Source organism: Diorhabda sublineata, chromosome 1, assembly GCF_026230105.1.
Source record: "Diorhabda sublineata isolate icDioSubl1.1 chromosome 1, icDioSubl1.1, whole genome shotgun sequence".
In the NCBI taxonomy this organism is placed as follows: domain Eukaryota; kingdom Metazoa; phylum Arthropoda; class Insecta; order Coleoptera; family Chrysomelidae; genus Diorhabda; species Diorhabda sublineata.
In genome coordinates this window covers 37,065,936-37,210,114 of record NC_079474.1, presented here as the reverse complement: position 1 = coordinate 37,210,114, position 144,179 = coordinate 37,065,936, and the positions used below count along the sequence as shown (strand labels likewise).

At 32.2% G+C, this 144,179-nt stretch overlaps 2 protein-coding genes across 2 annotated transcripts; one reads left to right on the top strand and one right to left on the bottom strand.

The window, feature by feature from the left end:
- Nucleotides 1-17,085: 17,085 nt before the first annotated feature.
- On the top strand, nt 17,086-18,666 carry LOC130442992 (craniofacial development protein 2-like). Its single transcript, XM_056777457.1, has one exon. It carries the CDS (start codon nt 17,086-17,088, stop codon nt 18,664-18,666), a length of 1,581 nt encoding a protein of 526 aa, XP_056633435.1.
- A 28,061-nt stretch (nt 18,667-46,727) lies between these two features.
- Nucleotides 46,728-111,261, bottom strand: LOC130443075 (muscle segmentation homeobox). Its single transcript, XM_056777538.1, has 3 exons — nt 110,569-111,261; nt 53,208-53,395; nt 46,728-49,724 (listed from the first exon to the last, which is right to left on the bottom strand). Exons 1-3 carry the CDS (start codon nt 111,128-111,130, stop codon nt 49,449-49,451), a joined length of 1,026 nt encoding a protein of 341 aa, XP_056633516.1. The 5' UTR covers nt 111,131-111,261; the 3' UTR covers nt 46,728-49,448.
- Nucleotides 111,262-144,179: the final 32,918 nt, after the last annotated feature.

Sequence of the window (144,179 nt, the reverse complement as noted above, 5' to 3'; positions counted from 1 at the left end):
CGGTTAATGCAATCAAATTGCATAGAGGATGTTTTGGAAAATGATAAAGTAATATCTAATTATGAATATTTGTAGGTACCATATCTCGTAGCAAACTATAAACAAATGATACAGCTTTGCATAATAAAGTTTCTCAAGGAATGCATTATAAAATCATACTATGTCCCTTCTAATTTTTTTTTCTGAACGACTCTGATCGTTTAGATTATTCTGGCAGACAATATGAAGACAGCTCGTTTTGTTTTTATTAATTTTCATTATATTTCGTGGGCCCTAAAGTTGTAATGTCTCAATTAAATCAGTGTAATAAATAAATTGAGAAAGAAACGTCAAATACACACTTAAATTAATATGAGCATTAAAAGAGAATATGAAAAGTATCTTAAGAATTCATAGAAAATATAAATTACACTACCATAGATAAAATGAGAATCCTATTTTTTATTTATTCTGGGGCTATAATAATCAACCCCTTTAGAACGATAATAATAATCCTTCATCACACATTCTTTCTATAAATTAACCTTCTCATCTCCACTCTAACCCTTATTTAATCCCCTTCAAGAAAATTAATAAGCCGAGACAAGATAATGGAGTAAAATCCTTTCTAACTGCCGGTTCATACATTCCTGCTTGGCGAAGAGGAAATTCGGCGTGGTAAAAATCTAATAAATATCGCATTTCCAATATCCGAGTGGCAGTGGTTTTTCCGGAAGTGGGGAGTTTTCTCCGCCACAGGGAGGTGTGAATGAAAAGACGTGCTATTGCCGTCGTAAGGCCAATATGGCACTGTCATTCACTAATCTCGTATATTCGGCTTTCAGGAGATGGAAACGGAGTTAAAGAGAGCCATGCGATAAAAACTTTTGCCTTCGGTATACTACGGGTATAACACAATAATTTGTGAAAGAACTGCGTAATTGAAATCAGAAAGCGTTTTTAATTATAAATTATTGTTATGAATGAATAATAATAATAGAAAATATTTAATTCTTTTTTAAGAAATACAAATGCATATTATTTTCATATTTATTTATTCAAAAGTAAGCAGAAATCAAAATAATTCAGTTTGTGTAATTTTATTCTTAAAAATTTTGCAAACACTTCTAATTATTTCCTAGAATGGTAAAAACCAGTTTTTACATTCTCTTATTCATTTTGCTTCATAGTTTGTTTGCTTGGGAATAAATTCTCAATCTTGCGATACAATTTTGATTTGACTTAAGTTCACTCTTTTCCACTAAATTTTGCTTATCGTCTTTTGAATATAAAAGCAAAGCAGACTGACCATTTTATATAGTATGTGCTATTAAAAGCATACTAATTACTTGATATATTAATTTGGATAGGAGATTAATTCCTTGAACAGTAAATCTGGTTGTACAAAATCAAAATTATTCTGTACAATAACACAGAATCATAAATAAATAACTGAAATTATGAATAAAAATAATCTTGGAAAATCCATTTTCATATGGTGTCATTCAATTAAAATACCATCAAAAACAAAACCAAGTTTCGTAATTCAGTTCTTCTACCGTAAAAAATTGTGAGATCTAGAATGCTAGAATGGTTAAGTGACTTTTGACTGAAGCTCGTATATTTCTGATGTTTAACGTGATATAAAAAAAAACAACAATTGATACAGATAGAAGAAATACTCAGGTACCTAAAATACTATTCTATAAACTATTTATTTATCACTCTAATACTTATTTCGTTGATTTTTGTAACCCTTGACGCTTATTAAACGTTTCCCATATGTGGGATAAGTTGACCATAAGCATGAGGTAGGTAGACCTAGGCAGTGACTTGTGTAAATAAAGAGGATTAGTATAAAATAAAACATTAAAACTTACTTAATGATAGAAACTTTTTGTTAAATTACAAATAGATATAAATTTATTTGAGATCCATTTTAGGTTAATGAAGAACTTTGATAACGGTAGCAGTTTTTTTTAAACTATCTTATTTTCGTCAGCCATAAATTTTGTTTTCCAAGATTCAGGCATGGATTTATTATTCTTTTTTGCGTATTCGAATGGAAACTTGCGTGTCTCATATGGTGTTAATCCATAATAAATATCAGCGGCCGTCTTCAAATAAGATTCCGGTATATTTTCTTCATCATCGGTAAGTATCTCTATTTTTATACATCCCACCGTGTTCAGTGTCAAATCAACTGTACTGAGGTTTGGATTACTTCCCAGCTTCTGTTTAAGTTTAGTTACATAACAATGCAATGTAGAATTTTGTATTTCTTTGATGTAGCGTTTGTGCTATTATTATGGAAGTTTACTGTTTGGTAAGCTCTTTCTAAGATATCTCTTGCTACATCACCCCTGTCAGATTTTATTTTGTATGTACCAATTTTCTGTGAAAATACTGAAAATACAATTTTAATTTACTATGTGAGAGAAGACAATAATAGTGTTTAAATTTATAATGCACGTTTAACCATTAGACCAAACAATTTTTCAAAAAAAAATATAAACTGTTATACTTACTTTAAACGGTGGGGTGACTTCTTATTCTACCTATACTGAACAAAATTCGTCAACCAACCCCTTACGTCATTTTAAATTTTATCTGCGTATCATATGCAAGCTGTAGCATCAACGTGGAAGCCATACTCAGCAATATAGAATGAAACTATCTTACTTACATTAGATATAAAAGTATTTAAAATAAAATTACTTACCGAGACTAAAAATTCAACTTGTGATGCCACTCACAACCGCCTCTTGACTGCAGCGGCTCACTTTGCACAAATTAGTGGGTTGCGGGAAGGCATCGTCGCTTGTGAATTATTAATGAGAAACAAGTGACGGTGACGAGTTATTGCTGCTTAGTCTACCTGCCCCTATAGCAGCAACCATCCTCGATCTTCACCCCTTTGTCTAGCGAAAACGTGTACCATTCCTGGGACTTATTTTTTGACTTTATATGGTTCCTCTCCTTGAATCGTCATCTAATCGTCTAGTCACTCTATTGTAATCAGTTTGTTTTGTATTATTAATGCCGTTCGTACCTTTCAACTACAATATATGGCGGGCAAATACTGTGACTGCACCAAAATTTGAAAATGTGTCATTGGTTGGTGACAAACAATTTCAGTGTGACTGGAGAGAAGCTAAAATCTATGTCTATTTTCAGTTTCATTACAGAAGCTTGAGACAGTGCAATGTAAATATCAATAACTTTTTATCTATTTACTTGTCATTATATGGTCATAATTACTGAATAGAATAAATAGAATTTCAAAAAACAACATGAATAAGGCGGGGATTCAACTTAAGAAAAAATAATAATGAGTGGAACTAGATATTATGGGAAGGATGCAGTCAGTAAATTAACAATAATTATTTGTTCATATCGTATCCAAATTTGTAGTGTCCTGCATTGCAAATAGAATTTTCTGTGCAGAACCACTGAACAATATGTGAAAAAAAAAAGTTCCTGCCCATTGTTTAGACTAGTTCTTCTTCTTCTCAAAATGTTTAATGCCATATATTTTCCAAATGGTAAGGTCATCTACAGAGAGGTTTATAAGAAATGATACATAAAGAAATAGAAATTCCTATGACGCAACTTGCTCTAAAGAATTACGTATATAAAAAATTCTCGAAAATGTGCTTTTGTCATTAACGGTATCGTATTTTTGATTAGACAATTCTCAAATTGCACAAATTTCACGGTAATAGTAAATACTCATTAGTCTCAAAAATTACTGATTTTGGAAATATAAGCTTTGAGAAATTGATTATTATTGACTGACATTATTATCGTAGGTACTTATTAGAAGCACTGTAAAATCACTGGACTACCAAAAGATCTTCAAAACAAACCATATAATGATCATACATTTGTCAACAGAATATTATCTGTTGACAAATTTTCAATTTAAGGAATAATCATTCTAGGGATGTAGGAAATCCTCATGTAAGAAGGGAATGGCATTTTCAACGGGAATATAAAAGCAATACGGTTGGCATCTGGAACCATACGATTCACCTAAAAAATAAATTATTAATTGTATAGAAGCATTTGAAATGTGGTTACATATGAGTAGACGAATGGTAAGAATATCATGAGTTGCTAAGCAAGGAAATGGAACAATATTAAATAGAGCCAATGCAGTTCGTGAACTTTCGACAACAATTAAATGTCAAAAAACTAACATACTTTGGTTATGTATTCAGAGGAAATCATGATTCTACAACTTATAATCAGTGGCGAAATAGAGGGCCGTAGGGGCGTAGGAAGAAAACGAATCTCCTGGACAGGCGCCGGACAATTGTTTAGAGTGGGTGAAAAGAGGGATCAGATAGCCATTCTTATTGCAAACGTCAGGAGGAGCTGATAAGACACAATAAGTAAAATATAAAAAATGATTTACTACTGAAATTAAAACATAAAAATGTTTATGAGAATGTACAAACTCTTTAAAAACCTTGTTTTCTAACTACTGGATTTGTCAATGTGTTTCATTTCCTTGATTATCACGCAGTCTAAAGTATGATCACTTCATTTCCAATATTTGGGTCATAGAAAAAAAATAATTTACGAAAACCTTATAAATAGTCAGAACTAAATTCAGCAAGGCAGCACAAAATGTCCTGATACTTCAATCAATGGAAAAAAATCATTTGCTGAACTAGAAAAAAATGAATGAATCAATATTTTTTCAAAAATCAGGATAAATAATCGTTTTGAGAGAATGAGATTATCAAATATAAAAAAGAATTTTTTTGCTGGCCTATAAATCAGTTCAACAGAAAATCAAAATCCTATTGTTATACTCGATAGCTAAATCGAGGAATGTGTTTTCGATGGAGGAATGACCCTTCAGAGTATTTTGCACCCACTATAACATCTATCGAGAATGCGGCACGATGGGTGTTGATAGGACCTTAATAGCGACGTTCGGGTCAAATTTAGCGTAATCGAGATATTTTCAACTGCCTCACTAATTTCCTTCGACATCAAACTTGAGATTCAACAAAGTGTTATCTTTTAGTGGAATTATCGATGAGTTTTATGGATTTTTGATACCTTCGACGGAATTCTTTGTACCACGTATTTCAACTTTTTTAAATTGTTTTTATTTCGTAGAACTTGTTTTTATTAAAAACTTTAATAAATAAGAGAAAGAGATATTATAATATACATTTGACTCAAAAATAGACAGATACTGTGAAGTTTTTCTTATTTATTTAAACTATTTCTTACGGTGGAAGGAACTTATACACACTGTCTCTAACTTAATTAATTTATTGACACACTTTCACTACATAATATTTATAATAATCAACTTTTCACTACTTATATAATGTATTTGTATTTCCTGGTTGTTTTTTACTATTTCTTTCACTATGACATTCAGTGATATACTTACTTCACCTTGTTAAACAATCACATTTTCATATCGGAGAGAAAGTTCTCTAACAATTCGTAAACAAACAAATAACTAAGAAAAATTTGGTTCTAAAAAATAATATAAACAATTCACCGCTGTGATAAAAACATGTGAAACACCGTCGCATTCGCGAAACCTTAGACTCTTATATCATAACCGAACAGCACCGGTTTCACGGTCCATGTCCTGGATGAGTTCGTAACAATACTAATTTGACAGAATTATCATAGGATTTTTTTTAATAACTTCTTTTTACATTAAGTCACTTGAATTCTATTTTCTAGTTAATAACTACTTTAGTAGTGGATTTAGGTGAGTTTTTATGATTTTATGATGTTTGATGGTTAATTTTTTAATAACTTCCTGTACTGTGGGCATTCCCAGGTCCACGTGAAAGGTGCGGTTTGATACTTACCATGAAGCATCTACTAGTTACCGAATTATTTTCGATTTAGATATCTGGATAATATTTATGTTAGTTTACCTAGCGCAGCCCCACAGATCAATTCTATATGTCCATATAGACTTGATGACAGATTTGTAGATAAAAGTTAAATTTTCTAGTGTGTTTTTGAATTTTTTCCCAATTATCCCAAGTAATTCTTTTGCTTTTATGTCAAGTTGTTCCCTTTTTTGTGATGTTTTCAGTTAAGTTTTTTTTCTAGATGGATTCGTACGTATTTAGCACTATCTGCTCGTGGTACTTGTATACTACTCAGCTTTACTGGGGAGGCTGGCACACTAACGTAGCGTGTATATGTTGATTTGCTTTAATTTACTTTAATCATCCATTTTTGTAGTCACTAGTTGAGATGAGCCTGAATATTCGTTGCGGCTGTTTGTGGTTCTTGATTGGTTCTTGATTGAAGTAATGATGCCACACTTTGTCAGAAGTTTGTGCGATATCAATAAAAGGAGCATAATAGTACTATTCACTTTCCAAGACTCTGTTTATTCTCTACGTGAGTCGGTGGACTTGTTGCACTGTCGAATGTTTGTGTCTGAATCCAAATTGATGGGGAGGGCTATTTCTGTGGGGGTAATTCTTCAGTTATTCTACGTAGTTCGGACAAAGTTGATATCAGGCTTATTGGATGGTAAGAAGATTCTTTGGAACTCTTTGGATTGATGTTTACCCATCAATGATTTTTGCAACTGTTAGTATAATTTTGGCCAGTATCCGACTCTTATTATGAATATATGTTAACATCCCTTTTTTTATAATTCTTTGGCATTATGTTCTTCTTTTAGAGTCATTTGTTTTAAGAGGTGTATTGTGTTTATTGGATTTGATAACTGTCTAATTCTTGATCTATTTCGTAATTGGAACATTGTCTTGAGGAGGATACAATCAGGACAAGTTTTTTATGATAATACCTGAGTTATGAAATTGTTGGAAAAAACAATGGAGAAGATATTGCTAAATTCATGAAAATACGCAGACTAGGATGACAATGAGACAATTTCAGAGAATTACATAGGAAAATTTCAGAGCAAAAAGAAGTTTAAAAACAAGATAGAAATATCAAATTATTGAGGATTTAAAGAAAACAAATATTGAATACGCAGAAAAAAAGAATGGATAGATCGAAATCTGAAAACATTAGAAGAATTAATCGCATGGCAACATTTAGATAAACAGAAACATACTATAATAGGCTGATCTCCCATGATAAATGGATCGTCAAGTTTCCATTAGGAGGGTTTCAGTCATTTATACACACATATGAATTGAATTTTTGGAGTTTGAAAAATAGCGCAAATCAATAATCGAGATATGTCTTAGCTGGAGAAAAAGAAATAGCAATAGTTGTAGAAGAAGTGAAAAGGGAAAAAAATACGTCCATTATTTTTAAACAAAGTCCTGCAAATAGACCAATGCAGAAAAATTTTAATTTCAAAGGAGGCAAAATTCTCATCAATCACTTGGTCAAAGTTCATTTGTTTCCAATACGATTTTTCAAAATTGGAATTAACTCCAAAATATATTTGATATTGGTTGAATATTTATCTGTCAAACATGATTTTTCTCAAAATAACCTCTTAATATTCATATTTCATGCTTTTTTAGTGTTTATATAATAAATAATACGCTTAACATAAAACGGTATATGTCCTTCTTCTATCCACTTCAACTTATCTCTTGTCTATGTTATTAAGCAGTTATCGAATATTATGTTCGAGTACAGTACCCTAATTAGGTTAGAAAAATATACGAAGATAATAAGGTATAACGAATTGGCTGTAAATGCAGTATTCACAAAAAGAATGAACGAGGAAGAAATTTATTGGAGAACATCAAGCTTCGGAAGGCTAGAAGTGGATAATTTTATGATCTTTGATTTAAGATAATATATAAAAAAGTAGGAAAACTGTTAATACAATATTATTCAAATACTTTTCACAGTAAAATTCATTTTCGTTAATTTTGTGTGTTAAGTGTGGAGGAAACCATCTTCCAGTCTCTTTTAGTTAATTAATGCTGCTACATAATCATATCCAGTAGCTTTGCTACCTTTTATGGCGTTGAGCTTTAACTTTTATGACACTTTTGAAATGTAGCAGTCAATATTTCTACTGTTTGAATTGAAAGTGGAAACTCTCCATAAAATCTTAACAATTTTTTCTGCATTTATTTTAGTGCTATACCTGATATTCAAAATCTTCCATAGTATAAAAATTAACGTAATGCCTCAATTTAAAAACTAATAAAAAACGAATTCTTTTAATAATCAATCAGTTAGCTTTTTTCAACTTCTGTAAAAACATTAACTTCGAAAAATCTATTTTCCAGTGAATTCTATCCTATTTTTTGATCGATAACGGCGGCTTTATACTGTCTTGGGGTCCGTCAAAGTTGAATTAGGGCGATAACAAGCTGGAACTGATAGTGTTATTACGGCTTTTATTTTCGGCTTTTTTTGGAGTCATCAGATCATTTGGTGTAACCCTCTCAAATAATCACATTCCAATCCTGATAAATAATGATTTAGAACCGTTATCGCCCTCGCGTGAAATTAAACGCAGTTTATTTCATTTATCAATGCGACGGGTTTTGTGTAATTTGATCATCTATGAAATGGATAATGATTTGTATTTACAATGGAATCAATTAGAAGTATTACACTATATTTTAGCGCCTTTTAAAAATTATAATTCTTGAAGAGAAAATGTAAAAGCAATAATACAAATACCTCAACATGATTAGAAAAAACTCTTTAGCAGAATTCTGTTGAAAATGTTGGGACATACGATAACAACTATGTAAAATTATTGAGAATGTTTGCAAAAAATTTTTGGATTCGAGTGATATTCAACATTCGGTTTCATCTAAGCAGGAACGATTTTTGAAATACATCGCTATTCTGTCCTAGTTGTTCTCCATTATAGTAAATATATGTTTCTCCCGAATAATCCATACCTATGACAATTGAATAACTCTATGAATTCCTGTCAACGTATTAATGTTGTTGAAATTGTTGTCACTGGCCCGTAGCTCACCACTATCCATTTCCTATTTTACTATTTCTACCCTATTAACCCTTGTTTTAACTTTTTCTAAATATATGTGCGTATTTTTTAGTTTTTCATCTCTTTTGAAATCAGTTTCCAAAGAATTGAACTTATCCACTTCTAGGACAGTTTATTATGCTCTTATTGAGTCGCATCTCCGATATGCTCTTTCCTTCTGATGTACGGGGTGCGACTCAATTACAGCGAATCTTCAAACTATAAAAGAAAGCACTTAGATATTTACTCGAACTAAATAGCAGGGCTCACTGCAGGCACTTCTTTAAAAGATTAAAAATTCTGATTCTTCCTTCCTTATTCATCTTTGAATCCGTTTGCCTCATTCGTAAGCACGTTTCTCCTATTTCAGAAATATCTTTACTCGGCTATCCACTTAGGAACGTGGAGCATAACCTTTACCTATCTACTCCACGTTCAGAATTAGTTAAGGGCTCAATATTTTACAATGTAAAAAAACTGCACAATCATTTGCCAATTGACATTATCTCTTCCCGCATTCCACAATAATTTGAAGGCACATTTACTGGAAAGTGCCTTCTAGTATGAAACGACTGGTTAAATACTGGTTAAATTTTTGCTATTGACTTATATACTGATTATTAACTATTAAGTTGTGGTTTTTTAGTTTTTCCAATCTTTTGTCTTTACAAGATTCACTCTGTATATATTGGTATGCTACGAAACTAGAGAATCTATAGCTAGCGGTACTGATTTCTTAAATACCACCAATCATAAGAAGTAAGTTCTAACAGCAGTTGAGCAACTGCTATTACAAAGTAAATAGTGACCATTCTTAGAGAAAATGTGCGAGCTATGTGTACACAAAGTCTTGGATAGTTGCAAAAAGCATTGGTGATGAAAGTTCTTCTAAAGCAAATTTGTTTCGGTAGTATTGTGAATATGCAGGAGGACCGATATCACTTGGTGATGAGGAAGTACGTACTGGTATGCTCTGTTCTTCATTTACTGTTGCAATCATTGAGAGGGTGAGACTTATGAGCGGGAGAAGTTCCAATATGCATCTATAAGGCGATTGAGACAAATCTTGAATCCGCAATAGAAATTTCATTTCACATGATCATCTTAATGTGAAGAAAATTGTTACTCATCACGCAACATACGCTTAACTATTTCCATCAAGTAACATTCGCGTCGGAAACATTAAAAATAAAAAATAATGGTAAATTTCATATTTTTTATAAAATAGTATCTAACAATTGATGAAACATACATATCATTTGATGATATTCCTACCCTCCAGGAGAGCCGTGTGTGAAGACTAAAAATGTCGAAAAAGGTCTGTAAAGAAAGTACATACAGTACAACAAACACGATATAATATTTACCTGCATTACTTAAGTGAGACAATATTCGCGGGTTAATGCTGCATCGGGATAAAGAAGACTGCACAGCAGTTTATTCTTTAACCTGAAGAAGCATTTACGTGGTCGACGTTCCGTGATGGATAATGAGTTACTGAAACTCGTAATACTTCCCTATGTCCATGTTTCGAATGAATGGTTGATTCTACTATTGATATATGGATTTATCGGCTATACAATTTTTTAGAAGGATGTTTTGTATCAATGAATTTCATATTTTTACATACATTTTAACATTTGCTGTCTAAAAGTATACTCAAATGTTATCTCCTTTTTCTTTTCCCAACACCGCTGTACATTTAAAGTAAAGTCCCGAAGTGTCAAAAATGGTACTTTCAGTTTTGTACCACCAAATATCTATTCTGACCTTTAAAAAAATTGAAGCAACGTTTCAGAAAAAACTCAAAGAAAGGACAGAGATATTATCCAGAATGGCTTTATCTCTCTCTCTATTCCATTTTCGGTATCCTCTCTAGATCACTATTAATTAAAAAGCAGATAATTCTATAATTTGATCCTTAAAAGACAATAAGGTCGTTAGTATAAGGGAGGGACAAGAGAAATGTGGATCGCCAACTGTAATTGCTATCAAAAATACACAAGGAAAAATTTTATACAATCTTAGTTTTACTATCACTTGTGCATCATTAGATCAATCAAATACAGTTAATATTAAATGATATCAAATATGTTCTTGCTTAGTAATACCTTATTTCATTACCCTTCAAAAAATTTTATTTTTTGTTACAATGTGCCAACTTGTGATCGTGATTGTCATGAAGATTAGACAACTCGTTACAAAATATAAGGCAGCTCGGGATTTCAATTAAGAAATGAAAACAAAAATTAGATATATATATTTACAGTGTATTTCATTAAAAAATATTTTTCATTCTAAATACATAACAAAACACATGAAAAACAATAAGAAAATATTACATTTTGTATCAAATATTCATATTTTGTTATTTTTTGACTAACCTAACCTAACCAATTGCAACTGTGTGCATTATTACGTTATATACATTTTTACAAATTACGGCTTCCACAAATTTTAAAAATTCATTTCCCTATTGTATATTGCTTAGTACCTACCTAAGGTTAAAATGCACTTTAAAGGATTTAGAAATTCTAGATTTTAATTTTAGAATTTTCTAACTGTGGAAAGTGGATTAGATACTAAATTCCAGGTAAAAAATACTCTTAATGAATCCGTCACGAGTACTCAGATTACCTTTTCGTTTACCTGAAATATTCCCGTTCCGCATCTTTATCTCAACAGATTAAATTCGTCACATCCTATTTGTATTGGGATCAAATATAAAAGAAAACTGAATAGAGCGAAGGTTGTTCTAAGTGTAAGTTGAATAAATTTACCAACATCACATCTAATATTTGAAATTAATATATTTCCAGTTAATAACTCATGGATGAGTGTAAATAGCAAATAGAAATAGAAATAAACCTGACATGATCAAAATGAATAGTATAAATAATATCATTTAAAGTATATATCATTGTTTTGATGTTTTTTAACAGTGTACCAACTCTCCGTAATTGGTATATTAGTTTTGCGGTCGTTACTAACTCCACAGGGACAGAACAGAGACCAGCAGCGAACGTTATAATAAAGTCTTGCGCACATTTGCCACGTTAGGGATTGTATTAGCTGTGGCTTCTTTTTTCCTCTTCTTTATTTATTTATTTTTTTTCTCTCGACTAAAGGGATTTTTCCATTAACGGTCTGTTGTTGGCGCGTGCTTTTCTGGATATGAAGCAGTTAGTGATCGCTAGAGATCTGAGTTGATCGTACCGCCCATGTATATTTATGAGTGGATTTTCGAGAGAAAACTCATACTTTTATACTTGTAAAATTTGTTCTATACAGTATATTGTTATTTATTACCTAAATGATTTACAAATTTTACTCAACCATTTGAATATATATTTGAGAAATTGTTAAGATTTATTCACGCAGAAAATATTCGACAAATTCTTCATTTTTCTCACATCCATTTTTCTCTTCCTTCCACTTTAATCTTGTTTCAAGAGCCTCTATTATAGTCTTAGTTGTTTGTCAATTCTTCTCCGAATTATTTCCCTAGCTCTTTGCTCTTTTAATTTCCTTCTTGACTTTGTTCCATTGTTTCTGTTGTTCAATTTGACTTTTTATTTCTTCACTTTCATTTTTAATATAATTTTTTCATGCTACCCTTCCCTTTCCAATTATTTTCTCATTTCTTCTGAGTTTCTCGAGCATTAAAAATTAAGGATGTGTGTTGAATAAGCACGTTCATTAACAAATACCGTTGAGGAGAAAGTTTAGCATCAAGATTATTTGGTAACTCTTTTCCAAGAAAATCGACAGTTTAAATCTACCCTTACAAACACTCCTCAAAGCTTAAAATGTCCAAAGCTGGTAGTTATACCAGATAACTAACTAACAAGATTGATGACAGAAAAACGTGAAATGAAATTAAAAGAGATAGTAGCTACTACATCATAGAGAGGTGTTCAAACCATCTTACATGAGTTTTAAACATGAAGAAGCTCCTTTCCAAGATGATCGAAAGCTCTGCTTGGAGATGCTTAGGCAAAGTGGGGAGAATTTTTTCTTATTAATGTATATTATTGGATGAAATCTGAAGTTACCGCTAGACAATTTAATCAAAATCGGACATGACTAGTTTGACGAAGTCCGTCCGAAGCGGATGAAAACGTTTGGAAATACACTTTTAATGAAATTGAGCGATTGAAGAAAAAACTCAAAGTTGTGAGCATAAGAAATGTTTGTTTCAGAAGTTGATGAATTAAACCTCGAATTGCTTTTGGACTCGCTTTATTATCCATATTTTGCTTCGTGGAGTTGAATTAGAATAAAATGAGAACTAGGAAATGAACAGAAGCCTATTTATATATCATAAAAAAGCTGGGAAAAAATGGATTCAATGTATATACAGAATAAAATTATTTCCATTTATTAGATCGGTAATTTACTGCACGATGTATTACATGCTCCAGGTAATCACGAATATTATTGAATGAATGATACCCAGCGGGGTGTTTACTCAACACCATATTTATAAGAAAAATATGCCAATTAAAAAAATGTTATGAGATTATATACAGGTATAAACTTGTACTAATGTTGGCGGAATTACATATCATTGCAAAAACATTATTTCATTTAAAACGACGGCAAATAAAATATTCAGAAATAAATTGCTAGGTTAAAGCGATCGTCAAATTGTTGACCTGATATTGAAGGACGATTTTTTGTTGCGTTTGGTTATCTTAAGTTAAATCATAATTTGACAACTTTACGCCTTCTAGTTGAAATAATTCAAAATCAAAATTTGAATGAGCTGCATCATTTAGTTAGTGTTTAGCAGCCCTAGATAGTAGAAGACCTCGTGATTTGAGTCTCATTTCCATCGGTTCCTTGCTTAAGGACAAACCAATGGAGCACACATGTACTATGTCCATGGCAAACATCCACGAATTGCTCTCCCATCCGTCATATTCTACATATTTAACTCGAAGTGATTATTTGTAATTTCAATACCAGAAGAAATGACTGAGCAAAATAACGCCAAATCTGATTTTTCTCACCAAAAACTTGAAGAATCTAAAGGAGACTAAGATGAAACATAAATTGATTTGTATAAAAAAACTGTTTAGCATTTAAACGTATATTCAATATAATTAACCAGACTTCGGAGAAAAAAAGAAAATATCATCAAAGTTAATAATTAGTTCCATTGGTCACTGTTATACGCAAAAAGTTGTTAGAAATGTGATATTTTTTTAGATTAATAGGTTTCTTGAAATAAATCAATTCATTTCCAAATGCTATTGATTAGCATCCAAAAACCTTTTGATCTCGTTATTTAGTTTCAGTTAACCGTGAGGTTTTCATTTTCAAATAGAAGTTATTCTGTCATTATTTTCATCACATTTTATAGATGTTATTCAAATCTAATATTTCGTATCCTTATTGCATCCGGCGGACCGACTGTAAATTTGAAATCGTAGGTTGTTAGTGAGAAACATGCATTAAGGACATTATCCGGTATACAAGTTTTAAATGAAAAGGCGGTGCTGAGATATACGGGCCTTTGGAAGGGGGGTGGGTGCGAGATAACGCCAGTAATTGAACGTTTTCAACCCTCACTTAGGGGACGATCATGTTTAGATCGCACATTTAGATCAATTTTGTTTGTTGTAGCTTGAACAATTGACGCATTATAATCTCCCTTTTTGTACTTTTGACTGAGTGACGTACCTACTGATAAGAATTTATTTTTCTTTGTGTGTTTAAATGACGACCGATCGTTTTGGGGATTTGTTCGATCACAATGATGCCAATTAAAATGTATCTGCGCTTTTGAAAGGAGCTTGTAATGTTTTTCGCAATTTGGAGAACATTTTTAGAAATGGCTAATCGGTTTTTGAAATAAAAAGAAATCATAAATGCTTCTATTTTTATCGGAATTGAATATTTGATGTAATTAGATATAAAAAAGTTGGAAATATTCCTATAAGTACAATAGGCCTTTAAAGAACTATGAATCGTCTAATGAAGTACGATAATGATCTTACCAGAAGTTGTAGAGGGTAATTGTTTAAATAGAGGGTGAGTTGTTTTGATAATAATACTTTATGCTAAAAATTAATCAACAAATATTTTCAATTTTTAAAATTATAAGAAAAAACATTCAAAGTATTCTAAGAATATTTTGTAGATGACGGATTTTTGGTAGCATGTTCATAATATGTCAAGAAGGATCTGCAAATATAGATGAAGAATCAAAACTAAGACTATTGTTTAACAAGAGAGTCTAAACACTATTGTGGCTGGGGCAAACTACCGACAAATGTTTTGAATTCTGAACGTGACATTTTCCATATATGAGCTTCGTTTCTTGAGGAAACATGTGAACCAATTTTGTCGTTAGTTATGGATAAAATTACTTTCAAATCTAATCATTGCACAGTTTTGATTAGATCTTTTTCATTTCAGTCACTAATCACATAATTTTTGTAATATCAAATAAGTCCTCCTTAATTAACCAGCACACAAACCGTAAGAACTTTGGATAATGAGTTAAACTTGAATGTTGTTGGATTGGAATTGAATATGGTACAATACTCATAAGTTAAAGAAATTGCGGAAATGATGACAAGAAACAAAAAAATAGTGTCAGAAGAGACTTGTTATAATATCTGTAAAACGATGAAAAGACTAAACCCAGTTTAAAAACTTATTCATATCAGAATATCATACTGTTTGTTAGCCACTTCTTTAGCGATAATAATACACTTGTCGTAGTATGTCTCTTGGAGTGAGTAACGTGAAAATTATTGATTGATTGACTAAGATAGAAACATCATTAAATTTTTTTCTTAGTATGAGTTCATTTATAACTAGAAAATACTTAGAAAATACTTAACTTAACCATTCGTCTAATTGAATGGAGTTTAACTTACCTTCCACTGTGGTATTGCAACCATTCCAATTGATGAAAAGATCTGAATCGAATGCACACAAAATAACTTCAAAAACCTTAAACATTTATAGTTCAACTAGCTTTGACATAAAGAAAACTGAAACAAATTAATACTCTTCCTACCGATATTTTTGTATACCTATTATTACTATGACTAGTCGAATGACCGGTATTTGAAAAAATTTAAAATTTTGACACAGATAACGAGAAAGAAATTACATATTTTGAATCTAATTTATAAAATTTATTTTTTATTATTGCTAAATGCACTTATTACGTGTAGTTATCTGTATGTATATTTTCCGCATAAGTATCTTTTACAATTTTCAGTTATTTTGTTCTTTTCATTGTTTTTAGATAATTGGATTTGGTAAGTTTTCCTGCTTTTGTGAAGCCAAATTTATTTATGTGAAAGATGTTCATCGCTCGTCTTGTTCTGCCAATTCAAAGAAAATTCTTGACTTGTTATCTCTTACCTGTGGTTTCTTTATACAAAATCGATGCATTTACTCTAGTATAAAATGTTGAAACATACCTATAATGACCATCCTCGAGAGGGTATGATTTCTAGACCTTTTTTGCTATTTTATATAGAGCAGTTTTTCTAGGATATGGCTATTATTTTTTCCAATTTCTACGGAATTATACAACGAGCTAAGATCATGTCATATCATTTTATTGGGAATCTTGGCATATGATCGATTTTATCATTTTGTTTGATCGAATTGAACCCACAATTTTTATTAAACGTGTTTTTGCAAGAGAAACACTTAGATCAATCATGATGGAAATAAATCAAGGCGCAGTCTTAAATGTAGCTATAGAATATTGACAAATCCTTCCAAATATAGCAAGTGTGATGTGAGATTGATAGTTGAACATACTCTTGTGAATAGTTCAGATTTCCAAGAGAAGAATAACAACAAAACTTCAATGGAGTGAACAAACATAAAATAACTCTAGAAGAAGTACAAATAAAAGTACAGTATAATATACAGGCTCTCGGGAGAGCCTGTAACTCCTAGAGAGCGCGTCCCCGGGTGGCGGATAGGGGAATGCTTCCCAGATATGGGTGGTAGGGCGGAAATCAAATACGCCCCGTGGACCAACAGGAAAAATCTGCAGCGTCTGACCCAGAGTGGGCGGCTGCAAACAGCGACGGCTCCCCAGGTTAGGGGCGGCTGAACCTACACTCACCAAGACGTCTGGCCAACGTGGTGTTTTATGGCTAAACCCCTCTCATATGAAGACATACCAAAAACAATGGCCCCCAGTGCCCAGCGGCTGGAACGACCCTGGCCAAGGTAGCGGTCAGACCAGTCGTAGAGCAGGGGGTGCTAAGAATCCCTGGGTAAAACAAGGCTGCCAACTTCACATTGCAACTTATAACGCTAGGTCAATTGGAAATGAGGAAAGGTTAACGGAACTACAGTACGAACTGGACAGAATAAACTGGGATATTCTGGGAATATCAGAAACAAGGAGAAGAGGTGAAGAATCCATTAGACTAAGATCAGGACATATCCTATTCTACAAAGGAAGAGAAGATAATAGTTTGGGTGGTGTGGGTTTTCTTATCAACAAACGAATCTCCCCAAATCTTCAAATACTTAAAACCATATCAGATAGAGTAATATACATAACACTTAAGATTAACTCCAATATAACAATTAAAGTCGTTCAAATCTATGCCCCAACAAGTAGTCATGAGGACGAAGAGATCGAGGTGCTGTATGATGAAATCACACAGAGCCTAACAGAAAATAAGACAAGATACACGCTGATAATAGGAGACTTCAACGCAAGAATAGGAGAGCAGTGTAATAGCTCACAGTATGTTGGACAATTTGGACTGGGGAAACGAAATGAAAGAGGGACGATGCTTGCAAATTTCCTGGAAAAAGAACAACTATACATAATGAATACGTTTTTCAAAAAAAGACCTCACAAAAAATGGACCTGGGCCAGCCCGGATGGAATTACAAAAAACGAAATAGACTACATGCTGACACCAAATAAACATATCGTCCAAGAAGTTGACGTTCTTAATTCCTTTAATACGGGCAGCGACCACAGATTAGTCCGGTGCAGGATCGTATTAAACACAAAATTGGAAAGAGCAAAAAAATTCAATAGCACGCAATACCGTATAGATCCTGATACAATAAGAGACAACAAGTCAATATATAGCAAAAGATTGACAGAACGACTAACAAAGGAAACAACATCATCACACGAGAGCTTGGACGAAACAAACAATAGACTGGTAAAAGAACTGAAAGAAACAACTACAAGTTTAGTATCATCAAAAACTAAAAGAATAGAAAAGTTTACAACACAAACCAAACAGCTACTGGAAAGAAGGAGAGAGCTCATTAAAGACAACAAAAGGAATACAGTAGAGTATGCCGAACTAAACAAAACAGCAAGGAAAATGGCCAAGCAGGACATACGAAAGTATCAAGAAAATCGAATAGAGGAGTTGATACAGCAAAACAGAGGTCTGAACATCTTTAAAAAAGAAAACGCACATAAAAAAGAAATGATCAAATTGAGAGACGGACAAGGTAACATAACAGAAGATCGAAGAGAGATACTCAAGGTAACAGAGAAGTTCTACACAGGTCTGTACGAGTCCAAAATAGACAATGAGTATGTTAGAAAAGCAAACAGTGACCATAAAAACAGGATATGTAACGTTGGCTCCGAGGATCTACCTGAGATTGAAGAGGAAGAAATTGTAAAAGCTTTAAATCAACTAAAAAACGGAAAGGCGGCAGGTGACGATATAATATATATAAGAAAGGTGATCCAAGCAACCTAGAAAACTATAGACCAATCAGCCTGCTATCACAGATCTACAAGCTTTTTATGAGAATAATAGCAAACCGCCTTGAATCCAAACTCGACGCATACCAACCCTATGAGCAGGCGGGCTTCAGAAAAGGCATGAGTACAATAGAACATCTCCACACCGTAAGGACACTGAACGAAAAAGTAACGGAATATAACATCCCATTATGGATTGCCTTCATAGATTTTAGAAAGGCCTTCGACACAGTTGAATTTTGGGCAATTATCAGGTCAATGAAAAATGCAAGAATAGACCAACGATATATTGACATTATACAGACACTAAACGACAGCTCAAAAATGAAAGTAAGGCTATATGAAGACACTGAGGAAATCATAATTAAAAGAGGCGTTAGACAAGGAGACATTGTGTCACCCAAATTGTTTACACTGGTGCTAGAAGACGTTTTTAAGAGCCTACATTGGGAAGACAGAGGAATTGATATATCGGGAGAAAAACTAAGTAACCTAAGATTTGCCGATGACATTGCCATTTTTGCCCCAAACAGTGAAGAATTAGAATACATGCTTATAGAACTACAACAAGAAGCAAGAAAAGTAGGCCTAGAAATGAACATTTCTAAAACCAAATTCATGACAAACCAACGGACAAACAAAGAGAGTATAAATGTGCGAGGACAACAGATAAAGAAAGTGAACTCTTATATCTACCTAGGTCAAGAATTAACATTGGGTAAAACCAATCAAGAACTTGAAATTAACCACAGAATACATCTAGGATGGGCGGCCTACGGGAAGATGCGACACGTCTTCAACTCCAACCTACCCCTCAAACTAAAAACCAAGGTTTACATGGAATGCATTCTCCCAGTAACAACCTACGGATGTGAAACATGGGTCCTAACAAAGAAAATCTTGAATAAATTAAAGGTACATCAAAGATCAATAGAACGGAAAATGATAGGAATAACGCTTAAAGACCATAAAACCAATGAGTGGATAAGAAATAGAACCAAAATCGAGGACATAGTGAGGCGAATAGGTAGTCTTAAATGGAACTGGGCCGGACATGTTGCTCGAAATAACACCAACTGGAGCGGAAAAATAACAAGATGGAGACCTTGGGGGGAGAAAAGAAGCACCGGCAGACCACAACAAAGATGGTATGATGATATAAAGAGAACAGCCGGACTTAACTGGTACCAAGTGGCACAGAACAGGGAAAACTGGAAAAATATGAGAGAGGCCTATATCCAAAGGATAGAAAACGGCTAGAAGAGAAGAAGAGAATAATATTCAGTGAATTTTGAGAGAAAACAATTTAGTATTTGGTATATAGTTCACAGAATAGTAACTCGATGTTATTAAATAATAATGACTTTAGAGATCGAAGCACATAAAAAAATTTCAGTTATAATCGAGTTTGTTTGGTTCAACTATATAGTTAATACTGAAAAAAAAGTTCGAGGGTTTCACGTCACTCAAAGATATTAACATCAATGACTAAATGTCGTATTAAGTGAGCTAATAATTCATACCAGTTCCCTGGAACTGAAAATGTATAAACGCATACAAAAAAAATGATGATGATGATGATTGAAGATGTTACTAGCTATAAAATCAGCTTAGCTACACTCCAAAATTTATGATGAATTACCAAATCTTCCGAAACACATGATATTCCTTTGAAACACTCTTCATTGAAGTTTTCTTCCAAAGATAGTTTCCTGCAACGGCTTTCTTTTACTTGTAACCTGCCAATCGGCAACAAATACTTTTTTTATTTCATTGTTGAATTATTGTAGTGCAATAGTCATTTCTGTCTTAAAGCAACTAACCAAGTTGAAAAAGTTATTATTGACCTACCACTTAATTCGAGAATATCAGTCGAGCTGCAAACATTCCCTTTCCGTACATCAATTAACAGAAGCAACAACAAATTCAAAAGTAAAAAATAATTTTGATAAATTTGTGGTTTTATTCTCTAGACGAGCAGGTAAGTTATAGTTCTTCCAATATCAATTGAAGATTGGAAAAATCCTTGCCGACAATTTTGTTTGATCTTCCATAGGCGTAGATACCTCATTTTATAAATTTATCATTTTTATAAATACTTTTGGTTTAAACAGGGTACCCCATTCGTTTTTGTTTTCTGGAAAACGAAATTTCAAAGCAAAAACCATAAAGGAAAATAAATTCTTTCTAAAATTCTAAAAAACATTTCAATTCCAAAGTATCTTTATAAATAATCATGGTAGTCAGAATCGTCTGAACTAGAGTTATCATTTCATTGAATTATGATAGGTTGTAAAGAGGGTGATTACACATACTCAATATAATAAATTCTCTACAACTTCAGACCTTTAATAACAGTAATCAATACTTTGTTTGTTGTGCCTTTTTTACGATCGCTGACAGGAATAGGAATATTTTTTTTTATAAATATTCCTATAAATGATTAAATTTGATCTTTGTTACAACTATTATTTGATATATTAAGGAGTTGCCGTGGGTAGTAGGATGCGTTGTCCATAACGATTACTGACTATGGTGGAATATTAGGTAAAAGCTGTTCTTTAAACCACTTTTCAAATAATTACGCTGTCATATATTCATGAAAATCAGCTGCACAGTTTTTTTAGCAGATATCAATAAAGGATTAGGCACGAAACCGTTTTTGCTTCCAACGTGTACTATTATAATGCGTTTTCCTTTAGAACAAGGCCCATTCAAACAGCAATTTCTGCTATTGTCAACCCAACCGAAATTTACTACATCGTCACTGTCAAACCATGTTTCATCTAGATGAATTATGTGTCTATTAGAACTTCGGTAGTCTTCTATCTGACGCAAATAATCGCCATCGAACGATCCTTGACGAGTGGAGATGGTGAGTCCGCGTGGACTGATGGTTTGTTAGATGTTTACCGAATTTTATACGGGGAGTAAACATTATTTTTCATTTCTTAATTTGTTATGAGTGCCGTGTGTATTTATGAAATATTGATTGATCCTCGCATAACTGTCTTCTGCAATTGATATTGGAAGAACTATACTTAGAAACATTTCTTGCTTTTTATGTACGGTTCTCACAAAATTGCTTTCAGATACAGAAATATAATGAATAAAATCACATACCTGTTTGGGTATATTTATTAATTTTGTGTTTTAGTGCATGAGCTCCTTATTATCCAGATCTGTTCTACGTACCTACTTGTTCTATTTTTTGTTGTTCTTTAAGTGGCTATGTAACAGAAGTGGCTGATGCGCCACAGTAAGAAATCAACGAAATGGAAAACATATTTTCGGAAAAAACTAACAAGCCGATTTGTATGCTACAAACTCTTTCCTCGAAGAACAAAGTATAACTTGAAAGTGTTTGAAGAAGAGAAGCTAATAAATAAGACTCTGGTAAGCAACAGGAAAGTACAGTAGTGCTTACGTATCGAAAAAAGAAGCAATTTAGCAAGCAACAATATTCATAAAAAAACTGCTATTTTATAGATCAAAGCGACAATTTTAAGGTTTTCTATACCAAAATCAAAAGTATGATTAAATTTAAAAAACAAATAGTGGAAAAATTATAATAGCAGCGTATTCAAAAAGTCACTAAAATCCAACAAAAAAATTGGTATATATATAATTCATCAAGATATGATATGCCAAAAAATATAAGTTGAGGATAACAAAACGAAATACTGAACATCTCAACGATGAAATAAGATGAATGAAATCTTTCATTGTTTATCATCTACACCAAAAACACTTAATATATAATATCCGTAAAATTAACTAAGATATTAAAACAAAATGAATACTCAACAACTAATGAGATAATTTTCTAACGTGACTTGGTAGAAAAAAAAGTACGCTTGCAAAACACAATAAAAATAGCGTTTTTTTCCATTTGGAGCTAATTGTTGGTGCCTGTTGCTTCAGCTGTTCATTAGTTTTATGGTGGCCTCGTAAATTATTGTAGTGTTTCAATGGTGAATTAAAACTTTTTGATGGTATAAAACATATAAACGTGACTTTCTATATTATCAGCTTTCGTTAAGAATCCGGTTCTGCGCGAATCCGACTAACTGCAATGATAATAGCAATTGTGTAGGGGCCCCGGTCTGTGTAACAATTTAATTTGCACATTAGCTCCCGACAGAGAAAGGCAGAATTAATTAACGCTATTATCGCCTATCATCTGTTTTAATTGCCTCGTGAGGGCGCCATGTTGTTTTTACTAGAAATTAAAATGGCCGCTTCTAACAATGGTGTTGTCATTATATAGAGGCATAATCAGAATACAGAAATGGTAAATTACTCCAAAGATAAGGAAGAACGATTCACACCACTACAAGCGTTTATAATTCGAGTCAATGGGGGTTTTTAACCTAAACAATTTATTTCATTTTTATAATCATAAGATTGTTTACATTGTTTACACTTTTCTACTTGTGAATAAAACTGTTGTTGTATACGCCATTTCAATTATTCACTAGTTCAATTTTTAAGTGCTATACGAGGTTTGTTAAAAAAATACGGGTGGTGGAACAAAAATTGACAAGTTTGAACTCGTTACAGCTTGTCCATGTGCTGCTATAGCAGCTTTAGTGCGATCATTTTTTCAGTGTCTGTTGTGAAAATGGTTTTTGAGCAACGCAGTTGCGAGTTATTTAAAAAAGGAAATGAGTCTGGCAAGCACCAAATCGCAACATTCTTTGATTTTAAAAGCAAATGAAAATGTATAGAAAGTGGACAAATATGTTTGATCAAACAAGCAATTGACAGCATTTTTAAATTTGAAAATGAGAAGTATGAATACCAAATTTATTCCGAAACTTTTGAATTATTAGCAAACAAAATTACGTACCCCAAATTGCATGTAAAGGAGAATGGTGAAAGAAGTAATTGAATCTAATTTATTTCTAAACATTGTAAAATTTTTCCTTTCCTTTTCCGTTTCGAATTATTTCCAATTATTATTATATCACTCAAAAGACATTATATCACTGATTTAAAGTAGTTTTCATGCTAATTTATAAAGCGCCAATTGGAGAACATCATAATACATTTTCCACAAACCACAAGAATTTGAGATGGACAAAAATTCATGTCAGTTTCCATTAGTGATTGATTCAAGACCATTTTAAATCATGCTAATTATTCTTTTATGAAATTAACTAATAGAAGAAAACATAAAAGGAGTCTTTCTTTGAGGAAAAATAATACTTTCTCCAACTATTAATGCCTAATTAGAAGATCACAAAATTAAACTATCCAACATTATTGAAAAAACTAGAAATAACTAATTCATCATTTTGGGTAATCTTGATGACAAGTAGAGCTGCATATATAATCTTAAGAATTCAGTTTTAGAACGACTATGTGTTTATTCCATGGATATTACACAATAACGTTATACAAAATTTTGCCATAGTTTGTCGTTCTTAAATCACATCATAAGCTAAAATATGTTATTCATATTATAAGATTTTATTCATCAGTTATGGTATGGATATATCTTTTTATATAGAATAAAAACTATCGTTTCCGAATAAGTGATTAGTGAACATTCCAATTAATAATACTATCCAATATGACGACTCAATCATAATGAAGAAATCAATTTTGTGAAAATATAAACATAATTCTTTCCAAACATATATTTCCATATTTCATACGATTTTCATTTGTAGTAGTTTTTTTTCACTGCATTTTCATTTTATTAATAAACGTTACACAAATTGGAATCGACCAAATTCCCGGGAAAACGTTTTTCTCCATTGTAAACGAGGCTCTATTTCGCAGAGAGTGGAGATAGCCACGAAAATGAAGTAATTAAAACTATAAAGGCCAGGTTAATTGTTTTCCCTACCATCACGTAAATTAAAACAAGCCAATTATGGTTCGCCTTTGTCGCACTTAGTGCCATCTCGCTCTCTTTCCGATCATCTTCCTTCTACACTGCTAAAATCGGGGACAATTATTCTAAGACAATGAGGATTCTAAGTTCAATAAACTCTCACTTAGGACGGCTTCAGTTTATTTTGTATACATTTGACCAGCTATAATAAGCAGATTCTTTGGAAGAAATGTACAAAGTACTGTAGTACCTGCGCTATGATCAACTAAACTAAACGATTATGCACTCGGCTCGTAACAATTAATTTAAATTAAACAGTTCAACTTAGTTCCCTTGGGCTGTATATTATTCGTGTTTACTTGGGTAGAGACAAGAACAATGTATGGATCTACTCAACAAGCTACTCACAATAAATAATCATCTGGTCGAAGGAATACTATTAATTTGTCTATCGAGTTTAGCTTCTTTGGTTGCTCTTTTAGATAAGAATCCCAATGCAGCTCCATCCCTGTCAGTGTTTGAGTGGCTCCATGCTAGGTTGTCGGCAATTTTACTGCCCGTGAGGTGCATATGTCCCGGGATTCAAAGCAGCCTTTTAGCCAAGCAGATTATTGAGTACCCTACAGCATCACAAAATCAGTTAGAAGTTGTGCATGTAAAGCAAATATTACTAATTATGAACATTTGATTTCTATTCTTTCATATCAATTTTTACCGTGTAGTAAACCGTTATATCAAGATCTAATGATGGCAATTTAATATTTTCAAAAGTGCTCTCCTACTCTGTACTAAGCTTCTTTGATTTAATTATCGTTTAATTTATAAATTTGCTTCATGACTTTCACCTGAATCTTTGTAAATTAGTCTTCAATAGTCTGTATTACTTTAGGAAATAAAAGAATAAATCAATTTCAGGAGTTAATATTATTTTTCATTAAAGATAAAGTTAAATTTTTTTATAGAATAAAACAAGTATACAGGGTGTAAAAATAAGTTCTTCTCAATTGAATACGTTACACCTCGACTAATAAAAGTGTCTATTGGAAATACATGAAAAATAACATTACCAAGATGTTATACTTCGCGTTGCTGTACCTCCTTAAGACAAAATCAGAAATATGTAATTACTCTCCGACAGAGGTCTGAAGTTATATTTCGAATTCCTTCACGATTCCTTCGTCTAAAATTTCTTGGGATCTTGCTAACAACAGTTTCTTTAACATATATTTCTAGAAAAAATAAATATGCATTAAACTAGAACTTCTAAACAACCCGATCATATCTTCAAGTATAAAGATTACCCTTTTCGGAAAAATTATTCTCGCATAGTAGTTGTGCCATACCAATGGCACCAAGTTTTCTTATTGAATCCAGAAAATAATTTATCGTGTCTGTCTGTATTTGGTTTTTTCTAGAAAGCGATAAGTGTTGCTTATCCGTCTTGCTGAAAATGGGCCTCATCATTAAATACGATACGACTCAGTTTATCATCAAGAGTAATGCGAAAAGTCACAGCTTTCAAGATCTGTTCCAATTTACTTGTATTAGTATGAGATTTAAAGCCGCTGTACTTTTTCGAACAGAGCGTCGTTGATATTTTCAATATTTCTCGCAGTACGCGGAAGAGCTGTAGGCTTTAAAATTTTTGTCCTACCTTCTGATTCCAATTTATTTATCTACTATAACTTTAATCCTGCGCTCATTTATGTAATGGAGGTTATAACCAGCTCGATATAGATGACGTAAAACGATCAAACACATACACACCGTATGCACCACTTCTAGACACCCCGTATTAGCGACAAAATGAAAATTGAGTGAAAAAATCTTTGACGCTTGCTATTCGAATATCGAATAAAAACTCCTATAAACTAATTTAATGAAAATGATAATGATCTGTTAATCCGTGTAAGAACGTGCATAGTACTAGTAAAAGGTATGAAATTTCGTCATTTCTCATTGTCATAATGTGTGCAAACTAAATTGTCTCCTTTCAACGTTATTTTTCATATTTTTTCTCTTTGGTTCATATTTCCTCTATCCTACCTTTTAAATATATAAATCTGAAAATTTGTTGTCTAAGATAGTTTTTCAATACGTGACTGATTTCTGTTCTCTTTCTAATTCTTCAATATATCTGTAGAACTACGAGGGTTGCTACTCACGTTTTAAGATGAATAAATAGAAACGAATATTTATAATTAGGTATGGCTTTATTGTTTTTCGAAATATTCCTCACTAAGATCAATACACTTTTATATGCTTTTGAACCAGTTGTCAAAATCATTTTTTCGATATTCATTGAGTTTTTGTTTGTACTGATGTGTGAGAGCTCGCATTGTTATGGTGGAGAATGATTTGTCTCCAAAAAAACAGGCGATTATTTGCTTCGAGGAACTTTGTGCCCGAACAACTTTTGTTGATTTTGACTAGTATTGAAAGACCTATACAGTCGATTGTTGTTTAGTTTCGACTTCATATGCATAGATCCATGTTTGGTCCATATTATATACGTCTTTTGAAGCACCGCGAATGAATTTTTCCCGCATTTCTTTTGACCAATCGATACTAGCTTTTCTGAGCGATTGTCAAATTATGCGGTTTCAAGCTGGATAGATCTTCTTGACAACCAAATTTTTATGCAATATCACATATATACATGACGATTCTGCAATATCAGTTTACGCACTGCATCCATGTTTTCTGACACATCAGCCGATTTTGGATGACTTCGACGAAATTCATCCTGTAGCGAACTGGGACCACGATTGAATTCGGAAATCCAACGAAACACGGAAGCTCGAGATGGTACTTCATCACCAAATGTCAAAGTGAGTTGATCGGCACACCGCCGTTGATTTAATACACATCGAAGAGAATCATCGCACGAAAATGTTTTCATTTTATTTTTTTTAACACGATGAATGTTTCTAGTATATGTTAACAACTCAAATAGCTCCAGTTTGACAACAAGTTCTGAGTACGTCTACGATGTTATAATTTATGATGGCAATTCCATATTTATCATATTTACATCAGTATTGCCATATCTCAAAACTTCAGTAGCAGCCCTCGTATAATTGAGGGTTGTTTTTTTATTTTCTCGGCTATTTCACTACTCAAAAAGCTGTTTTTTTACTTCATAATTGTAATGAGGAAGAAAATCGGTATTAAGCAACGAGGATAAGTGAATTAGTGTAGCATTAAATCAAAAATTTATCTAATAACGTTAAAGTTATTTCATAGATAATTAATTTCGAAGAATCACGATTAAGAATAAGAACAATATTATTATCGATAAAAACATCACTAATTGAAGTATTAAATTATAATAATGCACTAGAATAATCAGTTTTTATCGGTCAATTTATTTAGTAGCTTTTTTATCTCTTCTTTAATCCATAATTTTTCCCAAATCCTGATATTACTTGGAATGAAACTTATCTTGTGAACATATACTTGATGGTGCTATTAATCGAGCATCATATTCATCTTTGATAAAAGATAAATAGGGAAATAATATTAAAATTTGGAGGTCTTTCAGAAACCACGGTGAATTATTACATTAAAAACCAAGAAAAACTACATAAAATCTCGAAACTCTTTAAAGGTACTGCCTTTAGCTTTCATCTGCTATATTGTGGCATTCTCTATTTGAGGAATTGTGTTAAAATGTGCAAATTTTTTGTTTGCGGGAAAAGTTAGAACTCGCATAGTACTAAATATGGTAACAGAAAGACTTTTTATAGTAAAACCTCGCGAATCAAAAACAACTTGAAGCACGACAAAAACGTACCGACCGTTTTTGATTCTTAATTGCTCATTTCTAATTACATAATTATAAAATATAAATATGAAACCTAAATTTATTGGAGAATTTTTAAGAAATCACAGAATTTTATTCCAATGTACAGAAAAGAGAAGATTATAAGAACAAATCAAATAGCTTACTCAAAATACTCATATTTACATTTAGTTACTCGAGTTTAACTTCTGTCAAGCTTCCATCTTTTTTTCCTCCTTTATTAAGTGTTCTATATCTTCCTACCAATTTGTTTTTATATTTGTTATAATTATTGGTATGAAAGTCAAATTTAAAAACTGTGCAGCAACGAGCCAGATACGGTTTATTTACATTGTTTCTAGAAAAGTCTATTTATTTTATTTGTTTTGTTTCTCTCTTTCTGGAATTCCTTTTGGAGTTGTGTTGTGTAGCACAATTTAGTTTATAATGGATATTCATACTGAACAGACCGAGATAGAAAGTAATCGATGAATTCAAATAAATTATTCAAGTGAGCTAAGTGATAGTGATAAGTGAATTATTATAGGTTAGTATAGTATATAGTATTTAAATAAATGTGGAACGTGTGACAGTGTTTATTAATTAACCCCACCAATAGAGACCATTGCGTCTCCAACCCTAGAACTATTTCTCTAATTATCACTTTAAATTGTAATTTCTTTTCAATTAGTCCACTCCTCATTCTACGTCTTCTCCAGTAACCACATGTAACAGTATATATTTCTTCATGGTAATCTATGGTAGAGTTCCAGATAACTTCAATCAAAGCACCATTAAAGAGTATTGATCTCAATATGGATAATTACTAAAGGACCTTTACCGATTGAATTATTTTTTATTATTGGAAGGGAAGGCTATAGAAGTTAATCTTATTTTCAGTGCTTTCACTCGGAGAAAATTTGCCACGCATCCTAAATTGATGGACTATAGACTATAAACTATAGTTTTTCAGATTGGAAACTTTTCAGCAGCTGTTTTCAATTTTTCAAAATGACTTTACGTTGATTCGAAATATTGCATATACACAATTTTCATTCTCATTATCTCATAAAATAACACCATATAAAATGAATGCGTCAGTTGAATAAATCAAATTCGTTTCTACATATCTAATCATCCATCCCAGCCTAAATATCAAGCAATAAGTAAGCCTTTATGCTAAATTATCAGTCTACTTCGTTTCGAATCTATCATTTTGACGTAGAAATAGTATACTTGACTAAATTGAGCTTTTTCATCAAAATACAATATTAGGAACAATATTAGTGTCTATGTTGTAAATTTGAAATAAAAAAATTAGTGTTGTGCCGCAAGATTGCGGATTCACTCACAAACAAATAACGAAACAAAGTGATGAATAGAATATATGTAATCGATATATTGCATAGTTCACATATTTAGCATGAATTGGTTCAAAAAACTGATTAATTTTATATTTGCTTGTCTTATGAGAATAAAATATAAGTGACGATTCAGTCCTTAATAGAAAACAAAAATTAACTAAGCATAAAAATTGTAGATTTTTATCTCACGACGACAACAAATCAAAATTAATCAACAACAATGTTCATTAAAAGATTCTAATTTTCAAAGAGACATTACTAATATTTGGATTCCAAGAAAAAACATAATAGCAGACCGCCGAATTCATAGAGATAAATAGACTGGACTGGACGCGTCCATTAATATATTAAAAATGTAATAGCCATTGTAACATAATAAATCTACTGTAGCGTAAATATTATTAAGTTGAAAATAAACTTTTCATAAGTGGGTCTAAAAATAGTCCGGTATAAATATTTCGTTGCCTGCAATCATGTTATTTATATATTTATGGATACTGTAACTTCGTTTTCATGCAAATAATCGTTACATACTTTCAGAGCTAATATTCTTGATATTGTTTTTTCCGTAATCAAGATATTGTATAGTGAACAAATTCAAAACACATAGTAACAACAGTCAAACACGTGACATCGTTATCAATTTAGCCCTCTGGAAAGGTTAAAAATTTTATTGCAACGAATGAAAAAATGATATTTTTCTTTTTTTTTTGGACAAAACTCTCTCAATTTATTATTTGCTTTCTCGCTATGTATATTACTCCATTTTCTATACTCTATTATTCAAACTCTTTCTTTTTCACAACTATTCTACTTTTGTGACTGATACTTCTTCCTTTACAGTATTTATGACATCATATTGACCATTATTAGACAGAATATTAGATATATATTTGTTTCTCCTTTCCTATATATGAAGGAAAGACAAAATCGTCTGCCTTACTGATAAATATTTGCTGTTGATGTTTTGTGATACCTACTAAAGTCCGTACAATTGAAAGTCAATGAATTCTCTTAATCAGTTTGTGAGGCCTTTGGTATTTTCAACAAGGGGTCCGAAATCCCCACAGGGGTCCAATTATGGGCCCATTTCATGCCGAACCCCCTCTAAGCAGCTGACCCTCAAACTGACTGCTCGATAACCTATTATTTTCGACTTAACACTTGGTTATTTTGTTCGCTGTATACTGTATAGGAATTAATTATGATATATTTTGATTTATTGATATTTTCCATGCAATAACTTTATTGGTTTTAATTTATTTACAGACTCATTTGTCCAAAGAAGATTGGTGGTCGGTTAAAGTTGCTTAGAAGTTAACATTAATTAGATTATTAATCGACATAAATCAAATCACCTTGAATTATGAGCGTAAAGTATTCAAAAGATTGAACACGAAGAGCTGATTGCACTAATACTTTTACTGAAATAAATTTCATCTAATTTCAATAGAATATAATCTGCTGAATCTTGAAATAAACTCTGCATGTTGGAATAATACAAAAAGAAATTTAAAAAATTAGTGAAATTATGTTATTTATTGAACAAAGTTATTCCAATTTTATATAATAAATAGAAACCCTTTTTGACGACACTTGCCAGCTGAATATATCAATTATTGCCGAAGAATTTTCCTCAAAATTTTGTTTACTTTGGGACTTTCCACCCAAAAAGAAGTGAGTTATAGATATTTTAGTCTAGCGTCAAGGCAAGTTTTCCGAGATCTGATCTAATAATTATAGCTCTCGTAAAAGAAGAATTTTTCGTGAAAATATGTAGAGACTTTTTGAGTGAAACTTTGCATGTTCTTATATATATTGTATTGAAATTTTCAACCTCTCCAACGTTATTGACCAATTTTCCTGATTTCCTGAATTTATGTTCCCAAAGTTGGACGGCTGTATCAGTAAAACCTATAACTATTTTTTAGAGAAATGATGACAAGAATACAAAATAAAATATCTCAAAAATCAAGTTGATTTTCTATTTTCATAATATTGAGACATATCTTCATAAAATTAGATTATTATTTCAATAATAGACTGATTATTTTCAATAGTTATACTTAGTTGATTCAATTATTGATAAACTTTTTCTATTTGGTCCATCGTAGTTTATACAGGATACTTATTAGCAATTTGAATTTCTTAGAGAGACAATTTGTATTGTAGGGCTGTTTTAATTCTCCAATATTCATATCACGTTTCATACTTGTCAATTTACGAGTCATATCATTTCTCATTTTCGAAATTGATTTTGAAGAATAATCTACTTTCCTTAGTGTTGTTCTTTACATTTTCCTGTATCAACTATATTATTGTTCAAAAAATTTTATTGTGAATTGCCACACGATCTAAAAGAATACAATAAATAAATACAACCATCTAAAAATTATGTTAATTCTATCGATTATTATGAAATAGTTTCCTTCTTTCTCGAAATTAAAATACCATTGAACATTGGCATTATCAATTACATAAATCAGTTTTTACTGGTTTATCTAATGTCTTTATCTATTCAAATCTAAACAACAAAGCCTTGACAAGAATAAATAAAAAATCAAAAATTATTGTTCCTAAACTGGAAGAACACTATGATCACCAATTAGGACCGATTCAAAAAATTTATCCATACCATAGGCGTACCAAAAAATAAAAATGTTACCGGTACCTGTAGTTTCATATAGCTTCATTGTTTATCAATCAATTTACAGAACAACCATTAATTACGAATCAACAGGTGAAATATCGGAAGAAAATTAAGAAAACTTACAAATATTGAAATAATAAACTTGTCTGTCATTGATGAAAAAGAAAACTCTAGAACGCAGGACCGGATTAACAGAAAGTGGTTTTCACTGCAAAAAGTAATAAAGGGAATGACATGAATGAAACACAATTAGAGAAAACTGATAATAAATATAGGAGAAAATAGAAGTAAATGTCTGCAATATATGAAAGGCTGAAGCATATTTATCGTAATCCTGGAATTGTAAATCATTATAGATAACATAGAATAACATCATGAGATGAAAGTTACAATCTAATACATTTGTGAAACATGTGAAATCTATAGATTCGTTCCAACCCGCCAAAAACGTTCCATTTTCAAGTGACGATTTTGCGCAATAAAGATTACGTGTTCCTATCGGGCAGTTACGTTATACGAACGATTCTGTTTTGTGTTCCAACCGACTTGTGACCGTTGTGAACTATTTTCGGGACGGTCTTTCCGATATTTGGCTGAAAGCAAATACTTTTACAAGACACATTCACAGGCAGATATCGCGCAGAAAATATAATTTAAACGCTTCCAATAACCGTTTCAAGAACGGTCCAAACTACCAGGTTGAAATAAACCTGACGTTCAATTTAAAGGTACATTCCTAGATGTTGAAAATACCATGGTATTGTCGACTACGGTGAAATGTTGAAGTATAAAGAAGTACCGAAGAAGTCCTCTTTATGACAAATTGAATTGAATTACTTGTTTAATTTAATATGTATAGAAGATCGCGGATGTATTGATATCTAGTTAGCCTAGACCAGTTCCATGCATAAACAAAATATTGCGTTACCATAGCAACGAACAATAACTTATTAGAAGTGTCAGTGTAAAGTTTGACGTCAAAAAAGTGAACCAGAGTTACGCAATAAATTAAAAGAAAAAAGATGTCCACCGAAATTGTGAAAATCGAAAAATTGGAGTATCGAGCCATCATAAAGTACCTGTATTTAAAAGGGTTAAGAGGTAAACAGATATACAAAGATATGCTTAATACCCTTGGTGATCAATGTCCTTCATATGCGACCGTGAAAAATTGGACTGCAAACTTCAAAACAGGTAAATTTTCCATTGAAGATGATGACCGACCGGGAATGCCAGTTTCTGTGTTAGTCCCCGAAAATATCGATGCAATTCATTACATGATTTTATCAGTAGAAGCATCGCGTTCGATCTGTGCTCGATTTGAAAACGATGTAGACTTCTTAAACCGAATTGTTACTATGGATGAGACTTGGGTATATTTTTATGATCCAGAAATAAAGCAATAATCGATGGAATGGCGACACTATGGTTCTCCAAGTCCTAAGAAATTTCGTGTCCAAAAATCTGCTGGAAAAGTTCTTGCTTCAGTTTTTGGAATTACTGGAGATTACTATTCAACATTACTGACCACTCTACGGGAATAAATTAAAGAGAAAAGACGCGAAAAGCTATCCAAAGGTGTTTTGTTTTTGCAGGACAACGCCCCCGCACACAAATCTCATGTTGCCATCCAAAAAATTCGTGTTATAGAGTTTGAATTACACCCCTCTTATTCATTAAATTTGGTTCCCTCAGACTATCATCTCACAATAAAAGCTGTGGAGATCTGGTTTGCAGAGCAAGAAGAAACATTTTTTTTTGAAAGTTCTAGAGACGTTGAAGGTTCGCTGTAATAAATGTATCCAATTTAGAGGAGAATATGTTTAGTAATAAAATATTTTGACATTGAAATTTTGTTTGGTTCTATAGTAGGCTAGGAATTTTTCAATGTATCCTCGTTTATAATTCAAATAAAAAAATTCCACTTGAATTAAATGTCTTCTGTATTTTATCAATTCCCAATAAAATTTGATTAAAACCTCAATAATTCTACTTACTTCACATGTGCTTGAGGCAGGTTAAGAACTAATTTGCCGATACCTACTAATGACAATCCCAATTACCTAACCATCCTTAAGAGGGGAGGGTTGTTAACTGCTAATAGTTATTAAAATTAGATTATTAGAATACAATTGATTAAAATATATTAAGAAGGTTTCAATCGAGCTGGCTGGCAAGTCGACCACATAAAAATCAAGCCAACCCGCTTCACACGAGTGGTTCAAATGGAGAGGGTATGTATGAGAAACGTCCAAGCTAGTCAGCACCAACTACCCGTCTTTGAAGGTATATGGAGCTGTATTTAAGGAAAATACAATATAAAAATGATCTTGAAGCTTCGTTCGTTTAAAAATTGAAAAATTTCAACTAGGTCCAAAGACACTTAGAATTTCAATGACCCGACAAAAATTAACATCATTCTGATATGAATTTGAGAACAAAACTAGCTAGAATCAATACATGAGAAAACAATTTGTCATTGGATGGAATTGTCGACCTTACAGGATATAAAAAAATTGTGGATATTTGCAGATGTGGCAGAAGCAGTATAAACAAAAAGTTGTAGATGGTAACAATCAAATTGTTAAAACAATTGAGATACTGATATATTAATGTCCCATCTATATAAATTATATTGAAGCAACCCACCGAAATAAAAGTTTTGTTGTACGTCTCTGTATACGATTATGAATTAGACCGGGCTCTAGTAATTTATTCCAACCTATTTCATTTTACAGCTTCACTTCCCGGAATATCACAAATTATCCGCATTAGTTTTTATATTAATTTAAAGTAATGGGCGATAAAAGTATCTTGAGAACCAAATATTATTTAAAAAAACAATTCTGGTGTTATGACATCGATTAGAATTCCGATAAGTTTCTTTAATTAACGTTCCAAAATTTCAAATTACTTAGATGGAGATAAGAGACCGTACGGTAGCTACCAATCTTTTAACACACTGAAACTCGATCTTCATGAACGGATCGTGAGGAAATTCGATTAGGAGCTTTTGTGTTGATGTTAGATTTTATTTCAATAGCTTTAAAAATTGTTGATGAAGTTGTAGAAACGTAAATAGAGCTACTGAATATCAGTATTAGATGTACGTATACTTTTATCAATATTTTATACGAGCAAGGTCTCAAGTTGCAAATGATAACTTTCTTCCATTATGTGTACTGGTTAAACAATAATTCACGTTATTAAACTAAGTATAATTCATCACAACCATTAAACGCTCATTATGTAAAATATTTTTTAAATAATTATGCTGCACCACTCTATTAAGAATTTTTTTCTAATCCCATTTACAATCTGCCTTAATAGGATTATAAGTACTTTCTATATTAAGATGACAAAGGAGAAGAATCCTCCAATAAGTACCTTATTTTTATAACCACCTGTTATAAACAGTTTTTATGACAACATGAACTATTTATCTATAATCTATTTTGTTTTGAATCTCTTAAGGCGTCGTCTTCGGTAAGTGTCCTTACGAGTACATTCAGGTAGGCACTTATTTTGTCACTTTCGATGAATGAAGAATTGGGCATGTACCACGTGGCCTTTGTTGGAGTTTTTTGCAGTACCCCAGTATTGAATCCCGTAGATCCATATGGGTTTTAAAATTACTTTATAAAGGAGCAGCTTATTTTCAATATTGAGTCGTGATTTTCTACCTATTACCCAGTGCATTTCTCTAAATTTGAAACCCAGTTGTTTCTATTTTGTTAAGATATGATTTTGCCATGTTAATTTCCTTTCTAGGTACATACCCACATAGTTTGTCTCATTTTCTTGTTTTGCTGTTTAGTGTCAATGTGTCTTAGCGTAAAGTGAATGTTATCTAAGTTGACTTAATTACGTTACGCTTGAATTTTCACTTATTCATCCAGATTTGAATACTAGTATACTTCCTTGTGGTACTCGTGAGTTTATCATTGAAATATGATTCTAATATTAGGTCAAAGTGACGTGGAAGTTTATTCTTGATTTCTTATAACTTGATTAACAAATTAATGGAATTTGATTCTCAATTATATTGACGGTAAGAATGATATTAGGTCACTTTTCAGTATGATATGAGATTTATCATCGTATAATTACAATTTAAAAATAAACAAATCGAGATTAACTCTTTCACGCTTTGAGGCATTTTAAACGCACGTTGTATAGAGCAATTTGTGGATGTTAAATTGGAATTGATTCCTTCTAACAGTCTTACTTCAAGATATTCAGGCACTACTACTTAAATCGAGGAAGAAAGGTTCAATAAAAAAAAAGTTTCTTCTGGTCTTCAATATTTCTGGTAATATTTAACCCATTTAGAACCACGGATACAGCCTCTTTTACCTCCTCTTGTACACTACCATGTTGATATCCTTTCATATGTAATTTCATCTTTTAAATGAAAGTCAAAGAGCAATATCGATATCTAACTACTATATGTGCTTGCGGCATCATCATAATGACTTTTTCACAAAGTCTTGAAGATTAATTGAGGAACAGCTGAGAGACTTGTCATTATATAAAATCCAGATAAAGAAAAAAATTAGTATTGTCTTGGATCTCTGCTTTTGTCGGACTCTCTTTACCGATTCCTAGCCCCTGCTTATTTGATTCACGGTCTAGGGGTCATACTCATACAGTCAAGATTTTTGGCACCAAATTCTCCCCAATATTTGATATGTTTGAATCTTTAGGTGGTGTCTGCGTTAACACTCTACCAAAGCTCCGTATAGATGCCATCGGAGTGCACAAATATGCGATTCAAGTGATAAAGGGATCTCTTTCACATCTTCTATTGAAACTCGTCGTCGCTGAAATAGTTTGCTAAGAAATATACGTAAAACAATGATAAATCACACCGTTGACTGCATACTGTAAATGAATAGACAGATGTTGTCGAATAGAGCAATACTACAAGTTCCTCAAACTCACCTCACCTCACCTTGTATTACCTCTTAGATAATGATTTGTGTTCATCATTTTCTTCACATTATTAATTTTAAGTATATTTAGGAAACGTTGATCTATTGTCGGAATGATTACAATTTATAACTTACACTTTAAACTGAATTCATAAGCTCGTATGCAATATTCTTATTTCTTCAGTACTCGTTATTTCAAACGTAGTAATTCGAGTAGATTATTCTTTCACGCATAGTATTTGTCGTAAAAAGTTAACCAAATGGATCATTTTGAATATTTCTAAGCACATACGAATCTTAAGCGTCTAGAATGGGATAGTGTTTCCAATTTTTCAAATTTATAAGCTGTGAAATGAAACACCGAAACTTTTTATTAGTGTATCCAACTGTTATGTGAAATTAATAACTTATTTTCAAAATAAAACGTGGCCAATTTCCATCTAATATATCACAAACTACGAACCATTGAGAATAATTTATCATTCCTTTTGATATCAACAATTCAAATCTAGATGTTGCATTTAAAAATATATATTTTTTGTTATGCCAAACACCCATGACTAAAAATGTTCCAGTTAATTAACTTGAGACAAGATTCCACTAACTTTTATTGCCGTTAATTTGGCTATTCCAAAAATATCAACAGCAGCATGTTCTAAATTATATGAGCAGTTTCCTTTGCTTTTTTTAAAAAGCGCATCCAACATCAGATTTCTGAAGATACGCCAGTGATTTATGGGGAGCAATTTAAACCGAAAATAAATTAAATTAACAGTGAATTTAAAAGCTGTAAGAGTATTTTATGCTGGGAATTAATAGAGCTTTGTGCTTACAACCTGAAAAATAGACTATTAAAAGTAAACTGTCACGTTTAAAGATAAACAAGAATATTTATTAGTTGAAGGAAATATTATATACGAGGTATGTAAGTAGCTTTCTATAATCACGAGAAATGTGAACAACTTTTCAATTTACTTTTTCGGAATAAGACTAAATGGAACAGAAGCCACATAATTTAGAATATCGAATAATTAGTTAGCACTATGTTTTATAATACACAATTGTTTCGTTTTGTTGTTCATTCCAAAAATGTTTTTGGTACAAACATTATTTGTTTTCCTCTCATTATTTTCCGAGCAACCATGTCCATCAAATATCCAAATATTTCTGCAATAATGATTCGGTTCTGAAATTTCTAAACATATATAAACGTTTCCCGCATATATTACCAAAAATCCCATGGGTTTCGTTTATATTTTTGTTGCTGTTTGTTGATGATTAATAAGAAAACTCCATATCAACCAAATTCGATATCTCTAAATCTAAAAGCTTTTCGTAAATCTTGTACAAATATAGTGGAGATACCTCCTAAAAATTATTTCTCAATTTTTATGGAGGATATCAGCCTCAAACTGCTGGTATCTAAAATGTAACTCTAATTTAGTAACCTTCAGTCTCTGAAGACGATAACTTGGTTATCAAAACATGCGTCAGACAATACAATTGTGAGAGTTGGTGTAGTAGTAGTTTAAATAGTATGTTCAGGACGAATGTCACAACCGGTTCTAGAAATTTTTAATTATTTTTTGAAATCTTAAATTTAGAGAATTCCTTAAAATTATGAGAGTATCAGCGAAATATAGAAACTATGGAAACTCCACCCTTTACACCAAAAATGGTGGAACGTCAAAAGCTCAACACGAAATAATTTTGAGTTGAATATTTTTTTAGAGTAACATGAATAAAAAATTAAATTTTCCTCTCAAAAGCCGTGATAACAATTTCTTAGAAAGACTGTTTAAAAAGAATCAAGAACAAAGAATGTAAACATGGACATGCGTAAATATTAAACTTACCTGCGACAGAATTTGAAGTGAATCCAATTCTCAGCTTTTGCTTATAATTTTTTTCAATCAGCATCGCTACTTTTTCAATAAATTCATATCAATTAATTTTCAACATTATTTGCCAACGCTTGAATACAAAGAAGGTAATATAAGGGATTGTCAAAATGAAGACACATTGGAAAATCATTTGATCTTTTATTTTTTTTAATACATAATACTCACTAATCAAGAGTGACCTAACCTTGTCTACTTGTTTTTCTAGAATTCCTGTGTTTACATATTTTTTACAGTAATTAAATTAACATTCGAATAATTTACACATATACATCGTTATATACAAATACTTTGTACAAAATATTTACAATTGACAACTTTCTAAATGCCATTGAAAGAAATTCAAAGTTAATTGTTACAACAAAATCGATACGTCGATTTTGACATTGAAATTATATCATCACTTAATTTATACGCTTGGATTTGATTTCATTACAATGGAAAAAGGATTTTGTTCTACAATATTATTGTATTTAGATTTGGAAATCAAATATATATGACACTGAAGTAAAGCCTTACTTCAGAAAAAGCGTGGACGTGCCATGAATACTATGAGAAGAATGGTAGATCATATTTCGAGTGCCTTAATATAATTTTTCCACATCTTGTTAGATTATCAGCTTCAAAGTACCCGCCGTAACCGATTGTCTAGTATTGACAATTCAATTGGCCAATGTTGTGATGAAAACGGCTACTCCATTTCATAGCTCATAAACAACTATTTAAACAACGAAAATCTTTAAGCCCAGAGTTCTGCCTCTTCCCCACTGAGATTTTTTTGTATCATTACGTGACATGCAGGGTGATTGATTAGTGTGATAAAGTTTGGTGCCTCCTTTGCTCTTTGAGATATCAATTTGAAAATTTAAGGAATTATAGCGATCATTTGTCTTCACATTTCAAAATTATTCACAATCTTAGACGTTGTTTCAGAATGCTGTGCCATATCAAAGTTACATTTTTTAGATTAAACACCCTATATTTTATTGAATATTATTAGGAGTAAGCTTTAAGCTTCAATTCCTCATTACAATAATATATTTCGTTAATATTCATTTAATCTGATACAGGGTTAATCAAAACACTAACATTATTTTTTCGATTTTTTAAAATGAATTACCCTGTATTTTATGTGAGTATGGGAAAGTACTGCCAACATAGTCTTTATCAAGCATTTCCTATACCCAAAATTATTAGTTCTTGAGATATTTTGATTTTTCTATGCAAAATAAAGATTATGTACCTATCTCTGAACATTCAGTGTGAGCTGGTTATGATTTATTAGTCAAAAACTGACAATTTATCATTGCTGTTTGGTACTATAGAGGTTGAATTGCAAGAATAAAAAGCTATCCTATTCACTATAGTATACGTACACGTCTTGATTATCAGAATAGGTGTTCGAAATAACCTCCAAAGACATTTATGCATGTTTTAAAGCGATAATTGAGAGTTACCCACATCACGAGGCATTTCTATAGAAACTTTCCGAAATTCATTCCATATTCTTTTCAACATGTTATCCCTTGTAGCTGGAGGTATTTTGTTTACTTCATTCTTGATGTGACCCCAAAAAAATAATTCCATTTTATCAAAATCTGGTGACCTTGGTGGCCACTGTGCTGAACCATTTCTTCTGATCCATTTTCCAGGAAATAGTTTATTCATTTCACCATCACCACATCAATTAATTGTGTGCGTGAGCTAAAACCACATCCTTTGACATGTACGAAGTGGGACTTTTTCCAATAAAAGAGGTGATTGGTTTACTAAAAAATCTGAATATATTTCAACATTTAATGACCATCTAGTTTGACTTTGTGCCACTATATATAGATTAGTTGATGAGAAAGTTTATTAATTTTCCGTGAAACCCACCTAAAGAATGTTAGTTAGAAATACTCCTTACACATACATCAGGGTTTTCAGTAAATTCCAGCAAAACTTCTTCAGTGGCAGAAGTTTTTAATCGTTCTTGTTTTTCTTGATTAACTGAATCCGTGCAATTTAACCGCTCCATCAGTTTTTCCAAGCTTGGTTTTCTAGATTGCCGATTACTTAGGTTGTGAAAACTAATAATAACTATAACCCCTCAAATTTTCTAATTGATATATCATATGACTCCTATGGCACTGAGCTTTATCACACTAAGCAATCACCCTGTAGAATATATCGTTCTTCAATAGAGCATATCAGTTCTAGTTTTATGTATTTTTTAATATCAATAGCGTCAATTTCTTGAATTCTAATATAGTAATGATTTGGTACCAGAAACTTTATTGAACTCTATAGATAAAATACCTTGAACTTCTAGCTAATAAGTTTTGTATGAAATTTTTCAATAGATTTTTTGAATAAAAAGTGAAAATTATCTAGCTTCATTATTACTTCATTATTATTACTTTATTAAGAAAATACTTTCCATGTTGATTATTTGATTATCAATTGCAGATAATAGTAATTATTTCAAAATACAAAATAATTAACACAAGTCACTGACTGGTTTATTGATATTTGAGAATATTAATACTATTATTTTGTCCTAAAAATTTAAGCCTTGAAATTTTTAAATTAGTTTTATTACATTTATTTCATGTCCTCTTTACCTTTCATCAACCTCTATCCTACAAACTAACAAGATCAGAAAAAGGTAGGTACTTGGAATGTTTCTTAATGATCTATCATTCTTTTTTTAATTTTCTCACTAACATTGTTTTAATCAATAAATTTTATGAAGTGAAGGTTGAAACAGGAAAATTAGATAGTTCCATAAAAATAACAATTTATGTATACAAAAAAACGGTGAATATATAAACGGCTTAATACTACTTCCCCTTAACGATGAAAAATCATTAATTTTGTCTAAAACTTATAAAAGATCTATCAATATTCCAAGAAATGTTATTCTATTTAGTGAGATTAGTGAAGCGACCTCAATTTAAATGCAAGATAACCTCTTTTAAATATAATTTATTAATTTTAAGATAAAGATAATTAATTTGTACTGAAAATTAAAAGAAAACAAACACATTCATTACAAGAAATATTATTATAATTGATTTTGTAACGCGCGATACGATCTCATTCCTAAAATTAAAATCAATCATTTATACATTAATATAGTAGATATTTAGATATATATCTCAAATTGTAAAAAGCAAGAAATTCCAATACTATACAAATTTCAAACTCCTTGGCGCATTTTTTAACAAAAAAAAGTTCCTGTGTACCTGTAGATGTGCCAAAACGAAAAAAAATTTGGGCATTACTAGGAAAAGATTAGATTTTTTAAAGACAGGTAAAAATTTGATGTTTCCACTTGTTGCGGTCTTTATCGAAATATTACTTGACCTTTTTTCAATGACAATTGTTTATTTAATAACTTTATATAATGGTAGAAAATGCGCTATAGTCTCTCGCGCCGAGCGTGTGACGACTGTTTACTTGTTTTTAATCACCTGGATAGGGTAAATTCTTTGTTTAAGATAGGTACCGCGATCCCTCAGAATCTGCAACAAATGTGATTTGACGTTGTTCAACCGCTATATGGTTTTGTAACCATGGACGAAAAGTGGTTCTAACCCAACACATCCTGGACCAAACACCACCACAAACACTGAGTTTGTTACAATGAATCAGTACCAAAGTAAGAAAGTTTGTCAGATAGCCACCACTTTTTGAATACAATGGTATAATCCACATTAACTGTCATCAAAAAGGTAAAATATTCAATGACGACTATTATACCAAATCATAAGGTTTTAACAAAAAACAGGCAGCATAGTAAAAATCTATGAACTAAGCTATGCACTGATCCCTCTATTATCTGCCTGAAGTGCCTATTTCTTGTTTCTACACCTGGAAAAATTGATCGACGGACGAAAACTTTATAGCACTACATGTGTGGACGTTGTAGGTCCTTTCTTGCAAATCTAGCGAATCTCTATGTTTGCTTTTCCATTAGTAAATCAAGAGAATAATTCTTCTTTCCTATAATTACGAAAAAAGCACTATGAGTAAATAAAGAATTTGATAACCTTTAACCTGAATATTTATAATAAATTTAAAAAAAAATTACGCATAAGTTGCATCGAGTTTCTAAACAAAGCTATGGACGATGTTTGAAGTTACTTCTTAGTCATACACAATACGTAATTGTGACCTTATATGAGGGCAATGCAAAAGATCAACACGACGAAAAAAATATTTGTTTAGACAAAATGAAAAACAAATGTTTTTGTTAGTAGATTATAAACACACTCACCGTCATATATTAGGAGAGGTAATTTCATAAAGTTATTATATTTACATTAAGTATCACCAGAGTTGAGCTGAAAACCGATAGACATCTTACTAATATTTTTAAATAATGATATCAAGGATATTTGATTTAAAGCTGTTGTATACTGAGAAGTAAATACGATATGAAGAAGCTGACAATTAGTATAGGTAGAACAGAAAAACTATAATAGACATATCAGAATCGATTGCGGGCTAAAAACATTTCAATAAGATCTAGGGAATTTAATAAGTAAGGGTTTGTGAGACTTAACACTTACCTATATAACATTTATGACAATTATTCCATTATTAAAATAAATTATTAATAATATAAAAATTAGTTTAAATGCTTCATTTCAATTTAGTATTTAGAATATCTTTTCAAAAATGAATAAAGAAGTTGAGTGGATGAGATCAAGAAATTGTTGGGAATCAGATACTATTCACGCATCTTTATTTTTAAAAGTAATTCGAACTTTTTCAAAAATATCTCTTAGGATATACGGAACATTTTGAAATATAAAATTAGAAGTAAGGAAATTAATTTATTTAATACCATAAAAATTACTTTAAAATCATTTAAATTTCTGAGTCAAAATTTTATAAAATCAGTAATATCATTAATTTCACATTATTCTTTTAAACTATCGGAGCTTGTAATAATTCGAAGAAAATAATTTAATCCACGAATAAGACGCCATTGACTCAACTACTTATACTGAACACTTAGATTGCATCTTTGTATTCTTCTTATTGTAAAATCTAGTTTTCATCGAGAAAATTTAATCAAAGCTTCTTTAAGGACTAATTTCCCTTCCAAAATACGTTTTCTGATAAGCCGGCGCAGGTTTTGTTTTTGCAGAGCTCGGTCTGAACTTTGCAATTGTACACTTATAATGGTTTGGATAGTTCATATAAGTTTATGATAAATATTTCCACCAATCACACAACATCAACTTTTTCGCATGTCAGAACATTGTGGTTCTCTTTTTATGCATTTTTCATACTTAGTAACAATCTCCTTACATAAATCAAAATCCGACATATGAGCGAATTTACATAGAAGCCACTACAAAGTCTTGAATCACATTGAAGTGACGACAGTTGAAAAATTTTTTACTAACATTTCAAAGGTTTCCCAAGCTCTTGTTGCATTATTTGAATATTTCTAAGCAAAAATGCCTGAAATACTTCCTGATCTAATTTAGACAACCAGATGCTGGTTATCGTCAACATTTTTCTCTCGAATTTCTCAAAACAATTTGTGATATCAACGATATTTGACCAGAAGCAATACTAATGTTTAATGCAGACTCGATTGATTTTTTTTCCAACTGGACGTCGAAAAGCATGTAATGCCGAATATTATCTTTATCATCCTTCACTGTTAGTTTAGAGAAGTTAAATGTTTCGAATATAAACTTTTTTCAGCGGCAATACTTATCACTTTATAAAATCTCACAATGGGTATGTACTACGCGATTGTTGATGCAATAAGTGGCAAAAACTGAAAACGATATTAATTAATTCTACTGGATTTCGTCTTATAAATGAAGGTATTTAAAAAACAAACCATTAATTTTTTAGTGTTTTCATAACAAACTAATTTTTTTTAAAAACAAAATTATAGATCGAGGCTGAGCTGGTCTGTATTTTTCTAGGAAATGAGCAACATTTAGCTTCAATATGGGAACTATGCGAATTTTTATGTTTTTAATAAGCTGATTTTTAAGTTTCAGAAACTTCTAATTGTTTTGAGCATCAACTCTATCTTATTTTAATTATTTCTCCAAGTTCATTAATGATATTTCTGTAATTAAAATTTAATTTTTTTCTAAACTGGAATCACGATAAGGATAATCTTCACATTAAAGCATCATCAAATAAAAAATTATCAAATAATGAAGTAGTTTGTGATACTTACACTGTCATAAAAAATAATTGTCACCAATATTAATTGCCTCGTTGAACATTTATGTTATCCTTAATAATTAATTGCAAAATTAATTGAGAAATGTCTTGTGCATCACAAATTAATTATTCCTTATCAATATTTCAGATAACTATGGTTAATCACTGAGTTTATATACATGATGTTCCAAAAAAATACACGATCTAAATGATCGCGGAATGTCAAAAGCAGTAGTTAAAGATGTCGATCATTATATCATAATAATCGTATTGATTTAGTTGAGTGTTGAATTAATTGCTCAAGGTTGAAGGGCAAAGAATTTTCTCGTTGAGATTTCAAAAAAAAAAATTAGTTAGTAAATTCATAAAATTATCCACAAAATTTTCGCGATTCTAAGATACATTATTTATTTAGTATGAAAGCATATGCGCGTATATACTATGTCAAACCTTTGATATAAGTGAAAATAGTCATACACGCATCTTACTATAAACTTTTTGTGATTTTTTCGGAAACGACTTCAGGTAGATCACCTATCAGCTGATTAGGAATCCTAATCCAAAACGAGATTTAGATCACAGATTTCGAACTTTTCTATGAAAATTTCAAATTCACAACATAAATTTTTAATTTTTATCAATTTTCAATCACTATTTAGATATATAATAGATTCTATATGTTTGATAATTATTATTGAGCAGTTATTTAGTTTAGTTTAGTAATTTACCCACTCACGCGGATTTTGCTCTGAAGTTTAATATTTTATTGTTGAAATGCAGAAAACTGCAAACACCGTTAACCTATCAATGACGCTACTCATTAGAATTAATAGTAGACAGCATTTTGAGAGGAATGAATAATTTTTAAAGTTCAACAAACCATAGGCAAATGAAAAAATCCGTCAGCAGATCGCATTTGCGCGCCGGTATTCCAGGGTAGAAAATATCCTACCATATAACTACGCTCCGATAGACTTGATCATTTTCCGAACAACAATGAACGTGATCCGCTTTGGTTTTCGAACATTCAGATCATGATTGGGTTCTTGGTTTCCGAAAAGTCCTTTAGCGTCTCTACAAAAAATAAAAGCTACAGACGGACAAAAAAAAACATGTTCATTTTCCAATATCATCTTTGATCAACGTCCGATGGTTCCAACAAATTTTAAGTAAAACAAGGGATGACCTCTTATAAACAAAGAAAGAATTCACTTTTTCTTTCTTGTTTATCTACAGAGTTAATTCCATAGACAACTTCATATATTTTACTTTAGTAGAAATGGGTGAAACGATAAACAAGTACAATTTTCCACCTGCTCTAGAAAATTTGCTCAACAGACTATTTTGATATTTTCAAAAAGGTTGCGCAATATTTCCTTTCTCTTATTTTTTTTATTCTTGTTTCTTCTTTATTTAGCCTCTTGAGAAGTGCTATCTCTTGGGAGGTTGGCCGGGTGGTCTCCTTAGAATTGGTTTTTGGAACCTTTGTCCATTTGGCACAGCGATCTTCCATAATTATGTTGACGTGGTGTCTCCACTTTTGTCGTCCTGAACTCTTAAATCGTACTATATACGAATTTTTAGATATTCTCTTATAGCTTGGCTTCTTATTTGATCTCTTAGGCTCACTGCTTCAATAGTTCTAACTGTTTTCCTCTCTGCTGCCCACATAACATTCTTCGTTTCTGTTGTGTCCGCTCGGGTTTCCCCTGCATATGTATATACGACATATGATTGATTTGCTCATGAGTATTTTACTATCGGTGGACATATTTACCATTTGAGGTCCAACAGATATTTTTGAGGCCACTTGGGTTCTCACTTATCGTTGTAAGCTTTTGTCGCTTGTGATCTGGATTCCTGAGTGTACATTGCATACATTGGTGAATGGGGTTGTCGTTTACATCTTGTATTACCATACATTATGTTTTTCCTACAGATATTTGTATATTAAGGTTTGGAATGCTGTTGTTTGGAATCGATCTTCGTCCCATCTTGTATCCTCCCATAATTAAATGGGCTTAGACTACCACCTTGTCGAATTCCTGTTAGTATTGGCGCTTGTTCGATAAACCCTTGTTGTGTTTTGATCGGGGTTTTGTTGTTTTTAATTAGCTCTTCTATTACATTCATATAATTTACGGGTTTCTCCAAAGTACATTAATAATATCAGCTATTTGAACAAAAGGAACGGGGTTTTTGAAATTCTATGGTTCTTTCAATTATTTCTCTGAGGTTGAAAATTGCGTGTATTGTTGATCTATATTCTGATAAATGTGTGGGTTAAGAATTATGTATATGTAATATTTTCAACTTTACAAATTTCCGTATCCGAGAGAATAGTGAATATTAGTGGGAAAACCATGCCAACAGGATCTGTAGAAAATTTCATGATCCACAGTTTTTGTATGGCCTATCACTTCTGATAAATTTAACGTTTACAATAAAAATTCAAAAACTCCAAAATGTTGACCTTGACAAATTTTTTTAGCACCCATGGGATTGATGAGGACTTTTATTTCTAATGGTAAACCTGCGGTCCCCCTAAAAATTGAGATATGTCGGATATTTGTTTTTTGAAATTTCCATTTTGACTGAACATGGATATTCAATGCTCTACGACAGTAATCACTCAAATTTGTGGGAAAGTTACCATATATCCAACGATTACCTTAATTAAGGTCATCATTGACCTTCTATAGAAAGAACAGTCCAATCTTTAGCTTTTCATCTTATCTTAACTTTACTATTTATTTTTTTATGATAGTAATTTACTGTGAACAATACATCTTTTTGTATCCAATATCTGGCTCCGTTCTCTTTTTCTACACTTGTTCCACCTATAGTCATAGGCAAGTATTCATAGGTTTTTTAAACGGAACATTTTTATCATTTATTTGATTCGCTTCATTCTTGGGACTAATTTATATTAATAGACTTATTCTCTATTCAATTTCGATTTGAAGAGTTATCTCTGATGTTTTCTTATACTATATTCAAAATTTGCAATATCGTCTATATGATTCTCTACTTATGGAATGTAGTTCAAGTGAATAACATACATCAGAATGCTTCTCTGGGGTACTCACCTCTAAAATCTCGAATATTTTTCCTGTTTTATACGGAACAGTCTTCCCGATGAAAAAAAGAAGAAGAAAGCTGTGTTAAGACATTTACCATTAAATCTACTTTGCAATGAACCCAAATTCTTTTCTTTTTGTTAATTTTGACTGTTTTATAGTTATATTAGTATCTTATTCTTCGTTACCATTTTCTGTTGATCTTTTCCTTATCATCCTTATCATCATCATCCACCTACCATCTTTCTATACTCGTAACAATACGAAATATTTCCAAGATTTTGGAAGTAAATAATTTATAACTATTTCACGTTACTATGGTTTGTATGCATTGCTATTATAGACTATATGATCAAGAAACAGAAATCCATAAAAACAAACAAGGAAGGATATTGATAAAGAGATTCATACGCAGACATTATTATATCAAAGAGATACTTATTTACAGAAAATTTAGCAAAGTTTTGCGGCTGAATCATTTTTAGTATTAATATAATAATAGTTTGGATAGTTTGGAATTTTGTAATGACCCAATTATATCTAGTTTCTAATTTTCCTGTAATGCAAACCAATCAGTGTAACTAGTTTTGTAATTGAATTTCATTTGCAATAGAATGAATCAATTGCAAAAACACCTACTTTTGTTAATATATCATTAACTAGCGAGTTTCATGGCACAGATCAATACTAATTAGATTAGATTGTGATCATTTTGTAACACAAACCCGAAACGTAACCAACATAGACACCTTTTTATGTTGATTACCTAGATTGTTTTATATTGTTTATCATGAATTGAATTTTATGAGTTTCAACTTCCGTTCAGCTCACCTTAGAAATTTTTTTTTTCAAAATCTTCAAGAGTAAATCCGAAACGCAATGTGCAATATCACAAAATATAAAATAAAAGTTGTCCTAAATGTATAACAGAATCCAATTAGTTTTAATTTGATATATAAAAAACAGATTCTCACTTCAACCATTCAAATCACGAAAACCCCCAAATTGATTCCATCTACTCAATACTTTAGTTAATATGCGGACTGGGCGATCTTATATTCCCCTGCGGTGATGCCATATGCGGCAGGGGTGGCTGGGGCACGAGACCGAGGGGTGCCATGGGCGGTCTAGCCCCCAGCAGTGAAGCTAAAGGATGCGTTCCTGGAGAGAAATAGCCCTGGAGGGCTGGATGGGGGTAGAGTGCGTGATGATGGCGGGAAAGTGAAGCCATTTTTAATTTTTCTAATTCGGCTTCTTGAAGTCGTTTTGCTTTCGCTCTTCGGTTCTGAAACCAGATTTTCACCTGTAACAAGAAAAAAAAACATTTTTAATTTGAAGTAATGAGAAATGTTAAATACTAAGTAAGACGTCTATTTATATACAAGGTGCAATGAAAAGGTTAGTCATAGTCATAATCATTTTTTTTTTCGGATGTTTTCTGTTTGATATTCTCTTCATTTCACTACGAAGTATTGCTCAGAAAAATGTTTAAAAATTTTTAAAGTAGGTTTGAAATCCCCAAAATTTTTTATGTGACGTAGTCTTGTGTATTATTAGTTTAATACATCTTTTGTCTAAAAGCTGGAAAAATGAAGAGAACCAGTCGAATGAGTACTGCCTTAGAACATATTTCACTTCACCACACTCATAGGGAGTGCTATTTGAACATAATAATTACTGGGTAGCACATAACAATGCGGAGACGAACAACAATCTAGAGCATCGGGTCATAACGGTACTCCAAGTCGGCCAAGGAATGTCAGCCAAAATTAGTCTGCAAGGGAGCTGTTAGTTATTGTCTTCAATTACCACTTCACAGTTTATATTTAGATCCAAATTAAGAGCTAGCTTCTTCAAGTTATCTATCGTAGATATAGTAGACTAAATGTTATTATCGCATATATAAGAATTTAACATACATCTATTTATTGGTACCTATATCATCATCCAAATCATTTATTCGTGATTATATACACAATATACAAATAATATTTGTGCATGGACAGTTAAAATGACTTAAATCAAGAAAAAGAACATGTTAAGAACGACAAGACTATGAATTATTATAAATTTATATGTCCTGTTCGATTAGTAGTAAAAATGTCTATAATCAATATATGAGGAAACCTACACGAACGACAAAAGTATATAGAAAATTGAAAAGACCCAAATTAAAAATAGTTCATAGAACAAGAAGAATAATATTATCATAATACAAAAGTACAGATTACTAAAATAACATCGATAATGATTTTATTGAAAATACTATATTGTCCCCGACATGGATCGTGAAGCCAGTCCTGTTCAGTTATTCGTGGAATGAACGTAATGAATCTACATGGTTTCCAATTAGACTTTAAAAACAGACCCATTAAAGTGGGTTCTGAGGAAGTATTCATTCATCCATCTGACACGGTGTTGGCAGCTATACAGAAAAAAACTATTCTACATGTATAGAGCGAAACTATGAAAACAGCGCAGCTACTAGAGATCATGGATGATGGTACACCGGTTATGATGGAGTCATGGAACCACGACGAAAAGGTTAGTAAAGGAAACTAATTGGAAAAGAATTAGTTACGTCTGCGAAGAAGATCTCAGTACGTGGGATCAATATAATAGATTACCAAATGACCATCAAACTGGGAAACAACGCTGGATCCTGCATACCAGTAACGTGTATAGTCTGCCAAACCATGATAACTGACAATTCCCATGACCGATCCCAACAGATGATATCAGTGGCTAGTCAATCCTTCAATCAAGCTGAGAAAAGGAGAATGGAGAAATTTCTGTCGCAGTATAAAGAACTATTCATGCCAAAAGAAGGAAAAACTGGTATAACAGCAGCCCGCAAATACAAAATTGATACTGGTGATGCTAAGCAAACCAGACAATCAGTTCGTAGACCACGCAGAACAAATAGTGAAGTAGCTTGAAACAATAATTTGGGAGAGGGAGAGTAGAAAATAATAAAATAACCATCTACTAGTCCATAGGATCAAAGATCAGGAGAACGAGTGTAGTCTAGGTACTGAGAAGTTACACGACAGTATATCGGGAGTTGAAAAAATCCTTCAGCGAGTTCGAAAGGATTATTGAATGAACAGTTCCAACGATGTTAGGGACTAGTGTAAGAAATGTACGACTCATGAAACATTATAATGTGAGAAACCCTTTCGAAAGGGTTGCTTTGGATATCTCTGGACCATTTCCGACGACAGACAGTGGTTATCAGCCGTTATGGTGTGAGCTTGGAAATCCACAGCGATTAAGGAAGAAACTTTGAGAGCCATGTGTTCCAGGAAATTTGTGATCACTCGGGAATATAGAAGACCAGTACGACCGCATTACATCCTCAATTAGATGGAATAATCGAGAGAATCAACAGAACTATTAGCAGATATCTGCCCAAAGTTGTTTCTAGCTACCAGAAAGATTGTTATCAGTATTTAAAAATTTTATTTTGTAGGTGTTTCACATGATTTGGACGTGAAATGAGTCTTCCTTGTAGATTGGAATTTGGTTGAAGGAGAATGGACGACATACACGAATTGGTTCGCTCTATTATTTCAGTTGCCAGCAACATAATGCAAAAACGATAAGACACGGAAGCCGGTTATTTTAGAGAGGGGGATACAGTATGGCTGCACAACTCGACAAGAAGAAAGGGATTTTCTCAAAAATAACAAAAATCCTAGGAAGGTCCATACTTAATGATAAAAGGGATATACGATGTCATCTATTGTATATGCAAGATTTCCAATGAAAAACCGAGTTTTCCACCAGAACAGTTAGTGCCGTTCGAAGGAGACTACGACAGGAAGGGATGAACCATTTACGAGAAGAGCCTGACCATGCCTTCGAAGAATGCGTACGGAGGTACCGGCAATGCTAGATATGGAGTCACTACAGAACAAGAACTATCTTTGTTTACTCTGCCTAAAACTTATTCGCGCTGGCCTATACCATCCCTGCCCGTTCAAGGTTGGTAAAAGTCTTCCGGAAAAAGTTTTGTCAATTAGAAACATGCAAATAGCAGATCTCAGTCCTCGGTAAGACGTTGAGAATCAAACACAATTTGCGGTACATTTTCTGCCGATTTAAACATCCAGTCCCGGCCATACATGAGTTCCACTATAAACTTCTTTCGAAGGAGGGAGTAATGCTACGAACTCGTCCATGATACGGACCGTCTAGCCAGTCTTGTTCAGTTATAGTTCAGACTAAAATTTGGCGGAAGCGAAATTGTTGGATATTTGTTTTTATCACAGCGTTTGTTCACTTCTCTAGCCATTCTCTATAATTCTAGAAATTTTGTTCTGATATATATATTCGAGCTTGTTTACCAGCGAAAATCATAGTGAACGTAACGAAATAGAAAAATAAATGATATATAAGTTGGTTTAAATGAATTAAGTAAGTAAAACAGAGTGTGAACAAAATTTACCCCACCGTTGAAAGACGGAAATTAGGAATTAGGAATTAGGAAATTAGGAAATAAGAAAAGCGATACGTAAATATATGTAAATGTACAGAATACCTCTTATTCGTGTGATTTACTGAGTTTCGCAGTATCTTATAATTTTACCACTATTATCCTCCCCTTCTTTGTAATAATTTCGATTATTATAACGTAAGAAAGTGAAATGTATATATAGAATCTCACGAATCGCTGTAGCTGAATACTTGACGGAATACCAAGTAGGGAGTTGTTTCAAAAATAAACTTAATCAAAAGCTAATTGAATGATGATAATTTTATAAACCAAATGTAACGAACATACTTGAGTTTCCGTTAGCCTCAATGAACTCGAAAATTCTGCTCTTTCGGCTATACTAAGGTACTGCTTATCACGGAATTTCTTTTCTAAAGCTAGTAGTTGTTGAGTTGTGAAAGGCGTCCTGGGTTTCCTATTTGGTTTGTGTTTTCTCAAATTACATTTTAGTTTGGCAGGTTCCCCATTTGAATCAACTGTAACAAAAATATTGAAGTTAACAGATTTCATATAAAGTAATTTCATAAATTTTCCATTATTTCAAAGATGACTGACTTACTTATATCTCTACATATCTAATTATTATAATTTTAACTAAACCTAATTATGTTTTTCGTTATTTCCATTCAGTCATAGTGAGGAATCATGTAATAGAAAATATTGGATATACGCTTTAGCTTAGAATATGTCCCTTATAGTTGAGGTTTACTTGACAACTAGTCTTTTACTGTTTCAACCTCAGAAGAAGGAATGTTTTACTATGAAACTAATCAAAAGTGAGAAAAAGTTTTTTTCTCTTCATATCATTGTTATTTCGATTCTAAAAAATTCTTCGAATTAATTTATTGACAAGTGGGCCGATTTGTTGATGATAATTTTTTTAGGTCTGAATATTCCGCTTGAAATCTTATCTGAAGTTTGACTAACAACTGAAAGCAAAGTTGAACAAAGCTAAGCAGTAGGAGACCGATTGTATGTTATAGGATTTTTTTTTCTAATCCCGGGAATATAGGATTCCATAGTGGCAATCCCAGGATCCGGGGATAACCTCGGGATTACAAATATAAACTAAATATCATTTTTCTAAATAAAAATCTCCTCTTAATTTGGCGAAATAATTAAGTGAATGTTTGTAAATTGATTCAAAATAAAAAATCATATGCATACATCTCTTTGAGTCACTTAACTTTACTCTTAATAAACAAAACTTCTACCACTTTCCGTTTCATATTATAACTGCAATCTACACTGCGGACATCAATATGTGTCGTGGCGTGACTTTGGGTAGTTGAAGTGAGCGTGCTTAATTTTTTTAGATTGCGAAAATAAAATCTTAGAAATAATAATGCATCCAAAGTTTCATCTCCAAGCTTGCTACATAAATGTGCTACTGTGTTGAAAAAGCACACTCCTTTTTAAATATTTATAAGTTTGCTCCAAATTATAACCTTTTGTGGAAGTTGCTACAAATAAATTCATTTTTTTCTTTTAATCATTTTACATCTTAACTTCCCTTTCATCTTCTTTTTCAATTTCACATCTTTTCTTCATTTTTTCAGTTAACGTGATAATCTACTTTTTATAAGCTGTTTGCTTAGACTGGAAAACCATTCTTTGGAACTGTCATTACAATTATGACTCTCATGGATCTTTAATGTGAAAGCCGACCTGAATTGTTTTCGCTCCATCATTGAAACAAACACCTAAAAGTAGCATCAACAAAGCCCTTCTACCGATAATTTACCCGAGGCCATAAAAATCAACCAACTCATTTATGAATTCAAAATCAGTTTTATCAAATTTATTCACAGGATTATTCGGGTGTACCAGCACATTTTGAATATAATTTTTTTGGAACATAATTTCGGTATGTTCCATCTAGTCTTGCAATCAAGCAACAAGCAAAGCTCGTTTTATGTGCTGGTTCTACATCCTCTTGCAGATTGGTGTCATATTTCAAGGATCCCCGTTTGAAGCTAGAATCACTTTGCCAACTTCTCTTATATTTCAATCATTCGTGAAACTTTCTTCCAACAACTAAACCTGATTCTAAATCTTTATCAAAATCTGAATTATTGATACAACCATTCGGAGTGGTATCAAGTAATTTTTTTATAGTAAATCCCAAACGGCGAAATGAATACCATGCGCAAAGCAAACTTGATGTTTAGTATTAACCAGTTTGCCTACTATTAGCATTACGTTTGGACTGTCAGTTACTATCGTCACAATACTAGATTCCAGTGAGATATCTAACTCAGAAAGGCGAAATCGTGAAATACGAATACAGGTCTTTGCATTCAGATATCCATAAAGAGACCGATATTCCAAAAATTTATTGCAAGCGAATTTCTATTCTATCTCACTCAAACTAAATATTTCTACCCGGTTTTTTATTACAGATAATTCAGCTTATTTGTTTTTTGCTTTTGTGACTGTAATTTATGACATAATTGCGCATTGTAGAATCTGATTTAGCTAAATCAGTATAACCTTTAGATAAAAGCAACTATCTTTTGACTTCACAAAAAGGAATATGTTGAAAACAAATGTGTATAATCCTTTCGTAGATCCTCCTGTGGTTTTCAAATAGTTGGACAAAGCTTTCATTTCTGTAAGAAACTTGTCCTGAGTAGGTATATTAGTCATGAAAATTTATGTATATATATATATTTCATATTTGTGGAAATTTGAAAAAAAAACATTTGGCTATTTAGAAATGAGAAATGATTATTGAAAATCACTCTTTCTAGTAAATCAAGAGAACTGTTTAGAAACAACAGAGAAATATCTCGTGTTCAATTTGATGACATTATTGGTACTGGAAAACAGACTTAGATTCAAAACCGAACTTCGATTTAGTAAAAGCTGAGTGGTATGTATAAGGTCGCCGAACTCCACTATGCTCTGGATCTGGTAACTGCCTTTTTATTGAAAGAAACTTATATAGTTTTTCTCAATTTCGATTTTGGTAGGTGGTCGGCCATACTCTTTCGCGCAACTCTTTCTTATTTCTAAAATTGAGGCGCTTTTAAAAAATATCTGGTTCAGTATTATGATATCCAATCAAGGACAAATGTGTTATTATTCACAGAGAAAACTGATTCATACTTTGTAAAGGTTTGCACAAGGAGAATTATTCTAATTTTTACGAGAGTTGCTCGAAAAGTTTCCAGCTTATCCAAGAAACAAACTTGTCCACTATAATTATTTTTAATTTTCAACTTTATCTTCTGGTAAGTGTATATACTTTTTCTAGATAATCTCCACACTTTTTAACACTTTCAAATATTATTTGACGTCTTTCTCCTCTCTTTTCTATATATGATCGTTGTCTGACAAGTTCTATTTTCATTTTATCAAGCAATGATGCGTGATAATCTCTTGTCATTGTTCTGCATTTAAAAAGATGAATACAATCCCTTCACTAATGGTCACCACAATTTTCTCAAATGATGGAGTGTAGTAGTGCATCGGGATTTTTCTACAGTTATAATCGACGTAAAAAAACTTCCTCTTTTTACTAAAACTACGTCAATAAGGTTCAACCAAAGAGTTTACGCCTGCAATTATTCAGACAGCATATACATTCTTTTAATATGCCTACAGCCTCTTATATCTCTCTATCCTTAAACTGATGGTCGTACAGTACCATTTGGTGAACTTTTTTGATGATATTGCTGGTTGTTTTAGTTTTTGGCTAGCCATAACACTTGCCGTTAATCAAGTTGGACCGGTCACGATTGAATTCAGCTGCTCAAAATTTGACGGTCGAAAATGATGTGTGCAGAGTCCAATTCTTCTTTTATTTTCGTAGGCGTATTGGTTTTCAAAAACAAATACATAATGACAGTTCGATTTTTGATATTTTGTGAAAGTTTTTACATAGATTGTCAGCTATAGAGACCACGGTATAAAAAATCGCAGGTGCGTATTTGTTTTATTTACGTACAAATTTATTTTGATATTTGAAATGAGTGTGTAAATGTGTTTATTCTTAGATATGGCCAGGTAACTAGACCATAAGGATATAAATATCTAATAATTTCTATTTTTTCTTTATTATAAATATGAAAGCAAAGTGTTGGTTAAATATGTTAAAGTTGTAGTTATATATAGTTATATGTATAGTTTTGCTCTCCCACTTAAAGACTGTTTGGTAACCTACGCCGGTTTCATTGGCAACATAAAAGAAAATTTAAAAATATGTCCAAAAATGTTCAGCTCTTTGTATTTGGAACAAGTTGGCAAAGGTTTGAGCTTAGTAAAGGGTGCAGTACCATCCTTCCATTTTCCTCGTAGCTATTTTTAAATTTTTGTTAATGTTATAGACTATGCGTGTTGGTAACTCCACCAATAACTTTTGGGGTCCACTACAAACACCACGACGATCGATTGAATTGTTTCGAAAGATAACTTGACGAAAGTCTGTTGTTTCCATATGCGTTTAGTATTGCTAATGAACCAAGAATGGTGCTGAAACAGCAACTCGAGTTGAATATCTAAAGGGGCAGAGACTAAGTGTCAAAAATTTTGTTAGAATCTTACAACGCAATTGTATATCCCCTCACTTATTATGATGAGTGCTAACATCTTCAGGTCGAGGTCAAAAACGTTTCAGATTATCCTCGTATTTTAGTTCAATAATTTTACCTACAAAAAGCGAACAATTTGGGTAACTAGAAATATTGGATTTAATGTCAAACGAAACTTATAATAATTTAATTGGTCGATAGTTTCCTACAACAAATTAAAATTTACTGCTATATAGTCAACTAAACCTGTATGATCTCTAGATTAGATTTCTTGATTCTTATACAGAAGATAGAGGTATTCATTAAAACTTGAGTATATCATATTTTTTGATAAAATCAATATTAATTTGATATATTAAAGTTAACCAGTGTTTATAGGGGTAAATTCTGTAAAAATACAATTGTAATACAAACAATTTCACAGTTGCTGTCATACATATCCATCAAATTGCTTGCTTTGTTCCAACTTCAACAGATGGTCTTATCTTTCATGTGTTCTCTCACTTCACATCAACGCTTGTTACAGTAATTCTGTATTCAAATGAAAAAATTTTTGAATAATTTAATTGAAATAGCATGAAAAAAATGATTTAATAGGTGTGCTGACACTAAAACACAATATATCTCGTCTTTGCCGACGTCATGTTTGCAGGCACGCATGGCTCGATTTAATTGTATAAAATTATTAAATTAATAAAACAGAAGTTTCAGGTGCATTTTAGTTCCAAATCACAAAAACTGATGTTTGTTCAACTATATAAAATAATTGGACACTGACGGAATATCATCGTTGGTACGGGTGCTGACACTAAAACACAATATATCTTCTTAATTAGTAGTCCTGATGACCTCGTCTTTGCCGACGTCATGTTTGCAGGCACGCATGGCTCGATTTAATTGTATAAAATTATTAAATCAATAAAACAGAAGTTTCAGGTGCATTTTAGTTCCAAATCACAAAAACTGATGTTTGTTCAACTATATAAAATAATTGGACACTGACGGAATATCATCGTTGGTACGGGGTAATTCTTTAAGTGTTCATAGAATTATATAATTATATTTTTTATAAAAAAAGCTTTAGGCGGGGGTAGGGAACATCCGTAACAATTTTTCATTTGAAATGTTAAAAAATTCAATTTAATTCTAGAAACTGATGATCAACAACGAAAGGGAACATAAGATTTTTGTCTATTTTTGATAAAGACACAAAAGCTACACAGTGAACATTTTAACTAGTCTCTGGTAAAATTTTAGTTACCATTTTTATCCGTAATATTTCTAACTAGATCGCTAACAAGATCCTCAGATTTTAGTACGTTGAGCTCCGGTGCGGCCCATAGGCCCGCAACTGAGCTTTCTCCACAGCCCAGAGAGGTACGACGTATTTTATTTCAAACCTTCTCCTCGTTTTACATTTTGGTTGGACGGTCCAGGTTCCTTGAAACATTACCCCACACCTGGTCCATTTGATTTTTTTTCATGATCATTGAACAACAAAAAACCTCATTTTTCATATTTTGGTTTTTTTATTCAACATAATTCAAATAATATTTATTGCAATTGTTAATTTGTGCTATCTTCACATTACCTGTACCTATTTTTGGTATATTCAGTTTTTATGAGATAAAACATGACAAATTAAAAAAAAACGGAACTTTTATTATAAAATAAATTCAATAACAATAAATTGTTGTAACAATCACAATTATTTGTGATTGTTATGTTTATGTGGTTTTTCAAAACATCACTTTTTAACATTGGATTTAACAATAATTTTTTTTATTTTTTTTTCACAACATACAACACGCATATTTCTAAATGTTTCAATACAAAATAAACATAGTAAATATGACCTTACTCAAAAGCATTATTTTTGATCTTATATATTTTTCAAAATACATCCTGCATTTTTGCACTATACATAAAAGCATAAATCATCGTTCAAAGGATAAAAAAGAAAACAAAATATTGTTTTGATTTTTCCAAACTCTACACCCTATATATGGAGTGTAAAAACAGATAAAATATTTTGGGCCCAGGGGAAAGTTTATCAATTTTGTTTGGGGCTCAACGTATTAAACTTTTGCACTGCTTTTTATGGGTCTCAGTTTGTTGAAAGAGCCATATGTTTAATATACTAATAAGAAATGAGTGTAGTTCAAGTCGTTTCAAGACATTGAAAATGTTCAAAACGAATTTCGTTTAGGCTAGAAGTTAAACCCATGTATGTTCTGGAAGACTTTGATGACTCCGACCATGTGATTCCAATTTCACGGGTTGCAAATAAAAGACCAACCTGTAGTTCCAATTTGACGATAAAATATCCTCCTCAAATATTACAGTTCCAGTTCAAGACCAATTACAAAGACATCCCGAATGATTTGGAGTAAATTTCTTTCGTGCTTCAATTCTTAAGGGATGTGAATCTTGACCATAATATTTAGAAATGAGAAATGATTATTGAAAATCACCCTTTCTAGTAAATCAAGAGAACTATTTAGAAACAATAGAGAAATATCTCGTGTTCAATTTGATGACATTATTGGTACTGGAAAGCAGACTTAGATTTAAAACCGAACTACAGTAGAAGCTGAGTGGTATGTTTGACGTCACCGAACTGGTAAACGGGCAAACCCCTAGCATTGAGAAGCAATAAGTGCATTGTTAGTTAATAATCCGAGTAGAAAATGGAATGCAGTTGTTGGAATGGATTAAATTCAATTATTTCGTTTTTTTTTTCCAAAAATTTGTGATTTTTATTACATTGTCATTGCTTAGGAAAGAAAACGGGAGTACTCTGTATATATAAGAAATCTCGCTAAGAAATAATAATCGACGGTTCTAGCATTTTACCATAAAAAGTACTATTTGAACTATCGGATTCATATCAAATAGTAGACTTTCTGTCTCTGTACATCGTGTACATCGTTCGTTAGTATGTGTGATATCAAATCTCTACTAAACATTTGAATTTCATTTCATTCTAAGAATCTCGAAAATTGATATCCAAAACATTTCTCTTTTCCTGCTTCTTTACAGCTTGTTTTCGTTCTTAACTTTCGCCTAAATTTTAGGTATTGGTATTAAGAATTGAACTTTCATCTTGACTTCGGTAGAGGATAGAGGATAGTTGCAAAATATAATCTTCACTTTTTTTGGAAAAATTTATAAAAATATTAATTTATATCAATTGTTATCTCAAATTTTCGAATCAATTTAATAAAAAAAATAAGTTGAGTATGTTATCTCTACAATTAGTGAATATGTTTGTTCTTCATGATCAATCAAGTAACCCTTAACTTTCTCAGTCACAATTAAAACTTCCAATAAACAGAAAGTATTGTAAATTATTTAAGTTAACATTTACATTTTTGTTTGTATAGCCTTGTGATTGTAACAATTAGAATTGGCAGCTCTGTAATAATAAGACACGAAAAGTGATATTAATCAATAAAGTTAATGCTTAGAAAAGTATTGTTTAATTATATGGAAAAAGAATAAACTAGTTACATGTAATTTATAGAAAGTTTGTCTATTAGCTTAAAATTTTTGAGTAAAGTTGCCGTTCAATTATCACTCATATTGAGGAAATAAATTTGTTAATAAAGGCTTGTTTAAATTTTTTTCCAAATTCTAGGAAAGACGGTTAGGCATGGAAAAATGGCTGCCAATGTTTTGGAGGAATAGTTATGGATAATGCCAATTGACATTTAATATTAAAGGAACCGTTACCTAAATAGAAAAAGCAAGAACTCTCTGATTGGCTAATAACCGATGAAATAGTAGAAAAATAATCACTCAAAAAAAAGTTATTGAAGCAATTTAAACATTTACTAAAATATGTATATGAAATATCAAAAGAAATGAAACTTCTCGGGAAACAATTGAAATGATTATTACTTTCGAGTTAAGTGAGGAACTGTTGAAAATAACCCACCTTACAAAAACGGCTTATTCATTTATGTATATAACTATCTGTATATATAAATTATAAGAAATTAATTATTATCAAAATAACAGGATTTTCTTAGGAATTTATTTCACTATTAATTGAGTTGTGTGAATATTTATTTTTAAATTTTAAGAAGATGTCCTATCTAGTATACTATTTATGTATAATATAATAATAAAATTTAGATTTAGTCATTTCCTGTTCCTTTATGCTGAAATATAGAATTGGTGTTTCGAGCATACAGATTATGTAGGAGGGTGCATCGAGCGCACATTTGCAGGTATAAAGACGTATTTAGCTTGAAATGTTAAATAAATGTTACCATAAATGAAAGAAGAAAAATTAGAGAGTTAATACGTTCTCATCAATGCGATTATAGTCATAGTCTCCTAACCTAACCTAACCATTCTTAAAAAAGAAGGCTTTTTTGTGCAAAATCAAAATACGCAATTTTTCAATTATTTTGAACTTAATACCAAAAATGCAATCATTCTTAGAAAAAATAATTTTTTTTTATCAATTTTTGTTCAATATTTTAGATAATATTGGACATTTGCTCATTTTGGAAAATCTTAGATGCTGCTCATGGTTTTTCCTTTTGTCCTAATGATAATAATTATTCAAAAATTCATATGTTTGCCCATCTTAAGGACTTCGGCAGATGAAATTTTCTTGTGCCCTTGTAGAACGATCTTTCGGATTCGACACAGGTAGTGTGCGTTAGATGCACGAAATGTTTTATAAATGTTCCTGTGGGCTCGATGCACGTGCGCTCCTCGCACCCCACCTAGAATTACATTTTATGATTTAATGTAATCACTTTTTTTCGAAGTGGTTAAATTGAAATCCAGTGAAAAGTCAAATAAGAACGTATCGATATTAAATATCTTCTATATTAAAATCCGTTATCTATCATAAAAACTGTATTATCAAGCATTTTAAGATAAATTTCAATCCTAAACAAGCTCTTTAAAGGCATCAACTGCTCCTTCGAGGAATGAATATAATTCTACAATTAATCCACCAATCAATTCGATTCTTTATGTATCAAATTACTGGCTCATACATGGAGTATTATCTCATATCTTCCTGATGTGGAGTCTGTCGTACCCCATGGTTAAACTCATTGCAAAACAATACATATATGCCTATTTTCTATTAATGAAAAATGAATTACTCGGATTTTTTAATGTATTCTCCGTTCTAATCACTATAATTTCTTTCATAATTACATTTGGTACAGTCTGCTACATAGTATCCGCTCACGCAGAAATTTGATTTATTATGATAATAAACATCGTGAAAAATATATGTTACTTTCTTGTACAATTTCATGAAAAAATAAATAACACAAGAAACTGATAGTCGAACATCTTTTCCGTTTTCAGTTTCCACAACTAATGGGTCATTATTCAAAACATCCCAAACATCTGTTTTGTTGGTAAAAAAAAGGAAGAATAAAGAGTACAGCAGCCGAAGTGATATTTCCATGACAATTTTTAAGTGAACATGACACGATTCTAAAATAAAAAATCATCCACAAATATCTAGACAGATTCAGTTGAAACTAACTTGCGCAGGGTCAAATTAGCCTTATTTTCACATTTCATTCTTTTGATGTAATTTTTGCTTTATGACTTTTTTTAAATAAAAATAATTATTTAAATTCCCACATTGTAAATTTCATTCTTCATAAAGTAGTTGCACCGGCTTAGAAGAATATTGAATGAAGTTGCAGAAATACTTCGCAGCTATGACAGTGGATGGTTATGAACCGTTACGCACGTGAAACTCCTGTCTCTCGTGCCCCATTTATAAATACCATATCCTTGGATGACTTTAGAGAAAGTAATCTTGCACTGCACTAGGCAAACTGTAATGCTGCCCTATTTGTTTGGAACTCCTACCAGTGAGTGCTGGCAACTAACCAATGATATAGTTTGCAGTTTATCTCCCATGCACCAGAGGGTATTTCGTATCATGTCTGATGCCTAGAGCATAGAGATAACGACTAAAATAACCATGTCTAGTTCAAACACAAGCTTCCAGTGGTATTTTTCTACCTGTTTAAACGGAGCAGTTAATTAGTAAGTCATGAAAACCCCCCTCTATGTATTCCTTAACTTCTCTGAGGTGTTTCAATTCATCTTCGTAGAAGCTGTCTTGTAGACAGACTTTTCAGTAATAGCTACCTCAAGATTTGGATTAGGACCCACTGGTTCTTTATTGACTCCAGCCTTATCGTTGTTCGAGCGACCTTGCAGCTATCATTTGCCACTCTGGAACAGCAAAGTATACTAGTTCAGCCGATATGGCTTTTATAGCATTTCTAGAGGCTTGGCAGATTGCACTTAAGGTTTCGTTCCCCAAGCTTCTGTTCTCTTGAAACAACTATTACTTCATTAACTGCTTCATAAGTAGTATCAGTTCTAAAAATGATCTCGAGTTTTCGAATCAAAATACGAAAATGGAAACGCATCATGAATTTTATTGTTCAAAAAATAGTTGCACGAGCTTAAAAGGTTGTTCAAAGGAGTTGAAGATGTAAAAACACAAGCTCATTCAGTTGTGATCTAAATTATAAAGATAGATGAATTTTGAGCTGGAGGCTGGTTCTGAGTTCACTCTATTGCATCCATGACTGTGTAACTTACAAAATCTACTCAAATATTAGTAAGGGATGAAATAATAGAAAAGGTAAAAGAGGTAAAATTCAATAGGTATCGTAGTTATCAAAGTTATCAAATATATGAGAAATTAAATCGTCAAATCAGAATAAAACAAACAATACAAAAATAGTGAATCCAGCACTGTACCACATATCTATCTCGGAAGCTAAACAGCCAACTAAATGATCATTACAATATATTTATTGCCGGGGCGTTTCAGAGGATTAATATCCATCTATCATGAGACAGACACAGAAATCTTTTCTTGCTATTTAACATTCGGCTGCTTTGCTGCTTGAAAAATGTTCGGTAGTGCTTTGAATTCCTCAAAACGTCGGTTGTATTTCAGAAAAGAGAATTTAATACTGAGTAGTTGTGGAAAGAAAGATTAAAGACGAGGAAGGTGACAGCTGCGAAATGAGTCTTTGTTTTGATTGATTTTGACGATTCAAATATTTAATATTTCAAAATGTCACGATTTGGTTGCAATACTGACAAGAATATTATTGAAATCATAGAATTAAACACACCAAAAAAAATACCGTTTACAGTAAAAAATTTGTATACATATAGACTTCTGCAATAAAAAAAAAGTATCAATTAAATGGAAATCGGACGTCAGAAGAATTGTCGTTGATTTTAAAGAATTGGGCTGTGAACATGAGAACATGAAAAGAAGATGGTACAGAGTTTATACAAACATAACAAAAAAGCTGTTGAAAGAAAATTATAAAGAAATTAAAGATATTATTAACCCATTCAAAAGTATTGTATCTCAACAAACGCGAGCTGCCCGCGATTTTATACGAAGAAAACGACAATCAGATCCCTGTAAAAGTTAGCAAAGTTCGACAACAATAAGTTTCGCAGAAATAACGAAAATGATAAATTTATGGAATGAAAATACCGCGGAGGGCTGCAACGGAAATTCTATCACATAGTCACGGTAGAATTAACTTGGCGAGGTAGGGAAAATGCTTTTTGTTTGACTGACTTTTTGGTATCGAGTCAAACAACGATTGTTTTGTAACAAATCGAGATGATTATAACCCTGTATTCAGCAAGACTTGCCAAGGTCCTTCAAGAATCTGTGATGTAATTATTTCTAAGAATAAATCGTCACTCAAAATCCGATAATAATCGATGGTATAATATGTCGATTGGAAGAAGTACTATTCGAAATTTGACAAAATCTTGTGCCGAAGCGATTGGCTTGAATACCAAGGAAAAAAATTACTTAGCACATCAATAGATAGACTGTGGCTAGTCGATTAGCTAAAAGTGATGTACAAGAGCAAGAGCTTATAAAAATTACAGGTCACAACAATGCCAACTCAACAAAACCCAACTTGAATATTGACGAAGAGCATCATGAACAAATTATTAACAGCATCAGTTATAGAAACCAACAAGTCTTCACTTAACATTTCTAATTGTTTTTTGAGCCCCAACCAAAATTGATAAACTCTTTCCAAAAAATTTTTTTGTGTGATAGTAAAAAGATTTATTTCGAATAAAAAGTGGAAAAATGATGTTTTTGTGTGTATTATACAAGTTTGGAGTAAGCAGAAAAGCTGCAAGGAAACCAAAACCATTTATTAGGGACATTGCGAAAAACTAGGAAAGGACTACCTAAAGACATTATACAAAAGAAGCTGAAGAAATGAAATTACTAGCAAGGAAAACCTGTTGAATGCTTTCTACAAAGTATGCTGATGAGATAGTCACCATTGACAGATGGTCAGGAAGGGTTGGAAAGCCTTGAGGCCGTGGTCGACTATAACAAAGGCTAATCTACTATAGATATGACTGATCAAATGGCAAGTTATAACAATTCTTTTAACTGTTATTTGATACAGAAATGATAAATGTTTATATCCTTTATAAAAGTATAACAAAAAAATTAGATTCTCAAATCAGTGTAGCAAATAAGTTACTGACAGAAGAAACTACTGATCAAGAGACGCCAAAACCAAAAAAAACATTGCTTGGGAAAGAAAAAAGATCCAAGTCACAAAGTGAGGAGAGATTGTGAAGGGTGCAGTGAAAAAATCATAAAAAAATACAAATCAAGTGTAAGGTAATGTTTCAAGGACACAGGATGGTTCAACTACGTTGTGCGGTTCATAGGACCTGCCTGGGCTGTGTGGAGAGTGTAGTTGTGGGCCTATGGACCGCACCAGACTCAACGTGTTAAATAAATTATCTGTATTTTTCTTATAATTCGCAAATAATTTTCCATACGACTAAACATCGAATATTGATATTTATCAAAAAATTTTAACTGATTTCGAAAGAAAGCTATAATTTTTTTTTCGAATAATTATCAATGTCTTTGAGTTACTACTACTGAAAATAACCAACCATTAATATTTTATGGAGTTGTAATAAAGAGTATAAATTACTTATTTATCTTAATATTCGATCTATTCATAAAATACTTAATAATTAGTTTGTTAAACAAAACCGTGAAACCGACCTTGCTATTTTGCACTAATAAAAAAGTGGCTCGAAATTATTCATTTAAACTAATTAGTATCATATTAACTATAACTATTAATTACTATATTTGATCTAACGATTACAATTGTTATGTGAACCAATAGACAGTTCAAAAGCATGTATGAGGGCAGTTTCACGCAAGACAGCCTCTTCAAGAAAACATTAATTTCATGGAGATCTTATTTTTCAATATAATATTATGTGTGCTAGTCTTAGGTTCGAGGATTGCGAAGAGGTAGCACAATAATCAAAGTTTGATCACTACTTAAACTTATTATGTATACATAAAAGTCAAACAAAACAATGGGCACAATATTATATACAAAAAAAAAAACAAAAAGTCCTGCCTGCCAAATATCTAGGAGCAGCACAGTTCCTCTGAGATCTAGGCGTTCAAGATCTTCTCGTTTCGCTATATGGTGACAAAGTAAACTATTTAAACGTCTCGCCCGGGTTCATGTAAGTGTTTTGGTTATTCATAAAACGTGTACCAGTTATATCGGAGAAGATAATTGCATTAATTCATTAAAAAAGTTATAAAAGAAAGAAGATTTTTAAATGCAAATGCACATGACGTGATAGCCACAATCTCCATATCCACACACTGGATCGGCTTGCCACCTAACCATTATTGGGAACAAAAAGCAACAATAGGCGGGTGGAATGATGGAACAAAAATTTATCTCAACACCTTTGGAATCCCAACACACCACATACTAATCTGCCTCCTTAATAATATAACCAATAAAATATAAGCATTTCTTGATGATCTTTTGACATAACTTTTACTCAGTTATATGCCGAACTTTATTCAACTCTTAAATAGGATAATCTACATGAGAGTATAAATGATAATGTCATTTTCAATGGCATCCAAAAAAACCAAATACCATTAGATCATATTCGAAACACTCCAGATGTATTCCATACAGGTAATTCATAGACGCATCGTATGTACATGGAGTAAAAAGTAAATTGCTTATTTTTATCACCAGCAATAAAATCCTGTCCTGCATCTGATGTGAGAAGTAAACAGTTAAATAGTGGGAGTGATAAAACAAAATTGAGAATAAAGTAATAATCTATAATTACCAGAAAGCTCAGAAATATCTTGTGAAAGTGCAAGTTATCATATATTACTGGTAATTCCGAAACATTAATTTAAGAGAAAACTAGATATAAAACAAATCAGGATTAGTAACATAACAAATAAAAATAGAAATCCAAACTGATAAAAATACAGACCCGGACTAAATCCAAATAGAATAGCAAAATTAATCCACAGATGGATGGGAAGATCAGATTGTGCAAGATATGGAAAATCTGGGAGTACGTGACTGGAATAAACAGATGCAAGACAGAGAAAAATGGAAATGGAAACTACAGAAGAAATGGCAAAAACATTTCATATTATTGATACTAAATACGAGTCAGGTACTTTATTGAATTGCTGCACTGAATTTTGAATTAATTTTCAATTTAACGAATGATTATCGAAAGTCAATAAGAAAATATGATCCTTGTGTGTTTCGTGTGAATAGAAGTTCTACCGGAAACTTGATACACAACTTGAAGTTGGAATAAGAAGAATCATGGCTTATGTGGATAATTCAACAATATTAGAAGATTTAAGTAATCACTATATAGGAAACATAGTCAAAGCATCACAAATGTTTACATGTCTAATTGATATACTAGTAGAGAGTAAAGCGTTCAATGGAAATTGTAAAAAATGTCAGATTGCTACGTTAACCTTTAGGAGAAGACGAATTGGCTTGTAAAAAGCCTGCTACTGCAAATAAAAAATTACGTAGATTGTCCTCCACTGATTATGAATGAAGAATGCTATCTAGAAAACTTTGTTCAAGCGTTTGCGGAATTTATAGGAGGCTCATTATAAGGACATGGATTATTTGGATAAAATCTAAAGCCCTATTGTACCTGTAAGGGTTAGAACATATTTCGTGGTTCAATATTGTCTAATAACCTTCTTCCATATTAGAATAAATAATCACAAAATTTACAGTCGTACATTTTTTCAACAGTCGTATATCTACACACTTTAACGAATTTTGTGTATCTGTTTAGATGAAATTTTCTAATTAAATTTCCACTAATTTTAAATCAAGCTGTTGACTTGAAATTTAGCAGACTTTCTCACTTTCGATGACAACAACATGACACATGAAAGATTTAATAAAATCTCACGAATAAATCACTTATCTATTTTATAATTGAATTTACTTGGTTTTACATAATCTATAACGATTTTTCTAAAATAAATGGTACATACGAACTCAATGGTCATAAAGATAGCTTACAATCCTAACGATGTTATATCGAATCTTATTAGGATCTTAGTTGAAAAGGCACTAAAAATAGGCTTTTGGCTCCAAAGATATGTGGAGGAGAGGTGGATACTAATGTAAAATGTTATAAAATGAAAACACAGTTTAAAAGTGAACCGACATAAAATATGGGCATTTGATGTATACAGTATACAGTGCTCGGGAGCAGTGGAACAAAAAGTAATGGTTTCTATGTAACTAACTTTCCTTTACATTTTTGTAACTACAAGTGTATTTGTTTAACTTAACTTCTATTTATTAAATTCATTGATAAACGTATTCATGAGTTTGTAACGGACAATGATTTTTGGTAATCATTAAATTATTGCTTCTACTATTTTATAGGTAAATGCTGGGCGATTCGGAGCGTTTATTGTGTTTAACACTTTCTTTCGTAGTACTCAATTTGAAAGTACTTCCACAGAACGTACTACGTTTTTCATCAGCCATAAAAGGAAAAGTATGAAAAAAAAATTAATCGATCCAGAGGAATATTGTTCCAATTTACTTGATTGTATTTTTAATAAGATTAAAATCTGAACCGTTCTCTATCAAGGATTGTCACTAAGTCTTAATGAAAGAATTGTTGCGTAAACACTAGTAATTAATGAAATTCATATCAAATATTTCCATAGTAATTCTAAAACTAATTACGAACTTATCTGTCTAGAAATGTGCTTACTGAATGTAAATATTGTAGCCTTGTAGCCGCTTGAATTGTAAAAGTCTCCCTTAAAGTTAAACGATTATACAACGTAACCGGAAACCTTAACTTTAGGATAAAATCAAGAATGTTAATCGAAATTTACATTTTAGGTCTAATTATGTTAAGGACGAATAGGATATTCAATATTTAAATGACACAAGAGAGCTAGAGCCAGTTTTTTATTCACTTTGATACGTTGTGTGCATAAGTCTTTTAAGCATTTAATTCATCAACAATTTGCTATATTCCATCAATTGACTTCTATACAAAGCATTTTGATAGAAGCTAGAACGTCAAAAAGATATTCCACTAAAATATGGCATTTATAAAATTATAACTTATCATAAAAAAGTCAAAAATTAAGAATAAAAAGATGAGAGAGAGAAATGTTTTATTGCCAAAAAATTGTTACAATTTGTAGAAAACAACTCGTAAAAACTAAAAAACAAACATAAACATATAAAGATACAAATAAAATGAAATTTCATTATACCGAAGAAAACCACAATGAGTGACAAAATTATAGGTAATAGTAATAGGTAATAATTAGTATAAAAGTCCTATGTAAGTACATAGTAAAAATTAAACTAGTATGCAGCAGGCCCGGAATTAAATATTATTATTAGAATAGAAGAATAGAGAAGACACTTTTCAGTAAATATGTGTTCAAATTATTGCGGTTTGCGGGAAAAAATGATATCAATTTGATTCAATTGGCAAGTGAATGTGCATTTTTTACATTGTAAAATATTGAGCCCTTAACTAATTTTGAACGAGGAGTAGGTATGTAAAGATCGTGCTCCACGTTCCCAAGTGGAAAGCCGTGCAACGATCTTTTTGAAATAGAAGAAGATGAATAAGGGCGGAAGAGTCAGAATTTTTAATCTTTTAGACAAGGTCCCTGCAAATGAATACCTATAATTTTAGTAAACATTTTAATTTCGAAATTTTCTATATGAGGTTATTGTTTTTTTGATTAAAAATTTCATACCCTCGTAAGGGTATGGTATGCTATACAAGTTAAATAAATAGAATTATCAATAATTAAAATTTATATTTTGTTCTTATACAGCTCTCGTTTATCTTGTATATTCAACAAGATGTCCAGATGATTACTGTGAATATTTATTCAACTAAATTATATTTCGAAATGAATTTATCAATGATCATTACTCCCTATATGTTTTAAAGAAGTTATGATGCAACTGTTCTTCATATAAACGTTGCTTTAGCGTCTAGACATAGACATGATAATAATTATTTATTTAAACTGTTTTAAGGTGGGATGCATTAATAAACACGATGTTTCTGGCTAACTTTCTTAATTTATTCATACACTTACACTCACACTATTTACTATTCACTAAAATATATACTTAGACTTATTACTATACACTTATCCAATTTCTAATATATTAATTTATTTAAACACACCGTTCACTTGTCTATCTATCTGAGCAGCTCGCTGATAAACTAGCACCTATTTATACAAAACGAATTTCTCGATATTTCGGATTCTAGATGTGAACAAACAAAAAGGTTTCCATACAAATTGATTCTATAAAAAAGGCCATGACATCCTGTAAATAAGTTATTAGAAACAGTATCAAAAAATTGCCACTGTATGTAAATAGTCCTTCCGAGAATTTTCGCATCCGCCAAACTTGTGATTCTATTAACATAATAGAAAAGGACTAGCTTTACGATCTACATCAGTAGATATCTCCATTACATTACTGTGATGGAAAAAACCATTATTCTAGCTAGAATGAACAAATCGATGTAATTGCTGTGATCTTTCTTCTTTTTATATTTATATCCCATTTGAGTCGAAGTATCTATTGATGCAAATATGAAATTTATCTATTTCTTCATATTTGTGCAAGATCAGTTTTGTAGTTTTTAATCCTTAATGTTAATCATAGAATAATTATTACGTTTGGCGATTGATAACAATAAAACAAACTTTTTTTGGCATATAGATTGAACAAAAAAAAACCAATAGTATGACAACTAATATTCTCTTGACCTTTATTAGTCATAATAAACTAGTAGATTCCAAAAAACTAGTTGACAACCAAAAGAACTTCTATATTCCGCTTCGTCCTTTCCTTTCAGTCACCATCTTGAGGGACTCTTTCTGTCAAATTTATTTTGATGTTTTATATTATCCTTATTCAATTGCTTGCTCTATCTATTCTTCGGCTATTTCGTCTCTTCCATACTCATTGTACTGGTATGTTCTGTGCCTCAATAACTACCTAGATTCCACTTGTTATCAAGCCCCTTGTTTTTATTTTGATATGTGAAAATATTAGATGATCTTCTCAAGAAAACCATTTCCACTGTCTTCTTCTCCCATTCGGTAAATTACAATCGACTATATAATTATTGTATACATTATTATTTTTTCATCTTCATTTCCAACATCAATATATGTTTCTGATTACATAAGGTACCTCTGTTTATTATAGTACAAAAAACCATTACGATATTTCATTCGTTAATTAAAGGAAGATACTAATATCATTCGTCTGAAAGAAAACAAGAAAACTAAAAGTTTAACGTAGGATTTGCAATTTTAATGGGTCGTATAAAGTTCTACGAATTATCATTCACGTTGTCTAATTAAAATTTTTACATATTGTTAATGTTTCCACTCTTTATAATTTGCTACAAGAAATTTAAATTTACCAGGTGGTACTATAATACGCATTAAGCTCATACGAAATAATTGTCATTAGGTCACACATAACTATATAATACTGGATGTCATCCATGAACGTCTTAAGTTAATTTAAAGTGGAAGTTTTAAATTTTCTTCTTCCAGTTATCTCATTGCTCAGGAAACATTCGTAAGATTATTTGATGTCATCATTGAATATAACTCCCAAATATTAATGGCATTGTGTTTGTTGGGGAAAGAAGAAAATATGATGTCATATATCCACCTCTAAGATTATTAAAAATCCTAGGAAATAGATTTCTGAAGATAATAAGTTGTTTATAGAAACACGCGTCAGATAGTATAATTTTGGGTGTCACCGTGATGCGGAATAGATGTTGTAGCCTAATTTGGTAAACAGTTATTTTATATAAAATTGAAGTTGTGTTCCAATCACATACTTGTAAATTAGAAGAACTCACCAGCTAATATATTATCAAACAAAAATACGTACTAATAACTTTCCTATAAAAGATAAAATACCGGACAGTTTAATTGGTCATAGAAATTGTGTGCATCCTTCCGATTCGACTACGATCATACAGTCGGTCGAGTGTCTGAAAAGGAAATGATACTAGAGTTTGAACAGCGTAGTTCACACCTTTCCGACACGTGTCCGATCTCAGTCCTACACGACTCCGATCATGCATCCGACCGTATTCCATCGTGCAGTCTATTCGTTTCACGGCTGCAGGACGCGTGTCAGTTGGAAATTGTCTCAATATTTTTAAGTTTTTGTCTCGTTAACCAACAAATGAGGTGAAAATGTAGAATATTCTCCTTCTACGGATCTTTTTTTACAAGCAGAATGTACCCAAAATGTGCGTTTACTTCTGTTCTCCAAGAAATCTCTCCGTTTTTTTTTTTCATCTTCCTCTTCTGAACAAAGTGCCACCATGGCCAAATCGCAGTTGTTAAAATATTTGAGCACAGAACCTTTCGCGATTTTAATTGAATCGAGACTGGCGAGAGTTGCGAATATATCGATATGTGTGCTCACCCTTTCCGATCTCACACCGATCCGTTCTTTGGAGCAGAATCGGATCGGAGTGGTGGTGTATGACAAGGTTCTCGTCCATAATACGTAACCTCAGTGGAGAATCTTATTTTGGGATGATAAAGTAGTAATTTTAGTAGGTTATTTACAAAGGGTTAGTTTTGAAATTATGTGAAAACTGCCAGAGAAAGTTCCTCAATTACAACAGCCCCAATAGCTGAAGTGGGTTTTGGATTGATTGAGCGTTCGTCGTGTTCGCCAGATTTGGCTACCAGTGATTTTTGGATGATGCGGTGAATCAGTGATTTACAATTGTTAGAAAATCGAAGGGAATTTTAATAGAGACTTTATTGGGAACAAAATGATCATGTGCAAGGATAGTTCAAACAATTTGGATCTGAAATCAAAAAAATCATCTCCGAGGCTGCGAATTGCACTATTAAATGTATTTTTGCAACAGGAAGTCGAATTTTGAGTTAACCTGGTAAAACTATCCGCAGAAATTGTAAAAAATTTGGAAAAATTTTGAAATTTTCGTGTTTATCTCAAAAGCGACGACCAATTTGAATAAAAATCTGGAAAAAAGTTGTAGATCGTCAATTCACATATCGAAATATAATATCATATGTACGGTTTTGTCGCACACACAATTAAAATAGAGCGAGTTTCCACGACAGCACGGCACTAAACTAGGCAATGCAGTCAGTCCCTGCGAATTACCTGCTTCCACAACCTGGTTACGTTAAACCTTATAGTGACCTGATGGGGATGTAACGCAGATCAGTAATGAGGTCTTGATCAGACTTACCTTTTATGGTATATATCAGGATTACCTACCTTGTATAGTTCTGACTAGATTTGACTCATAAGATCCTTATCAGGATTACCTCATATAGTTCTGATCAGGATTAATTTACATGGTCCTCATCAAGATTTCCTTGGACTGCTTTAACATGAGAACCTAATATATTCCTGATTGGATCTTCCTTCTGAATTGTATGAGAGTAAGAGGTTCACACAAGCAAAAAATAATTTATAGAAATACTCTAATAATCATTATCTTATATCTACCATAAATTTTGTTTGGTAAATTCATATCACAAGAAACATTCAAAAAAAGTAGTAAACATCACTTTGATAACATTTTTAGATGAACCAAAAAAAAACAAATCGTAAACACTGCCTTTTCTTCCAAAAATAAACAATTCTCAAAAGCATAAAATAGTAATTTTATTAATGGATCGCTTGTTTTGACAAACCCTTTCTTGATCACTACACTTGAATTACTTTTTTGTTTATTTCAATTTTCAATCTGTTATAAAATTAGTAATTTATACTGTAATATACAAAATTTTAATGCTGCAAGCAAATTTTCTTTACTTGTATCAACTATCACTTTGAGAAGAACTAAAACAACTGCACATTAATTATCTTTCTGTAGGCTAGACCCGTTGTTGAGAGACAAGTCACGCTATGGTCATTTTATATTTCCAAAGCAACAGTCAAACAACTGGATGTAAACCTATGAGAAAGAACGGTTCCAATATTAACATTGATGGAATAATAGAAGCGATATATTATATATTATGATAACTATATGCAGAAATTTCTATTCACGCAAAGGTTTAGATCTGATTTAGATTGGTATCTATTATTGACAAGATCTCTATTTGAGTTGTTCACAGTTAAATTTGATATGTCTGAATTCAACAACCAAATGAATAAGCAACTCCCAAAAGTACTGATGAAAAATAATTAGCCTAATGTGATCCTAGTGGGGACCTTGTTAGGATAACCTGATGACTTTATTTTATTAACGTGATCCTGAGAGATTCCTCGCACGGACAAGCTTAAAGCCTAAAGAAAAATTACATTATGTTCAAACTAACCTAACTTAATGTGATCTTAGTGTAGACTTCATCAGAATAAATTTTTTGAGACTTTCCTTATATGGACATGATCTGGAAAACCTGATGGAAAATTGATTTATTTTAAGTAAAGTTATCCTGATGCGCACCTAGCGTGGACCTCATCAGATTTGCCCTAATTAGATTAACTCGATAATATGATGATTATAATATTTCAAGGAAATGAGGAAAAAATTCTATTCTATTGTTTGCCAATATTTCAATTACATAAACATTTTTTTAAAAAGTGGAAATGTTATTTGTTTTGGGGCAGATTTTTTATCATAAATCTTAAATTAGATGTACAAAACTAATTTAATTTCAAATATTCAAAGTAGACGAAAATTATTTATCTTAGTATTCACCATGTAAAAACTGACTACAACATTAACTCAAAAATAATTGCCTGATTTACATAAACAAACGCATACTAATTTGTATTAATTTTAAATTAACTTAATTAAGCATTTACATCCAGTACATTATATACAGCTTATTAAATTTATACAAACAGAATGACAGCGTTGAGAAAATTATTCGAAAAAAAAGCAATAAAACTGGATTTATTAATCAAATAGTGTATATATATATCCAATTAATTTGAATTCAAATTAAATGGATAAATCTTTCCTTTTTATGACGTTTTATAAGATTTCAATGTTATCTATAAGAATTTGTCGCTTGTTTAATAAATAGGAACTGGAATCAATACCACATCTCTCTTAAAGAATTTAATATAAAATTTCGAGATATTTTTCAAAAAATCAATACTAAATCTAATCATTCTGAACCTCTACTTTAGTATCTAACACTCAGAATATCGTTTCCATCAATTGATTTCAAGTAATTATCTTCAGATAAGATTCGTTTAGTTCGCTGTTTTATATCTATGTTCAACAGAGACATAGGAACCGCCAGAAGCTAGGGTAATTGTAGATACTGGCCACGTAACAATCCTTGTTGTATGCGTGAATCCCACACCCAATATGTATAGGCTATAAACGACAAAATAATTGGTCTCTTTCTCATTGAGGGTTACTTAAATGGTCCGGCGTATTTTGATTTATTGGAAAATAGTATTATAACTGAGTTGGATAGGATATTTCCAAATCCAAGTAAGTATTTTCAATTATATTTAAAAAAATCTTCATTATTAGAAATTTTCAGACCATAACAATATTCCAATGGACAATATTTGGCTAAAACAAGATGGTACCCCACCTCACTAAACGTATGTGTTGAGGCTATGGCTCCCGCGATCACCCGACATGAATCTTTCAGACAATTTTCGTAGAGTCACTTAAAAAACATCATTTATAAAACAAAACCTGCCAATATTTAGGAATTAAAAATAGGATCACCATATAGATAAGAAGAATTGAGCAGTCAGGGATGTGGCAAAATGTATTGCAAAGTTTAAAAAATCGCATGGCTTGTATTGAAGTGAATGGACAGCTTTTTGAGCATTTTCCAACTTCACAAATGTGGATCTACTTCTAAGATGACAAAAACATTTACAGATTTGTCTTCAGTTGTTGTAGGTTTTCTGCGCCATGATTTGGATAAATATTTTACCTCAACAGTTTCGTTGAACTTTTTACTAACTTACTGACACTAGACCTTTTTACGAGATTCGTATTAGCACATAAATTATTGAAGAATATTCAAATTAAACGAGTTTAATCAATCGTAGGCATCTAAATGTACAATATTCATTGTAACTTTGATGGAGATAAATGTTGCTATAACTACGAAATTATGCCAGTTAGTGATAGAAAATATTACATGAAAAATAATCAGTATATCTTAAGGTTTCCTAAAGACACAAAATATATAGGGTGAATTAACAAAGTTCATGATGTTTTCGGAAAAAGGAAAGATCAGACAACAATGTCGATACCACCATAATACCGGCCGTATTACAAGATCCTTGCGCACAAAAATTTATAAAAATCGTACAAGTAATTGAAGCGTTCCTTACATAAAACTCACTCTATATATCAAAAATTCACAACTATTATATAAAAACCGACCCAAGTTGCTGATAATTTATACTCATTATTCTCCAAACCGAATTTTATACTTGCTGATTTCCAATATGTGTTCTGTTTTATGTTTTTTGTATTTTGTTACGACCATCAATCAGCTCCAGTTTCTCAATTTCTTGTGTTTGTATGATTCAATATTGTTGGAAATATTATATTTTGTAGTTCCCTCGTATCACAATAGTTCTTGCATATCAATTAATATTGGCCAACTAATTTTGATCTTGCATGTTTCCTAAAGTAACATATCGAAGCCATTTTCGCATTCTAAAACTTTGAGACAAGGATGCAGCAACAGCAGCAGCAACAAGCTCTGAATAGCTGGAGAACTAAATTGCGAGAATGGGAATTGATATATAGGATAAGTGCCTAACAACTATATTTTTCGCAGATGATGAAGACGACGATGCAGATTGTATGCTGAGAAAACTGCAAAATGAGGTTTGAATATGAATTCGTGAAAAACAGAATATCTGCCAGTAGGAAGCACATAATGAGACCCCGAACTACAAATAAATAGGATTAGATGATGTAGATAATTCAAATACCTAGAAAGCATAATTTAGGAAGATGGAACAACAAAAAAAGAAGAAGAAATAGAGTGCAACAAGGGAAAAAAGCTACGTAAACTCTGAACTCATTGCTGTGGTCAGAAAACATTAGCCTAAACATAAAATTGATAATATACAAAATTATAGTGGACTCCATTTTAACGTATGGTTACGGGAGCTGGCAACTAACAGATAGACATGATAAAAGAATAGATGCTGTGGAAATTGACTACTTAAGGAGATCGTGTAAGAGCAGAACATATATGAAATGAAGATATATGATGAAGAACAGGTCGAGTATACGCGACTTTAGAGAGAATAAAGACCAAACAATTGCTCTGGTACGAACATGCGATGAGGATGGAGTAGAACAAATAATTTTAGATATATTTTCTTCTTGTGAATGAAGTATTTTATAGTTTCTTATGAATTATTTGTTTTTTATTCACTTCTTAAAATCAATATTTCAACCTTTCTTTTATTCTAAATTCACTTGAGCTTAAAGAAAAATGAAAAGTATCTGATGAAATACATCATAGTTTACGCAAAAGACAAAACAACTCCTAAATACCTCAAAGCATAAATTATTGTGATTTATGTTCCTGTGCTAGATCAACACACGATTGATAAGTAATTGCTAGTTGTGCGATTGCCCTTCATTTATAAGAAATAGTGTAAAAGTCAACACGAAGGTTAGCATCACAATATAGTTAAAAACTGCCTTGATTCCGTTTACTTGATTAATAGTATAATGATTTACATATTCGCACATTATTTCTAACTTGCCTTTATGACCTACCAGGCTCAACACATTAGTTTCACTAAAATCTAAACGATCTAATCAGAGAATCTGGTTAGTAATAGTGTACTGAGAAAACACAACTATAAATTTTCTTAGTGCGTTCTCGACAAATCGATGAAGAAATGCAAGTGCTTGCGACCCTGTTTATTACAGTCCATAGTTTGAATTTTTAACCTTAACTAGTGACAGGATTATTATCCTTATTCAAATTGACAAACGAGTCAGTAGATAACGATCAAATGTTGACAGATTGATTGAAGCTTTGTTAAGAATATAATTATTAACATACCTACAGCTATTATCTGAGTTTATTCAATTTGTGTTAGGTATTTTGAAATTTATGGCTATTATATTGACTGTATTTTATCGCCTTCTTATAGGATGGACATGTGGTTTTTATTACTCGTACCTGATGGGAATTAATTTTAAAATTATGTTATCGACGGAATTTGATGTGTTTGAAATTCGAGATCGATGAAATTTTAAATTAGCTTTCTCTTTCTTCATCTTTCTGTCTGAATGATTTTTGTTCCTCATAATATATGATGCTAATATTTTTGTAATCATTCAAAAGTTTCTTTTGTATGGAAAACTTTATTACTGTATGCAACGAGTTCTCCGTGTTAAATAGGAATATTTTCATCCAATTCATTTTAATTTCTCCAGAATAGAAGAATGAGCGGGAGTTTATGGAGAATCGGGGTCATGGGCCCCCAAAGCCAAAGGACTTTCTTGTAATGATGACATTGATTAACATTTAGGAAGATCTCGCATATTAGTGCTTACATTGAATACCTATAGTTTTTTGTAAACTATTTGAGTTGTTCTTCCATTTGATGTACAATTTATAATTATAAGTATAATGTAATGAAAAAGAGAGTTTCTAAATTATAGCGACAAAATACAGGAGGTGATTGCTCGTATGAAATTGTAATGGGTCTTTCCTATAACAAAATTTAATCAGCCCATACCTTTCTGAGATATCACCCTTTGTGGGTGGTAGACTAACCACGGGTATGTTTCTAATATTCCTATTATAGTGTACGGAGTGAAATTAGCGGCCCTCACTTTATTTCATATCACTTTTTGTGAGATAAAGTTTTTTTTGAAATAGGATTATTACTTAAAATCCTTCCTTTAGTTAAAAATATTATTATTGATAAATATTTTTCCCAAAACTAATAGCTGCAATGAAAAAAAATAAACCCCATAATTTTAGTTTTTTTTTAATTAAATGAGTGGGACTACGCTAAAGATATAAAATAAATAATATGATGATAGATGAACTACTTTCTGCAGTTTATGGAACTTTTTGTACCAGATTTATGTCGGAGTTCTCCTGTGGTAATTATGATTAAAAAGTCAAGCCATTTTTTGTTAATATTATGAACGGCTGTATTGAGGATGTGACTCGATGATCACTTCCCAGCAAAGCTCCTATTTACCAAAGATGTGTGAGGCCTTGTATTATCATGATGGAAAACTAAAACTTTCCGATTTGACAATTCTGGCCGTTTTTCTTCTATTGCTTTATCCAGTTTTATTAATTGTTGACAGTAAACATCAGAATTGATCGTTTGGTTCTTTGGAAGCAGCTCCGAAATCACAACACCTTTGCAATCCCACCAAACTGACAGCATAAGCTTTTTTGTTGTTTTTCAGCTTTCGATGTGGTTTGTGCTAGTTCATCGTGTTTGGTCCATGGTCGTTTTCGAACTATGTTACTGTACAAGGCTCATTTTTCAACACCAGTGATTATTATTTTCAAGAAAAGGTCAGTTTGGTTCTTTGTGTTAAATAAATTTTTCTTAATTCTTGAAGTACCCAAATATCAAGAGTCTTAATTAGCCCAAAATATTTTAAGTGTTTTTCAATTGTTGTTAGTGATGCATGTAGCCCCTCGATCAATTTTATGACGATCCTCTTTAATTATGACTTTGATTTGGTCATTATCAACTTCAGTAGGCCCACCCGAACGTTTCTCATCTTTGAGGGAAATATCTCCCGAACGGAATTTTTTAAACCAATTCTGACACGTGCGCTCTGTTAAGAAATTAGAACCTTAAGCTTCACATATTTCTTCGTGAGCCGCAGCAGCTTTCTTTCCTTTACGGAAATAAAACAGTAAAATATTCACAGATTTAAAATTATCCCACAACTAATAGCTTTAATAAAAATCACACAATACTTGCTTCTAAAGTTACGTCAATGTGACCAGTATTACGTGACAAACCTAAAGTACTTAGTTGCTGACCGAATACATCTCTAAAGTTCTCTTCAAAAGAATACGGTTTGTGTTTATTGGCATTAATGATTCTTTCTTTTACAAAAGCTGTTACATTCATATAAAAGAAATAAGTATGATTGGAAGTAAAATTATACTAATAATATTATAATAAATATCGGTTGCCGACTATATTTTTCATATCTCAAATTTGATATACTGCGACCATAATTGTACAAAAGGACCCCGTATCTTCGATGTTATGATATAACCTTGAATATAACCCGTCCTAATTGACTCGAAATGTATTCGGCTCATCACAAAACTGATAATCTCCAACAATTATATCAGAAAATGAATGTTACAGCATTCGAAGGAAATCCATCAAACTGAAAAACAATGGAACAACGACATGCAAAGCCTGTTGCATCTAAATTCGAATCGAGATTTGAGTGACAGTGTACGGTCTTTTGTTTCTGTGATCCCTGACAAGGATGTAAGATTTATTTCAGAATTCCACTTTATATTATATTATCTTTAGGTATTCACGGAATACATTTTCGAAACGCGTGTATGGATTCGATATTTTTGTTGTTCAAATATCTCGAGTTTTCCCAATTATTTCAATTTCGCTTTCACCAGTATTCATTTGCTTCACACAGTGCTACAATCTTTAAAGTACTAATCAATTTTTACCATAAAAAAGGGTCGTTATCTGGTTCATCGTATATATAACACAGGATTATAAAGTTATTCATCCGATTAATGAAAAAGTATTCTTAAGACAAAATCAAAAAATGTTTTTACTTGAAAAAACAGATACTGAATATCATGATTTACATATAACATCAAATCCAGCATCTGATCTTATACTTGAACTAATTACAATATCCATCCGCTCACATAGTTTCCAGCAGAAAATTTTCATCCGCTCAACTAGAAATCCATCCATCGAAATAGTTTATTGTTTCGATTTATTTCTACAACATATGTCACATAAACTTTGTAAGGTAATATCATCCAAATAAAACAGGTGGCGCACAAAGAACGCATGTATTTCAAAACAGTATAATTTGCTTTATTTTCATTACATACAAAATGGACTCACATGAATACAATTATCCAATTTATGACTTTGTTCATTGGAATATCGAAATGGGTTATTTGTAGTGAAATAATCACTATTAGAAGATTACTTCAGACAGATGGCGTCCTTCCGCATCCACACACATCATAAGTCTTTCTTCGAAGTTTTCCATTACTTTTGACAATCATCATTCAGGATGCGAGCTTCGAAACAAGTTCAGAGTTGGAGCGTACCGCCTAGTGGAGCAGTGATGCCTTTGAAGAACCTAAGCCCTAGCTCTGTCGACATTTTCTGGAGTTTGCACCGTGCGAGGACGACCAGATAACTTCTGCTGCATAACTGATCCAGTTGCGCGACAAGACGAAGTATTGAACCATTTCTTGGAACATTGAGCACTGTGCGGAAAGGCCGTTGAACAGTAATAAGAGATTCATTACTTTTGGAGAAATGTTCAACAGCAAAATTCATGCGTTCTTTTTGCGTTACCCATTATGATATGACATAATCGCCAAACTGCTTTTACTGAAGTGTCTGGCAGTAAATAATGCCAAATGATGGTAAAAGTTCACATTGTTTACAATATTCCTCAGCATATACGTATAAATCAATCCTCAGCATACCCCTTAGGAAAAAGTTGGATCTGGGGTATAGTTCGATGGTTTCCAAACAATACTTCTTCAAAAAAATTATAGAAGACTTTCACAGAACAAATTAATGAACATCATACAAACTCCGACTCCTAACTCTTTAAGAGTTGCACGCTATAAAATATTTATTAGAACATTATATACTAAGGGCGGACTCCTTACCTCTCTGAGATTAGCATATTTTAACTTTACTTTTTTTAATTCATTAAAGGCCTCTAAAGCTTTCATTTCATCTATGAAAGTAAAATATTGAATATCACTTAATTATCGAAAAATGATGGAAGAAATTTGAACATGAAATATCACGAGTACTTTGTTTACAAAAAGGAAAATTGCGGTATAATCAAAGGGTGGGGTGCGAGGAGCGCACGTGCATCGAGCGCACAGACGCATTTAGGAAATGTTTCAGGCATCTAGCGCATACTATCTGTGTCGAATCCGAAAGTTCGTTCGACGAGCGCACAAGAAAATTTGATCTGCCGAAAACCTTGAGATGGGAAAACTAACGAACTTTTGAATAATTATTATCATTAGGACAAAAGGAAAAACCATGAGCAGCATCTAAGATTTTCCAAAATGTTCAATATTACATATATAAATTATTGAACAAAAATTGATAGAAAAAAATATTTTTTCTAATAATGAGCGCATTTTTGGTATTAAGTTCAAAATGATTAGAAAATTGCGTTATTTGAATTTTCTACAAAAATTTTTTAAAAAATTTTTCTTCTTTTATTTACGGTAATAAACAAGTGAGCCAGCGCTCACCGACAGCTTGGGACTCTTTCCGCTCAAACATTACATGTTCCCAAATAAAATTAAAAAACTTTAGAGACACTTATAGAGAATACTGGAGGAAACCCTAATGCCAGCGATATATTCAATGGTATTAGGTATAGAATGTTGGAATTCCAAATATTAAATACTTGAACTTACGTAAGAACATATCAACTAAGTTCCATTTTGGAAACATAATCCTTTACGTTGACACAGTGTAAAATTACTCCAAGGTCGTACCTATCTGTGGTAGGCTTCAATTTACAATAAAGTTATTATGAAATTCTGTTTTTGGAGTTGTAATTATACTTTAGTTCATTATTTTTATAATAATATCCTAGTTAGCTTCATTATTATGAATTGAGTAATTCTCTCGAACTCGAATTTTATTATCTATTAATTAATAAGAATCTTAATTGGAGTTTTTTCCTAGTTTTATGTGTTTTTTAGAAACATTTGATATCTACATTTATTTCGCTAATTAAAAGAACTAACGTAATTTAAATTTAATTGCAACAATAGAAAATCATAATTTCAATCGTTAAATACCAAATTACTAGAAAACGTATTTATTTATTTCATTGGTAAAAAATAGCTTTGGCACAGGTCCGCGATACCATATAAACAGTTTGGTAATGAAATCCTCAGATTCATTAATTTTTCAGCTCTCTAGAAATTATTACTTGATGCAATTACAAAAAAACCATTTGGTTCACGTCATCCTCACAAAGTGACTCTTTATTTTAATTTTACTTCAAATCTAAAGTAGATAGGAGGTTTGTTCAGGATTTTATGGGCATTTTGGTACCATGTGAAATCTGTTGAAACACATGTGACATGTATATAAAAAATAAGCATGTTCGAATGGACCCAGAGCTTTAAGTAGTGGAGTGAATCAGCTGGAGACGATTCTCTTGAAGGAGCTCCTGTTACCAATACGAATGTAGACCGTTTATGAAAGATGAACGATGCTTAGCGAGAATTTAAACTTATAATATTGGCACGAATCTTGTGTCTCACTCATGAAAGATAACAAATGCAAAAAATTATTTGCAATTTTTTGTTGTGTCACATTCAAAGCGAAGTCAGGTGATTACTGAAGAGAAACCAATATGACCCCGAGATCCGTAATCAAAATCAGCAACCATGTAGAATTGGATGAAAACAAACAAGGCAATGTTAACCATTTTTCCCGTGGCCATGATGTCGTCCATAACTTCTTGTCGGCCAAAATGACTGGATAGTTTTATGAAAGCGACGTGAAGCGATAGCACAATGAGGCGTTCGAAAGGTTCTCCTAATTATTTCTCACGATGAAATAACACCTCCAAGGAATTCATCATGATGGCGTTAAAGATACCGTAACTACGATACCATACCATAAGAACTATTTGAAGGTCGATAGCAAAATTTGTGCAAAACTTTGTTAATTATTGACAAAATTAGTCGAATTCAAATCAAATAATTTCTTTATTGTTTTCATCTCTGTCTGAAAAATGGAAGGTAACATTCACACAAGGGTTATTTAACAAAGTCCTTCTAAATCTATACACTTAGTCTACTGATACTACTAATCTTTTGAATGCTTTTAAATAAATAGTTGCTGTCACAATAGACGTTAACATATGCGATAATTTTTTATCTGATGAAAATCTCCGTATCGCAAATAAAAGTTAGAATAGGGTTAGAAAGCAGGAAAATGTCGCTAGATGCTAGATCTGGTAAACACAGTGAATAGTCAACCAATTAGAAATGCAATTCGCTCATTTTAGCCTTGGCGATCAACGATAGTTTTCGCTTGAACAGCTCTTGAGTCAGTATATGTCAAAGACATTTTTTGATATGCCAATAGCATCTTCTATTTCTTTAACCTCAATGCAACGATCCTCCAATACTATTTGGTAAACTTTTCCAATGATATCGATAGTTGTCGCAGTTTCTGTCTTTGTCTGTCTAGGCGTATTCAATGACAGCTCGATACTCAATATTATTAGACATTTTAAGAAAAATGTTCAACAACTCACTTATTCGATGGATACAAACACAAACCAAGTGTCAAAAATGGCTGAAATTCTAATGAAAATCTGTCAAAGTATGTGTAATATTATTAGCCACAGTTACCGTTTGAACACAATTTTTTTGACTTTCAAAAAAATAGTTATTAAGAATTACTATAATCAATTAAAGTGAACTTATCCCTTCACTTTTTATGGCGCCAGACGAATTTATACACCTGAATTCAACTGCCATGATAATCCTGGTTTCAAATTTATTTAACAAACCTTTATTAATAAATTTCAAAGTAAATACGATACAGAGAATGCACCATAATATATCCAATAGTGACGTATGAAAACGAAACGCTTCGCTCACCTGTTATATTTAGAAATCGCTGTATGCCGTGCTTCGAGTACGGCCTGCTCGGTTTTCACTCGGAATAAATAAACATATCCGGTGATTTGGACGTTATTTATCGTATGTAGCTGTCAAAATACAAGTCATTAACTGTCATAATATTTAAGAGAGTCGTTTATCATCGAAGAGGCGTTGACTATCTATCTTATAAGCGAATAGTGCCGTGGAATCAGCTAAATACATTAATTGTTATGGTAATTACTTTATGGTTGTAAACGTAAACAGATATATAGAGGTTTATAAATATAAATTCCTTGGAGAGCTTACTGTAATTCTAAATTCTATATTTTACAATATGTATTGCCAATAAAAACTTATACATTGACTGAGTTTTATGTATGGAACGCTTCAATTATCTCTGAAACTGCTTGTACGCTTTTTATAAATTTTTTGTAGGCAAATATTTTGAGTTTATAAAAATCGTTAAGTAACTGCCATAATTTCGTAGTTATAGCAACATTTACAGTATTTCCACCAATGTCACATAATAGTCTAGTGTCAGTAAGTTAGTGAAAATTTAACGAAACTGACACAGTACAATAATTATCCAAATCATGGCGCAGAAAACCTACAGCAACTTAAGACAAATCTTTAAATGTTTTTGTCACGTTAGCAGTAGATCCACATTTGTGAAGTAAAAAATTACGAATTGTAGAAAATATACAGTAAAGGCGATTACAGAAGATGCTCAAAATGTTGTCCATTTACATGAATACAACGAGCCATGCGATTTTTAAAACGGCAATACAAAATGGGTTTGAGCGCTCAAAAATATTTTGAATCGCAAATAACTCGAAAACTAAGTAGAATTCGAAAAATAGTGCCGGAGCACAAAATGAGTACCAACATTTTTGTAAAAGAGAAACTAATAAGAAGACTGTGAATATTAAAATAATAATCAACCGAGAACGAATATATTGTTCATTATCTCGTTTTTAGTTAGTTTATTTGAAACCAAGAAGTAGTTCAAGTGTGTTATATACATGAAAATATTGATTTTCTTGTTTATATGGCAAATATATCCATTGAAACTTCAAGTGCTTATGTGGCCAATATACCTTTTCATCTCGCAAGATTTTCAAAAATTTCGAAATTTATGCTAGCTTACCCGAGTAGAAAATAGAGATCTTAACTATCATCATGCATTTTGATTTTTTGAAACGAAGTAGTTTTCCAAGAGTTTTGAATTCGCACTGGCGGAAATGCTCGAGCGGATGCTTTCGGCGTTGAGGGAGATTTACTCAAAAATAGTGGATCCAGCGAAAAAACTTTTTTTGTAGAAAATTTTGTGCTCTACATTTTTGTCGGGACAATTTTTTCCGAATTCCTCTTAGTTTTTATTTTGAGTTTCGTAACTTAAAATAAAAATAAATAATTTCGCAAATCCGTGCCCGTATTTTTATTAAGAGTTGCTTGGCTTATTCAGTAAACGAAAAACTCTGAGAATCTAGAAAATCAGAAGCACCCAATTCAATTTCGGGTTTTTTCTTCTATGTTATATTTAATTTTGTAATTTGTATTGGATGGAGAATCACTACACCGCCTTTTCGGAATAAACGACCGGTAGAAACAATCAATTACTTATATAATCAAATAAAATAATATAATTAGTAACTATTCAGACATAATTCATACGTAAATTATTTAAATGAACATCCAGTCTTAGCAACTTGTAAATATCATCACTTTACGGCAATTTACTTGTCCGTCTACCAATTATACAACTATTTTCCCACATAAAGCGCATTTTACTTAAAAGCAATTACTATCTTGAAGTTTTTCATAGAAGGTGAAACGACTTGAAGTATACACCACTAGAGAAAATCGTATAAGGTATTATCTCTCTTTGATGTGCTATAATGTCTATGATTTGCTGCAAGTAATTTCGTTTTTTAAACGTTTGTAGAAATTAATCTGCTGCCACATATATCTCACATCAAATTATCCGATTGCGTAAACTGTCATTATAGTAATTCGAAATAAGATGCCTGGCGACTGTCAATTGCTAGACAAAAATCCAGTCCAATTTCATCATAATTACACACTTTGTTTACGTTATTAGGTACTGGTACAGAAGCGTACTAAGTATAGAAAAAAAATCTCGTTAACAATGAAAATGCAATTTAGAAATTTTGAACAGTATTCAGTTGTATTACAAATAACGTCAGCTAAATCTATCAAGATGGATAATTCGGATGGAAGACCCACAGCGTAGAGCTAGGAGCTCGTATTAATATCAGTTAATAATTTGTAATTTGGGAGCAAACCGTTTTATATATTTCCAATATTTATAAATACAATAATCCAAAATAGAATTAATTCAAATGTATTAAATTTTTATTGAAACTTAAGTAGTAAGAGCCTCAGTTATCGGGATGTATGTAGAATAGGATTGGTTCCCCAATAATAGAGATTTCAGGTCGAAAATAAGTATATAACTTTGTATGGAAAATCGTACACATTGTTTTTCAAGAAAGAAATATCAACATAAGGTTTTATTAAAATTAATAACGCTAGATATTTGCTGAATATCAAAAGGATCTCCTTGCACTTGTTGAAAAAGGTAATAAATTTCAGATGGAAAAATAATTATACTTTAAATGGAACCCGAACACATAGGATCAGTAGGTGATTTTGTCGATAATGGCTTGTTGCTTTTTGAACCAAAATAGGTTGGCTTTTACTATCAGAACACGAAATGGAAGGTTTCTGAAGATTGATTCAAAAAAGTATATACTCGTAGTACCTAGGTTGGTGGTGGGCAACACATCAACAGTAGCAGGAGTTATGAATAAATATCCAAAGATAGCGGATAAAAAGCTGTAAATCAAGAATTTGAAAATATCGGAAGACATTAATACTAGTTAAATCTAAAGACATAACACCTTATTTGAAATAAGAGATAGTATAAAGGAAAATTGGCATATGAAAGTAGAAGAAAATAACATAAGAGATTTACTTTGAATAAGGAACAATACGAAACTGGTTTTCATATGTAATTGCAGCAAAAAATCTAACTACGTTCATGGTTATCGAATGCTAAATTTCTGGATAATTCAGTTGTTTAAAACTGATAGAAACAGGTTAATCTAATCATCTTGGTTAAGATTTATAACTCACCGTACCATCCGAATAAACTATAGAAGCAATGTCACATCCTAAATATCTATACCGTAATCAAAGCCTTTACTATTTGTTTTATTTAGTTTAAAAAAATGTATAGAAAAGAATACCTGTATTTTTCAATGTACCATGTTAATAATTATGGTCCATCTTGTACATTCTATTGCTTATTGCACCTTACACGATTGTGATTGTTTTCAATGTGAAAACAAAATGGTGGATAACAGTTCAAGTTTTTCAAGTTACCTGCACCCATGTTGATTAATAGACAACGTAGCATTCTCGGAATAGTAATTTCAATGAGACTTAGTAAAAACAATTACACTTAATGGACCTAAGAGCGCTGCCATCTATAGTAAACGCAAAAAAAAGATTTACCATATTGAAAGCTTCTTCCCGCCATTTTAACATTCAAATAATAGATTGCAGGAGATGATTCTCGTTGTATAATAGAGCAATGACATTTTTTTTTCTGCATACCGTGTTGAAAATGATTACAGAATGCAGAAACTATTAATTTACATTCTAGTAGTTTTGTTCGTATTGTTAGATGCAGAGACTGATTCGCCCAATGATAAAATATCTATTTGTAAGCTGCAGAACAAAAGATATTTTGTCATAGTATGGGCATAAATTTATATTTTACAATTAATACTTTAATTATGAACATAGTCAATGTTAGTTTATACAGGTTGTTCCAGGACTTGATGCAAAAAGAGTGAGTAAATAACGTGAAAATAATGTGACGTAAAAATTTTTATACGACCCCTCGTTTTTGAGTTATAAGCCTTTAAAGTTGTGATAACAGAATTTATATTTAAGTATATTTTCTAAATTATACATTCGAACAAGTAATTACTTGAAATTCTTCAGATAGCAAATCAGACATTCCATTTGAAGTCAGACAGTCTACAAATGCTGCAGTGAGTAGTGTAATACCTGAAAAATCGAAAAATCGAGAAGCAGATACGCCCTGGCCAACCAAAAATTGGAAAAATGGTGCGATTTAAAAAATAGAACATCAACGAAAAGGTACCAATTGCTTATTTTGAGAATTTGAAAACATTAAAGGCGTTGAATTTGTTGACTACATATTCAATGTTAAGATCTGAACTCACAGTGCACAAAAATATCGATATCAAGAAGTGCACTATGCTTTTGACTTGGCTGAAAAGACGGTCAGCAGGGTACCATGCAAAAAATCGGAGATTTTGAGGAAGGAGAATGCAGAAAGATTTACAAAAGTGGTTGAAAACGAAATATTTCTATTTGCAGAAGTACGACTCAATTTACGATATGTTTATAATTTATTATTAAATAAATCTGTTCCTTGGGGTACAATGATAATAGGGATTACGGGAGCCTGCAGGAAAGGTGAAATAGCATTCCTACGAAAAGGAAACGTATTTGAAGAAGACAACTTTTCTAAAATTACAATTCCAGAAAGCAAAACAAAGTTATTCTCGAAGTTATTACCACTGCTGGAAATATTCCTGGTGTCGATTTTATTGACCTCCTCAAAAAATATAGAAATATTTCACTTTAAAGCCCTACAGACTTTTTTGCGATATTATAATGGAAAATGTGGCATACAACCATTGGGCATAAATACCATTGGAAAATTACCAGCAAAGATTACTCAGTACCTGGGACTACCTAATGAGTGACTTAAAGTGTAACATTTGATAGCGATTAGATCAAATATTTATCCTCTTTGATCCGTCTCATCATTCCATAGCTACTTTGTTTTGTGAAAACAAATCTTTAGAAATAATGTGATTACACGTATTTTTTCTTCGAAATCAACCTTATGGTTCGAACTATAAGATAAATGATACAGTTGAAAGAGAAAATAACATAAATATGTAGAAATGAAAACCTTTCGGATATCGTAATACTCGTAGCAAGAATAAACAATGATGCACTCAACAACGTTGCTTCAGCTAGAATTACTGAAACCGTCGGTTATATTGAAAACAACAGCAATTACACTGTCTAACACGCGTTTCGTTAACCAAGTTAACATGTTCACAAACTGACGTTATGGTTTTAAGCGATCAAGTGTCTTTTGCAAGCTATTTTTTAAAAAGTAATATTATATTTAAAAAAAAATCATCGTACTCCAGCTCTGGTCTCTATTACCTAATAAGCAAATAAGGCCTAGTAAAATGGCAAAAACTATCAATTTATATGCAAGAATACGGTATTTTATGAGACAATAGCGAATAGCATGTCGTTGGGGAATACAAAATGATTCGAAATAGAATCTCTTTGATAAAACGCATTACAGTTCTTGTTAATGATGCATTTCCTGTTTCTTATATTATTTGGTCTTGATTCAAGAGACGTTGAGTGAGTTTTTGAACCGCAGCAGTCAATGACAGAAACAAACGATACCATGTGTCATGGGTAATTATGCAATGAACGAATTCACAAATACACATCAACATATGGGTATTTCATTTTCTTTTGTTTGTGTTTTTGTTTCGTAATGTAGTAATTAGCATGTTGTTAGTAGCGAATTAACCGTTTTTAATTATAACATTGTATAAGCGGATGAGAACTCTTTTTCGAAAAAATATATCGACTACTACACGATATATATTCTACGGGGTAGTTATAAATAGTCAGAAAGGTCATACTAATAAATTTTATCATTGGTACTTTCGTTTCCTGATTTAATTCTCAATATTCTAAACTTATTTACATAAATAAATAGAAAGTCTATAATTTCTGACATGGTTGATACCGAGTTATTCGAATATTGTTGAAAGCGTATTAAAAATTTATAAGAACTGATATATTCGAACATAAATGATTTTTTAGATATTCTTTCACGCGAATATCTCCAGTATATCACATTTTCAATTGCAGCACGTCGTTAAAGTTGCCTCCTAAAAAATTTAATCAATTAATCGTTATATGCAAAAGTTTTTTAAACTAAAGTTAGTATCATAAATACCGCACTTTGCATTAATCTTAATATTGTAACTTCTCATTTTGCCCCCTTGAAGGACTGGGCCATACATCATTTAACTCCTATTTTTCTTTCCATTTGATTCGTTTTCCAGGTTGGTACTGGTACGATATTTGTTGAGGAGTGCTTTTACGTTAAACAAATAATAAGAAACTTTGGATTTAAAATGAGTTTGGTCGTTCTCTTTCTTAAAAGCAATAATTGAACTGAAATTGAAAGAAAATTCGACTTTCCACATTCACTTTATATCCTTCCATGAAGCTGTCGAGCAAATCAACGTTCCCAATATGTCGATCATTCTCGGATATAATCGTAGTAACTTTTTGTCTACGAAAGATGTCACTAAAATCGCATATTTACTATCTTTTCACACAATAATATGAATGGCAACACCGCTTACTAAGGTAACCAACTCATGGCTTGTCTCACTATCCAATTTCCTCATAGCAGATTCAATGACAATTTAAAATTTGGTGTTCTGTTTCATATTCCATGTATATTTAAGATAAAGATAACATTTGCTTTGAAATCCAATATTTTTGTATGATTGTTTCTATTAATATAAATCACAATCCCAGTCAATAGCCCATACTTACAATAATAACTTAAATCTATTATACTCCCAAGAAGCTGTTTGTTCGGTCAAGTCAGTTTTTTGCTTCCATTATTTTGGTTGATACCACACTACCTTCTCAAATCCATAACACATATCATCTCAGCCCTGTAGAGGAAAATTTACCTATATCAGGATCATTCCATGTAACATCACGCATAAAAATGTCCCTACACATCAACAAAATAGACCAACAAGACTCTCCCTTGCTTGCTTATTAAAAACGCCCTGTAACTCATTATGGACAAGATTGAAGACCCTCCATGGTTAAACTTAAATTCATACGCAGTACCTAGGAAACTTGGGTAATTTAAAAAATAACTGGATATACTAATACTTTACGTAATTCGGAACTTTACCTAGGTAAACCGCGTTCCATCCTATTGTGTTTTGTAAAATTTGCGTCAGTCATTTCTAAAATTTAATGAAGTTTCTAATGACTTATTTTAGTAATGAACAATACCATTTACGTTGACAAAAACTGCTAAAATCAAAACGACTCTACAAGATATATGTTGTGTCAGAGGTGGCTGGTGCCTAAACGCTATAGAACTCTGTTTAATCAATCCTAACTTAATATGCAGAGATGGTATATAAACACTTTTTCCACTTAAAAAAAAATTAAAATTTCACTTTCTGTTTCCGATGAACATGGAAGTCGTGTATTGTTAAGATAATATTGTGATCAAAAATTTGAAGCAGACGCGGTAGCTAGGATAATACGGTCATTCATCTGCGTGAGATATTAAAGTTAAAAGGGAAGCAGTAGAAACCCAGCCTAGTACCAGCACACGCCGATTATCACACCCTCTGGGATCTTATCAAGATACCATACATCACGATTCAAGTAGCGGAATTGTGCGACATACATTAACCGAGATTCAATAGGTGTTAAACAGCTTCTTGCTCGTTTTATTAGACGTATTGCTTCACTTGCAAAAGAGGTTGATTCGAGTCAAATCTTGTTGTGTGTCTAATGGAATTATGAAGGCTAAACCATCAATGCCGAGCCGAATAATAGACAGCAGACGCGAATGTATGAGATTTTATTGGAGAAATATCCATATCCGTGGATGTGTGAATGGATATATTTCATTCATATAAAATAGATTGATTAAGAATAAAGTTCCACTATCTTTCAGATATTTACAAAATTTTATGTATGATTTACAAATGTTAATCATGTCATTATCATGTGCAAATCAATTTAAAAGGCACTTAGTATTGCAAACAATTTCTCACATGTTATTTAGGTTGCTTTGATATAATTCCTGAAATGTAGATTGAATGATTGAGATTGCGAACATTTCCATCTCAAACTGGTGCTTTAAATATAAATATAAGAAGAAAGTATATACGAGTAAATTATTCAAGTTATAAGATGTTTCTACTGTTAACATGAATATGTACGGCCAAAATATCCGTCACTCTGTGTGAAAAACGTTTTAGAAACTCAGCAGAACCGAGGGAGGATAAACACGAAAATGTCTTGTCACAATTTTTTTTGTCAAGTTTATGATATGCATAAGTCTTGTATACCATAAATTTTATTAAAATGACGAAAACTTTATCATAACATAAGCCGGATTATGATGTCTCATGTAACACACATAACAACTTTTTCAAATCACTGACACTTTTTTCACGTAATTATTGATATTATTCCAATATTGTATCGTGAATCATTTCACACTGCCAAAATAGCTGGTATTATAACGACATTTTAAGTGGGAAATCGAATTTTCAACACGTGTTGTACACGATATTTCTCCGACAACCTCAGAAAGACGCGATTAGTATTTATTTTCTTAATTAAAGTTCATGGTAAAATCACTGTTTTGAAAATGAATTGATGCTTCCAGAAGGTTGTTGACTATTTTATATTCCTAAGATGATACAAAATTTTGAATTCTATACGTATCAGAGTGACAATTCCTTTCTGGTACTGCAAGTGTAGTTTCAGAAAATGACGGCGGTTGGCTTGGCGAAGATACATCAGAGGGTTTTTCAGCTTCTACAATTTTTTTAGAGATTCCTATCTTCTTACAGATCGAATCGTTTACATAACATAGTTAAACTGGATTGCCATCCACCATGGGGATTCAGAGCCAGAAGATCATTGGATTTATAATAACTACATAAAGAAAATACCTTGAAGTTGAATAATCTTACGATTCATGCTGTTGCACTATTAATATTTATCATCGAATACACAAAGTGTTTTGCGCTTTCTTTCAATTACCTACGATGTCTCACCTTATTGTCCGGATTGTGCATGATTAACTTCTTTCAAACCAGCGCAACGCTTAATACTGTGGATGTGGAGTAATGCCGAGTAAATAACTATATTTTCTATTGTCTACTAGATACCAAAATACCAAAATATTTTGTGAATATTCATACGAAAATAAGAAAGAATTAAAAATAAAAGGTAGACTATTACCAAATATTATTATAGAAAAAACTCTTGGAAGTAAGGGTAAAAGCTCGACAAGACAATTCATTAAAGATACTTATGCCAAAAATGATTGGATTTGTAATTGTAACTGAAAAAATGCATTTTTTGTTTACCCTGTTCACATTTTGATGGCGTTAAAGCTTAGATAAAAATAGGGGTAAGCGATCTAGAGTACTTAAGTTTGAGGTTAAAAAACACTAAAACTCAAAAAGCCATTTCTATAATTGCATATAATATGCGTTGATAACATCAACTAATATTATGGATCAATTATATTCTGCTTATTGGTTAAATATACAGAGACATAAAAGAAATGTGTGGAAGAATATAGACATACATTTTCAAAAGTTATTAATTGTAATAAATTATGTTGGGTATTTAACATGACACGATAAAAGAGAAATTTTCGATATTAGTGACATATTTCTTGAACTACCTTTAAAGTTTTTACAAAAAGGAGGAACTAGATGAGCTCAATTTTCCAGAAATTGTTACCATCACAGAAGTTAGCTTGTGAGGGTTGATATAACGATGTTCTCTTGGAAGCCAATAGAATGTGGAGTGCCTCGAGGCCTCAGTACTAGGCTCTAATTTCTTTCTTCTGTTTTTGATGCCTATCTAGATATCAGTGGTAAAACATGTCTATTTGCAAACGACATTAGCTTCTCTTGGAGCAACCCTGATGTCACGGCACCTAATAGGACCATATCTAGTGACCTAATCACCCTCAAATCATGGTGCGATTCTAATCTTCTCTGTCTCAACGTTTCTAAAACTATACTTTTATCATATAAAAATACATTGCCGCCTTTTTTATCAAATAACACCACCATTGAAGTCGTTGAATCTATAAAATTCTTAGTGCTTGTTGTGGACAATTCCTTTAAATGGAAGTATCATATTTTAGCCTTATCTAAAAAATTAAGTTCCTCCTCTTTTGCACTGAGATCAGTTTATTACGCCCGCATCTTCAATATGTCCTTCCCTTCTGGGGTACGTGTGGTGCGACTCAATTGGAGCGAATCTTCAAACTCTAGAGCTCCTAGATATTTTCTCGGACTAAACAGTAGGACTCACTGCAGGGACTTCTTTGAAAGATTAAAAATTTTGACTCTTTTCATATTTTAATCCGTTTGCCTAATTCGTTAGCAAGCTTCTCCAATTTCAGAAAGGTCGTTGCACGGCTATCCACTTAGGGACGCGCAGCACGACCTTTACCTACTCCACGTTTATAACTAGTTAAGGGCTCAACATTTTACAATGCAAAAAATGCACAATCACTTGCCAATTGAAATCGATATCATATTTTCCTGCATTCTCTCTCTCCCCCTCTCAAAAAAACGAAGTTTTCGATGTTTGTGACATATTTTTTGATCTTTCTTCTAAGTCTGCATTCGATTTAACTCTAAATAAATTATAAAGCATCCTAGCTTGGTGAACAATATCTCAACATACTCAAGTTACTGGAAATGTTGAATTTGTTGAGGTTTTTCAGGATATTTCTAAAATTACGAATGTTCTTTGAAGACATCGGTAAAGACGTGAAGATAATTAATACTTTTCTTTTGTGGCAACAATTTCAACAACTTATCATTTCAGTGTTGAAGCTGATAAAATCAATTGAAATTTATTAAAGAAAACAAAACGTCTACAAGTTAAATTTTTTGGATACCTAAAATTTTTTATCACGGGTCGTCATTGACTGTTAGAAACCGACACTTCTCTTTTATATTCAGTTTCAAAGAACGTTTGACAAGTAAGTGTTTTTGAAAAAAAAATTTACCACGTTCCGCTACTGTATTGTGTTAGAGCATATCAGCAGAAAGAAAAGCTTACGAAAACTTGCAAATGATCAATTCTTTTTAGAAAGTCAAGGATATGAATGTTGCAACTGTAAAGTCAAATGCATGACCAAATGTAAATCCATCTTTGTAACTCGAAATATTACGGCAGTTTCTCATGCTTGAGCTATTTATTATCTTTTGTGCTACACCCAACTGTAACCAACTAAAATTGACTGGATATGGTTTACTCGAATAAAACGCGAAACTTAACCAATTTAACTTGTTTTTTTGGAAGGTATTCATCCAGTTAAGTGTAAAACATAAGTGTACACGTATTATTGTATTATAATAATATATGAAAAACTACAGATCAATGGAATGATATCCAATGTATATATTTTCATTTGAAACCTTTTTAAATGTGAAATTAGGTAAATTAATAATAATTAATAAATTGAATCAAACATTAGAATTAAATTAGATATATTAGCTAATTGCGAATAATGTTCAGTCGAATCTATTTAACGCCACGTTCCACGACAGATATTCACGACAAAGTTGGCTACGCAATTTAAAATTTCATTTGTTTAATGACGCTATCTTTTTGTACACTTTAATTTATGCCGCCTGCAATTACGACCAACTGCAAACGATTTTTTAGCTATCTTTCACTTTTGATCATCTTTTATTTTTAGTTAGGTGAAGAAAATAAATCTTTAGTTGATTCCATGTAGACGGCTGGACAAGTAATAACCTCAACAATAATGACAGTCGTGAAATTTCTCATATAGAACAATGATATTTAGTTTTAGTGTAAATTTGTAAAAAGTAACTGGTCGTAATACTGTTTATTTGTACATACTTTACAGAGTATGTAGTGAGGAGCCGTAAATGCAAACAAATGACTCGCATTAGATATTTAAATCAGTTTAAGACGATGTGTTGCAGCAGTAATATTTTATGAACTATTTTTGTTGTATAGACTTTTGTTTTTCTTCATTTCCAATCCAGACCAATAACTAGCTAAAGAAAACGTTGTGTTTTGATTTCTGGAACACTTGGTATTCAGTACTACCATCAGTGGGGGCGCAAGTTTTTTATTCATCAAGAAAAAAACCTAATTTTCACTTATACTTCTTTGAAACATAAAAAAAAGAAATAATTGAAGAAACAAAAATTTTCTACTTTTTATTTTACTGAATTCCTTAATGATTGGTTCGTAATTTATCTTTGATGCTATATCTACTTCAATAGATGAAACTTCCAAAGCTGAAAGTCTTTCTTGACCCATAGTTTTTCTTAAATAATCTATAGTTAGTTTTAATTTTGAAAAATTCTTTCAAATCGTTCTCTATGAGATATTGGAACAGATGTCTCACGTCTTTAATGGAGTTGAGTAAATTTGGGAACATATTTTGTATCTCCTCATACAACTCATAAGGTTGGAAGTCACTGCTCTCGCCTACTTGCAGGACTATTTGTTAATCCTGACAGTTTTCAGTATTTCTTCGTTTGGAGTTTTTTTAACTTGTTTAAGTCATAGCGAAAAGCAGAGTTTTCAAAATTTTGAGACATAAATCTCGATTCCACGTTACTATCACAGAATCAATCATGGTGTTAAAAATCTCTGTTTCATACCGGCTTTTAACAGTCTCTATAGGTTGATCGCTGCCTTCATAATCAAAAATCCTTTTCTTTCTAGCTACTCTTTTATTTTTAAAATCTCCTGCTTCAACAAGTCAGTCTACTATTTATTTTCCTTCACTACAGTGTATCCAAGAACCCATTATAAGGTAACTATTGTTTTTGTCTGGTTCCTTCAACTTTTCCAAACAATTCCAAACCATCCTATCACATTAGGGCTAAGACCTCTGATGTTTGGTTATCGGCGAAGATGATAATCTCCTGTATATATGTGTTGATTTCCTTTCGAATTGAACTGTATTTCTGCATGGAAAATACTTGCGTATTGCCGAAGCTTTCCTACTGTTTAGTGTTCAAGTCCTAACACTATTTCAGTTCTGTCTGCTATTTAGGAGATATGCGTGTACCATTTGATTGCATTTCTGTTTACATCTAAGGTGTTTTACTCACATTTATTTGTGCGGATTAGTTTTTAGTACTTGTAAACTGTATAATAGTAACTTGTAAAGATAAAACAACATATTTACTTCATATATAAACGAGATGATGAATGTGAGTATATCTGATTTAATCTAGTACTTTTCTATTATTCACACTCTGTAGAAACTAAAAGAGGAATTGTGAATGGTTTAGTGAGAAACTTTGGCTTATTTTAGTCTAAAGATTTAGGTTCAGAAGAAGCAAGCACTTCTCGTAAAGTGTGTAGATGTGGGAAATGTTTTATTGCCCAATCTTCATATTAACATGAGTTTTATAAGACATTGCAAATAGATAGAAATCGTCCTAGATATCTGTTTAAAATTTCTGAAGTTGTTTGAAACAAAATTGAGAGTGATTCCCCTCGTTATAAAACTCATAAAAGACTTCCAATTCATGGAAAATATGAAAAAAATGAAACAAAAATACTTGGTGTACATTTTAGTATGTAATATTTTTTATAGATAATACTACTACAAACTACTTGCCAAGTGTAGTGACACTGTGAAAAATACAAGGAACAACTAGAGTTTTTCCACTCTCCTATATTGACTATTTTCTTGGAAACTTAGAAGTAGAGGAGATGTAGAATTCCACTAAGATGTTTGTGATATCGAGAGACGCTGTGGTGTAGAAGATTCATATATAGTTTCACAAGAAAAAATAATTTTGAATTGATTTTTCATAATATTTGAGGGGCCAAAAAAAATAAAAATTTATGTTAATGAAATAAGTAAATATCAGTTAATAATACTGTATATGTTTTGATTTTACATGAACAAACTGACGTGTTGTGAGGAGAGGAGGTCATATTTGGAATCAGCATAAATTAAAACATATAATCTAGTAATAATATATGATATAACTGAGAACAAAATTTTCGAAATCCGTGTAATCTCTACAATTTCTATTTTTGTGCTGATTCTACTGCTGTATAATCATAAAAATATGCTGAAAAAACGGAAACTACTAAATAAAACAGAAGCTTTTTGCATAACATCCCCGACCCTATGTAGATTATTTTTCTGGTAGCAAATTAATTCATACAAGCTGAAATTTCTACTTAGAACCAATTATCTTCTACCGCGATTGTATCAGGTAATTTGTTTATCCTAGTATGCAAAATATGTACGACTTCGTGTGCGACTACCTTAATGGCCTACCAGTTTCGCCAACCCACAAACTACCGTTTAAGTGTTTTTTGTCACGAAACACTAAATCCTGTCACGAATAAAGGCCCTATAATTAAGTCTAGCAAGTTTCAACAGTAGCCTCAATCAATGGCGTATCGTATATAATTTTATCTAAAAATATCACGTAATCTATCAAACAAAAATATTGACAATTCATAATCGTGACAATTCAATGGAATAATGTGGAAAATGTAGGAAATATCTTTAACTACAAACACCTCATGCCTCATCAAACTTTTTATTTCTGAATTACCACAAATAGTCATAATAAATAAGTTGGCTGATATGGGCAAACAAATTGGTATGTTTCTAAAAATGTAAGATCATGAACTTTACATAGTTTTTTGTGAATTTGCTTTATCCCTTTTATACGCAAGTATTTAATCATCACACGTTGATTAAGCCTAATCCTAAAGTTTCCTAAAAGTCTCACAATTAGTTCATTTTAATTATTTACAAACAAATATTTATGTAAGAGTGTTAATAACAAAGTGGAATTAGTTAGTGGTACGCTTGGAGTTGAAAAATCTACGATTCACAGAGATTAAAGAAGACAAATGTGGCTAATTTCAAACTGGACATAAAGCTCCAGGAAAATCAAAATTTCAAATTATTTCTTCTTTAGAAAAGAATTTCCAACAGTAGACAAAGTTCTTGTCACGGTTTGAGATGATATGGATTTTCCTGAACTGAATCTTTAAAACGAAAAATATTTTCGCAGGAAAAGCATTCCAGAAAATCTATTTTAATAGACGAAACCATATTGTAGTAGTAGAAGAAATTATCTAAGGACTATAAAAGAAATGAGAGGCATGCACCATACAAATTTTAGCAATATGAAACTCTTATAAGTCGAGGACTGGCTTTTTCAAATAATTTATCTACTGGTTTAAATTCACACACAGGAAAAGTTTGCAGGATGATAGAAGTACACATCGTCAGTTCAAACGGTTTTATCAAAAGTGGTTTATTGACTTTTGAATCTGCTTGTTTCGGTGACTACCATGAGGACAGGAATGCTGATGTTTTTAAAGAATGGTTCAAACGAATGATGCATCTTTTGCCTCAGTACTGTACAATAGGAGACTTTTAGAATAATTTCCCACAACCAAGTGGTTAAAAAAATATTCTCAGAATTAGCCAAATTCAAAGAACATTCAGTTGTATTTCAGTTCTGTGAGAAAAGAACTATATTCTTTGCGTTTCTTTAATAAAAAAATTTTAAAAATATGAAATTGAAGGAAATCGTTGAATGATGGTGGTTGGATCGTCACCATATTATCATTGCAAACTAAAATAATATTTCTTACTATTTACTAAAAAGAGTGATGTGCCTATGGATTACAAATGTTTCTTCATTCAATTACTCTCTCATTCATAGAAATAGACTATAACACGATTCATTTCGATATTGAGATGTATATCTATCGAATTAGCTACTTCAACGAACCTTCTGAAAGTATTCACAGGCGCTTTTTGAAATTTTGAACTGATGAATTAATGTTAGAGGAAAGCATATACATTATACATACAAGTGCTTCAAAATACAATCGTATTGAGTACAAGGGCACACAAATGCTTACTTGAAAGAGAAAACATTGTATAAACATATAAACATTTCCTTCGTACAGCCTGGATCTTGTTCCGAGAGACTTTCGTCTCTTCTTACAACTGAAATCTTTGATTGGCGATTAACTATTTAACGATGATGACGAGCTGTAAAAACATGTTGGCACATGTTTGGAAACATAGGCAAAAAGGCTTACAAAACTTGTACCACAATTTGGCAAGTGACTTCAGAACCTATGTAGAATATTATTTCCACAGTTGTAGATGTTTGTACAATAAATATTTTTACTGTATCTGTACACGTTTTTTTATATAACCAAACGCAACTTACTTTGTGAATATACCTCGTATAGGGCATAATTATATGGAGGAAGATTAACCAAAACAAAATGTGATGGTTAATCTTGTAGTGACGTCAAATGTATCAAAGGATCCCAATATAGATCGAAAAATATTTATCTATAATAATTATTAATGCGTCTGCGCTACTGAGAAATAAATTCGTGATTATAAAATTCCGAAGCTATAAACGAATACTACGTTCGTTTAGATTGGTTTGTAACAAACAGAGAGAAAAATTCTTGGTTTTGTCAGGAATCATTTGTAATGTCTAATTATCATTTTATCACTTTTATTACTACGTTCTTCCTGATTCATAAATTATAATTAGTCGCCACACCCAAGCTAATTAACTTTATTACACACGGTTTAAATTAGAATTCTTTCTTGATAAACTTTGATAGATTTTGAATTATTTTCCTTCCAAATTAGTAAAAACCTGATATAATGTAACAAAAGTGCACTTTTTATAGGCTTCTGAATCTTTGAAACTGTAAAAACTATCATTTTTCTACAATAAGCCCAATGAATTGAAGAGCTATTACTATCCTAAAAGCGAGCAGCGTTTATAATGAATAATCAATTAAGTGATTAAAACCTCAGCAGTATCTTGAAAACAAATAAAAAGTATACGTTAACAGGTTTCCTCTGAAAAAAATTGGAAACAATTTTTTTGTAAAGATTCCCAAAGATAGAATGAATATGTATCATTTATTGCTCAGAACATGATGGCGATGCACTGTCAATATTACTGAGTTACTTAGAAATATTTCTATCAACGTCAATTTGAATATTGAATTTTGAATCCTATGAATTTGAAAATTTTCACAAGAATTAATACAACTCAAAACCACTAAAAATCTTAATTAATTATTTCCCACACGATGAATACATAAGTATTCAAAAGATCGGAAAATATATTAAAGTTAGTCTACTTTGGTGTTTCATTGCCACGTTCCCAATAAGAAACCGCTCATAATATATCTGGCAAAGACTTCATCACTCGTTATTCAATAGTTAAAATCTACAAAATTATTTATTGAGGAAATTAGCATTATTTTTTCTATTCTGATTGAGGTACCTACAAAACTTTGATTTGAACACATCAACCGCTTCCTCAACTGTGCGAATAAGACAAAATTATTGTAAGACAAATAAGGACAAAGACGTCTCTGAAGCACCGCGAATTTTTTCAGCTTCAGCTTCAGCGTCACGAGCTTTTTTGAAACATTGTCAAATTCAACGCGACCAGAACTTTTTGGCAGCAATATTGAATGTATGCGAGTGAATTAATGTCCAAAAGAATGCCTTAATCTCAAGATATGTTACATGAATTACATGAAACACGGTGACTCGAGATGGTGCTTCATCGAATCCAGTTGATCTATATACTGCTGTTGGGTAAATCCACGTCGAAAGTCAGGAAATCATCGCACGAAAATGCTCGCGGTTTAATTTCATTTTTTTCCAATATACCAAGTATCTGACAACAACTCAAATAGTACTCATAAGACAACACGTTCTATGTATGTCTACAATTAAAAATATCAAACATCATGATAGCAATGTCAGATTTGAAATATTCACATCAATGTTACCATATCTAAAAACTTAAGTAGCAGCCCTCATATTAATATAGTGAAACATATCAAAAGTTTTAACCTAATTAGAGAGCCAACAAATACCTGGAAGCACATTAATTCAATTAACCAAATCTTAATTACCTAATGTATCACATCAAAGGAATAAATTGAATAATTTCCTGGTTAAACTGCAGGTAATAACCGTGTCAAGGAGGATCAGACGCATCCGACCAAAACAACATTAGGCCCGAGGTTGAAACGTGCTGAACCATTTAATTTGGTTTTTAAAATAGGATATTTTTGTGTAATTTTATTATGCCTCTACCATTTTTATATATGATTTGATTAACTTACTAGTCAAGCACTACACTTATCATTACAAGATATTATTATATTAAGAGGACAAAAATTAAATGAGATTTAAATTTATCAACAATGAAAAAACTCTTGGAATAGAGGAATAGATAGGCATTCATCCAAAGTAAATGAAGCTATTTGTGGTAGATTTTAAGATAATTTCAGGTTCTATCGTTGGTAAGGTGTACTGACTAAATATATTCTTTTTTCATCCACTTATTAATAGTTGCACTAACAACTTTTTGTTGTTTCAGTACCATTCGTACTTGTAAGAAATAAATACGTTCCTGTACTTTTCTCAGAAACTTTTAGGTGTATTCATTTTATATAATTATTTGAGTTGCCATTTCGATTAGAATTGAAATACCCAAGTGATATTCGTTATTAATCATGCGAAACAGTGACTTTTAGCGGGATAGAACAAATCGCTGGGGATTGGTGTTTTTCTGAGTGATGCTGCTCCTATTTTTGAGACAATGTATGCTTTAGAGCAGTCAAAAACGTTTCACCAAACAACAACAAACCCGCTATAGGGCACATATAGGGTAGATCCCACCAAATCAATAGTCACTTAAAGATGTGAGATAAGTTTTGGGAGTTCAGATATCTCTATATAACAAAAACTTATACGTGAAACAAATTCACCGACTTCAAAATGAGCACCAAATTGATCAGTGGGGTACGTCGAAGACTGTAAATGAAAAAAAGTAAATAGCTCTGTATAATAACTATTCAAGTAAGAAGTAGTAAAATTACACCTCATCTCAATTGTTTGAGAAAAGTACTCAAATTGCTTTATAATTAGAATTTGTACACACTGATTATTAGCCATCGTTTGTTGAACAAAAGAAGTTTTTACAATCTAAATTGGTTGATATTTGATGAAAATGATCTCCGAAAACGGATTTTCTTATATGGATTAGAATAGATTTGTAGCTGAAAATCTAGTAATAATCTGACGCTGTAACAAGAAAGAATTTCTATCCAAAAACCTTTTTGTCGTAATATTTTATTAAATACGAAACGAACTTTTTACAAAATTAAAATTATTAATATAAAAACCAATTTGTCTCACTTTGCTTTTCTGATTTGCAGTTGATGAGTAGTTAAAGTCTCATCATAAAAATTGCGGACCGTTCAGACATCAATTTGCCAAGACGCTCTTAATATATCCTTTAAACGAAATGGTCAATTTATCGGTTATTAGACTTAAAGATCCCGCTGCAATCATTGACCAATAGGCAATTGCCACTTTCGACACCTTATTTTATTAAAACCCATTATTCGGTTCAGTTTGTTCTTTCGTTAATGTCTTAATTTACCTCGTTTCTTATAACAGTGAAAATGTATCAGCTGGTTAATGAGTAAGCTAGAAAAAAACCCATGCATCTTTTAGATAGTATTGAAGATAAGAAAAACTAATAAATATACAAAACTCATATATAAACAAATATATTTTCTTATTCATTATTTTTTGCATTTGTATTTTGTGAAGTAAAAAATTTCGATTTTCACGTGTTTTTTATATAAATATCTTCTATCTTAACTTAATTTCTTATTTATTGGTGCGATTTCAGCATTGTAATTAAGTGTTTTCAGAATGTGTATATTAGTATCCACCGAACTTCTATCGGTGAACATCAGGCAAATTCACGTTTTCAGTTTTTGGATTTACATCATTCCCTAGTCTGAAATCAATTACACTACCAGTGTATTATGAATTATAAGAACTACGGCTTTGCTTACATTTTTTTGGTATTTCGATTACTTATTTCTATTACTATTAATATATTTCTTGAGTCAAAAAGATTTGTTTTTATTTTTAACACAAAGCCACAGTTTCTGATAATGAAATAACCAGCCCTAGATATGCCGAAATACTGTGTGGAGTCCATTGAGTTGAAAGAGGGTTGTGCGTATGAAATTGTAGTTAACAAAAAGGTATCAATGAAGTTTTGGCAAGCATCCAAGTCTTTTAAACAAAACAGTTGAAGACATAATCTTCTTATTTTAACTGTTGAAAGCATTTTTTCAAACAAATAAGGGTCCCTTGATGGTTTATAATTGTTTTGGACTAAATATCCACATAAATCTAGAATTAAATATAACACAAAGATAGAAACTTTCAAAAGGAAAGTCTCAGTGGCCCCAAGATATTATTATTCTAAGCCAACCCAATTTCCTGAGTACTAATTGAGTACAATCCTGAGACAAACAGGAACTAGTTGGCTGATGATTGATGATTGATTAGGCTGTAAATACTATTTATAAGTAGTTTATTCCCTCATTGTCCTAATATAAAAAGAAGAGAATAACAAATAAACGAATTAAATTAAGTTCATTGACAACAAAAAAAGTTTTCAACATCATTGAAATGCCAGGAAAACTTACAATAAATACACTTTAAAACGCAGAGGAAATAAGAAAAGATTGGGAGATGTAGGGCGAATCCAATCTACATCATCCTGTTATATTTTCCATTGCCTTTCCACTCTCCAAGAACAAACAATGACCGTTATTTATAGAGTAGGTACTATTGAAATTTCGGGTAAGTAATTATGGAAACATGAAAAGGACTACTCAAGTAGGAAATAATTGGGAAATGTATTTACGAGTCTCACGGATTACTGAAATCGGCATTGCAAGATAGGCCTAGAAAATTTAGGAAAGAGATTTCCAATCTAAAAAAACTAACTTCAAGTAACAAGGTAGCTGTCTCAATTTTTTTTTGAAAATCTCTTCCGTTGTACTGAAAACCCTCATCAGTTATATAACATAGACAACAAAGCAAGAAAAAACAATAGGAAACCAAAATATTGGCTCAAGTGTCGACGACGTTGCAAATTAAAGTAGTAATGAGACTTATTATAAAGGATCATAGCTGCAACTATGTTACATATTAATATATTTAAAGGTTAGTTCATTTCTACAAAGTACATGGCCTCGATCTAATGCATGATTTTCCAAAAATATTTTTTATGGTGATATCTTTGTTTTTTTTTATGTTATGATATTCCAAATACAGCCAAAAAGCGTTTTAGAATGATAAGTTTTTTTCATTTCCAGAATGAATAGTTATTCTTTAATGTATTCCGCTTAGCCTCCCTTCCTTTATATATAAAATAAGAAATAATATTGAGGGTGAGAATTCCATTTACTAAATTCATGTAAGGTACCGTTTCTTTGATTGTACAATACACAAACTTAATTCTGAAAATTACTAACAACATCCCATGATTATCAAAGGCGATACAAAATGATTCTGTTGCGACCACGCCAAATTCACGACATTTTTCACCCTTCTATCGGATATCCCGAACTACTTTATTTTATAAGATTCTTAGTGTCTTAAGAGAATAGAATTAACTTAATTCTCTTCGATATACCTGGTAGAACGTTTCAGAAATAATCTACATTCCTCTACCTTCTATTTGGCTTCTTGACACCCCTCCAATTCCCCACGAACCTAGGCTAGACGTTTTGGAACGAAGTGTCAAGGACACTCTACAATGCTACGCTGCTTTTAGAGTAGTAGTAAGATAGGCAAAGAGCCGCATAAGAGAATGGAGAGACCATGTTGACAGAATGCCAAATGAACGGTTAGCAAAAATTGCAAAGGAAAAGAAACTCGACCTCCTGGACGACCACCTATAAGGTGGTATGAAAGCTGGTCCTCAGCATTCCAGCTACTCCTAGCGAACCCTTGATGAAAATACAGGACCTAGTCTTAACGTAAAAAGAAGAAAAAGATCGAACTTTTATTATTGTGCTATCTCTTCGTCTTGAGACTAGCATTCATAATTCAAGTAAGATACAAATAAATCGTTACTTAGTTGTCAATGAGGTGATCTTTGCTATAATGGTCCAAATTCCACTATGCTTCCAAGAGGTATGGCTATGACATGACACGACAAAAGTCTGTGTGAAATTGGTGCCAAAAAATCTGACCTGACCAAAAGCTCTTGCGTCAACGGGTCTGCTTAGATTTTCTTAAAAGGTTGGAAAAGTTAGAAAAAGATCTGCTTTGAAAGTGGTAACAGTGAAGTTAAAAAAACCTGAATCAACTTCAAAGTCTGCTAAAAGTTTTTTAATAAAATGAGGATCTGAGCGAATTTAAACAATAAGGAGAAGCGTGTAATAAATCAATCGCTTTGAATAAAATGTGTCCGCACTATTGCGAATCTTGGCGCTATGGTAGATGCGCCATATTCAAGGCATCTATCAGCTCTACTTTAATAAATATATTCTCTTCTCAGATCGTTCCCTTATCGATTGCGAGCGCTATTATGGAAATTTGGAAAGTTATTCAACCAAACTATTTTAGACGGACACATCTGAGAGTTGAGCCCCATAAGAGAGAGCTCTACTTAATTCTACACTTCATAGTTTTTCATTTCTCCTACACGAGCAGATACTTTTCTCCAGCTGAGGCGTAAAGATTCTATATGTTTCCACTTTGACAAGACCAACTTATTACCAGGATGTTCTCAGAAGTACCTGAGATGGTAGAGATGATGACTGCAGAAATGTTAAGGAAACTGTTCGATCTAGCAAACATAGTAGGTAGGCATTTGAAAAAGTGCAGTATATCGCATATTCACTGAAAATTTGGAAGTGAGTAAGCTGTGCGCAAGATGGGTTGCCGCGTTTGCTCACAATGGAAGAAGAACAATGTCGGGAAGATGATTCCACCGAGTGTATTGGGCCGTTTCATAACCCTTCATAGAACTTGGGTCCATTTCTTCACCTCAAAACAAAAGAACAATCAAAACAATGGACTGAAAAGGCAGAATCAGCTCCAAAGAATACAAAGACCCTTCCATCTGCAGACAAGGTGATGCGTCGAGTTTTTGGGATGCGCGCGGGATAATTTTCATTGACCATCTGCAATGTTCGAGCTAGGGAATCAAGCAAAAACGGCTGCATTTGTCTGAGAGTGTTGTCGTCTCATCAAGACAATACACCAGCTCCGTTATTGCAATGGCTAAAATTAATGAATTAAGGTTTGAATCTTCCACTTTATTCGCCAGATTTAGCCCCCTCGGATTATTTTCTGTTCCCAGACTTGAAAAAATGACTCGCTGGTTACAGATTTTCCAGCAATGATGTTGTGATATCGGCAGTTAATGGTTATTATGAGGAGTTTGACGATTCTTATCCAAAAAAAGGTATCCAACTTATTGAACATTGTTGGGGAAAGTGTATGGAGCTAAAGAGAGATTACGTTGAAAAATGAATATATTTTTTCTAAAATTATTGTTTTCTTTGTTGGGGCAGGTATTTGTGGGACCACTCTTGTATGCTAGGCAAGCTACAAACTGAGCCACTAGGTTCAACTCTAACAGTCTTAATTTTTCAGTTCCCTTAAAACTTGAACTTTTTTTTGTAATTATTTGAATAGGTATTCTTCTAAGCATCCATTTCTACAAGAGGTTGAAGCCAGTAGTAACATATACGTTTGAAAATGTTTTAATAAAATTAGTTCGCAAATGTGTTTTATTGAACCATTCCCAGTCCGTATTATGAAGTGGAGTAGATAGAAAAGGCTACATATGTTAGAAAGAAAATAGTGAGATGAAATAACAACATAGGAAGGTGAATTTTCCAATATTATTTTCTTACAGTACGTCAGTTAAATAAATCTAATTCGCCATTTACAGTGTTCGAATTTAAATGATTCCACATTAGGTATTAATTCGAATAATTTTAAGAGTTTTAGGCTTTAGGTTCTGAGAGTTTTAAGAGTTACTGTTAAACAAATCAATCTTCAATCTATACTATGATATCATGAAATTTAATTACACATTCTATATAAGAATCATCAGTCTGCTTCGTTATTGACGCCTTTCGAAGCCAAGCAGGTTCAATGTTGGTTTGCAAGCGCGCAATGAAGACTGCTCTTTACTAAAAGTTAAATTCAATAACGGCCTCTGAATATTTGAATTAACAGTGAAAATTGACTGTCAGACAATAAAAAATTTCATTGTAGTGTTTATATTAATTAAATATTGTGACCTTTGTATACAAAATAGATTAGAAACAGAAAATCTCTTCACTGTCATTAAGCGCTTTATGTTTGATGAGGATTTGAAGTGCTTAAGTACCTCAACATTCAAATTGAAATCGTGTGACGAGATTGCGGATCTACTTACAAATAAACAACGTAGCGAACAGAAAAAAATATTTAAATAATAACAAACGCTAAATATATAATAGTATGGTTCAGAGTATAACAACATCCAGTAGGTATGAAAGAGTAAAGAATTGAAATGTTCAAATAGATGAGTTATTTTGGGTGGGGCAGACATTTGAAACGTAACACAGCTATAGATGAGAAATTATAGTGATAGGAACTACAATCAGTTAATCAGTTCTGAAGAATAAATCCAATTAATGTCGTAAAAATCAAATACCTAAAAAACATTTGGGTATTACAAAGATAGAAAACAGAAGGACAATCAAGTTAAGTTGAAGAAAGGATAATGAACAAGTTATTAAACATAGAGGTTCAGAAAAAGTTCTATGGAAAAATTCTTCAAGAATAATATCTTGATATTTGTTGTTTTCCTTTAACTTAAAGCAAAATGGCGAGAAATGCTAAGAAACTAAAATCATATCCTTAAGATTAGAAACTACCAACCTGCGTTCATGCTGGGTACTCCAAAAGGCGTGGTTCCTTGAAACATAGGGCCAGGACCTCCAAACGGGTTCACCAGCCCCTGGTGGGACCAGTTCGGATGTGCAGCTTGATACACAGCCGCTGCTAACGCGGAAAAAGGAGTAGGTCTAATAGGACCTTGATTAAGCCCAGCTTCTTTAGAAAAGTTTCTTTCTATTGCGTCTCTTTGCGACAAGAAATCACTTACTTTCGACGTTGAATCGTCTTCTGTTTTATTTTCCGCATTCAAATCTTCGACGTCTACGATAGAATCTTCTTGAGTTGAATCGTATTCATCGTCGGAAGATTGGTGCGTTGGACTGGATGACGGTACGGTGGAGGAGTTTGGGGATACGGATTTACTCGGCCTCGTATCGGCTAGTAAAGAGGCTACACTAAAACTGATATGTCCGTTTTTAGCCGACTGAGCATCGTTAGTAGCTTTGTCGCTAATATTTTGCATAGTTTCCGCGTTTTTATTGTCAATGTTATCCAAATTTTGGACAGTCATTATTTGAACACTCTCCGACGAATTCTTCAGCATAAGTATTAACTGTTGAACAAACACCGTCACGTTTTACATAATAACTAAAAAAAGATACGATGGACACCTCATTAAATTAAAGTATATTATAATAATAACCGACTTATTCCTTATGGTGTTGAAGATAAACTGATGAAGGAGCTCTATAGAGTTAATATTAGTTGTAAGGCGGGGTCGCAGTAGGCGTTTCCGATAACTCCGCCTGGCATTTAACTGCGTTATTACGCAAATCAGCCAATCACCGCCGGTTGTCCTTAACTACAGTCCAGTCACACAGTGAAATAGTTAGCTTGTGCCGTTCTTTCATGGTTTGTATGATTAAATATTTGGTTGGTTGATTGTTTGATACCTTTATTTTGTGACTCTTTGAATTTTTATTGCAATAACTGGTGCTTAAAAAGCTTACACTTGTTTATAGTCGTTAAAAGCAGCATTTCGAAATTGTTATAACTTAATTATAAAGAGGAAAGATAGACAGAATAATTTCAGATGGGTTTAAAGAATTTTTAATCTTTGAGATTTATTAGAAGAGTAATTAAATTGAGTCCAATTTATAATAAAAGCCAAATCAAAAAATTTCGCCATCATAGCAGTACAGTTATAAATATAGATGTTTGAATTGATCAAATCTTTTTGTACTTTCAAGTTGAATTGTTGCGAGGGCCGTCGTAAACCTTAATTAAATAAAAAGTTTAAAAGTAACATTGACAATTGATTCGGTCAACACTAGGGTCCAAAACGTCGCGTTTGGGTTCGTGTTCCACAAGGTATATTGGAGAGGATTAGGTTTCCCCGAGTCAAACACCAGTCAGTCGGTTGGCGAAGAAAGGTAGAAAACATGATGTAAAATGTCGTGAATGAAAGGAGGAGGGGTGCAAATGGCGTGGTCAGGTATATGCTCAAGCAAATATAAACTTCCAAGAGGAGTAAGGCTTCAGTCGGGGTACTTGTAGATAAAAGTTAAAAGTAGTACAGCCTACTTGCTTCTATCGAAAAATATTTCTTTTGAGAGCGACGCCTTGTTGTATTGACAAGTATAGAACGAAAATTACCGTTTCAGTATGATCGGTTCAATATTTTAGTTCAGATTTAACAATATGCGTACTACCTTGGACTGTATTTTGGGAGTCTTTATGTATTTGCTAGAGAATTTCGTTACTATTCGATTTTTATGCTTTGGTGACCTTTCTCCACATTGAGACTAATCTTAATTTAATTTTCAAATAAGAAGTTATATCTTTAAGTCTTTTATCATTTTTTTTTAAATTTGAAACAATGTTAAATTTGCGTTTGGATTACTTTGGTCCGAGATGGTTTCACCTAGGTATACAGAAAAATTCAATAACTACCAGAATTTAAAATAAGCCTAAGAAAAACTATTTATTTGTATGAAGTCTTGGAAAACATATTTGTTTTCACAAATATACTTTTTTTTAAATGTGTGCAGTCAAATTTCCCAATAATAACAGTCCTTTACATTGGTTTTAAAAGTTGAGGAATTTCAATGATAGAGTATTTGTTCTCTTCCATTTTCAAAATCTACTGGAGCGTTTTGTTGCTTCTTTTGTCAAATCTACTGCTATCCCTGTAAACTGAGACGATTCCTTCCTACAACAGCAAAGGAAATATTAGTAAGAAGTAGATGCATTTAGGTTTAGGTTTTGGAACCTTCACCAGCTTCTAGTTCCTCTCCGTTTGTTTTGAACCAATATGGACGTACTTAAACACCATAAATCCTTTTCGAACTTGAAATATTTACTCAAAATGGATGTATTGTGTAGTAATATCAATTCTATTTTGATTGAAAAAGTTGAATTGAGCCACAACAATTGAGTAAAATAAACAATATAATTTCCACGTGAAAATGCACAAATATATAATTTTGAGGCTGAATAAAGAGATTTGTACATCTGACACTTGATATCATTAATTATATGGTAATTTGTAACTGCCACTTCAAATTTTCAATAATCAAAACATTCCGGGTTGTTTTCAAAAGCTGAGCGTTTGTACTTATATTTTAGTTTGGATAGGAAATTAATTACTGGAAGAATGATGCAGTGCAAGGTGCAAGTGCAGTAAATTTGCAAATACTTCCTTGCAAATTTACTAGTTATTGACAATTGTGAGCGTGAAGATATAACCCTACAAATATAAAAATGAAACTATTTATTTATTAATTATTCTGTCCTGTCTAGAGTATTATTTGGAATAAAACACTTCAGTAGCTTAGTCGAAAAGTTTATGCCAAAAAAATGCTACTAGCATAAAATAAAAAAAGAGAAATGTACCTACTTACATTCGATATATCCTCTCATTGTGATACCATAAGTCATCAAACCATTCTTTCCGACTACGTAGGTATGAAACGGAATTATGACCCATCATGATACATAGATGAAATTTATTTTCCACTTGAGGAATTTACAAGACTAGATCACGCTTGTCACAGAACTAGGGTTTTTTAACAGAAAGCAAGGTAAATGAGTTAAATTATTATATCTCTTACGTTACTGAAAGTATGTGTTCTTGCACAATACTAAATCAAAGATTAAAATGAAAGAAATAAAAACAAGCTACGGTGAAGTCAAATTAAATAAGGAAGGAAACGGAATGCCTACAGAAATTGCTTTATACTTTTTGTTCTATTCCCCAAATGAATAGAAAATACGAATTAACCCCGAAATAAGTTTACAACCTTTGCTGAAAATGTAAGGAAATTATTGAAAATAGTTGTGCACTAGATATAAGAAGCTAAGTTTGAAAAGATATTAGAAAAAAATTTTACCAGTGATAATAAAGATTAATATCACCACAAATTTCACCAAATTTACTTTGATTTCAACACTTTTAGAGTATATATATATAGAGGACGTTTAAGCTACAAATCTGGAGTTTTATTGAATTCTTCGAATTGAGAGGGAGATCGAAAATAAAATAATTTCTTCAAAAACTTGAACTTTAGTATAAATAAATCAAAAGTGACTACTGTGCCACAGTACGAATAAAGGAATATTCAAAATATTTGAAGAAAAAAGTAACAAGCCGAATGGCTCTTTACAAACGATGACTAAGTAATAAAACTAGATAGTCTGAAACTAGCAAATTAAGAAAATATATTTTTCCTACAATATGTTTAAGATTGAAAAAAATAAATTCATTGCAGACGAATTATGTAAATTCGACTCCTGGAGGATCCAAAATCGAATGACTAATGTTTTATTGTAGCCTATCGATATTTGTATTTGAAATTTCGAACGGATATTCTAATGTTTCATTAACTAGATATAAAAGGGTCTTTTCTAAGTCTGGACATAAGAATCAAGTCACAGTCAACAAAGGCCTGAAATAAGGGTGATACGTCCCACCAACACTTTTCAAAATATATATTTCAAAAGCTCTAACAACTTGGAAAGGAATGGGAATCCGAATGGACGATTGCTCTCCAATTTCCAGATGATTAGGTGCAGATTGCAGATGTGCAAATGACAGAGATGTCTTAGAATACATGACACGAAAACTAAAGGAAGAATACGAAAAATGGGGACTCCAGATGAACGTAGAAAAGGTACAACTATAAAACAACTAAAGTATAACGAAATGTGATAACTGTAGATATCTAGCAATTATTTTTGACAAAGATGGGATAGATGATACAGAAATAAATGTAGAATAAACAGAGCAAGAACAGTAACTAGATCACTAAATGGAATACTGTGGAGTACTGAAATAGGAAAACAAAATAAAACTGACGATCTACAATGCAATGATTAGGAATACGTTGATATCTATACGAATTGGAAACATGGATAATGAAAGAGAAATTAAAGAAAAAATTGAAGCCACGGAAATGGACATCCTAAGATGAGCAAATATAACGTCAAGGCTAGATCGAATCATAAACGACACAATAAAAGGGCAAATGATACATGGAATAAGAAAATCAATGAGTGTACAAAATCTGAATAAGCAGCGACAGGAAAGATCAGCGAATAAGAATCGGACAACGTCGTAGGATGTTTTGAACTTGAATTTATATGTATATAAAAAATAATCGGAAAGAACCAAATCAGATGAATATAGAGAATGAAGCGATTAATTGTAATGCAGTTCAGCTAAAGTTTCTGCAATAATAGTAAACGTATCGACAGGACATGAAACTTCCATCTACAAATGCGGATTTTTCGTTAAGCAGCAATGTCAATGATGGTTTCTCTTCTTCTATTATCAGATACTTCCTTGGAAACACTATGACTAAGATCTTATTCTTATATATATTTCTTGAATTAAGTCTATTATTTTGACTGTATTTTTGCTTACGGGATATAATGGTTTCATCTACTGTGAACTATTGACTAATAAATATAATTGATTTGAATTTTTGGCTATCCACCCGGTTCGACATCATAATGAAAACACGTTAAACACGTTAGTCTTGAAATCAATTTATCTATATCAAATATGTAGGAAATTGGTTTTTTTGAATAATCGCATGGGTTGATTTCCGGTTCGGCATTTGATTTTCAAATTAAACAAAAGGCTAAATTTTGAGGTGCCTTTTTGTTGGCCACGGAGCTTGGCTAAAGTGTTGTTTGTGGTTTTCCCTATTCAACTTTTATTTATATTCTAATTAGGAACTGTCTTGATGTTGTTAAGCAGATGTCCATTTCCTGATGCATGATTTCAGAGTAGTTTAGGCTGATTCCTTTTCAGCTTCCTTTGGTAAGGTTATATTATTCCGTTAGCTCGGGAAAACGATATTTATTTATGATATGATTTTATAATCAAGAGGAACTGTCGTTTCGTGTAAATCAAAAAAATAGAGAATAATTCACATATTTCCATAGGACCACGACGAAAATATTCACATAACTTTTCCTTGATTACTTCATTTGTTTTTCTGGAAAAAAAATTAATGTTAAATCAATAATTAAATTTCTTTATTCTCAATATTCACTCAAAAACTGTGACGTTTTATTTGTTAAAACTAATCTGTCCAATTTATAAAATGACGGCAGTAGAAACATTAGTAATATGGCGGATACTGATAATATATAAAATTAGAGTAGCGACAAATTATTATTCAGTCAAACCGTCCTCGTATAATTTCAAAATTATCTTCACGAGTAAATGCCACAGTTTGGCCAAAAATAAAAACAGAAATTTTCCTATTGGAAACCTAGAATTACGTTTTTTTTTTTCAGATAAAAACACATAATACAGGTACACTTTCTTTTGTCATCTTTTTAATGTCCTAATAGCATGTAATATGTACCCGGTTCCGTTTTAGGTAAAACCAACACGAACCCAGGCGAGATATTTTGAATCAAAGAGAAACTCATTTTCAGAGATAAGCAAATGAAAAAAGAAATATATCGATAAATATCGTATCGATATTTTCAAACCTTATCGAACAAAAAATATCGATATTTTGATTTATCGAAAAGAGTCATTCTGACTCAGGATAACGAGGCAAGTAGTTCTCAAACTTCTACATCTCAGTGGAGCTACGCTGCTACTAGAGATTTGACACGCGCAACTTAAGTTAGTTTTACATTTTGTATATAACTTTGTGCATATTATTGATGTATATAATGTAAGAATAAGTAGTTATCGAATTTTGTTTATTGTGGCGCCTCTACACCATCCTCGACCCTAAGACTAGCGCCCATACTTTTATTTTGTTTGTTGTACCATTTGTCACCTCCAAAAGTGAACGCAATTAATTTGTTAATTCTGAAATTAAGTTTGGTCTGTCGGTTTGTGAAATTTTATTTAAATATTATTATTTAATATATTATTTACCTGTTCATTCAAGAAAAATATCCTAGTTTTGTATGATATTATTGCAGATTTTGTTCCAGTAAAGTCAATTAAGAAGTTTATGTAGGTAACAGTATTTCTGTGTAAAAGAGATCGTTTCTCTTTCGTGCACGACACTCCAAATACATTACCAAATTAGTGTGTTGCGACTGACAAAAACTTGCCTGAAATAAAAATCAAACCACTTCTGGCAAAAAAAATTTATTAATGTTTCATAACAGTAATCCTAATTAGTGTCAAAATTGATGCGGACCATCTAAAACCAATGTTGATAATCAGTTAATAAATATTTAGTGGTAAGAAGAAAAAGCTGCCAGTCAACTCTAGTGGAATGAATATAAGTCGAAAAGGCAGCTCTGTCAAAAAAACCACCGTTCAAAATACAAGTCGATAGCAGCAGCATCCATAATTTCAACAAGATTTCCTTTAACAAGGCCAATAATTCACAATTAAGTGATCATTATATCTAATTGCAGAGACAGTATCAATTCAGAAACACATTCGAACGCACAGAACCGGGCTTCAACAAAATACGATTTATACTGTAAAATACCTTGTACAGCATTGTGAGCAATAGAGTTCAAATCTTCGTTATATGAAAAGCATGGTTTTTGTCCGGATAGATCCATACTACGAATTCAATATGCAATATAAGACAGCACACTCATAAAACTCAAATATAATTTTTTCCTTTGATCGCTTGCAGCATGGTATTCTTTTCATCAAGGAATCCATTATAGACTTAACTGATTCTGATCTACAAATTTTTTCATATTACACTTAACGTATTGTTAATTTACAGCGTTGTTTCAGCTCCGTAAATATAAACATCCGGAGTGCCTCCCCAGTTCTTAAATCGTTATTATTATCAATATTTATACATAACATTATCGTGAAATTACATTATGATGTTGTTCTTTATGTAGATGATGTGAAATTCTAGCATTCTATAGAAAACATTCGAGATTGTCACTAACCACTAACTCCAATTTAATAAAGGCAAAACCAATTTCTGAGTATTGGAAGAAAACATCAACATTTCAAAATATCTTTCACTAGGAAAGTTAACATTCAAAGATCTTCGATTGAGAAATCAATATATTAGCCTTGGTGGGTATTTTAAAATCCTTTGTTCCTTACTGGAATACCTACTGAAGTTAAAACCACTTTTTAATGCATTCGTCAAAAACTATGCTTCTTTAATGTGATACCTTTTATGGTTTAGATCAAAAAAAGTAATTTTCAAAGAAAGTATGTTGAATGTACCTATGTGATTCAAATGTAATCCATCTCAAAATATACTGTTACAATGTTTTAACGTAAATGATCTAGCTACTATAAATATGTGTTCTTTCTTGATATTCTTCCATAAAACTTGATTATCGACAATTTATTTTAAGAATATATCCTCCTCAAGTTAATATTCGATCTCATTCTTGTTCCTATTTATCAGTTGATATAAAAAGTATTTATTCAAATATTCACTTATATGTAGAATGGAAAACACTGCCAAATGCAAGAATCTTCGAATATTTTTTGCAGTTGTATCTATAATATAAAAAAGAGTAATTTCACAGCTTTCTACTTTATTTTTATTCGGTTATGATGAAATCATCTGCAACTATTATGCTTATCTTTAAGTACATTACGTTTTGAGATGAATAAAAAAAACTCTATTGGATCTATTTTGGATATCGCCTTAAACTTTTTCAAAATATTCTCCCATTGAGATCATATAGACGTCTTTTCAACCACCGCGATTATATATTTTCAGTAAGTATTTCACCAATCGACACGAGCTTTTTCATGAGCAATTGTCAAATTATGTGGTATCCAGAACGAACAAATTTGACCAACCAACAAATATTTCCCAGACGATGAATACATAAGTATTCGAGAGATCGGAAAATATATTAAAGTTAGTCTACTTTGGTGTTTCATTGCCACGTTCCCAATAAGAAACGACTCATAATATATCCGGCAAAGACTTCATTACTCGTTATTCAATAGTTAAAATCTACAAAATTATTTATTAAGGAAATTAGCATTATTTTTTCTATTCTGATTTAGGTACCTACAAAACTTTGATTTGAACACATCAACCGCTTCCTGAGCTGTGCGAATAAGAAGAAATCATTGCAAGCCAAATAAGGACAAAGACCTCTCTGAAGCACCGAGAATTTTTTCAGCTTCAACTTCAAGGTCACGAGCTTTTTTGAAACATTGTCAAATTCAACGCGACCAGAACTTTTTGACAGCTAAATTCTCTTGCAATATGGAATGTATGCGAGTGGAATTGATGTCCAAGAATGCGTTAATCTCAAGATAACGATCAGTTTACGCACATCCTTGATGTTTTCTGGAAGAACATCTGTTTTTGGACAATCTTTACAAAATGCATCCAATAGCGAACTGCGACCACGATTCAATAATCAATTAAATCCAATAAAACACAGAGACTCGAGTTGGTGTTTCAAGAATATGTGAATAACTCAAATAGCACTTATATGACAACACGCTCTGAGTACGTTCACCATGAAAAACGTCAAACTTTACGATAGCAATGTCAGGATTGACATATTCACATCAGTGGCCTCTCTCAAAAATTCAGTAGATACTCCTTACTCCTTACCTAGTAAGGGGAAAAACTAGGAGCTCTAGAGCATTACTCCTGGGAGCGTATGAAACAGAAAACGGCAGCCTGAGCAATCACACATCTGATTTTCTGAAAGGGATGGGATCGAAATATTACTGGCATCCATAGTACTAAATTTATTTATTGCTCCCCGGGCTGTAGGAAGGCTAAATAAATGAGTAATTAGAATTTATAGCTTAGCCCTACCACAGATTCAAAAATTTATCAAAAATCGTGAACTGTCAATTTTTCTCTAATTTATTATAAAAAATACATCAAGAAATTCCTCCATAACTTACTTGATCTTTTTTTGGAAATTAAACAATTTTCCCAAAAACTGATTATTTTTATGACACAATCTAGGAAAGAAAGGTTCAAATATCTTTTGAAAATTTCTAGCAATTTTTTAAGAATTCGACAGCTTTTTGAATTCCTTGAACAGTTTGGTGTAGTTTTGAACTCTCCGGAAGCTAAACCTTCGGAGCTTTCTTGAGAAATTGAAGTACGAGTGATGATCAAGAGAGAAATAACATTTTACAGTATTTGCAAACTACTTATGGTGAAGAAATTGTGTGTCTCTGAGTAAAATTGAGTAAAAATAAATTACGTGCGGGTAAGTAATGAAAGCTTCCAGACAATTCTAGAGGATTGGAATAATACGAAATTGGGTCTTCTTTAAATTAACTTATATCTTAGAAACTTTTGATAAAGAAGGATAAAGAAGCAAATAACGTATAAAAATTGAGTTGATTTTGCTAGGTGGCAACCAGCGCACTTCTTCAACAACAGAAACGACAGTAAGAATTACAGTAGTAACTAATTCGAAATGACGGGCAGTTCTGTGTAAAATCCCATTAAAGCTGGATCTAAGCTATGACAGTATATGGTTGAGGATGTTCCAATATTAGAAGGTACCTATATGTTAATTCAAATTTAAAATATGTTAACTATACTTTGAGATTTATACAGTGTTCGATTATATTGACTGTGGCTAGACCATACGACCGAGCATTATGAGTGAAGATGTCATCTTCTTGCATGACTATGGTAGATTCCATACTTCACTACAGGTACAAGAATTGTTGCGGCAGTTTTAGTGAAAATTCTGAAATTATCCTTCAGTCCACATTTTGCACTTAGTGACTATTTTTTGGTTGTTATGTTGAAATAGCACTTATATAACACACTGTTCTTTCCAGACATTTATGTCTTAACATCCGCTGAAATTTGGCTCGATCGATTTAAGCAAGTTAGTTCTACATGTCAAAATAGGTTTGCTCTTTAGGTGAAAAAAAAACCTTTTAACCCCATTTCATATTTTCTACTTATTGTTAATAAATAATTTTTCTAATCGACTTTCAACCTTATTTTCTTGAAATTTTGTCGGACATATTATAAAGAGCAATATCATTAAATTTAATAATTTCGCATGTTTATAAGAATGAAAAATATGAAGAAAAATAGATTTTTGGTAGCCAAGAGTTCAAAGAAATTATTCCAAGGTTACGTAAACTGGCCCTCCATACTGAAGACAGCTCAAAAAACGATCGATACGACAGCATCTTTGAGACGCAAATATTAACGGACCACGGCCGGAGAAACGAAGAATGCTAAAGGCAACGACTCACTCAATTCTTCTGTATGGTGCAGAGGTCTGGTTAGACGCCCTGAGAATATAGAAATACTGCAAAGCGATGACGATGATACAGAGACAAGGTGAACTGAGAATCGCTAGCTCCTACCGGACTGTCATTGTATAGGCTGTCCTAGTAGTGGCGGGTATAATCCCCGTGGAACTCCTGGCCTTCAAGCCTAAGAGGATATACAAAAGTGTGTAACCACTCTCTGTCGGCAGCATAAACTCTGATGGTTTAGGTGATGCTGCACAAGGTAGAATGGTGGTAACTGGTTGCTACCTACACAGAAAAAATTCTTAAGTAAAAGAATGTATACGATTGTCTGGTATGACGATATCATAGAAACATACCAAAAAACACACATGGACAGACCCACCAATCAGAAGTAATATCACAATAGTTACTGGTTGGACGGATATGACAGAAGATGGCGGTTTAGTGGGTAGGCTACGGGATTCCTACATATCCATCAACTCTCCTAGTGGAATTCGTTACTTGAATTCCGCATCTTTTTAAAAAAGAGGTTGTTGATTCCTCCTAAGAGTGTTTAAAACGCATGAAAGAAATCATTGACTTGAGAATTAAGTAAAGAAGAAGAAGGGAACATCCAAATAATAAATCAAAAATCGTTTTCGTTTGTAAAGTTAACAAAAGTAGTATAATTTTTAATGATATCAATATTTTCTCTGAAATGTCAAGTCCAAGCCTGAGTTTTCCCCTTTTTTATATTTAGAGCCGTCTGTCCCTATTTTCGAATCAGTAACAAGCAATTTGCAAACCTCATTAAAAACCTTTTGTCTCCGTCCTACCAAAATAAAACAGGAACTCCGTCCTCATTGGTCGAATCAGCAAAAAATCCTGCCAATAAATCGGAATTCGTAGAATTCGAAATTTCGACGATATAACAAATAATGAAGGGTATTAAAGAACATAGGCGTAGTGATATTTTTTTTAGATAAAAATATGGCAGAGAAAAAATATTTATTCATCTAAGTTATGATTTTATTTATGGGGAAAAAACAACGTTAAACTTGATTAAAATTTGATTTTAATACTGTTTTCTGAACTCTATACAAAAATATATTGTTGAATGAAATATGAATAAATGAAACATGATATTACAGAAGCGGAATAAGCATATTTAATTTTACAGTTCCTCTTGTAGAATGATTATTGGAAAACAACATTTGAACTTAAAGCTTGTCTTGTAGATGTTACAATAAGGAAATTAGTTAATACCGACTGGATTTTATTTCATTTATTCTACTTTTGAAACAAGCTGTGAAAATTTTATATATGATCCAAACTACAGAGAATTTAGTGGAACTTTCTCATTATTAAAACAATAGTTGTTGATAAATCTTCAAATTGTATTCGAAGAAACTTCACACTTGGTTCAAAAGTTAATTATAAGAAGAAAAACATAGACAAAATTATTTTCCTATTCAATAAAATTTTGACAAATGCTGTATGAATTCTGCACCTAGAATCAATCCATTACCACACAGGTTTTGTTGAACTTGAATTTGATTGGATAGAAGTAGGTATATTTACGAAAGGTATCTAGTTCCGACAAAAGCTGAATATTTTTGAAACCAATATGGTTCATTCGACATTAAACCTTTCAATAGTAATAAAAATCCTGTTCGAAAAGAAAACATTAAATTGAAACTAAGTCAAATATCATTTCTATATTTTATTTGAATTAATTGGTATTTCTTTGTAGTGTTAGGAATAAACACAAAAATTTGCCCTAGGCTTACATCTGATGTTTGAATCTCGGGCTCTTAAGTGAGCTACCTTGTAAATTATATATCGTTCTACCATTTGCCACCATTATTTTTGTGACTGTTCACTTTGTTTTTGTAAACTGCTTGTTTCTCCACCCATGGCAAAAAAGTTCGTAAAAATAAATAATGATCACCCAGCAGGTTGTGACAGCGATGGATTTCATATAGAAGTTAACATCAATAGATTTTCTATTGATGATGCGTGTGATGATGTATATTTTATTATTATGAAATGGGATAAGCGAAATTGACAAAGCGATTGCTATTGAATTTGCTTTGATGATATTTCCATTATGATATTTATCTATTTTTATCGATTACCTTACGAAATTATAACAAATCTTCGTAAAAACATGTTAATTGAAAATATTATGGATATACGTACGAGCATAGAATCTGCATTAGAAAAGTGGATTGTTACAGTGAAACGCTAAGGAACCCTAACTGCAATGAAATAATAATTTATAAGTCATTAATTTGAGAAATAAATGGAGCTCAAGGCTCACAAAGAACACATTATGAAGGATAGAACTAATATTCGACCAATGATGCAATGTGAGCAATAGCAATAGATTTCAAATGCTGATGAGATTTTATAGTAGCTAACTAACTGAAATGTGTTTATAGAAACCATTATAGTATCTATCATTGAAACCATAAAATTGTGTTACTAGTATGGGTAAATTAGTTTAGATGAGCTTGGGAGTAAGATCGCGAATTTACCTCGCTAACACTTGGACCTATTGATCTGTTGTGTATCCTGAACTGTTCACCAGTCTGGCAACAACGATTTTGCAAAGTGAGCTACCTGCCTGGTGGCTATGAAGCTTACCTATTCTGGCTTTAAAAAGCTTGATTGTAAGTATCGTAGTCTTTGTTTATGGATTGCCACGCACTCACAAAGAATGTGTTTGGCGGTTTACTTTTGTTCCATACAGAAGTTACAAGAGCTGTCGGAAGCTTCTCCGTTGTTTCCTATGGTAGTTCACCGGACAGTGTCCAGAATGCAAACTAGTAACTCTCCTTAGCTCGTCTTTATTCAATAAAAGGCCTTGGCAGACCTACTTATATGGGTAAAATTTGATTAACTCCTTTTCAATTTCTACAAGCTTTTTTATCGGCCCATTTCCATGCATGTCCTGCTTCATTCCATTTTTTTGCTCATGTGTTATAAAGAGAAAATGTTGTGATTAGTTTAAGCAACCTCGTTTTTTAGTTAATTTTGGTTTGATCTATCATATCCGCGTTCAAATACCTATAAGTTGAAGTCCTTGGTTCACAGCCCACCGTTTTAGAGAGCATTTAATAAAAGTAGATGTGGATATTTGCAAAATTAATGTATTGGCTAACTGTGCTTTCTAGTTTGCTTGTTCTCGTTTCGTTGTTATGAATCTACCGATGACCAACTTTTGAAAATTAATCTATAAAGCTTATTATATTGTTAATGAAATGAACAGCCAATGAAATATATACCAAGAGGATGATTTTCTTCTATTGATCCTACAAGATAGCATGAGAGATGTAGAGGAAGATAACCTCAAAAAATACACTATTTGGTGAAATTTGGAAAATAGAATTATCGTGAAACATTGTTAGAATATAAAACTAGAACTAGAACTTAGAATATGATACTAGAAAGTTATCGCGATATCTTTGTACGACATCCCGAATATGTGGAAATGACATCTATAAAGCATTTTTCATCAAATTTGATATTAATAATGAGATTTAACAAATATTTTTACTAATATTAAGAGGAAAATTTACACGGAGTTTGTCAAATGGCACTCAGTCGTAAAACACCAAACATCTTGTGATTTTTTCACTTACGTTTGCTCAAATCATTTATGACGGAAAGTAAAGAGGCACTATAAAACTATTATTATTCTTAATGGGTATTCATATGTTAGTAATTATAGTGAAATACGAATACATAATTAACACCAGCGAAGCTATTGACTTTTAGTGGAAATGAAACTCTACAACAAACATGTGGCCCGAATTATGAATTAAAACAGCAAATTACGTCCGACGTAAAAAAATCTTTTGGTAGTAGCTACTAGTACAACAATCCTAATTTGTTAATAACAAAAACACAATATTGAAGTAAGTACGGAGTGCATATGACCGAATTCCTCAAAATGTGATACGCAAATTCCCGATATTTCTCAAATAACATTTACATTTATTTACGTTGTAAGAAGGTTTGGGATAGAATTAGTTTGGATGCCCAAACCCAGAGGGTGGTGATTCAGGCAGATTTTCTTACAACTGCTCGATACATAACAGATATTTTAGAGCAGTATGTGGTAACATATGCACCATTTGTAAAAGAATAAAGTGCAAATGTGAATGAAGTAGTGAATACTTAACTACATAAATTACAAATTGCAACTGCAGTTTGGCCAGCAAGAAGTCATTACCTCCATCTTCTTATTGAAGACTTTTGGTTGGTCAGTTGTAGGATGATGATGATTGGTTATAGGGTAAAAGTCTTCCTACTATCTAAACAATTGAATATGCTTCTTTTACAGCAGGCAGAAATATGGGATCAGATGGATTAAGATGCAATAAGAAACTTTATTTTAATTATGACTATTATGTGAAGTAGTAATCAGAGAAATTTCATTCCTAACCGTTATATACTGCCCTAACTGTATTTAAAGAATCTACTAATGGTTGTTTTTGTAAAAAGGTACAAGCTTGCCCAGTATTAAATCAAGAGAATTATTGATATCGAAGCTCTAAGAAAGTAGGAAGAAAAAATTAAATAGTAAAGATGTTACTAAGCCAGACTATTTTTAACTTGATTGACTGAGATACGTAAAAGTTTCCAGAAAGATTTCAATAGGTTGCAGACAGTAAGGGCGTAGATCCAGTGTGAATAACCGGTAAAGGTTATTAGAGAGCATGGCTAGAAGAAGATAACTATCATGATGATTCTTTTCTTAATAACATAAGCAACTACTTGATGTTTGTTGACAAGCCTAATGAAGCTGCAGTACCTATGAAGAGATATATTTCTAGTGAAATATATCTTCTTTCTTCTGCTCGTCGAGATCAGGAAAAGTTTTATATGACTCAAATCCAATGACACAATTTAGGATAATACACAAAAGAATAATCGTTAGTCGGAGCAACAGACAACTTCTGATGATGGCAATCGCATGAGCTATCGAGACGTCAAGTAACGTTAGTTATTTTCGACGAAGGCCTAATAGCACAAGGGACATTCATGTAAAAGGATTTTGAGGAATTTTTTGTTTATACATAGGTATTATGAAGAAGTATTCGAATCACCATAACTGGAAAGGTACTGGAACTGGAACAGAAAAAACAAAAGACATTTAACTAAACACACATAAAGCCACTGGAGGACATTCTGTTTCTTCAGAACAACTTTACAAAACTTGCAATAGCCACCATGTATATTTAAAATTATTTGAGGCAGATTTTACAGTAATTTGTTAATATATAGTGTATAGTTGCGTATGTTGTTAATCTTGACAATTTCTTTGAAATGTGCTTAGGGGCAATTTTCTGTCTTCACAAATGCTATAATAGTAACATGGCTTTTTGATTTGATAGTTCCAAGGAAACGTAACAGACTCGTTTCTCGAAGATCTCAATCATCGAATAGCTCTTGCAAGAGATTACCAAATATTTATAATCTTCAAAGTAGTTCTGTATTGCTATAGACAACGTTTTGCGTTTTGATAGCCACTCCCACAGGTTGACAAGCTAAATGAGACTAAATGTGAGCATCCAAGTGAAAAATAATAATTGGTTGAGATTGTCGAGTGATTTTGAGCACAAAATTAGATAGGTATGCTTTTTGGTTGCTAATTTTGTAAAATACATCCACACGTGGTATTAATATAAATCGAAATCTATGAGTAGTCTGTCTATATGGCTTTTTATATATTCACTACCATTATGTATGATTGTATACGTATATTTCTGGAATAAGATGAAAATCAACCATTCCTTATCATTCCTACTATTCATCTTAAAGCACAGTAATAAGTATTTCTCCCTCTAGGTCCCATCAAAGTTTATGTTATTCAATTGGGTCCTTCAATAGAGTAAATCAATACACTAATACTATTAGTTATATTGTTGCAATGATCTGCGTATGTTGTTCACATAACGTTTAGATTTTTTCAGTACCATTACTTTTTAAAATTCAGCTTGCGATTACATTCACAGAAACATTATTCGAGTTGCGAATGTGTCTGAATTGATTGCATCGCAATTAACCCAATTTTTTCCTGTAACGTTTACAGTTGACATTCTAACCAGTAAAATTGGCAGTTAGTAGGTTAAATTTGTCTCGAATGTACCAGAAAACGAAACATCACACTAAATATCTTCTAATTAATTCCTTGTATATAACCAGAACCGGATCAGGTATGAACAAGTTAAGGAAAATTGTGTGGTATTGATAGGTAGAGAAAAAACGGTAATTTCCTGTTGATATCGTTAGTACTGTTACCCTTTTTATATTGAAAATTGTTCTGTTGTTTTCACCATATAGAATTTGTAAACGTGTAATAATTTACAATGTGGTTGGGTTGTGCTTGCAATTCAGTTCTATGTTGCTCTTTGGAAAAGTTACTGAGTTGTCTGTAAGTTCTTATACACAAGCTTCAATCTATAATACATCAAAACAGAACGATATAAAATTTTTGAGCATATTGAAATTTAAATGATCCTTTTGATTGCAATTTAAGACTGTTAATTTCATTTGATTAAATCTGTTCCTATCTTGAATTCATAATGTTATTGTATTGCTGTGTTTATATTTCAATAATGATATCACAAAATGATTTTTGATGTATTCGGCTTTTCTGCCAAGCGATATCTGACGATGAATATCTGTTACAAACTGTTACAAAATCTAATACAATACGTAAATTATTTATATTTTCTCATACAGCTTGGTAGCTTTGAGAACCTCTATGATCTTCTTCATTTCCGTCGGGGCAATTAAATGTATCCTCGAGGTTGGTTTTCATATCAAACTGCTGGTATGCGGTTAGAGTATTCTGTGCAGTCGGTGAGGATGTGCTTAACAAGCACAGGAACTTGACAACTTTGGTAGACAGAACGACTTTCTGACGACATCAAATAGCCGTGAGTAAATTTTGTGGTCTTCTTATTGTCACAGCTTTTCTCCTGTTCAAAAAGTTCAGGGAAAGGTGAGAAGTAGATGGGTGAATGTTATATAATGCTGTAGTACTCTTGCTCCATATATCGCGTCAAGATTTTTGAAGTTAATCTTCAGATTGTTGGCAAGCTGAACTAGGATTTCAAGGGGATTCTTAATGCCTTCTTTCGCATGGCAATCTGCAGATTTGTTTCCAGCAATTCCAGTGTAAGATGGAAGCCAGAGGGGAGAGACTATTATATCCAGAGCAAAGAGAGTTTGCTAGATGTCGTGAATGTTTTAGACTATTGGATGTTCGATGAATATGGTTGTAACTTACTGTATGGATGAAATAGAGTCAGTACATATGGCGATATGTTTATGAGGAGGAAAAATAAATTTGAAAGCTTAAAGGATACTGTATAGTTCACCAGTGTAAACACTACACGTAGAGGGTAACCTGAAAGAACTTATGAGTTTGTGGATTGTAGTGACTGCTCAACCGACACCGTATTCAGCCTTGGAGGCATCCGTATAGAGAATTAGGTGGAATGATTTCTAAGAATGCTTTCTCTACAAGGACGCTAGGAGATTCATGTTTATTTTAAATGGTAAGTGAGGTATCTACTATGGGAATATTTTTGGTCCAAGGGGGAGAAGAAGGCATAGAAAGTGGAAAGATCAAAGAGGGTTGAATGTTTTGAGTGATGAAAGTTTCGTGATTTCATGACTAGACACTTAGTTCGTTGCAAGTTTAGTTCTTGCAAGGTGCAGTGTGTAGGCTATTTTAGTTAATAAGCGCTGAAAAATAGGTCCCTCTACAGTTGATGGAGAAACATCAATATATAATTGATCAAATCATTTACAAATTTCTCATTTATAAAAATAGACTATAGTTCGAGACTAGCAAAAATGTTTTGAATAAATTTTAGCACATATGGATCTGCCCATGTCAACACATATAAGTCGTGTATCGTGCTTTATGAAAATATTCTTAAAAATGAGTTAGTCGGTATCTAATGATAGTGAAAAAAAAAGTGAATGGTCAAGTCAAGCTTTATAAAAACAAAAATGATGATTTTCTTCCTTTCCCTACCTGTGGTGTTCCAGCAGCAGTTGTTGGGTTCGTAATAGTCATGCGTATTGCATCAAAGTTCGGAATATGATCAGAACATACTGCTGATGCTGGAACAAACCTTTTGTTGAGTCTAATGTACATTTCATTTTTTTTTCTAGTCCGCACGATTTGATTTATTTCACTCACCATTATCTACATTTGGACAAGCTTCATACTAAATCATTTTTCATTGAACTCTGAATTATTTCGTATAATTATAATAATGATCAATTATAGTCTTAATGAGAACTTGTTACTTATTTTCTTTGTACGCTAGTGGATTTACCTTAAAAATCTTGATTGGATCATACAATTTCGAAATATACCTAATTGATTCACCAATATTGAACCAGTCCCCTCGGTAGCTCACTATGCACTATTTGCAAACTGGATTCGCTGCTACTTTTTCCAAACAGGGTGGGCATTTATCGTTTTTGTCACACAAAAAGGCGGGATCCCTCTTTACCACTACGAGAAGATAAAAATCCAAAGAATTTGTTCTAATTAAAATTGTTCAGAGAACAGATCCACTTTTTTCATTTAAGGCCGATTTGAAATGTATCAACAATAATACAGTTCGTCCAAAATCGTCCAATTAAAATATAAAGTAGGTAGGCAATCTACAAATACAAATCTGATTAATTTCCACCAAACACCACAATATTTCGCAAAGTGTCAAAGTTATAATTATGCTCCACGATTATTATACTATTGGCAGGTATATCCTTGAATGCTATTGCAATCCGTTCTTGAGACGTTGACCTCCAACAGGAACTTATTTTTTTTGTATAGTACAATTGTTTCATGATACAACTAACAGAACAGTTTACAGAGGTTACAAGACATTTTTTTTTAAACGGTATGAGTTGATCTTTGACTTCTGCTTTACATACCTTTGTACCCAACTACCTATGAATTGAACGACATAAGAATGATTTTTGGTGAGACTTTTCCTCGGCCACGGCTTTCAATGTTCTGAAATTGCTGTTTAGAAAGCGAATAAACCATTTTAGTATTACTGCATCGAATAAATACAACCTCTATTTTAGTTCTTTAAATTTATTACATTCCCCTCTCTATTCTTCGTATAAAGCTTAGCAGCCTAGAGATTGAATTCGTAATTTTTTGCTAAAGGCTATTCTAAGTCTAATATTGTATCCATATGTTTGAGAAACTGTCACAGAGATATATAGATTTTTCTTTTGATCGCAGAATCGATTTTTTCCTAGATACCTACTGAACACAGCAGTTTAGACCGTCTTCTTGTCTTTACTGTCTTCTTCTTTGAACTGGCGAATTTCTCTACCATAAGCTAGAGTTCGACTACATATATTTTTCAGTTTGGCTATTGCCCATTGCCCATATGACTCTCGTGCTCCGTTTACTTGATTGCCTAGGAAGATAACAAGATGTTATTTCCTTCTTTTCAATTTCTCCCGCACAGTGATAGATCGACATTAGAATGTAATAACTTCTACCTTTTGCCTTCTCTTCCTTTATTCGAAGGGTTAACCGTATTAACCCAAAGAAAAGAGTCATTTTGACTCGGGATTCAAAATCTATCAAGAAAGATCACTCATGGTTACTTATACTTAATCTATTGATTTTTCTGACTCTAAGTTGTTTTCCTTAATTGTCTAGGAAGAATTTTCCATAGATTTCAATAGTATGACTTTCCTCAACCATATCGCCCTTGTGTTGTTTATTGTATGAACCGTGTATTAAGTGGCCCGCACTATGAGTGGACTTCCAGAAGCCTTCAGCATTTGGACTGCTTTAAGTTTATTTGTATCAATCTTCTTCTCTTGGTATACTTCACGAGCTGCCGCCACCTTGAGTTTATTTGTATCAATCTTCTTCTCCAGGAATCGTTCACGAGCTGTCGCCACCTTAAGTTTTTTGGTCGTCAGACTACAAATTTTCTTTCTTCAAATTGGGAAATAAAATAAATAGATATGGAGTTTACAGCTGAAAGGCCAGTATAACTATTCTTTCACGCACAACATATTGGGTTATTATCTAATATAAGAAGGGAAGTAATACCCTACGTTTTCAAAGAGTTAAGAACATTTGTAAATATTATTGAATAGTTAAATCATTTGAATTTAACAAAATGAAATTTAATACCAAGAGAACGTAAAGCACACCAATATTGAGAGAGAAGAGGTAGTTCCATATATCATTTGTTTAATCATGAAAAATGTTAGTGGCAAAACATATCCAAAGTTTTATAATTGAACGGAAAAAACTGAGAATTATTATTGGTAGGTTTATACCACATACACATTTTCCTGTAATTTCCTTTCTTGTTGACAAGCACTCCTCTTATCCCTCCATATTAAAAACGACTAAACGAACCCTTTTGTCAGTTTTAATTACAATTTCAACCGAGTAAAAACCCTATAAAAAGCCATTGCGAGATAAAATAAAGTGATTATTTTTGGGGTGTGGGAACATAAGTCACATTTAAACTGGATGTCTATTAGGGAATCACAAGCCGGAACCGAAATGGGGATGCTCACAGCATTCACTTTAACACTTTGCTTTGCGTGAATTGGTTGTGCACAATGTGCAGATACAGTAACGGACTTTGAAAAATTCATTTATTCATTCATAAGCCCGTCGCTTTTTCGAAGGTATTCAATTTAAGCCCTAAAAACGTAAATGTCCTTATTTGCAGTGTTAATTCTGATGAGTATTTTCACTGAAAAAACGTGGTCCTCTAGGCCCGTGTCGACATTTGTTATGAATTGAAATCTGATGAGAGATAAAATTAATTTTTTTTTTAAATTTTAGATGACTTGATTCAGATTCTGTTCTAGCGATTTGGACGTCTTCCATTTTTGTTATTATGAGGAGTCGTCAGACATCTTATCAATGTTATTTCTAATAAAATTATAGCTGAGATATTTTCAACAATAATTTCAATAACATACGTCATGACAAATCTGACATATGTTTCATAGATTCTGGTTTTTGGAATGCAAAGGAGTATCATGTTTAGGGTCATTGAAAAGATCGTGAAAAATGGAATCTCGCCAAGTTCTTTTTCATCTACTTATGTAATTATTAGTGTTGTCCATTCAATTGTTTCAATTCCTCAGATTAAGTTTTTTAGAAATATCAACGTATTCTCTGACAAAAATACCAAATTATTTCGCCCTGATATCAGATAATTTTTTTGTTTGACTCTGCACTACCTACTTTCGGTTTATATTTCTCCATTAGCTAGGACATGAACTACTTTAAATTCTGTTTTTATACAGCTAGATTGCATTTTTGGGTTCCTTAATTCAGAGAAATGTTTTTGAATGAGTCAAATCTTGTCTTATACCCGTCACAATTGAAATTACTTTCTTCAGTATTGATCGAAGAAATGCCAGAATTTAATATAGCTATGCCGGATGTCTTCGATCCAAAAATAACATCACTTTTGTCACCTGTTAACTGCTACTTGATTCAATTGGTAGTTAAATATTCAGTTCAATTCAAACGCATCTCGCAGCCAGAATAATGATTATTCGATTCAAATATGCAATATTTGTAGAGTCGGAGATCGATAAGAATCCGAGATTCTCTTATTGCATATGTGTAATATAACCTATGAGTTATCCTAATTAAATTTAAACAGTAACAGGCCGTAGAATATTGAATTGATTGTGCAGCAATGCAACGAAAACTTGATAGACGCAAAAGCAGCCTCATTATCATCATCATCATCAACATAAAATGAGAGGGTAAGTGACAAACTGAAAGATTTTCGAAGATGCGTGCAAGTATACATTCTTTTGGACAAACGCAGATAATAAGAATTCATATGAGATCTTTTGCTACTACTGTTTGTAGTATATTCGTGAAACTGTGTATTTAATATCCTACAACTATTATATTATATAATTACTAAAGTTCAGATAAAAGGAAATAAGAATCAATCTTTCCGGAATAATTCAGTCAATGTCTGTTGTGGTCTATGATTCACTACATTAATCCCACATTCATGATCAATTCATTTTTTCACTGTACTATGTATTGATAACACAATGAAATATATATGCCGAAATTATTCCATACAAAATATTTCTTGTTTTTTCCTATTTCTTTTTCTTTTTCGTTTCTTATTTATACAAAAATTTTCGAAACCCTTTGTTGATCCAATTCTGCATATTTGAGACAAAGATAAAATCTCCTACCCTATCCCTATTTCCCATAGACATCGAGATACTCCAAATATGTTGATAGAATTTATCAATGCGCGCGTCATTAACTCTAGACAATTATTAGCTATTTGCAGAACCAATTACGCACGAGCCATTTCACTCTGTGTTAATTACTTTTCTACGGACTGTACATAATAGTAATCGACTTTCAACGGGGTTTACATTTGATGTTGTATAGGCCATTATAGCGCAGTTTGTTGTAGGTGTGGGACGTTGGAAATTTTGTTTGATGGCTTTATAAATTACAGTTTACAATTTCCTGTCTGCGTTCACTTTTATACCAGAGGTTAATCAGAAATAAATGAAAAGTAACGTTATAAATGAAAGAAGAACATTTAGATATATAATTTATTATTTAGATTGGTACTTAAAAAGTTCATTATACATCGAAAGTGGTAACTATACCATTTGAGAATGTCATTTGCTCATGAGGTTTAAAAGCTTTTGATCTCTTACAACATATCAAAAGGGCACAGCTCATACAAGCCTTTTGTACATTTTTCAACTGCCCAAAAAGGTTTTTTATGAGATAATAACTTTTACCTAAGCTGGAGTGATAAAATGATGAAGCTGCTTAGATTTTATCATCACTAAACTGCATTTATAATCATATAAAACCATGAAAGCACTTTTTCGATTCTTTTGGAGGAATTAGAAGCAGTCAAAGGAATGTACGAGTAGAATCGTACGTAGTCGAGCAAGACGTTTGTTCTATTAGATATTTTGTAACTTTCTTGGCCAAAGTAGCGATCTATGTAACTGTATACTCTTAGTATCATCTATCGACTTGAATTAGTTGAATGCAGACCTCATTTTTCTTCATTCTTAGTTGTCTAGTCAAGGATAATTCTCTTAAAATCTTCTGGCTGCTCAACATCTTATGGTTACCTCCCATTTGTATTTTATTCTTGAGACTAAGCAACGACTATTCCATTTGCGTTTCATTCCTTATTGTTTGAAAGTTAATGCATTGATCAATGAGTGTTTGTTGAGAAATTAGGAACAAGAAACCAGAATGCGTTTTACGTTTCAGTGTGAATGATTACATGCGTGTGCTGCCCATTACAATTATATTCACTTCATGACCTATATATAAATGTAGGTTTCCAGTGAAGATTGGAAAGATGGACATATAATGCAATTCGACTTATAGACGATCTAGAGTTGATCAGAAACTGGGACAGCTTAGAGCAAAGAAGAAAGGTCACTGATCTGACTTTGTTTTACCGACACTATCACGGCAAATGCTCTTTCGAGTTGTCCAACATAATCCCACCTGGAGCAGTATTTGCAAAACATATTCGACAGACACGGCTTACCTATAAACACCGAATTCACCTTGTGATGCCTAGAACAATCATTTATTCTCCTCTCTTCGGATAAGTGCAAGCCTGTAGAACCAGCTACAAGACACATCTTCTTCGAACAATACAACCTACAGAAGTTTAAGATTAATATCCACAGGCATCTCTACACGGTAGGCACCACTCGTACTACTCGATTGGAATTGGGTTTATCTTCTTGTGCTTGTTTTTCACAGAAAAAAAATGTTTTTTTGAATTTGTCTGTTTTGTAAGAATCAAACAAAATTGTCCAATCTTCTCTTTTGCTTTACAACATAAATGGACCGTATTTATGATACTATTGCTTTTAAGAAGTCTCAAGTTAGTTAGTTAGTGTATATAGGGTGGAATGTGTTTTTTATTATCCTCCATATCTATAGAAGTATTGAACTCTTGTTGTTTTGATAAAACATCAAAAACACTCAATGAACAATAGAAATACGTACTTTAAAATTACCCTGTATATTTAATATCTATAGTCAACTGTATAATTATTCGATTATCTAGCGTTACTAGCATTATAGTTTAATTTAATTAAAATAATACCAAGCTAATCGACACAAAAATTACCAAAAAGCTACATATCATTCCGAGCCCTTAATAACACTCCGAAACAAACCCATAAAAAATCCCTTAAACTAGCCCCTTCCATTTATCTATGCAAATTACGGAAATAATCTTGAGCATTTCAACTCTATTAGGTCTAATTAAGAAAATATTTTGTCGTGCATAGGCAACCAAACATGTGTTTCCTTTCGTCTTGCATTCTTCTGACCAACCGGCTACAACCGGTCGTTGGTCAATCGAATTCAGAAGTGGGATTGTTACTTTTTTGTCCTACATTGTGGTAAATTATTTTGGAGCACCGAGTACAGGAATACAAAGATAGTAATTATTTTAAAATAAAACTCTAAAAATGAATATTAAAATTTCCAGTTAGGAACCGTCCTACATACTGTAGTTTTCTTCATTATAATGAATGTATACAATTTTTGTATATGTCTTCTCTTCTTTTATTATATCACATTACTCCTAGCCCTTCTGCTACTAGAAATATTATAAGTATTTTTAAATTATCAGATAAAGGTTCAAGTATCACATTTAGAAAGATGTAGTTGAGCCTCATTACAACATTAAAATATCAGACATTCATAAAACTGCTTTTACTATAGTACAGCTCATCAGTAAATATTAAATTTTGCTTGCTCTCAGTTAATAACAAAGAAAATAAGAACATCTGGATTTCCTCCACAAATCACCTCTTTTTCATTTCCAAAAATTATTTCTGATACAAATTAACAATAAAACAAAAATAATCACAAAAAACTGTGACATCATTCCATTATATATATCCTTACATGATAATATTCATCACTTTGTTTTCTCTCTAAGCATTTCCCCAAATATTTTACTTCCCATCTCTATACTCGTTGTATAGTTACGAACGTCAAATTAGTATATAATGACATCGACGATGGTTGATGGGTAACTGTAAGAGAATTCGCATTGGTCAATTCTGGGAGAATGGTGATAATTGCCCGGGGAATAAAAAGACGGTATGTGCTTGAGAAGAGCCATTGTACTACTAGCAATTTGACTGGTTTTAAATAATACGTTTCAAACAGGTAGACACTCAATTCGCGAGGACTGATTGCTTTTAATTGTCTTCGGTTAAAACAAGGAATCAAGTTGTCAGTAGTATTTAAATTTAAGGAAGATTAATTAAACGATAGTTTGACATCAAAGCATTAAATTCAAGTTTTCTAGCATGAATTCAAAAAAAGAAGAATATTGTTTAGTCTCCATTAATGTTAGACAGTTTTCCCATCGATGCTCTAGTAATTTCTAATTAGAAAGATTCTTCTACTGTTGCAAACTATCAATTTACTGAATGTATGCATTGATTTGGGACTTGGGAAGCATTGATCAGTTTCATTATACTACTACAAAAATGCCGACACCAGCAAAATGACCTCTTTTTATGTTGTATTGATTATGAAAAGGCTTTCGACTAAGTAAGATACGATAAGCTGATGAACTGCCTTTACAGGAAGGGTCTAGATGAGAATGACCTCAAAAACATACGGGAGCTTTATGCTAACAAAACTGCAGTGGTGAGAACTGAAAGCGGTGACACAGAACGATACAGCATTAAAAGAGGCGTACGACAAGAATGCGTGTTGTCTCCTATACTCTTCAATATATATTCAGGAAAAGTCTTTGCAAGAGCTGATGACACTGCCTTAATTATAGATAGTCAACAGGATCTCCAAGCACTCTTAGATCGCATAAAAATTATAGGAAAAGATTATGCCCTGAACATCAACATCAAAAAGACTAAAACTATGATTACCTCCTAATCATCCAAACAGCCTCTCATGTCTATCAACGTAAATGGTGGCATCATCGAATATGTCGAGAAATTTAAATATCTGGGGTGCTGGATAACAAAATATATAGACCCAGGTATAGTAACAAGATCGCGCATCCAGCAAGCAAGAAATGTCTTTCTAAAAATGAAACAATTTTTTACATCACGAGCACTCGACCTTAAAATCCGGTACCGGATGGTGAAATGCTATGTATTCGGCACCTTATTATACGGAACGGAGGCTTGGACCTTTAAGGTGAACTTACAAAGGCGCTTAGAGAGTCTCGAAATGTCAATCTTTCGGAGGATGCTGAGAATCCCCTGGAGAGCTCATATTAATAACGAAGAAGTAATGCAAAGAACAAGCACCGACAGGGAACTTATACAATTAATAAAAACTCGAAAAACCTCGTATCTGGGGGACACGAATCATACCGTAAAATAATGATTTTTGTCAGGAGCTAAATAATCAAATAAATAAGTAACGCTTCTCACCCTTTTCAGACCAACTAAATCAATAAATTCTTTTATTTTTCTTATGTTATAACCCTTTTTAATAAATTATAAATTAAGTGCAATTGACCATCGCCCTTCTAAGAGAATGAGATTCCCGATAATCCGGATACGGGCATCAAATTTAATGTTTCTGAGCAGGAGGAATGTTCGAGTCACTAGTTGCCTCATTAGGAGGTATGCGGTGTTAAAGAGACATGTGTTCCTTTAAAATTAATCATGTTCTTGAATTCGGATAGATATATACGTAATTAAAACGGGCTTTAATTGCTGGGTGTTTAGTATTTCGCTTCGTTTCAGATTTTTGAGTGCGGAAGAAGGTTGAAGTTCTTAGAATTTTATTGATGTTGACAGGATCTTGACAGGACGTATGTAAGTAATACGATCGCCAGCAGATAATTTTGTTTGAAGAAAAAAAAAACGTTATTTCAAATATGTTTCAAGAGATTTGTTTCATTTAAAATGTAGTATGAAGTTTATAGAAACTAATGAATGGAAATGTAAAATCAGACAAGGTGTTTCTAAATAAGTACTTATCGAATGAAGGTTACAAAAGAAATATTGCATGTTACTAGAGAGATCGAAGTGAAGCTTTTAAACTTCCATCAATAATAATAATTTTGTCAAATTCTAATAAGCCGATGCGATGGCGGAAGCTCTTTTGAGTGCACCGTATTCTTAAAGCGACCTGTATGTATATTCTCAGTAATGAATTTCTCGAGATCTACTTCATCAACTCATCTCTGTAGGTTAAACTTTCATCCTCTTATTTTACCATATCTGTTCAATTAATGGGTTGTATGAATTCAAAAATTATTTCCCCATAATCTGTGTTGTTTTTTCTCAATCTAAACACGATAATTTGCTAATTATTACAGTTTAAAGTTCATTTAGATATCTCTTTGCATCTAAGAGTTGCGCTGGTCATTAATAAAACAACAACTTTGTTCATTTGTTTTATTTTTTCTATGAAGAAATAAAGAAGGTGGAGGTGATTTTGAAATAAATTCACTTACTTGTATTATTAATGTAACTAACAGGACTATCAAAACATTAAGAATATTATGTTAAAGTGTTATGAACCTAATAATAAGGTTCTACATACCGAGAAAGGCATATCCCAACGGATATATCGTACAGGCGATGGAAAACGGAGAAACCTACAAATACCTAGGATTTCAACAGGCTAAGCTACTAAGCCACAAGCAGGCAAAAGCTAGAAACCAGTATCAATACACCAAAATAGTTAAGTCATTTATGAAATTCGAATCAAATGCAGGCAACTTAGTCCAGGCAATCAACACCTATGCCACACCTGTTTTAACGTACACTTTTGGAATCCTGAAGTGGACAAAAACAGACCTGGAGGGTTGACATGAACAATGATGACGAAGAACAACAACCACCACCCGAAGTCATTCACTATTAGAACAACATTACCCCGAAAGGAAGGTGGGAGACGCTTGATTGACCTTATTAACCTGCACTCTCGCCAGGTAATGAAACTACGTGATTTCTTTCATACTAAATCGGAAATTTCAACTCTGCATTATATCCAAAGCGGATGAGGATTATTCACCCCTCAACGTCGCATCGCCAGAATCTGACTTAAATATAGTATTGGACACAGAAGCTGGAACAGCTGAACCTCAACCAACCGCATGTTGACAAAGAAGCTTCAAACAAACGGCTTACCAGCGGTAATCTCTTTCCAGAGACCCAAGATTTCATGATGGCTATCCAGGATCAAGTTATTAACACGAATAACTACAAGGAGAAATATTATTAAGGATCCGAACACTCAATCTGACAATTTTAGCTAATACGCATAACCAAGTGTGCAATATCAACCACCAGAAACTGGCCAGTAAGGTCGGTCTTTTCAATACGTATTCACTGTATTACAAGTACCAACCGCAGAAAATGACAATTTTAGAATAACAGACCTGACATCGTGGTAGTTGATAGAAGAGTCAATTCAGTTCCTTTTGTCGAACACTCATAACGTTCTCAACAAACTTGCCTCACAGTGCGCAAGTTCATTATATGAACCGAGCCAAATCCTTTGTATTCGGGATAGGTGAATAATATCGGCTCTAAGCTGAGTATTGCATAAGTCTTTCGTATAATAATAATGTTAATTGATCTTTAGCAATCTGTCAAGGTTTAGACAGGTGATTAAATCACGGAGAATGACGTTGAAAACAAATAATACAATAGTTTCAGTGGGGCGAAGATGTATACATGATTGCCAGGATCACGTATGGGTAGCTGCCTACCTAATAGTTTTATTGGTTGGTCAAGATTATATCTAATCCTCCTAAAGTATGTATATGAACTAATGAGTGTGTAACCTTACTTCCGGCAGAAGACTCTTCCTCAGGAAGTGGTATTCGTCCTCTGTCAAAGTATATAAATAACTGGTACGCAGAGGGGGAAACAATCAATATAAATTGGATGTCACCAGCTTTTTAACGAACGACGTAACAATTAGCGTAAAGAAAAGCGGAAAAGCATTCACATTAACTGCGTCTCCAAAAAAGCATAACGAATAAAAGCAGTTATAAATTAAAACACTACTCAAAATTATTTATATATTAAAGAGATGGGATTTATCTATGGAAATACGGGATGGCTTCAGTTCTCAACTGGGTTTCCAAATGTTAGAGTTGAGGTTGAATTGTTGGCTCAATCTGTAGTCCGGTGTTTTGTAGTCCGGTGTTCGTGGTGCGGTGCTAGTGGTTGAGACTCCTAACCACCTGGCAGCTGTAGAACTGCGGAAAAAAATGAAATGAGGAAGGAAACAGGTACACAGATGGAAATTATGGAAGAGGGAACGAGTACAAAGAACTGATTTTAATGAAAGCTTATGCTCTAATATATAAAAAAGCCGAATTTATATTTTTTTATAATATAACCATACAGGAATCTGTTCTATTCTATTCGTTCTGTTCCCAAAATAAATAGAAAATACGAGTTCACGCGGAAACTTAAACAAAAAGGAAATTAATAACCATAACTGGAATTTTTGTGAGCACAATGATAAAAAAAGTAAGGAAAAACTTACAAGCGAATATAATGAATAAAATCACCCCAAATGTACTAATATTTATAAAAAGAATTCGAATCAATTTTGAGATTTTATTGAATTTATTGAATGGCATGCTACAAGTGATTTCCCCATTCCCATTTTCCAAAAATTCATTGTGACATGCAACATATTATTCTAGTTTTTATCTCAGCTGCACAAAATAAAATTCCATACACAAATATAAACGTAATTGTTGAGTGATATTTTTAATTTGGGAATTTATCGAATCCTTATTATTCATACAAATCACCGACAATAAATTATCATTAATGAATATCCTATTATTAATCCTCTTCACATACCAAACGATCAAATGACGATAGACTTTATGATAATAAACAACAATAAAAAAAAGTCAACAAACATAGTGGACCCGTATATAACACTCGTCTGAATACAAAGCAATCAGAAAGGCATTCAGGAAATGTTTCCAATTTGAACAGCACTGCGATTGTTGGACAATTAGAGGATCATTTCACGGCAATGGACAATAGAACTATTCATTAGAGACTTCATACCACACCTGGCTGGCATTCACACCTTTTATCAATATTACCGAAAGTGGTCAAGTCTCCCCTTACCTAAGTGATTAAGAAAAAATTATAGATTAATACAAACAATTTTGAAGAATTATTGTGGTTGATTTAAAAATGAAAATGATGATTTAATTTGTTATTAAATTGTTATAGTATTGAGAAAAATCAAAAAAAAATTAATATAGAAATTTTTATTATTACTTATACTTTCACTTAAAAAAATCCACGGGAGGTTTTGACCATGAAGGACTTCTTTATTAAATGGAAAGAATAAGATCCAAACTCCACATAACAATCCTGAACGATATTTCAAAGATAGAAAATTCGCAATGAATTCAGCAAATGGAAAATTGAGACGGTAAACACCATTAAGGCACTGTGTGCGGAATCCAAAATGCATATGAGCACTAAAAGCCTTAAAGTAAAATTTAGCAAACTAAGTGGAGAGAAGACCGAATTACAGTTCAGAGAAAGCAAAAATGGCGAAGACCTAGATTTGTTAAAGGACCAAGAATTAAAATTTTCCCAGCACATGGACATGAAGCAGAAAAATCAAAATAATCACGTATGTCTCAATAGTATGTGACACAAACAAGGAAAAAATACAGATGCATTAAGAAAGTGATTACTGTCCCCTAGAAACAATGCATGAGGAATTATTCAAAGAATATAAATTGTATTGAAGAGCGAAGTACTAATAATCTAATTAAACACAGCGATAAGGGAATTGGCGATCTGAACGATAGAAGTACAAAACAGATCACAAACTCAAAATAATTGGGAAAATCCTCCATACAATCACTCCAAATTTTCGTGATAAGCTCGTACCAAGTTATTCATTGGACACAATTATAGAGTAGGCTATGGTTCACCTAGTCTGTGGCTTTTTTAGCAGAATACAGGAAAATGTTATCCCAGTATCAAAAACAGTCACACTTCGACAACGAAACATATAAGAGACGGGTGTGAATCCCTTAGCGCTACTTCGTTAAGAACCCAATGATCCGAAATATCAATAGAATAGGGGAAGAAGGAATATGATAGATTGCAAAATTTGACGCGCATTATGTAGAGGTCATGTCGTAATGACATGGAGTGGTAAAATATTCCATTGCTACCCGTTTATATTGTTCGAGGATTGATGATGAAAAAAGAAGGATTGGTTTGATAGCCAGTAATGGCTATGTACATCCAAATACTTCCTTGTTTTGTGTATATTTAGTTCATCCTAATTTACTGAAAACTTTCGGCCATAAATTACCATATATCACGCCGATTATCTGTTGCTTTGTTCAGTGTTCTCTAGAAAAACGCAAAATGTTGATAAATATTTTTGGTACATGTCGAACCTTCAAATCAATGAACGTTAATAATCAGTGTTAAATTATCAGAATTATTTGAACGGTATGGAATACCAATCTATACTAGGTACGGGCATTTCTACTTCGTCAGTATTTGTTGATGGAATTATTCCGAAATGTCTTCTCATATACCAGATCTAACACCAAATCATATATACAATAATGGAATATTTCACTTATAATGCTCATTGCACCAATACAAACAATTTTATGGTAATAAGTTACGCAGTTTTGATTCCTTAAATATGTATCAGGTTATCTACATAGACATGTCTATAGACAATTTCCTGTTTATTGCGAGATTAAGGGCTGCAAGTCTGTAGTCTCTTGATCAGTATGAGAGAACCTTCGCAGCATTAGAGATGCTGCGCAACACTTTGTAAATATGAATTGGCTCTAGATTGGTTCTTACAAAACTTCTTTCTAAAACTTGTGATCTAACGATTAAGTTTTTAGTAATTGAAGTTTATCAAGCTTCTCATAGTTTGTGTCAAAGAAATAATTGGCGTGACAATGTGGCTTTGGTGGAACTCGGAAATAAAATCCATAATTAACTATGAGGGCCGGAAAGTAATTGTAAAATATCTGGAGATGGAATTTTGGATATCATCAGAATTATGACAGTGAGAAAAGAGGGTGCGATACCTTGTTAAAATTGTTATGTTTTCCTTATTTATTTTTACGATTTCTATTGGTGGGATGAATTAATAAACACTGCCTCTTACGTTCTTAATTTATTTACATACTGTACACTACACTAACTTATAATATAATTCACTTATTACTATCACTTAACTAACTAAAATAATTTATTTAAAATCTCCGGTTACTTTCTATTTTGGTCTGTTCACTACGACTATTTATTAGAAAGTTAACTAAACTGCAGTAGATAAACTCTTTATATATCCAAAAACAATTCTCAAAATATTTAGAAAAATAAAGAAAAAAACAAATAATTAAATAAGCCTTTCTAGAAATTCTTCAAAAGAGATAATGTAAATAAACCACTTGCTATAAAACCAAGATCAAACGAATTCCGGATATTTCATCAAAGGTGACGCATTCGCCAAATTTTAGAATTCCACCAAATCCCAGCAGGGCCGCTCCATGGTGGAGATAAGTTCGTAACAATATGATGGTGAAATGGTAACTACCACCTCAATTCATTATTTTTTTTTCCAGTGTTCGTTTTGCACTGTGTGGTCTTGCATTACCGTGAATAACTCTTTTTCTTTTGACAATCGTCGGATGATTTTCTATTCAATATAATTAATATTGGTTCACACGTTTACAATAAAAATCAGCTACAAAACAGTTTGTCTGCGATTTCAGCTCGGCCTGAACTGAACAATTCCGCGTATATTCTATCAAAGATTCGGTGTACTTCGTGTTTAGATAAAACTAAAACTTTTTGCGATTTTTATCATCGTGTGGGATACCAAAAAACATTTCTATATGGTGCCGTT

Coding starts and splice junctions, on each gene's coding strand:
- LOC130442992 (XM_056777457.1), top strand. CDS start 17,086: ATGAAGACATACCAAAAACAATGGCCCCCAGTGCCCAGCGGCTGGAAC.
- LOC130443075 (XM_056777538.1), bottom strand. CDS start 111,130: ATGCTGAAGAATTCGTCGGAGAGTGTTCAAATAATGACTGTCCAAAAT. Junction 53,396..110,568: donor AGTACCCAGCATGAACGCAG/GTTGGTAGTTTC, acceptor TTTTTGTTACAG/TTGATTCAAATGGGGAACCT. Junction 49,725..53,207: donor TGAGGCTAACGGAAACTCAA/GTATGTTCGTTA, acceptor TTCTTGTTACAG/GTGAAAATCTGGTTTCAGAA.